Raw genomic sequence first — 144,179 nt, forward strand, 5'->3', positions numbered from 1 at the left:
GCAGTTATTCAATGATGTTGAGTGCAAACTTATTTTATATGTTCAAAGAATTGCCAGGTTTATGTCCATCTGTACCACCTGTCTTTTGAGTGTCTTTCAGGCAGTCACCATCAGCCCCAGGAACTCCTGTTTGAAGGAATTTAAAGTCAAAACTACAAAGTTTATGGGCCTGTCTATTTCTCTGTGCTGGATCATGGTCATGTTACTAAATATGCTTTTCCCTTTATATACATCTACCAAGAGTAATAGGGAAAATAAGACACAAAAGAGTGATTCTGAATTCTGCCACTCTGTAGTAGTAGATTTATTGTATGCAGTATTTTGTGTGTTTCCGGAAGTCTTATTTTCTCTACTCATTGTAGTTTCCAGCACCTGCATGATTGTAATACTTTACAGACACAAGAAAAGGGTTCAACATATCCTTCACAGTCATGCTTCTCTTAGAATCTCTGCTGAAAACAGAGCTACACAGACCATTCTGGTCCTGGTTTTCACCTTTCTAGTGTTGCACACACTCTCTTCCATTTTACATGGCTACATTGCTCTTTCACATGATCCCAATTGGTGGGTAATGAATATCACAGCTATCATAGCTTTGTGTTTTCCTACTTTAGGCCCATTTGTGACGAGTCATGATTTTACTCCGTCTAGATTTTGCTTTACCTGGGTAGAAAAAAATTAAACATATGATAATCTTGTAAAAAAAACCAGGAACATTGTGTTTTTTTTTTTAATGAAGAAGATCTAATCTTGGGTCACTTTTGTCATTCAAATTTCTATGTAATAGTGAAATAACATATGAAGAGATCATATCAATTTTATTATTATTTTATCATATATTATTCCCACACTTGCTTATGTGGGCACATTGTCAAGGTACTCTTTGTTTTTGTTGTTCAAAATGTTCATGACTAAGTTCTCTCTACCTCCTGTAGAGGACGTAACAAAGACCAACACAATGGATGCTAGCAAATATGGATAAAGGAACCTTCTTGATTTCTTCTTGTTTCATGAGTCTAGTATTTTGAAGTTCTATATATGTCTTCACAATGATTGTGTGGCAGCATACATAAGACCCATGCATCCTAAAATCAGACAGTATCCCATAATTGAGAAAAGAAAAAGATAGGCTTAAATTTCCAACAACATTTGACATCTTAGTAGCATTGCATAGGTGCTGGTAAAGAGGGATTCACTTTATTAAACTGTACTTATCTTGTTTCTTAGGAGACTCAGTGTGCTTTATTTTTTTCCTGGAAACTGTCTTATGAGAGGATGTTTTTGCTGAAGCAGTCTTGTAGGATGAAGTTTTAGTGAAAATAGACACGTGCTTTTTTTATGGAACAAGCCTTTAAAAAGTGTGTGTGGTATTTTCCTAGAGCAGATGCTTGGCAAAGCACATGATGTTTAGAAAGGATATAAACACAATACAACAGATTGTGGATGACACTGTGTGGTATAGGTATGCCTTGCCATTCTTTACTGCTCATTGGTGTACCTTGCTGACTTTGATCTTTGCTGATGATGCTGTGTGGTATTGACCCACTTTTTGCTGGTCATCATTTGACATGACTTCAAAGAGAGAAATGCACTGAAGAACTTCTGGTGGTGGTTTAGAAGGTTCTTGCCACGTCCACAGATCTGAGTTGATTTGCAGATCCTCATGTTTTATTCTGTATAGATCTGCGATTACTAATTCATGAATGATGTTTGCAAGGGTGATCAAGCTACTGCTAATGATTTATATGAACTGAACTGCTGATATCCTGGCAATGCAGAGTGGATTCACTTCAAAGAACTGTTTCTAAATGGGTCCACATCATCCTTTGCCATATTACCTTTTCCTTTCCACTACTTCTGCTGGGTGGTGGGCTTCAAAAGAGGTTAAAGCATTTAAGTACACTTATTTTAAAGGTTGAGAAAGATAGAAGCTTATACTTTACTGTATAAATGTGTCTACCTGTTAAGCTGAGCACATTCAATGCAGGCAGTACATAAGAGTTGTTGAGGAATACAAAGTAAACTTCATGTGATTTTAAAAAAAGAAAATGAAGAACAGGGAATATCTAAAAGAATTTGGGAGCAAGTTTGACTATGATCATGATACAGTGTATGAAAATTTTAATGAATTGATAAAAATTATTAAAATTTCACCTCTCTCTCTCTCTCTCTCTCTCTCTCTCTCTCTCTCTCTCTCTCTCTCTCTCTCTCTTTCTCTCCAGGGTATCTCTGTATAGCCCTGACTGTCCTGGAACTCACTCTGTAGACCAGGCTGGCCTCAAACTCAGAAATCTGCCTGCCTCTGCCTCCCAAGTGCTGGGATTAAAGGTGTGCACAACCACTGCCCAGCCAAGTTCACTTATCTTAAAAGTAAATTCTCATAGGTGTTTGAAGTTTCATATTGAATCCATAGGAGCAAAGCAGTGCTAAATGCAATGGGAGTTCTATTCTGAATATTCAAGAAATGGCTTGTTGGCAGAAATCTTAAGTAGTTTTTCTTGAGGGTAAAAATAGGTTAGGCTAGAGGCTTACCAGTATAGATGTAGATGCTAACAGCCAACCATTGGACTGAGCATGAACACCCCAATGTAGGAGTCAGAGGAAGGACTGAAGAAGCTGAAGAGGTGTGTTTGAAACCCCTTAGGAAGAACAACAATATCAACCAAGCAGACATACCAGAGCTCCCATGAACGAAACCACCAACCAAAGAGAATACATGGATGTTGCATGATTCCAGCTGCTCATTTAGCAGAGGACCGCCTTATCTGTCATCAGTGGGAAAGAGGCCCTTGATCTTATGGAGGCTGTATGACACAGCATAGGACTGTGAGGCAGGAGTGGTTAGGGAGGTCGGGGAACTCCCTCATAGAAGCAGGGAGGGGCGTAGGGTAGGAGGTTAGCTGAGGGGAAACCAGGAAGTGGGATAACATTTAAAATGTAAATAGATAAAATAACCAATATTTTAAAAAGGAAAAAAAAATGGGCTGGAGAGATGGCTCAGTGGTTAAGAGCACTGACTGCTCTTCCAGAGGTCCTAAGTAAAATTCTCTGAAACTACATGGTGGCTCACAACCATCTGTAATGGGATCTGATGCCCTCTTCTGGTATGTCTGAAGACAGCAATAGTGTATTCATACATACATTAATAAATCTTAACGAAAACTGTCTCAAAAAAGGAAAAAAAATGGGTTAGGTCACAGCTAAATTGACAAAAGAACATTGTATAAAGAAGACATTATTGAAGCCTGTAGATATAGTAAATACAGAATGCACAGTAAAAATGGAGACAATGTATCCAGGCCTGTTTGAGAGGAACATTAAAAAACTTTAGAACTCATAAAATGCAGTCCACTGGTTAGTACAACTAGGATGAATGGGCTTAGAAAGGTAGATACCCAAGGACTATGTGTTCTAAGGACTTCATGCTGTTGTAGCATTTTGGTCTGCTTGTTGTTGTCACATCTGTCTTAATCTAAGAATTTATGAAAACTTTAAGGGGACTTCTAGTCATTCACTGAGCAGTAACACTGGCTCTCACATTCTCAAGCACTACTGCTCATGCAGGATAATGATTCAACCAGCACCCTTTACCACAGCCTAAAGGTGTAGATTGTCAGCAATGACCAACACCCTTAGAAAGCACTTGGAAAAATAAGTTGTGAGTGAAGTTAAGTTTAGATGTTTTTCTAGTGGCTTCGATGTAGAAAATATGAGAGAACAATTTGAAGTTCAGAAAAACATACCCTTAAATGCCGAGCCAAGGTTATGGAACAAAAAAAAAATGGTTGTCTAAATACCATTGACTGATGTGACTCCTACTGAGGGTGAACTTGTTAGGTTTAATTATTTTGTTTATTTTTTATTTAATGGAACAAGAAAAATGGTTGTCTAACTAGCATTGATTGATGTGATTCTTACTGAGGCTAAACTCATGAAGTTTAATTATTTTGTTTATATTTTTTAAATTTTTTACATTCCAGTCACTTCTTTCTCCCCATCCCCAACTCACAGAGTCCCTTCCCCAATCCTCTCTCCCTTTCTCCTCTGAGAGGTTGGTGGCTGTTTTGGGGATCCTCCAACCCCTTGTCACCAAGTCTCTGCAGGTTTGGGCACATAATCTCCCACTGAGGCCAAACAAGGTAGACTTGTTAGTTAACAAGTTCCACAGACAGGTAGCATCCTTAAAGGACAGAACCTGCTCCAGATATTAGGAGACCCACATGAAGACTGAGGAGCACATCTGTTGTACAAGTGTGTGAGCACCTAGCTCCAGCCCACGTATGCTCTTTTGGTTGGTGGTTGAATCCCTGAGTGCCCATAAATGTCCATGTTAGTTGTCTTTGCTCATCATCTTGAGGAGTTGCTACCTTCCTCACAGCCTTTAATACTTTCCCTTAACCCTTCCATAAGAGTTCCTGAAATCTGACAATGTTTGGATCTGTTTATATGCATCTGTTTTAGTCAGGTGCTATGTGGAGCTTCTCAGAGGACAGTTATGTTGGTGATTAATTTCTTGTACCCATATTTGCTCTTACAATATTGATAGGATTTCATAAAAAATTGTTAATGAATAGATGAGCACCCTGAAGAATTAAAGTAGAAATGATTGATTGTTTTTATATAAGAGCATAGGTTTGTAATTCTTTAAGATTTTTTATAATTACTTTTAAGAAATCAGTAATTAATTCTTTATTTGTAACTACAAATTGATTGCTGCCTGCCAGTAAAAAAAAACCAAATAAAACAAAAAACTGGTTGAGAAAATTTCCTTGCTTGCTCTCACTTTGTAAATTTATAACAACTTTGTTAGTTGTAAATATATGTGGGTTTTGTAAATAATTTGTTTTCTTGTTAATCTATAATAAGTTTGTTAGTTATAAATACATGTGGGTTCTTCTGAGTAATTTGTTTTCTTTATCTGTGCAACGTAACTTTTATAATGTTTTATGGAAAGGTATGGGGGACATATGGTTTTTTGATAATCATTCACTCTAAAAAATGGAATGTACTCACATTGGAACTTTTATAGTTGTTGAGAGGATTTGCTAGAATATATAAGCTAAGGGAGAAAAATTAAAGTTGTTAAATTCTACTCATTAATGTTAGGCCTATCCACCAAAATATGTGTACATGTATTTATGTAATGTAATTGGAGGTATGCTTCATCCAGTCAATGTGAATATATATGTCTGTCTGTATGTATGTATGTATGTATGTGTTTATGTGTATGTATGAAAATATTGGAACTTTGTTCCACCCATAAAATATGTATGTATGTATGTATGTATGTATGTATGTATGTATGCATGAATGCATGCATGTAAAGTGATTAGACCTTGCTCATTGGGGCTTGTTGAGTGTGCATGATTCTTCCATTTTTCTCCTTCTTTTTTTCACCAATATTTTCTGGCCACCAAAGAGTTTTCCTGGCTTTTACTGGCCCCCAAAAGTTTTTTTCACTGGTCTCTTGTAGCCCCACAAAGAAATATTTCTCAATCCCCCCACTTGGAAACGTCTTTGTTCACTCCAGCTAGTCTTCAATTCTATGGCCCATATCAGTTTACCTTGAATGTCAAAGCTGGTCTTTGACAATAGACCACACTCATACCATGTGCAGAATACATACACAGAAGATGCAGAAACTGAATTCAGGGATTCATCTTTCTCTAAAAAATTAGGAGGAATATATAAGCACTGCTAAATACTGCTAAAATTAATGTTTGTGGGGCTTCTGAATGTGAAAATAGAAGCAATAAAACAGCAGAAACTGAGGAAATCCCAGAGAGGGTAAACACTGGAAAGAGAACAGGAACTACAGATACAAGCATTACAAACAGAATATAATAGATGAAAGACAGAATCTAAGCTATAGAAAATATGAAAGAAGAAATTGATACATAAATCAAAGAAAATGCAAAATCTAAAAGGTTCATGTCACAAACATCCATGAAATTTGAGACACTATGAAACAACCAAACCTAAGGATAATAGGAAGATACTAAAAGGAAGATTTGCAGCTCAAAGACCCAGAAAACAACTTCAACAAAATAAATAAATAAAATTTCCCTAACCTAAAGAAAGAAATGCCCGTGCATGTACAAGAAGCTTACAGAACATCAAACAGATTGGGATGAAAAATCCTCCCACCACAATATAAATCAAACCAATACATTTTCAGAATAAAGAAAGAATATTAAAAGCTGCAAGGGAAAAAGTCCAAGTAATGTATAAATGTAGATGAATCAGAATTACACCCAACTTCTCAACAGACACTTCAAAGTCCAGAAGAGCTGGGGCAGATGTCTTGCACACCCTAAAAGACTGCAGTTGCCAGTCCAAACTACAATATCCAGCAAAACATTCAATCATTCTAGATAGAGAAATCAAGATATTCCATGATAAAGAGTTAAACAACATCATTCCACTAACAAAGACCTACATATCCCAAGATCTCAACAAAAACAGTAACAATAGAAGGCCTACATACTCATGGAAACGGAACATCTTTCTACTCATTGATCACTTGGTCAGGAAAGAAATACAAAAAGAAAAAGTTCAAGATGTTCTATGATACTAGAAGGAAAACTCCAACCCAATGAGCTTACTACACTCAAGAAAACACAAGAAATACTTAGTATCACATAATTAAAATCACCAGAAGAGAAACACACAGAAGCACACTACCACCACCAATATTAAAATAGTATGAATTGACAATCATTGGTCATTAATATCTTTCAATAGCAATTGACTCAATTTCCTAATAAAAGGACACAGGTTAACAAAATGGATGGGGAAACAAAATCTTTCATTATATTGTACACAAGAAACACATCTCACCAGGAAAAAAAGACATTACCTCAGAGTACATGTGGGAAGATGATTTTCCAAGCAAAATGAACCAAGAAACAAGCTAGAGGAGCCATTCTAATACCTAACAAAATAGGTTTTCAACCAAAGTAATCAAAAGAGATTGTAAAGGCCACTTCATACTCAACAAAGAAAAAATCAACCAAGAGAACATCTCAATTTTGAACATTCATGCACCAAATGTAAAGGTACCTACATTTATAAAAGAAGCATTAATTCAGCATAAATTACACATCTGAATACTTATATTAATAACCCCACTCTCGCCAATGGACATGTCATTGAGAGAGAAATGAAAAAAAAATACTGAAACTAACAGAGGTTATATCTCAAATAGAACAAACTAAATTCTATAGAACATCACATAAATACAAAATATATACCCTTTTCTCAGCACCTCATCTAATTTTCTCCAAAACTGACAATATAATTGTTCATAATTCAAGTCTCAACAGATACTAGAAGAATGAAACAACATTTTGCATCCTATCTGATCACCATGACTACACCCAGTGTTCAACAACACCAGTAACAAAAGAAGGCCTACATACTCGTGGAAACTGAACATCTCCCTACTCATTGATCACTCTTGGTCAGAAAAGAAATATAGAAAAAATTCAAGACTTTCTATAATCTAGTGAATACTAGGGCACAACATTCCAACATACCCAAACTGAGAGAAATGCTAAGAGGAAATTTCATTACACTAAGTGATTTTATTAAAAAATTGGAGAATGCTCATACAAACTAAAGAAGGAAACACACCCAAGAGGAGTAGATGACAGGTAATAATCAAACTCAGTCCTGAGGTCAACCAGAAACAAATAGAATAATACAAAGAATCAACAAAACCAAGATGTGGTTGTTTGAGAAAGTCAACAAGAGAGTCACACCCTTAGGTAACCTAACTAAAAGAAAGAGAGACAGTTCCCAGAATACCAAAATTAGAAATAAAAAAGGACAAAGCACTTGCACCATGGGGGAGCACCAATCCCTAACACTACTACTACTGATTCTATGTTGTACTTGCAGACAGGAGCCTACTGTGGCTGTCAACCAAGAGCTTCTACCAGCAGCTGACTGAGACAGATACAGATAATCACAGCCAAGCATTGGACCCCTATGGAAAAAAAAGCAGGGACCCCTATAAAAGAGTTAGGGCAAGGATTGAAAGACATGAAGTGGAAGGCAACACCATAGCAAGCCCAACAGTTTCAACTAACCTGGACCCCTCAGAACTCCAAAAGACCAAGCCAATAATGAACGAACAAACATAGGCTGGTCTGAGGCCCCTAGTACTTATGTAGCAGAAGGATTCTTTGTCTGGCCTCAGTTGGAGAGGATGTTCCTAATCCTGTGGAGACATTATGTGGGAGATCCCCAGACAGATAAGGATAGGGGACATGAAGGGGTGAGGGGAAGAACTCTGCAATGGGGAACAGAGAGGGGTCAATGTTTGGGATATAAATTTATAGATTATTTAATTAATTAAAAATGAAGATAACAGACACTGAGGAAATTCAAAGAATCATTATGTCTTATTTCCAAAGTCTATACTCCATAAAACTGAAAAATCTAAATGAAATGGAAAATTGTCTAGACAGATACAAGTTGCTAAAGTTATATCAAGATCAAGTAAACTATCTAAAGAATCCTGTAGCACCTAAGAAAATAGCAACAGTCATTAAAGTCTCCCATCTATAATAGCCTAGGGCCATATGGTTTTAGTGCAGCATTCTACCAGACATTCAAAGAAGAGATAATGCCAATATTCCTCAAATTTTTCAACAAAGTTGAAACTGAATAAACATTGGTAAACTCATTTTATGAGGCCACAAGCATCTTGATATCTAAAGCACACAGACTCAAAAGAGAAAGAGAATTTCAGAAAAATCTCCCTCTTGAACCTTTGACACAAAAATAATCAATAAAAAACTTGCAAATTTTATCCAATAACACAACAAAAATCATTTACCATGATCAAATGGGCTGCATCACAGGGATGCAGAGGTAGTTCAATATACAAAAATGTATCAATACAATCCACCATATAAGCAAACCTAAAGAAGAAAGTCTAATGATCATCTTATTAGACTCTGAAAAGGCCTTTGACAAAATCCAACACCGCTTTATGTTAATAGTCTTGGAGAGATCAGGAATTTAGGCTAGAGTAATAAGAAAAGTAAAGGAGATCAAGGGAATACAAATTCAAAAGGAAGAAAACAAAATATTGGTATTCACCAATGATATGTTAGTATGCATAAGTGACACCAAAAATTATACCAGAGAACTCATACAGCTGATTTTAGCAATGTAGCTGGATACAAAATTAACTCAAAGAAATCAGAAGCCCTCCTTTATACAGATGATAAATGGACTGTGAATGAAGTTATGGAGACAATACCCTTTACAGGAACTACCATTAATATAAGAGATCTTGGTGTAACTCTAAACAAACAAGTGAAAATCCTGTCTAACAAGAACTTTGGGTCTTTGAAGAAAAAATGAAGATGATATTTGATGATGGAAAGATCTCCCATGGTCATGGATCAGTAGGATTAATATAAAAACAATACCCACTTTACTAAAAGCAGTCTACAGATTTGGTGCAATTCCCATCAAAATTTCTGACTGAGATTGAAGACACAAAATTGAGAAACTTAGGGTCTTCTTAGGTGTGAGTCAGTCATGAGGTCAAATTCATACACACACACACACACACATATGTACATATATACATGGATAGTACACATATATACAACATTTTGAAAAATTAGGTTTTTGACCTATTCTTGATTTAACTATTTTTATTATTCATATATATGTGTATATATATATATATATATATATATATATATATATATATATATATTAACATTATATCCAATTATCAGCCCACATTCTTCTCTGAGTCTCCTGCTCACATAGCCCTCCCCCATCATTTAATTTCCTTTTCTCTTCTAAAACATGGATGTTCCCCCTTGGGTATTATCCCATGCTGGGGGTCAAGTCACTAAAAGACAATGTACATCCTCTCCCACCGAGGCCAGACATATCTGCCCAGTTAGGGAAACAATCCACAGCCAAGCATCAAATACAGGGACTGCACCTGTTCCATTTGTTGAGGTACACACATGATGACCAAGCTGTATATCTGCTATATATATGTGTGTGGGGGGTCTTATGTCTAACTCATGCTTTCCCTTTAGTTGGTGGTACAATTTTTAAAGGTTCCCAAGTGTCCAGGTTAGTTGACTCTGTTGGTCTTTCTATAGAGTCCCTTTCCTCTTCTGTTCCCTCAATTCTTCCCTCATCTCTTCTACAAGACTCCCCAAGATCTATTTAATGTTTGACTGTATCTGCATGTTTCTATAGGTTTCATAGAGGACAGTTATGGTAGGATTCTATCTGCAAGCATAACAGAGTATTGTTATTAGTGTCAGGATTGGTTCTTGCTCATGGGATAGGTCTCAGGTTGGGCCAGCCATTGATTGTCCATTCCCCCAATCTCTGTTCCAACTTTGTACCTGCTCATCTTATAGGCAGGATACAATTTGGGTCAAAGATTTTATGAATGGGTTGCTGTACTTATCCCTCCATGGGGAGTTCTGCAGAAGGGGCCTCCACCTGTCCCAGGCCTCTGCAATGGGACAGAGATGCTTCCTCTGCCCACTACCAATTTCTGTTCTCTCTCTCCTGATCTCCTTGTACCACCTGATCCCCCTTCTCTGATCTCATCTTCATCCCATCTCCCACCAGGTTCCCTTTCTGTCTATCTCTAATATCTATTTTATTTCCCATTCTGAGAAAGTCTCATCAATCTTCTCCTGAACTTTCATTATAATTTGGATTCTTTGGGTGTGTGGATTATAGGATGGTTTTCCTGTATTTTATGGGTAATATCCACTTACAAGGGAATACATACTATGCATGTCTTTGAGTCTGGGTTACCTGAATCAGGTTGATATTTTCTAGTTCCATCCATTTGCCTGCCAATTTTTTAATAGCTGCATAATATACCATAGTGTGAATGAACCAAATTTTCTTTACCCATTTTTCAGTTGAGGGATATCTAAGTTGTTTTATGTTTCTGGCTATTATCAATAAAGCTAAACACAAATTGAGCAAATGTCCTTGTGGGATGGTAGAGCATCTTTTGGGTATATGTTTAGGATTGTTATAGCTAGGTCTTGAGGTATAACTATTCCCAACTTTCTGACAATCTGCCAAATTAATTTCCAGCATGACTATACAAGTTTACAATATCACTCACAATGGAGAACTTTTCCCAATTATTCACATCAGCAGCAGCATTAGCTGTCACTTGAGTTTTTGACCTTAACTCTTCTGATTGTTGTAAGGTGGAATTTCAGCTTCATTTTAATTGTTATTACCCCAATGACTATCCACTGATGAAAGTGGGGAAATTAAATTTCTGACTATTAATATGTGAGGCTTGATGTGAGATTTAAACTTAGGAATGTTTCTTTTATGAATATGAGTTCCCTTGCATTAGAAGCATAAGTGTTCAGAATTCAGTTGTCATCTTTGGGAATTTTTCTTTTGATGAGTATGAAGAGTACTTCTGCATTTCTTTGGATTAGTTTGGTTTAATGTCTATCTTCTTATGTATTATAATGGTCTCTCCAGTTTGTTTCTTAGGTCCATTTGTTTGGAAAACATTTTTCCTGTCCTTTACTCTGAAAGTATTGTCTAACTTTGTTGCAGACATGTGTTTCTTGTAATCAGCAGAATGATGACTCATGTTTTCACATTCACTCTCTTAGCCTCAGTGTTTTTTTGTCAGTAACTTGAATCCATTGATATTGAGAGATGTAGATGGCAAATAATTGTCAGTTTCTGTTATTTTGATGTTGATTGTAGTATTTTTTTTGTGTGTGTGCATGTGTTTCTCCTGGTTTTAATGGTGTGAAGTTATTTTATTTTATTGGCAGTAGTTACCCTCCTTGTATTGGAATTTTCCTTTTAGTGTACTCTCTAGAGATGGAATAAGGGAAAGATACTGTTTAATTTTTTCCTGCAATTCCTTGTTTTTTCTATCTATGGTGATTGAAATTTTTAGTATGTGTTATATCTTGGGCTGCCATCCGTGATCTCTTTGAAACTGTAATAAATCTACCCAGATACCCCTATTAAAGTCTCTGTTGAAAAGTCTACTGTAATTCTAATAGGCTTGCCTTTATATGTTACTTGGTCTTTCTCTTGCACCTTTCAATATTCTTTCTTTGTTCTGTGTATTAAGTGTTCGGATTATCATATGGCAGGAGGATTTTCTTCTTTGGTCCACACTATTTGGTGATCTGTAAGTTTCTTATACATTTGTACTTTTGGGGGGGGAGGTTAGAGTAATTTTCTTCTGTTTTGTTGAAGCTATTTCCTGGGCTTTTGCTTTCATAATCTTTTCTTTCTTCAGTTCCTATGAATCTTAGCTTTGTTCTTTTCCCGGTGTCCCAAATTTCATAGATTTATTGAGTTAGAAACATTTTAGCTTTAGCAGTTGCTTTGACTGTTATATAAATTTCTATTACTTTATCTTCTGTGCCTCAAATTCTCTCTTCCATCTCTTATATTCTGTTGTGGATACTTGTGTCTGCAGTTCTTGTTTTTGTTCCTAGATTTTCTGCCTCCAAGACTGCCTCAGTTTGTGTTTTGTTTGTTTGTTTGGGTTTGTTGTTGTTGTTACTATTATTTCTTGTTGTGGTCTGAGCTGCACCACATTGGGCACCAAAAATATTGAGAATTGCTCTGCCCCACGCTTGGGGGCCAAAATGTCACAGACCGCTCTGTCAATGTTGGAACCAACATTGCCAAAAGCCTTGGGGGCTAAACTGTTAGAGCCAGCACTGCCTCAAGCTGCTCCAGTCAGCAGGTTGGGGTTCAGCAATAGAGAGTGAAGACGGACTCGAAGAATGGAGACCAGACAGAGTGTGATTCAATCCCATTTATTCTTCAGTCTTTCTTCCTAGTCCAAGTCCCAAGTCTTGAGTTCCTAGTCCCTAGCATCAAGTCTCAGGTCCTAATTTCTAGTTTAGTTGCTGGTCTCTTTCCCAGTTTCAAGTTCTTTCATCAAGGGCTAAGTGCCTAATATCTAATAATTTCTTGTGTCTGTCTCTTGCCTTTTATATGTCTCACTTCTAATCACGCCTCTAAGTCATGCCTTTAAGTCTTATCTCTAAATCACACCTTAAGTCACGCCCTTAAGTCTTGGCTCTAAATCACACCTTTACGTCTCACACACTCAAAGGAAGATCCTGGGTATCTAAAACAAGATGTTATCAGAGTGTACTCAGCTGTTGTAGGTTGTTGTAATCAAGTCCTTTGTCACGGTATATGGCTCAAGATGGCTGCAAGGATGATAGCCACCTTCTGTCGGCTCCCTACAATTTCTAATTTCATGTCTTGAAGAGTTGTATTCATTTCTTTCACCTGTTTGAATTTTTCTGTATTTCTTCAAGCAATCTATTCCTTTTCTCTTTAAACACCTCTATCATAAGTTAGATTTAAGGTTATTTTCTTGCAATTCTGATGTGTTAGGATATTCAGGGCTTGTAGTTGTAGGATAGCTGGATTTTGGAAGAGCCATATTGCCCTAGTTTATGTGGATTGTGTTCTTAAGCTGACCTTTTCCATCTTGCATTCTTCTGTGTTATCAGTCCTGTTAGTCCCTGACAGGATCAGGCCTGTGGTCTTAAAGGTAGAGCTGGTCACCCCTGGTGCCTGCATGTCCAGGGATACAGGCAGAGCTGTCAGTCCCTCACTTCTTCAGGCTGCTTTTTAGCATGGGTGGTGGCTGCCTTCAGGGATGCAGGTAGAGCTTGTGGTCCCTGATGGTTGTAGCCATCTCTTTGACCTGGGCAACAGCAGTCCGTCAAGGATGCATACAGAGTTGTGGTTTAGGAAATGAAGTATGGAATGGGCAAGGTGGAGCTCACCACTGCTGAGTTTGGCCAAAGGGTCCCATAAGTAGACATTTGGGGTAGGGTTTTTACCAGGTGGTTGCTGATGGTACAGGATAGTGATTAGCAGTATGGACCTGAAGATAAAGCATAGAGGGGACAGGACAGATCTCACAGTTGTTAAGCTTGCTGGTGACCCAGCAGGCAGGAGTTTCAGGCTTTGTGGTTGTTTGTCTATGGTATCAGTGGGCCTCTAGGGATTAAGGTGAAGGTGCCAGCAGCATACAAATTTAGAGTCTAGGCTTTGCAAGAATTAATAATATGAAACAAAGCACTCCTGCATTGTAATCAATACTAATATGTAACTTATGATAGAAACAGCACTCTAATCAGTTAAATGTATGAGAATAGTACTGAAGTTATTCCTCCCCAAAATGCACATCATCAATATAATGAATTTGTACTTGTGATATAAAGACCTCTATCATTTTCCTTAAACTCTATGAATTTTGACACTTTGCTAAATTTGCTTTGTGTTGTATTCATAGTGATATATACTGATGACAGATAACAAGGAAGACTATATCACTAAAATGCTACTATATTCATCATAATTTGAATTTTTCCACTCTAATGTGAAATATCTAGTAACTATTAAGGTTTATTTTGGACAACGGCTTTTGATCACACTGTCTTTACTATGTGTATGTATTCACTGTTGGCTTATCTAGAAGCCATCTTTTCTTTACGAGGTTGTGGGGCATATGGACTGTGCTACCAGAGGAATTGACACAGAACTAGTAAGGTAGGAAAGTTCAAACTGTGAAATGTCAGAATTTGAGACCACCAGGTTTCAATGGCTGCTTCAGGATATGCACCTAGATCACATCCAACCATGTTGTCACAAGCAGCTAGTCATATAAAAGCACCTGAATGTCCTTCCATGCTAATGAAGCATCTTAGTAGCCTTAGGGTTCATCAAATCACCCTTTCCTCCCTGAATATTCTCACATCTTTTCCCAAAATTACATAATTCTTGATTGACTCCAAATAAAGAATATGCATTCAAACCCACTCCCAATAATGAAATCTAAAAAGCTAAGCTCATCTCAAAGAGGTGTTTCGTTATAGATCCATTGGGGAATGCCTTCACCTGAAAGAGCTGTAGCACTAAGATTCTCAAAGAAGGCCTTCCTGCCACCCCATCCCACTCTCACTTGCTCCCATCTGTTCAGAAATTCTGCTTGTCCCAGACTCGAGTTTCCCATTTTCCCTGGGAAACAGTGGTGTCTAACACTCTGAAGGGAGATAAAATATTTTATAAATTCATTGCATATATAGGGTTTCCCTTCTATATGTGTTCACTGGTGATTGATACTATAATTCTTCATAGTGAAGCCTGTGCTACATTCATTGTATAAATATTTATTCTACCGTATAATTGTGTTGGCATATGATGGCATAGTGCTTTGTTGCAAAGCTCTTCCTACATTCATGGCTCATATAGAGCTTCTTTTCTGTATAAGTTAGCTGATGTATATAATAACCACTCTGTTTCCAGTGAATCTTTTACCATATTCACTACAAACATAGGCTTTCCATACTATGATTCTGCTGATGAATGGTAAGGATAGACTTGCCAAGAAAAAACATTTTCACATATCTATCTATCTATCTATCTATCTACCCACCTACCTATCTGTTTTTTTTTCTTTAGTATGATTTCTCTAATAGTAAGTCATATGGCTTTATATAGTGAAGACTTCCCCAAATTCAATGCATAAGTGATTTTGTCCTTTTATGATTTATCTGCTCTTCATTGAGAGTGGAACTTCTGGAGTACTGTTTTACAAATATTACATCCATAAAGTTTTGATATTATATCAACTCTTATGATCAGTGAGTTGAGTCTTCTTAAATAAGGTTTGCCTACATTCACTGGAAATATGAGTTTTCTTTATTTCAAAAGTTCTTTTAAATTTAATGATTTGAGATTTCTTGCTAGTGGGGTTTGCATGTGTTGCTTATTTAACTATGTAATGGGATTCTTTACATTTCATTAATCATTTAAAATGATTTCATATTTTCTTTGAGTTTTTGGGTTCATAATTTTATAATTTTGACTTTGTTTAAATTTTATTTCAAAGATTTAGTATATAGACAAAATAATTAAATATTTATATTGAAAGCAGAATGTCTTTCACTTTGATGGGCAGTATTTTTAGCTATGTTATTTTCTTAGTAGTATTCTGTATTCCTCAGCATTTGATTTTTCAAGTGACTCAGCAGGTTATTATTAACTTAACTATTTTCTACAATGAAGAGAACAATGAATTATTTTTATAAAATATGAAACAATGTGTTTTTACTCTGTATATTCTTGATTTACTTTCCTGATACCTTAAAATATGGCTTTGTAGCTGGAGGCCTAAGAACATAGCTCACTGGTAGAACAAGTAGTTAAAATACCAGAGGTTCTATATTTGATGTATCAGAATATCACTTTAATTCTCAACAGAGACTCTAAGAGCCAGAAGATTCAGCAGAGATGTCTTGCAGAACCTAGATACAATGAATGGTTGTTCAGACTACTATACCCCACAAAATTCTAATTTACCATAGATGGAGCAACCAAGATATTCCATAATAAAATGAAAATTAACCAATGTCTTTCTATTAATACAGCCCAATAGAGGATAATAGAAGAAAAACTCGAACAAAAGCAGGTTAACTATACCCAAGAAAACAGAAGACATTAATCATCTCACAGCAAGCTCAAAAGAAGAGAATCATGCATACCCCCAACAACAAAATAAATGGAAATACAACCTTTAGTCTCTAATATCTCTCAACAACAGTGAACTAAATTGCCCATTAAAATGATATAGGCTAGCAGACTGGATACATAAACAGGACCTATCATTCTGCTACATATAAGAATCATACCTTAGCAACAATGATAGAGAACACCTCAGAGTAAAGGGCTATAAAAAGGGTGTTCAAGCAAATGGACTCAAGAAACAAGCTGTAGTACCAATTCTAAAATCTAATAATACAGACTTTCCACTGAAAGTAATTAAAAGAGATGTGGGAGGACACTTTATACTTCTCAAAGAAAAAAATGCACCGGGGTAAAGTCTCAATTATGAACATCCATGCCCCAAATGCAAGAACACCCACATTTGTAAAAGAGCATATATTAAAGCTCAAAACACACAATGAACCACACACAAAAATAGTGTGAGATTTGAACAGCCCTGTCTCACCAATTGAAATGGCCTTGAAACAGAAACTAAACATAGACACAATGAAACTAACGGGTATTATAAACCAAATGTATTTAACAGACATCTACAGAGCGGTCCACCCAAAAACATATGAATATACCTTCTTCTCAGCACTGCATGGAATTTTCTCAAAAATTCATCAAATAATTGGACAAAAACCAATCCTTAACAAATACAATAACATTTAAATAACTCCTTGCATTCTGTCAGATCACCACAGATTAAGGTTGGACTTCAACAATAACAGAAAAAACAGAAAGTCAACATACTCATGGAAACTGAACAACTCTCTACTCAGTGATCACTTAGAGAAGAAAGAAAGACAGAAAGTAAAGACTTTCTAGCATTCAATGGAAATAAAGGGACAACATAGCCAAACATATGGGACACAGTGAAGCAGTGACAAGAGGAAAAGTCATAGTGCTAAGTGCCTTCATAAAGAAATTGGAGAGATCACATCCTATCAACTTAAAATACCTGAAATCTATAGAATAAAAAGAACCAAACATACTCAAGAGGAGTAGATGGCAGGAAATAGTCAAATTTAGGCCCCAAATCAATCAATTAGAAATAAGGAGAACAATGCAAAGAATTAACAAAACAAAGAGTTGGTTATTGAGAAAAATTATCAAGATAGACAAACCCTTAGGCATGAAAACAGTATCCAAATTAACAAAATCAGAAAAAGGGAGACATAATAGCAGCAGCTAAGGAAATTCAAAAATTATGAGGACTTACTTAAGAAGCCTATACTCAACAAATTTGGAAAATCAAAATGAAATGGATAATTTTGCAAACAAATACTACAAACTAAGTTTAAACTGAGATCAGCTAAAGTATCTATATAGTCCCACAATCCCCAAGGAAATAGAAACAGTCATTTAAAACCTCCCAACAAAAAGAAGCCAGTGCCAGATGGTATTAGTACAAAGTTCTACCAAACTTTCAGAGAAAAGCTAATAAGTATTCTTCAATTATTCCACAAAATAGAAATAGAAGGACCAATATCTAATCCATTCTATGAGTTCACAGTTTACATGATACCAAAATCACACAAAGACTCAACAAAGAAAGAGAACACTCAAAAATTTCACTTATAAACACCAACACAAAATACTCAATAAAATTTTTGCAAACCAAATCTAAGAAATCAAAAACATCATTCACCAAGATCAAGAAGACTTCATTCCAGGGATGAAAGGATGCTTAAATATTTTGAAAATTCGGTAAGGTAATCCACTATATATACAAACTCAAAACCAAATCTCATGATCATCTCAGTAGCTGCTTAATTAGTCTTGGAGAGATCAGGTATTCAAGACACATGCCAAAACATAGTAAATGCAATATACAGCAAACCATCAGCCAATATCAAATTTATTGGAGAGAAACTTGATGTAATCCCATTACAATCAGGGAAAAGACAAAGCTGCCCACTCTATCCATATCTTTTCAATATAGTAATTGAAGTTTTAACTAGAGTAATAAGACAACAAATCCAAACCAAGGAGATATAACATGAACATGAAGAAGTCAAGGTATCATTATTTGTAGCTGATATGATACTATATCTAATTAACCCTCATAATTTTACCAGAGAATTCCTACAGCTGAAAAATTCAGCAATGTAGGTGTATCCAAAATTAACTCCAAGAAATCAGTAGCCCTCCTTTATACAAATGATAAAAAGGCTGAGAACGAAATTAGGAACACTCTTCACAATAGACACAAATAATATAAAATATCTTGGTGTAAATCTAACCAAGCAATTGAAAGTTCTGTATGACAAGAACTTCAAGATCCTGAAAAATGAAACTGAAGAAGACCTCAGAAAATGGATAGATTTCCCATGCTCATAGATCAGTAAAAACAACATAGTGAAAATTTCTATCTTTCCAAAAGCAACCTACAAATTCAACGTATTTTCAATCTAAATTGAAACACACTTTTTAAAACAGACATTGAAAGAGCAATTCTCAAATTCATTGGAAAAACAAAAAACCCAAGATAGCCAAAACAATCCTGAACTTCTGATCTTCTGGAAAAATCACCATCCTAGACCTTAAGGTCATTGCAATAGTGATAAAACCCACATGACATTTTAACAGAAATAGACAGGTTGATCATTGGAATACAATCAAAGATATACAACTAAACCCACACACTTATAGATACTTGATTTTTGACAGAGAAGCCAAAACCATAGAATTCAAAATAGAAAGCATCTTCACCAAATGGTGCTGGTGTAACTAATGATTTGCATGTAGAGGAATGCAAATAGATCAATATTTATCACGCTGAAAAAATATCAAGTCCAAATGGATCACACATTTCAACATAAAACTAGACACACTGAATTTAATAAAAGAAAAAGTGAAAAGTAGCCTTGAATGCTTTGGCACAGGAGAAAATGTCCTAAACACAGTAGCTCAGACTCAATTAGGTCAGCAATTAATAAATGGCATCTCATGAAACTGAAAAGCTTCTGCAAGGCAAAGGATGTGGTCAATAGGATAAACCAGAAGCCTACAAAGTGAGAAAAGTTTTTCAATAACCCTACATATGATAGAGTGTGAGTATCCAAAATATATAAACAACTCAAAAAGTTAGATTCCAGAAAACCAAATAACCCATTTAACAATGGGGTACAGAAATAAACAGAGATGTCTCAACAGAATCTTGAATGGCTGAGAAGCATTTATATGTTCAACATCCTTAGTAATCAAGGAAATACAAATTAAAATGACCTCAAGATTCAAAATGCAAAACTTCAAGGACTCAAGTGACAGCACATGTTGGTGAGGATAGGGAAAAAGAACACTCCTCCATTGCTGGTGAGATAAAATATTTGTACAGTCACTCTGGAACCCAATCTGGCAGTTTCTCTGAAAATTGGAAATAATTCTACCTAAAAACTTCCCTATTCTGCTCCTGATCATATATCCAAATATGCTTCAGCATTCCACAAGGACACATGTTTCACTCTGTTCATAGCAGCTTTATTCATAATAGCCAGAAACTAGAAGCATCCCACTTGTCCCTCAAGGGAAGAGTGGATACAGAAAATATGGTATAATTACACAATCAAGTACTATTCAGTTATTAAAACAAACCCATCATAAATTTTGAAGGCAAATGGTTAGAACAGAAAACATCATTCTGGGGGAGGCAACCCAGACACAAAAGGACATTCATGCCATGTACTCACAGATAAATGTATATTAGCCATAATATACACAATAGCCATTATACACCTCACATATCCAATGAAGGTAAACAAGAAGAGAGGCACACATGAGAATGTTTGAATACAATTTAGAAAGAAGAACTAAATAGTCATGGAAGGCAGAGGGAAGGAGAAACCTGGTTGGAAAATAGAGGTTGTGGAGGAAAATGGGGGATGGGTGCAGAATGAGGAATTAAGAAAGGCAGAAGAGAGGCCCAGAGAGCTAATAGAATGAATGGAAATGTATGGGTGCCAGGCCTGGGAGGTAGGAGAAATCTCTAGTTACTCCCTGAGACCTGGTATGGGGAAGCTTTCAAGAGTCAGTGGGACTGGCCTTATCTGCAGTGACCAACAGTAAGGGATATGGAATGTGAAGAGATCACCTCCAATAGTTAGACAGGGCCCTTAAGGGAGGGATGAGGACACCAACCCTCCTTCAAAAATTTTGACCTAAAGTTGTTTTGTCTAAAAAAAATAAAAGAATAAAAACTGAAGCAAAGCCAGGAGGAATGGCTGATCAATAGCCAGGTTAACCTTGATGACTGGAAATCAATGTTGTTTAGCCCATGTACAACCTCAATCTTTGTCATGGCCATTTTGTTCATGAGCCTTTTGGTCAATGAGGGGGTGATTAGTAAAAGAGGCTGTCAATCCACAGATATGTTGTATATCTGTTTCGATATTGAAATCCTCATTTGATGAAGTCATCTTCTGATGAGCATTTGCATGAAACACAAATAACTTTATATCCTTTTCAAAGATATATCCATGTTGGGGGCCGACTTTTAGCAGAAAGCGGCTATCAGCTTTGCATCCATCTTGAGCCATATACCCTGACATGTGACTTGGATTACAATAGCCTACAACAGCTGAACACACTCCGATAATCTTGGTTTAGATACCTTTTGAGATTAAAGGTGCGTGAGATTAAAGGTGTGTGAGATTAAAGGTGTGTGATTTAAGAGTATGATTTAGAAGTGTAGAGATCAGATTTAGAGACAAGACCTAAGGGCATGATTAAAGGTGTAACTTAGAGGCGTGGCTTAGAAGTAAGACATAAAAGGCAGAGGCAGACAGTAGACACATCAGACATTAGGGAGACACTTTAGAGAGAACCAGACACAGCAGAGAGAAGACAGGTAGCAGGCACTTGGAAGAGAACTTGGAAGAAGTAACTTGGAACCTGGAGGGACTAGGAGCTAGGGACGAGGCACTAGGAACTCAAGACTTAGGACTCAGACTGAAGAGTAAATGGGACTGAATTACACTCTGTCTGGTCTGCATTCTTCGAGTCCGTCCTCACTCTTGCTCTTGCTGAACCCCGACCTGCAGACCGGAGCGGCAGCTTGGGCCGGGATACAGTGGCCACCAAACTCGGGGCAGCCCGGGCCTCAACATTTTGCTTGGGCCGAGACAATTTTGGCGCCTGAACAGGGACTTGAGCTTGGGTCCCAACATTTTTTGGCTGCCCGAACGTGGGGCTAGTGTGGCTCCCAACATATCCATATATTCCTTCCACAGATATCTGTGTCAAAATTTTTCTAATCCTGGTGTTTACAAATCCTTGACCACCCAGACAATCTATTGGACACAGCTCATGTATCAGTGAACAATTGCACATTTGACCATTTTCCTTTCATGTAAACTGTATCACAATATATATTGCACAAAGTTATGCTCATTGTGAAGATTTTTCTTTGCCAGTGTCTTGCAGGGTTGTCTAAGAACAGAATTATAATACTGTAGCTGTCCACTTCTGGGAAGTACCTACATAAAATGCAAAACCATCAGTAAAACCAGCCTTAGTCTTCTTCTCCTTAATCAACTGATACAAGGCATGCTTTGGAAAAGATGGAATTGTAATGGGAGTAGAAACCACAGGCATTTGGGCAACTTTTTCATGTAATTTATTTGGGTCTTTAGGAGATTTTTTGGCTAAATCACACATATCCCACCTTCATTTAATAATAGATTTTTGCTGTGCACGTGTACTATATGAATTAGATAACACCTAGCTCATGGTGGGCAGCTCAGCCGCATTGTAACTTTGTGGCTTATTTTCAAATATTCTATTTCCACTAAGGTGAACTATCTGGTCAAGTTCTAGCTTCCAAATGAATTTCTTCAGATGATGCTAAAAATATCTCATAAATTTGCATTGTGATTTACCTATAGAGGCCTGTAAAAGGTTCCAAATAGTATGCTTTTTTGTCATTAAACATCAAAAATAAAAAAATGAGAATTTCGTCAAGTGTAGTGGTACAGGCCTTTAATTTCAGTGCTCAGGAGACAGATGCTAGCAGATCTCTGTGAGTTTTTTTTTTAAGGGGAAATCATCCATTTATTGTTTAAAGATCGCAAGACAACAGCTGAATTTCTGGAGCACAATTTTAAATGCTTTACTTTTTCAATAAAGCAGAGTATAATAGAAAAAAATCAGTTTCCCGTAATATCTATTACTCTATTCAGAATTAAGTCTTCCACAGACAGGTTACCTGGAAATAAAAGCCTGTTACAATAAGCAAAAGCTTTAACCGGAGTGGCTACTTCTCGTGCTGGAAAAAAGTTCATCCCTATAGGACGAATGATGTACTATGTAAATGGCCACAGATCTCAGCCTAGCAGTACTGGAAACCTATTATCCAATCCCACACTTAGTAGTTCAGTGAATTTTGAAAATCAGTTTACCTGTAACCATGCTGGCAATCTTTAACTGATATTTATTCAGTTAAAAAATAAATTAAGAAGTCTCTTAACTGATGTTCCTTGATTTACGTTACTAAAGGTACACAGTTCATCACAATACAATTCTGCTATCAGAGTTACATGAGACTCCTTGCTTAGGTTTTAATTAGCGGTAAGAATCACAAATTCAAGTTCTTAGTTATCAATATTTTGTCAGCTAAGGTACATCCAGGCAATAGCTGCAACTACAGAATAGGTGCACTGCGTAGGTGCTTTGGAAAGACATAATCTACAGCACTACTAACAGACAAGACTCATCTGTGACTGGAGAGGATAAGTGCAGCAGAGCAGTACAAACATATTCATACGTTTAAGCCTCAAGCCCTCTACCCTTTACGGAAATGCAACTGTTTTTTACCATCAAGAACTCAAGCTCCGTGAGGGCCAATGTCTAATTTGTAGTCCAAGCCAAGTGGTGATACAATTCACTGCTACCAAGGCCAAATCCATATATTTTTGAAACTAATTCCAGACAATACATCCTAACACATTCTAAAAAATAACTGTCTGTATAGAGATGGTTCTTCAGAGCTTTTACTTCTAAATCTGTCAAGTGAACATTATGTAATGTACTGGAGATAACTGTAACTTACTAATCAAATATTTGAGTACTTATATACTTACCTGGGATTTCATTTCTGCTGAAAGAAATAGGAAGAACAGGACTCACTTTAAAAAAAAAAACTTTAGAAAGGAAGGTAAAAATCTTATCATACATTATCACTTTTGGAAGCAGCATAGGAGGGGCAGCCAACGGCTGAAACACTGGTGAAATAGGTAAAACTTAGGCAAAAAAAACCCCTACATTATTATTAATAACAGTACCACAACTGTGACCTTCATGATTAATATTCACTCCTAAAAATTTTCATTTGGCACCAGATGGTGTGTTTAAGAGAAACACTCTGGGATGTTTGAAAGCAGACTTGGTTTTGTTAGCAGTCACAGGAGAATTTAAACAGAGGCTTGGGGCAGGTTGTGGAAAACAGGCTGAAAAATCTTAAGTCATCATCTAAGCAAAGCACTGACAGTGCCAAGCATCAGGTCAGACACTAAAATGACTGATATAGGCTCATGTGGTTTATAAAACCTATAAAAAGACTACACCAGCAAGGTCCCTGTCACCATGTCAGAGTTCAGACACCAAAACAGGAAGCAATATTTTAGTTTAAAACTTCATCTCCGAAGAATCAAGATCACTTCACATGAGTAAAAATAGCTGAAAGCAAACATTTTTAAAAGCTCCAAAACCCAAAATATAAAGGAAAAAAAAATAAAGGCTCAGAAGACTTGATCAATCCACAGAATCACAAACTGGCTGGTTAATCTCTATCTCCCACCACATTAAGCATCCCATGGAAGACCAAGGGAGACTGGACCTTCCAGACCTGTGCACCGCCTGTCTGCTACAAAACTCTACAGAGATTCCTTGTAGAATAGCAGTTTCTTATTCTTGTCTCTCCCTATCATGCAGGAAGCAAGTCTGGCTGTGCTATTCTATTATCACTATATATCACCCGTCTGCAACACAGTACTATACAAATAAGCACAAAGAATGTTATCTAGTTCCCTTTCCCCCAGAAAGTTGAGGCTCAGGTATAGGGGCAATTCTCCTGTGTACAGTCTTTATTCAAGCTGACTCAGTGACTTCAACAGCTTAATCATGTGGTTACGTTTGTTGCCAGCTGCTTAATGCTCCCACATCTGCAGATAGAGACGCTCTAATTCCATTGTGTATTGTTTGGTGTTGAACAGAGGGCTGGCTATTCTCTGTTTCCAGATTTTGCCACGAATTTTCTTCAGGTACTCTAGATCCTTTCCCAGTTTCACAGCTATGTCTTCATATTCCTGTCTGCTTTTAGCAATGAGCTCAAGACATCCTAGACAAGTGAGCTGAGAAGCTGCAACTCGAGAAGCAACAGTCTCTCCTGGCATAGTTACCATGGGTGTTCCTGCCCAGAGAACATCCATCCCTGTGGAGTGGCCATTACACAAAGGAGTATCCAGGCAGACATCAGCCAGCTGACCTCTCCTGACATGCTCCTCTTTAGGAGCCACAGGTAAGAAAATGACACGGTTCTGGGGAAGGCCCATATTTTGTGCATATTGTTGAATACTGGGTTCTCCTACTGCAGGAAAACGCAACAGCCAAAGCACTCTATTAGGCACACGTTTCAGAATATTTGCCCACATCTGCAGGGTAGAAGGGTCAATTTTATATAACTGATTAAAGTTACAGTACACAATGGCATCTTCTGGTAGTCCATACTGGGAACGGGTGGTTACAATAATGGTACGGGGAACTTCCTCTCCAGTTGCAGCCTTATTATTGATCTGTGTAGTGGCCAGTCCATTGCTAATACTAAACCCATTAATTGTTACCTGAATCTGTCCTCTGTTAATCATTTCATTTACTGCTTCTGTGATCGTATTCATGGGAATAACGGGCATATTAAGAGCTGTGTTACTGCTTTCTGCATTGTCACCTCCATCAGGACATTTCATCTTGACAATCTTCACATCAAGTAGACTATCGAGAAATGCCTTGAGATCGATGCCATTCAGAACTATCCGATTGTCATAAATGTGCCCATTGGATTTAAAATCGATGACTGCTTTTTTCTTCAGGTGAGGGAACATATTAGCATGATAACCAATAAAGAAAGTATGAGGCATATAAGCCAGTTTCTCAGAATACTGCTCTGCAACTTCAGCTGGGGAAGTTTCCTGATCAGTGATGATGTAATCCATGAACAGTGCACCACTAGTCCCAGGGTAACCCAGCCACATGGCCTGAATAGGAGCTGTCCTGAGAGCAAAAAGCTCATTTCGAGCACCCTTGGTATACCCATTCATATTCACAAGGATGTGAATTCCATCTTGGTGGATGCGGTCAGCTGCTTTTCCATTGCATGGAATCTGAGAAAGATCAGTGAAATGATTGGCTTCTGTCATCGCCTTCACTCGGAAGTTTGTACCATCAACCAGGCTCAAGGCATAGCAGAATCCCTCAAACTTATCAGGATTATGCATGTCTGGAATAGACTGCATAAGGTGTGAAGTAGGGTGATTCCCAATGTCAGAACTCACATATCCTATACGCAATCGGCCATCACTGAGCTTCAAGTCTTTTGGATGTTCATATGGTGGTTTATGAAGGACGTTAATCTTATCCAGGCAGAGATTCCCATGCCTCTCTGCAATAGCCTTCCTGAAGCCATGCGAAAGAGAGTACAGCATGCTATGGTGAGGATGTACAGAAGGCAGCCTATTGTTCTCTAGCCGCTCAGCTACAATACTAACCAATAGTCTGTCCAATCACCGACAATCTGTAGGCAATGAGCCAAGTTACAATAAGCATCAGGAAAGTCAGGTTTAAGTTTCAGAGCTGTGCAGTAAGAAGCTATTGCTTCTGGGATATTCCCTGAATCATTGTGAATGGAAGCCAGATTGCTGTGTGCATCAGCAAAGGCAGGATTAATCTGGATAGCACGAGTATAACACTGCAAAGCTTCCTGAACATCCTGCATCTCCTTCAGAGTGTTTCCCATATTGGAATAAGCATCAGCAAATGTAGGACTTCCTTATAGTGCATCAACACTTCCTGAAGCTTGCCCTGCTGTTGCAGTACACTTGCTAAATTGGAATGTGCAGCAGCAAACTCTGGGAAGACTTCTAATGCTTTGTGATACAGGCGAACTGCCTCTTCGATGTTGCCCTGTTCCCTTTTGATGTTGGCAAAGTTATTCAAAGAGTCTGCATGGGTAGAACACAGGAGAAGAGCTGTGTTATAACAATCTTCTGCTTCAGCAACACTGCCCTTCTCCTTGAGCGCACTTGCTAGGTTGCACTAAGCATAGGGGAAGTGTGGTTGCAGTGCTATAGCTCGCCTGTAGGTATTAATGGCCAGGTCTGTCAGGCCTTGCTCATAGTACACACAAGCCAAGTTGTCACGCACCATCGCATGATTTGGGCTCAAACTTAAGGCACGAAGATAAGCTGCAACAGCTCTGTCAAAAATATGTGCCTCTTTCAAGACATTTCCTAAGTTTATATAAGCATCCAGAAAATTTGGGTCAAGGGTGACAGCCTTTTCAAAGTGATGAATCGCCAGCCAAATCTCCCCTTGTGCATTGAAAACACAGCCGAGATTACTCCAGGCTACTGCAAAGTTTGGTTGCGTCTCAATTGCTTTCAAATAACATGCCTTGGCTTCTTCCAAGCGTCCCAGGAATTTGAGCAGGTTCCCCAGGTCACTGCGAACACAGTACAAATCAGGATTGTACTGAAGAGCAGAGACCTACTCCTGCACTGCTCCCTCCATGTCACCTGCTGCTACCAAGGCTGCTGCCAGGTTGATGTAACCATCAATGAAATCAGGCTTGAGCGGCAAGGCATGTCAATAATGCTGAATTGCTTCCTGCAACTGCCCTCTTTCCTTGTATACATTTCCCAAATTTGAATAGGCTTCTGCTAGGAGGGGATTCTGTTTAATTGCCAAGGTGCTAATGTGAGCAGATCTGTCCAGCCTTCGACACTGGAAGTGTATTGATGAAAACAATAAAAGAACACCAGTATTGTCAGGCTCTTGTCTCCAAAGCTGCATGCAGTGTCTCTCAGCTGCCTCAAAATCTCCTGCCTGATATTCTCGATGTGCCAACTCAGCTAACCCTTGGAAGGAAAGCATACGTTTCGTTGGTTCTGTGCTGTCGGCCACGTTGCCCATGGAAAACGCCATCTGGAGCTTCTTGAGACAGAACAAGGGGATAATTGACTTCTACTGCTGCCACTACTGACAAAAATGTTTCTAGAAGTAGCAGAAAAAGGGCAGCAGCCGTGATTTTGAAGGCTTAGAGGGCGGCAGAATATACCGAACTTGCATCTCAGGGACTCTTCTTAGATATCTACCTCCCACTGTCTTGAAATGGCGGTGACGGCTCCCTCTGTGAGTTTGAAGTTAGCCTGGTTTACATACTCTGTTCCAGAACAGCCAGAGCTGCAAAATAGATAAGTAAGTAAGTAAATAAATAAATAAACAAATGGATTTGAGCTTATATACCACTGTCAATTTCATATTGTTTACTTACTAATTTTCTTTTCTTCTATTTTTTGGACTTAAAAAACAAATAATTAACAGCAGTTTTGCATTGTGTATTTTTTCTTACATACAGTTTGACTCAGTCAGTAATCCACATAATATTTTTTTACAACCATTCATTTTATACTGTAAAACTTTTATGTCAGAAAATCAACATGATTGCTGAAGATTGGATGCTCCAACGTTCTGTAGTATAGGGACTGTCCAGGTGTTCAGCGGTCTCTATAAATTGTCTATGTTTTAGAAGCTATGCTTTGTGCTTCCCATAATTTCAGTTAACTCAGTCATTCTGGATTTCTGATGGGGTTGAAAACTTATAGTCTCATAGCCAATCCTTGCTATTTACTTTGGGAGAAAAAATTTGAGAGGATGGTTTTCAGCTGACATTCATTCTAAAGCCAAGAAAAAAAAGCCAGGTTCAGAACTAAGCCTTTTATTTAGGAGAGATGACAGAGGTTCTGGTTAGTCAATAAAACGATGGACTGGGTATTAGGTCTATATTGCACCTTACTGACATAAATTGGTATAGTTATGCTCTAACTGTATTTTGAGAGAAAAGTTTTATTTTAACAGGAAGGATGATATGTAGGAGGAGCTAAGGTGGGAGGAGTAAGAAGAGGAGGAGTAAGGAGAGGAGGAGGAGAAGGAGAGGAGGAGCTAGGTGATGAGAGAGAAAGAGAGAGGGAGGCCAGACATGGAGGCAGATGTTCACATGTCTCCGCCAGTCAAGGTTAGTTGATATATCTAGGTTGGGTATTAGGTTACACTTCTGATTGATATTGAGCATTACCAAATTTATAAAGCCATTGGTTAACATTTAAAAAATTATATAAAAGCAAAAAGGAGAAGGGATTATGGGATAGGGGTTTTGTAGGGAAAGGAAATGGAGAAAGGGGATGGCATCTGAAATGTAAATAAAATATCCAATAAAAAAACAAAACAAAAATTAGCAAGATTTCCCCCCCTAAACAAAAGAAAAAAGAAAATCAACATGAAAGATGTATTCAGTACTTGCTCTATTTTTTGACCCGGACATTAATCAAACACATAAACCTTTTAGTTTTATAGTCATCCTGCATAAAAGAATCTTTTTTTACTCCAGCTTTGTAGAAGTTCTTATTAAAGTATTATTTAAATATGTCTCATTAAATAATATTTATATAAGTCTTATTAGGACTCATCATATACTTTCTAAAGGCTGAGTGAGATCTGAATTAAGATATACGATTTCTACATGACCCACAACGAAACTGGACTGCTGATTTACTGAATCAAACCTTTTGAGTAGCTGGTTTCTTTGCATATTTTCATAGTGCATAGGTTTATTGAGGTTGTAGTTACTGTACTTTGACTCTTTAAGCATTGTACATCTTAAAAAAAGGAACATTTTTCAGTTTGACAAATTTATATTTCTTATTATAGTATTTTTGTTGCCTCTGCTGAAATTTCTTTCACTCTAGTTTCCCATTCATTCTTAAGGTGATTATTTATTGCTTGAAGCATCCATGAATTGTTACAGTTTAATGTCAAATGTATTCACTGTTCTAATTTTCTTCTGGCTACTAAGAAATGAAGCCTTATTCCTGATAGTATCTTTCTGTTATTGGGTAATAGGATATACCAAGATGGTTTTCATGTACTAGGTTTTATGGGGCAAGAAATATATATATATATATATATATATATATATATATATATATATATATATATCTTATAAAAAGATTAATAGTATTTAAACCCCCTGATGGAGGTGTAGGGATGGATTATGACAACATATCTATTCAATGATTTTCTTAGGATGAAAAAGGAAATCAGTAGTTCAGGAGCTCAAAGCTCAAAATATCAATGGAAAACAGGATTTCTTCACTGTAATTTAATATCCCATTTTGAATTTCTGAATTTAGTAGGGCCATTGGTTTACTCAAAGTAAGAAATAAATTTCTTGAGTTAGGCTATACATAGTAGTGGCATATAGACATATATATCACAGTAGGAAAATACTGAGACTCCTCCAAACTGGAAAAGGAAATTGATACTGACACTCGTTGGTTTTATTAAGCACTATGCCACTTATTTTATTAGATCTATCATGGCTCTTCTTGTACATTTTTTCTTTTGTCTAGCATAGCACTTTCTACGTCATCTTCAGTTGTTTTCATATAAAGTTTACTGCTTTACATTTTTGGCTAAATCTGTCCAAGAGTAGTTAATCCCTGAGCTATTGCTTTCTGTCGTCTCTGCTGAAATCACAGTGCCTGCAGCTAGAGAAGAAGGTCTACAAATATATTTCCAGCTTGTTTTCCACTTAAACAAAGGGCCTCAGATGCAGAGCCTAAGGGAAGAAGATGTTTTCGAATACTCAACGGCCATGGAAGAGGATTCAGAAAGAACTTGGGTGGTTAGTGTGACAGTTTCACTTATCAACAGAGTTAGCAGTTCACATACTTACAAAATGTGAGCTGACTATATATTTCTGGTCACTGCAAGGTATACATCTATCAGACTTACAGCTGAACAGACATGTATGTTAGCAGGATATTCTGTATTTTTATTCCAGTGTCTATGCACATTCCCAATATTGAGTGCGTCTTTCAATTTTCTGAGTGCTATTTCAGATTCAAAGAGAATTTTCATTGTGAAGGAGATGTGGTAATTGGTGCTTTTTTCCCACTTTATACTTTCTACACTGCAAACAAAGCTGCTTATGGAAATGTGGTGAACTACTACAAGGATTTTTACCTACAGTAAGTGATTTTTTTCTAGTTACAAATTTTTATAATTGAGAATTCATTTGAGTAAGGGTAATATATGGAATCCAACTTGATTATTCCCTGCATTTTTCATTATGACAATTATTATCTCCCATTCTGAAATATCTTCTTAAATTATATTTTCCTGAAGAATTTTCTTCTCATAAGGCTGAGGATTTTTATTTTATTAACTTTAGTTTTCACATTTTATAATTGGAATCTCTTACTCTTAGCCAGTCTACAGCACCACATCACTTAGATAGTTTCAAAAATAGGTGTTCAGAAGAAGGAACATTCAATTAAAGAGTGATCCAGTTTTTCAGGAAAATTCTGGAAGTTGAGTTTTTTTTCTGACTCCTGAATGCCTGGTATAATGACTTAGGGACACTATGTTAACCTGTGTTAGATGCTGCTGATTTGAAGGAATCAGAATATCAGTAGTAGGGGATACCTCACATTTGCAAAAACTCCTCCACCTGTTTCAGATAGTTGCCTTTAACGGTTTGTCTAATAATATTCTTCATTCTCTGACAATTTCACAATATTCGTATCTTGGTTCCAAGTGTGTTGGTTTCATTATATTTTCTTTCATTATTATTAATACATTATTAATACACATTTAATAATTTGGTACCTACACGAAGATATTTCTTTTAGAATGTCTGAATTCCTCAAGATTATGGGACAGTATAAGAAAAGTCTGGTTGAAATTTATTGTTTCATTTAAATGGACATAATCATCCTATCTTCTTTTTCTAAAATAAGATGGTATACTTTATTCAGACATTCCCATAGCACTAGATGTCCATACAATAGGAATCTAAAAGAGAAGACCATTGCTTGAATTTTTCTGTTAATAAAAGAGAAAATTAGAAAACACAATCACAGCATGCTGAGAGTTAGTGGATGGCAATTTACCAATGAAAACATACACATGAAGGTGGACTGTATGTGGTCATTCTGAAATTACTGCATTTTGGCTGAAGCTTTTGTGGGGTAGTAAATAAACAAGTCATGTAATTTTGGTAGAAAGTTTTCATATGTGAAAAGTCATTCAATGTTGAAGATGTTTTAATATATTTTATTTGCAGTTTACATAGCAAACCTCATCATAAAAATTCAAAATTTGTTGTCTAGATGGAATAATTTTAATTTTGTCTATTCAGCAGGAACCATATTTTATCTAGGATATATTTACAAAGTTATTTTCTATTGTCTATCAGCTTTGGAAACAATGGATAACAATGAAAGCTCTCCAATGGCATGGTTTGTAAAATTTTCTGGATGTTCCTTTTCTGTGGTCTCCCATATCACCAGCTCAGGCTCCACTGTGCCCCAGTATGCAATGTATTGTGAATTTAACATTGATTATGTGTCTGCAAAGGTATACTTCCTGTTACATGAACTTTTTAATGGTTAACTTGTTTCCTGCGTCCAACAGAAGAGTGGCTACAGAATGATTTACTTTGTCATGAAAATGGAAATAAATCTGCATGATAAGTTAATGCTATTTTTATTCTAAAAGGTTAACATAGATTCTTATATAACACAATTCTCAGTACACTATTTTACATATGATGTGGCATTTAAGTATATATATACATATATATATATATAATTTACGTATATATATACATATATATATAATTTCTATGTTTTTGATTAAATTTTTATTTAGGTGTATATACTGTATATGATTTTAATGTGGTTTTCTATTGTTGTGTGTGTATGTGTAATTGTTCTGTCTCACCCTCTGCCTCTTTAATCTCTTTTCCTCGTTTTTCAATATGTATAAGTTTATTCACTGTAATGATAAAGATTACAAAAGATAATGTGGGATTAAATCATGTTTTGCTGCATTAGAGTTTTGTTTAGTACAGTTTTCTTTGTTTCTTTGTTTCTTTGTTTCTTTCTTTGTTTCTTTCTTTCTTTGTTTCTTTCTTTCTTTCTTTCTTTCTTTCTTTCTTTCTTTCTTTCTTTCTTTCTTTCTTAATTGCATTTGATCTTTTATTTTTTACATGCCAGAATTGATCCCCCTTTGGTTCACCCTCTGACTGTTCCCTATCCCATTCCTCCTTCCCACCCTCATGTCTCCACAAGGACATACCCAACCCACCAGACCTCTCCACTTCCTGGGGCCTCCAGTCTCTTGAGGATTTAGTGCCTCTTCTCTAACTGAACCCAGACCCAGCTGTCTTCTGCTTTATATGTGTTACTGGCCTCATATCAGCTGGCATATGCTGCCTGGTTGGTGGTCCACTGTCTGAGAGATCTCGGGGGTCCTTGTTTATAGAGACTTCTGATGCTCCTACAGGGTTGCCCTCCTCCTCAGCTTCCTTCTGCTTTCCCCTAATTCAACCACAGGGGTCAGTGGCTTCTGATCATTAGTTGGATGTAAATGTCTAAATCTGACTGTTTCAGCTGATTGTTGGCTGATTTTTGATGGCATACATGATAGGTCCCTTTTTGTGAGCACTCCATAGCCTCAGTAATAGTGTCAGGCATTGGGGCCCCCTCTTGAGCTGGATCCCACTTTGGGCCTGTCACTGAAATTCCTTTCCATTGGGCTCTTTTTGTCCCTGTAGTTCTTTCAGACTGGAACAATTATAGGTCAGAATTTTGACTGTGGAATGGCAACCCCATCCCTCACTTGACACACAGGCTGTCTCAAAGGGAAGGACCTTAGATGAAATACCCCACAGTGGGGAGAGAAAACTTGTATCTTAGTTTTATAATTGGAATTTTCTTTCAGGTTATCTTAATTGGTTAAACATTATATATAGAACTAAGGAAATGTAAATATAATTATGGATTATTATAAAGTAATAGCATTTTCTTCTTCCATATTCCTTTATGTGGTCTGTCACTGGAAGGTTTTGCCTAGATTTATGCTGATTTTCATGGAACTGATCCAATCAAATAAACCACTAAAAAATTAAAAGACTTCCCATCTGATGGGTTTTAGTTGATTTCAAATTCAATAAAATTGACTACCAGGATTCACCAGCAATCCTACATATCTGGCTTTTCATTGGTACCAGGTACTGGAGAGTGAACTCATGTTCTTATGCACACATGGCAAGCATTTAGCAAATCAGAATAATTTCGTTGTTGTATTTTGATATTTTTTGAAATGTAAAGAATGACGAAAATATTTACAAAACTTTTTTGATTGCTTCTCTTTTTCATTCTTATTTTAGTCATTTTAGTCCTTCATTTTTTCCCGAAATGTTTCATTTCTATGTATACAACCAGCTTAACATCATGTAGCTTTTAGATTTTTGTTTCCAAAGGTTTTAGATATTAAGACTTTTTATTGTTAACTTTGAAAAAATGTTTTTGGGTTTAAAAGAAATAAACTTCATGGTATCCAAGCTCTAAATCTCAGCAGCTATCCAAAAGTGGATGATAGAAGATGCCCAGCATTCCACTTGCAGATTTCTATTCATTCTTCTGGCTCTTTGATCCTGTCTCCTGTCTTTCCCCAATCTGATATGGTAAACTGGTGGTGAATCTCCTTTGTGAATTTCACTGAATCTAGAATTAAGTAAAACTCCATGAGATGGGTAGTTTTTTTTTTTTCTTCTATGACCATGCTCCCTTCCTTCCTTCCTTCCTTTCTTTCTTTCTTCCTTCCTTCCTTCCTTCCTTCCTTCCTTCCTTCCTCTCTCTCTCTCTCTCTCTCTCTCTCTCTCTCTCTCTCTCTCTCTTTCTTTCTTTCTTTCCCTTTTCCTCATATGTCTAAAGACTAATTAACATTCTTCAATATGGATCCCTACAACATTAGAAAATAAGACTGATTTTCTATGAAATCCTATAGTATGTTTGGCATGAAGTATTTAGCTATGAAATAAAAAAATATAACCTTCATGAAACATTTCTTTTGAAAATGAACACTTTTATTCTAATGTGAATGTAAATTATTCTATATACATGGAATTTGAAGTCTTGCAGAGAGTAAGTTATTTTCCTATTATTGGTTATAAAGATGAGGATGTAGTTCAGAAAGGATAAAATTTCAAGTACAAGTTTGAGGACCAGAATACAGATCTCCAGAAATTTGAGTGAACTTTTAAACCAGAGATTACTTAGAGGATTGGAGGCAAACACAAGATAATCCCTAGGAGTTTGCCTGCCACATAGCTAGGCATATGCAGAGGAAGGGAATATATATATTTTTAAAGTGGAATATTACCACTTGCTAAGAAAAATGAAAGTATAATATTAAGAGATAAATAAGAGAGCTGAAAAACATCATTCTGATCAAGTTAACTGGATGTACAGTTATAAAAGTAATAAGTTATTTTTTCCTTTGTGTGTGTTTATGTTCAGATAGTTATGTTTCATTTGGAACATCCTTAAGCAGCAGGAAATTTCTAAGGGTCATGGACATTGTTGGGAGCAGGTTTGTTTCAAAAGATGAGAGATAAGAAGCAGTGGTATAAAAAAATTAATGGATTGAGTAAAATGGGGGAAGGCCTGCTTGAGGTGGCAAATGGGAACACAGATTAGACAATGAAAACATGGACTGGATAATTAAAATAAAGTCATTCTTGAAAAGTCATGGGAACTAGATAGTATTGTAGCAGTTTATACACATACATTCATAGACTAATAGTCTACAATTGGAATTATAATCTTGACTGAAAGATCCTATTTCCAAAGCCACTAAGTACTCATACTGAGTTAGAGAACATGTAGATGTTAATTTATTACGAATCTGAGAAAGCATCCTCACTGGCTAGCTTTCTTAGTGCTGGAAAGTGCTAGATACTAGATACTACCAAAGAACCTACTACTATCATTCTGCTACTACTATTACTAACTAAAAACCTAATTTATTATTATTATTAACAAAGGTTAATGTTTATCTCAATGCTTCTTAGAGAAGCTTCTATTTGGAGTAGATCGTGGTTTTCACAAAGACCCATAATTGATCATGGTACAGAAAATAAGAGTCTCTTGAATTCTCAGCTCTAAATAGAATATCTATACTGCAGCCATCCCTCTCAAGTTCATTGCAGAAGCTGGAAGAGAAGGAATGTAAGAGACAAAAATACTAAATGTATATAAGGAAATAATGTCTTTAGGAAAGAACAAGGCATTTGCACAGACAAATTCATAGTGCCTATAATATCATGTACAAACCTTATGGAATCTCAAGCTAGACTACAACCTGTCATTCAGACAGGAAGTGTACATGAAGTCTCACCCATTACAAAGGAACTACTGTCAATTCATTGTACCTAGAAGTAGAATAGTTATTTCATATTTGTTTTTATAAGAGTGATTTCTTTTGTAGACAGTTCATACTTAAATGCAAAAGCACACACACATATATACACATATATGTATGTATATGTACAATATGTGTGTATATATATACATATACATATACACATATATATGTGTGTATATATATACATGTATATATATATACACATTAGAAGCATAGACTAGTCTTGATAAATAAAAAAAAAAAAAGAAGGTTCAAATTTGGGTGGAGTGGGAAGGCAGGGTGTTGGAATTTGGATATACTAGAGGAGATGATTTTATAGAAACCATGTTAGGAAATCTTACAAATTTAATAAAAATTCCCAAGGTAAAAATTTCTGAGCTAAAATGTGGAAAGCTAGGACTGACCCTGGGGGTTGTCTTTTACTTATACTTTTTAGCATATATTCAAATGTATGCATGTGCATCAATGTAAATACACACATACACACATTACATAGTAAAAGTAGACAGTAAGATAAAAATAATGAAATGACACTCAATACCTCACATGGGATAAATTTACCTGGTGTTTATTTTTTAACAAACTGTCTTGGAAAACAGAGTAGCAAAATAAGAAACCCAAGGTTTTCCTAATCGCAGAGGCTAAAAGATCGAAGAACCAGGAAATCTGTTATTTTGGGAGGACTTTTTTTCTTGATTTATAGGCATAATTTTTAATGTTAGCCACACCTGAGAAATAGATAAATAAAAGATTTAAGGGATTTTAATAACAACTATTATTTCCACTGGATATTAAATAATCATAATGTGAAAACATATTTAATTTCATTTCAAGCATGCTTGGGACTAGTAAAATATTAATTTTACAGCAAAAGGCATTTGAACCATAAAATTTATTACATTTTATATCTTCAAATGCTTGCAGTTTATGTCTTGTTCCCATGTGTTTTTATGTCACCTGTGCAGGTATAAGTTTAAGAACTACCAGTTTGTTTTGGCATTGGTATTTGCTATTGAAGAGATCAATAGGAATTCTCATCTTCTATCCAACATATCTCTGGGATTTGATGTTTATAATGTCCCATACACTGAAAAGAACACTCTTATGAGTACTTTGATTTGGCTCACAGGGCAGAGAAATTTCATGCCTAATTACAACTGTAAAATGAATAGAAAGTCAGCTGCTGCATTAACAGGTACATCATGGGCAACATCTGCCCAGATTGGGACACTCCTGCAACTGTACAAGTTCCCACAGGTGAGGGAAATTATTGTGTGGGAACAAAGCTCTAGGTATACCTTGTGGACATTTCAGGTTTCTGCAGTGGTTAAAAAAAAGAAACACTTAAATTATCTCTTAACTAAAAAGGCAATTTCCCAGGCAATAGGTGCTCAATCCACATTTTTTTTTTGGTGTGGGATAGAAGAAGATTAGTGTGGAGTAGACAGGAAGGTTATAGATTATGAAAGAATTGTCTTTAATTTTCCAGAAACATCAGTAATAGAGACTTATATATTAAATCAGATAGAAACCATATTAATAGCCACCATTTCCATCTTTTGCTTTAAGACTGAGATTGTGTTTGATACAAATATTCTTCCTCTTAGTTGCAATTCTATTTTCTCTTCAGCTCACTTTTGGGCCTTCAGATCCTATCTTGAATGACAGGGGTCAGTTTTCTTCTCTCTACCAAATGGCTCCGAATGACACATCTCTGTCACTTGCCATGATCTCTCTGCTGCTTCATTTCAATTGGTCCTGGGTTGGCCTGCTTCTCATAGATGACCACAAAGGGACTCAGATACTGTCACACTTGAGAGAAGAAATGGATAGGAACAGAATATGTCTAGCTGTTGTAGAAATGATCCCAGTCACCTGGACTTCATTTTCTTATAATTTCTGGAAACATTTAAAAAAGATCCAGGAATCATTGGCCAATGTTTTTATTATTTATGGGGACACTGATTCTCTCCAAGGTTTAATGGGCAATCTAGGCCAACAATTAATAACACAGAAAGTCTGGATCATGAGTTCACAATGGGATAGTACAAAGCATGCTGATTATTTTCTGTTAGACTCATTCCATGGGAGTCTCATTTTTTCACACCATCATGAAGAGAATTTTGAATTTTCCAATTTTATCCGAACTGTTAATCCTTCCAAATACCCAGAAGACCCTTATCTTCTTAAGTTGTGGTATGTACTTTTTAACTGCTCATTTTCTAAATTTGACTGTCAACTTTTGGAGAACTGTCAGCCAAATGCTTCCTTGGAACTGTCCCCTACAACCATCATTGACATGAGCATGAGTGAAGAGAGTTATAACATATACACTTCTGTGTATGCTGTGGCCCAAACTCTTCATGAGATGAGTCTTCAAAAATATCAAATGCAATCACATACAAAAGGGGAAGAAATTGTCTTCTTTCCTTGGCAGGTAAAATCTCTTCCGTTGTATTGTAATATTGGCAATGGGACAATTTGAAAGTTTGCCAAGTCATTCAAACCAGGTATTGTAAAGTTTAGTGCATTTAAAAAAAAAGCACAAATTTACTTTCACCCTCTAGTGAGTGATCAATTCAGATCCATTTGTTTGTGCCTTATGATTGTAGTGAGAGAGGCAGCAAGGTACTAAAGCATGCACTAAGATTTCATCATTACTGTGATGAAAAAAAACCTGCTCAAAATCATGGTGGAGAATAAAGTGTTTATTTGGTTTATGCTTCCAGATCAGTAATTCCTCATTATGGAATTCAGTGCATCAACTCAAACAGGGTAGGGATATATAGTCAGGTACTTATATAGAGTCTGTGGAAGGGTGGAGCTTACTTGTTTCTATACTACCATATACTTTTATATACTACCAGTCCTGGGCTACTCCTACACACAATAAGCTGTCCTATCCCTTAACAACAGTAATTTAAAAACTGGTTTACAGACAGGTCATGTGGATGCATTGTCACAATTGATGTTCTTCCTTTTCAGATGACTCTAGCTTGTGTCAAATTGACATTGAAACTATCCGGTACATGCACTCTCAAGACTGTGTCATTAATAGCTCCAAAACTTTCTCATCCTAATAATTAAAACAAAATACATTTTCATGTTTTTCACATTAGAAATCAAAAGCTGATCATTCAATTTCACAATATCATTCACAGAACAATGTTTATGTACATAAATTATTCATTTAAAACTAATATTTTATGATTTCAAAAGTAAAATCTCTGCCTTCATGTTACACAGAGACTCTATGAATTCATTGTGAAAATAAAAGGATATTGTTTACTGGATCTTGGCTTAAAGTTTTTCTTGAAGCTGACAGAATTCTATCCCACTCACCAAGGGGGGTTGCTTATCCTCACTAATACCTACAATAATGTTGCATTTTATATCAGAAATTGAAAATGATATACTTTCCACTGGACAGTTACATCCTTCCACATGGTTCTGTTGATATAGGTGCATTTATTTCTTTCAGCTTCACCATTTCCTGGGGAAGATTCATAAAGGAGACCACATGAGTTTAGAATGGAAATGGAGGTTAATTGAAGACTATGATATTCTCAACTTCTGGAACTTTCCAAAGGGTCTTGGACTAAAGGCAAAAGTGGGAAGCTTTTCTCTGAATGCTCCCCAGGGTCAACAATTATCTTTATCTGAGCACTTGATACAATGGCCAACAAGATTTTCAAAGGTGAATTGCATCTTGTCTTAATGCTTTGAGCTTACATTTATAACAAAAAATGTTTATTTCAGATATAATTATTCCGAGTTGCTCACAAATGCCAACCACTATAAGATTATCAATAAAGAAAAATTACAATTGTACTATGCACTATAAAATTGCAGTAAAGAAGAATTACAATGCAGGGAATGTTATGATTCCCTGACTAAGGTTAATAACAATCTTTTTTGTTCCAATGTATTCTAAATGTTTATTCCTGTGCTCTTTAGTTTTACTGAACTTGGTAAAATCTGGATTTAACTAGAGGGAATGAATTTTGTTTTCCTAAATGCCTATAAACTATTGTGATATAAAAATTCCTCAGTTGTGATTCATATCATAAATTCAATGCTGTAGTTATTTTAGGTTGCTGTGGTAAAACAACATGATGAAACATTATGTACATTTTAGATTTTTACAGAAAAAAGTCATTTTTAGTGTTGGTTTCAATATAACATTATTTATTGATGCAAGGAAGTTTGGCAGCAACCAGCATACATAGACCCAGAAGAAGTAAGCTTATAGATCACATCTTTATATACAAATAGGAAGTACTGACAGCAAAGTAAAAATGGGCTTAGAGTTAAAATCCTTGAAAACCCATTTCAGTTGCCATATTTCCTCTAGTAAGGTGTAGTAATCTGAAACTTTCACATTCACGCTCAAGATGATATTTTTCTAGTTCCATCGATTTACCTGCAAATTTCTTGATGCCATTTTTAACACCTGAATAATAAACTATTATGTACGTTTACCACATTTTAAAAAAATCTATTCTGTCATGGTACATCTAGATTACCTTTGGTTTCTGGCTTTAATGAATCAAGAAGCAATCAACACAGTTAATCAACTACCCTTGGCGTAGCATTTAGGATCTTTTGGTAGATTGGTTCTCAATCTGCTGAGGCAACGCCATAGTGTTTTCCATAGTGACCTTAAAGTTTTCTTTCCTATAAGCAATGGATGAGAGCTCTCCTTATTCCTCATCCTTGACAACATGAACTGTCACATGTGTTATCAATCTTAGCTATTCTGATATGTGAAACATAAAATGTAGAAAGTGTTTTGTTTTTCATTTTCTCAATGACTAAGGATGTTGAACATTTTCTTAAATGTTTCTCAGCCATTTGAGTTTTCTCTATTGAATATTCTCTGGTTAGATCCGTACCCCATTTTAAATTAGATTATTTGTTTTTGTGATACCAAGTCTTCTGAGTTCTTTATACATTTTGGACATAAGACATAGTCCTCTATCAGATATGGAAGTGAAATAAAATTTTCTCATTCTGTAGGCTCCTACCTTGTTTGATTGGTGGTGTCCTTCGTTTTATGAAAGTTATTCAGTTTTGTAAAGTCCCATAAATTAATTGTTTATCATTGTGCCTTGGCTATTGGTGATCTATTCAGAAATTATTTTTCTTTGTAAATGAGTTCAAGGCTATTTCAAAATGTCTTTTTCTACCTCAGAGAAATTTCTTTATAAAATTCCTCAAACAAATGTCCAACAATTTCTTTCTATCATGATTTCAAACCCTGTTAAGTTTACCATCTTGATGCATTAGCACAATGAAAATAAAATCCCAACTATGTATCCAGTGAGTACAGAGACACGATCTGTCTGACATTTCTACATACCAATCTTGTCATATTTTCAAATTATTTAACTTCTGAATTATTTGCCCTATAGCATAATTATTCCAAATTATCCAACTAGTGATAATCTTTTGTCTAAACTTCGAACTCCTGGAACAATTAGTGACCTATTTTGTCACATTCATAGCTATATACATTGCAAAAAATTGTCAACATTTAAAGACAGACTACTGTAGCTTTCCATAAAACTCTGTGTATGTTAAAACATCTTTTTTATTTTTAGATTCCTCAGTCTGTGTGCTATACGAGCTGTGGGCCAGGATTCAGGAAAGCCACTCAGGAGGGTAGCATTGTCTGTTGCTATGACTGTGTTCCTTGTCCAGAGAATGAAATTTCCAATGAGACAGGTAAATAAATGCAGAACACAAACAGGAAACAGTTCAACCACTCAATGGGCTCTGTAATATCCAAGAAATTGGAAAAGATTTGGAGAGAAATATAGAGACAAACTATCTCCTTTATTCATTTAAAAATTTAAATATTATACCATATTTTATTTTCTCTTAAAGTAATGTTTTTATGCTTTGGTATTCATAGATGACAGCATTGTTGGTTTTTGCTGATATTAGTAACTATAGTAAAATACTTTCCCCCTACACCACTATCTAAATGTTTATTTTTACCATGTAAATTAATATGGGAACATATTTCTATGACTTTTAGAATAATTTATTACTTGGAGTTCTTGCACACTCCTATTAATTCTTTCCATCACAATATTTTATGTAGTGGGGGATTAAAAGTTGCATGTCCAGTGTGTGTGTGTGTGTGTGTGTGTGTGTGTGTGTGTGTGGTAATGTTGAAACTATAGTTGTATGAGTTTGGAAAAATTTTTAAATTGTATTTCATTAGTTATATGTGACAATATAAAATGGATAGTGATCATATTTTCTCCTCCAATCGTTTCAGATATACCTGCCCCTCTAAATTTATGTGTTCTTTCTCTTTAGTTTTGAACCTAAGGAGTCCAATTCCACAAAATACTTTCAGTTTCTGCAGTCTGTTGTAGAACACTATCATGGTGGCATGCTTAAAGAACATTGCTTTTTTTTCTCACCAAAACTATTATTTGCAAATAGCTTCTCAGCATTTGAAGGACTTTGTACTCATGTTCAGCGTTCTTCTTTGGATTCAGTTTAGTTTGAGCATTTATGGGTATTGTACATGCATGACTCCTACAGTGAGTGTATATGTACAAATACCCTACTATCAGGAAAACATCCCTTCCCTGTACACAGTTCCTGTCTATGACTTTTGAAATCTTTTTTCCTAATTTTCCATGAATCCATTCTTTGACATATACTATATATGCATATTTTCTGTATGTAGTTACATGAATACATTTTCTCTGCAGATAGAAGATTACCTCACTCAACACAACTAAATACTGCATGATCTTGCTTAATAAGTATGCTTTTCAATAATATATAGATCATAAAAGAGACAAATACATCAGTGTTAAGCACTTCAAAACTCAAAACATCACTGGTGTTTTAACCTTTTTATTATTATAACATAATAATATTTTTTATCGATTTTCTTTCATGCATATTCTCCCATATATTCACTGTTGCTGTCTTTCAAATTCATGGTCTTCTTTTGAAATTAAGGATGATATTCAGTTATTATGAGAAATAGAGTATTAAAAAGTTCTGTGAAGACCAAAATTATATTAACTGTTTTGCATCTATGTTAACATTATATAATATCTCTCTATGTTATGATGTAGCTTTAGTAGTGACATTTTCTAAGCATTCAAGATTGTAATAATGTTCACTTATATAAGCTCCACTTGAGAATGAACAAATTTGATTAACATAAGTAATTTAATGAAAATAATTTACTTTATGACCCATATTTAAGAACAAAATTATAATAATTTTAAATGACTATCCCTTTTGTGCCAAATATATATGTACAACTGAAAAAATGTTTATTTTTTTATATCAGAATCTAAATATTTTCATGCACTAGAATTTAGTCATAAAGTGATTTTCAAAATAACAGCAGCAATATCAAAAAGATAGCACAGAATGCAAAAGACAGAAGAATTGATCTTTTTTGTTTGTAATATCACAATGAAGAAGATTGGCCATATGAAGTAATATTGGTAGTTGTCGGCTATGTAGAGAGTATAGTTTTTGGGATTTCAATCCTTAAGAGGGTGCCTTTGTTTCTGGAGTTGTCCTACATCCCATAAACATAGTCTCAACATTAAATCAATTAAGTATTATTAAACATTTGGAGATAAGTCCATATGAAAGATAAGATGGAGAGTCTATATGAAAGATAAATGTGCTTCTGTAAGGAAGGAGTTACAGAGACAGAATGGGCACTGGATTGGATTCAAATGTGTTATATCATGTTTAAATACTAAAATAATAAAATGAAGTTCAACTAGATGAATTATTAATTATTCACTTGATCATATTTGTTTATTTGTCCCATTGAAGCAAAGAAAGGTGATTTAAGTATCAGTACTGTTTATAGGTAGTAATAAATGTCTTAGTATAAAAAGGAGTAGCTATTCAGTGACTTAAAATTGTCTTCATTTCTTACTAGATGTTAATCAGTGTGTGAAGTGTCCAGACACACATTTTTCAAATACAGAGAAGAACAACTGCCTGCAGAAATCAATGAGCTTTCTTGCATATAATGACCCTCTTGGCATGGTCCTAACTACCATAGCCCTATGCTTCTCTGCCTTTACACTTGCAGTTCTTGGCGTCTTTGTGAAACACAGAGACACTCCAATTGTCAAGGCTAATAATCGCATTCTCAGTTACATCCTGCTCACAACACTTGTTGTCTGTTTCCTTTGTTCCTTGCTCTTCATTGGTCATCCCAACACAGCAACCTGTACCATGCAGCAGACCACATTTGGAATTGTGTTCACTGTGGCTCTCTCTACTGTCTTGGCCAAAGCTATTACTGTTGTTATGGCTTTTAAGGTCACATTTGCAGGGAGAATAATGAGGTGGTTAATGGTATCAAGGGCCCCAAACTACATAATTCCTATCTGTACCCTGACCCAAATTGTGCTTTGTGGAATCTACCTGGGAATCTCTCCTCCCTTCCTTGATCAAGATCCACATTCTGAACATGGCCACATTCTTATTATTTGCAACAAGGGTTCAGCTGTTTTCTTTCATTGCACCCTGGGTTACCTCTGCTTCTTGGCACTTGGAAGCTGTGTCATGGCCTTCTTATCTAGGAATCTTCCAGATACTTTCAATGAAGCAAAACTCTTGTCATTTAGTATGCAGGTATTTTTCTGTGTCTGGGTTACCTTCCTACCTGTCTACCACAGCACCAAAGGAAAGGTCATGATAGCTATGCAAGTCTTTTCTATCTTGGCTTCCAGTGCAGGAATCTTAGGCTTCATCTTTGCCCCCAAGTGCTACATTATTTTGTTAAGACCAGACCAGAACTCGTCATATAGGGACACAGCATATTCAAGAAGAAATAAACCATTTTAACAATAAACTTGTATAATGAAACTTCAAAATATTCATTATAAAAGAATATAAGCCAATTTTATATAATTCAAAATATCAATTACACAGATATAATATGAGATTTGAATCTATGATTATTATTTTTTCACCTATCTTAAAATATTTTTACATTGGCTCCTTCAATATTTTCATGTTTGAACTCAATTTTGTAGTGTTTTTGTTTTATAAGGAATAAACAAATCCCTATTTGTCCTTCAAATAAGTGTTTAGGGCACAATGACCTTAAATTCATAGAAACATGATTAACCTTACATCTGAAGTTTACAGATTAATGATGTGTCCTGCTATTTGTGTTTATATTTGAATGTTTTATATCAGCCTTTTATACAGATGGTTAATTTTCTTGTTATAGATATAATTCTTATGAAATCCAAATTTATTCTTTCCTACACTTGTGTTTTTAAAATAGGTCTTAATAATTTTAAAATTGTATTCTAATATAAATTTAATTTCCTCTTTATTCTTCTGTAATAATAAGTTTAAGATAGATAAATAGAGATTTTAGTTTTGGTTTTCATTTTTTACATTCATTTCAACAGAAATATTTGTAAGTGTACATCAATGTACTTTTGAATTCCTCAACACAGTCTTCTAACTTATTATGTTTTAATTTCACTTTTCTGTTTACAAAGAAAAATATCAGACTGCCATACTTTAATAAAATCTATGTTGAAAACAGTTTATCAATCCATTGTATAATGGTTTTAAACAGAATTTAGCATATAGAATTGTTTAGGATTGTATTTTAAAACAGAAGTGATTGCCCATCAATGAGGACAACCAAATTAGAACTACATGAATTGTCTATTTAGACTGTGGTGAAATTTCTTATAGAGGACACTGTAGTTGACTTAATTCTATCCTCACTTGGATTTCTTGATAAACACATAAATGACCATTTGTCTGTTCTCTTCATCCTAAATTTATTTATACTCTATCAAATGTTGTATTTGATGAAGTTTATAATTTAGTTTCTACCCATTTATTCATTGTTACCATATTATGAAAAAATGCTATCACTCTACAAAAAATGTAACTCCATATGGACCAAAAACCTCTACATAAAGCCATGTACAGTGAACCTGATAAAAGAAAAACTGGAGAAACAATGTTGTATTTGGTAGCAAAGAAGACATCTTGGCAGAACATGGATAGTACAGGCATTAAAATAATTAACTAATAAATGAGACCTCATGAAACTAAAAGTTTAGTCATTGCAAAAGATAGTCTAATTGGAAAAAGCAGGAAAGTGGAGATGGGTAAAGATTTTTACCAACTGTACATCTGAAAGTGAAATAATATCCAAAATATCTAAGGAACTAAAAAACTGTCTGAAAAGAAAACAAATAAAGTAATTAAAATGGGATAAAGTTCTAAATAGAAATACTTAAATAAGAAATCTCAAATGGCTGACAGACACAGAAATGTTTTATGTCTTTAGATATTATGGAAGTGCAAATCAAAGTCATCTTGATATTTCATGTTGCAAACATCAGATTGGTCAAGATCAGTAACACAAATGATAGCGCATGCTGACACAGATGTGGAATAAGGGAAACATGTCTCTATTACAGATGGGATTGAAAATTTGTACTGCTACTATGTACTTAGTGTGGCAATTCCTTAAGATGATAGGCTTCAGTGTATCTGATAACCCAGTTATATTTGGTATATTTAGTCATATAACCAAAACAAGTTTCATCCACTTTCAGGGACCCTTGCTTAATCATATCCATCACTGCTTTATTTATAATAGTCATTAAGTAGAAGCAATCTATATTCCCTCAACAGATGAATGGATAAAGAAAATGCACAAACAATACAGTATTAATGAGATGTTATTAAAAGGTGATGTTTTAAAATTTGCCGACAGATGAGTCAGACTAGAAAAGTATCCTGAGTTTAGAACAGAGACCCAGAAAGACAAATATATATATTCACCTCCATCTGGATTTTAGCTATTAAATTAATAAAAACCAAGATACCATCCATAAATCTTCATAGGTTAGTTATATAATGAGGGACTTGGGACGCTAGATAAATGTTTCTAGAAAAAAATAAATACAATAGATAGTTATGGAAGATGAATCAAGATCCTGTAAAGGGAAAAATCAAGAGTACATAAAGAGGGAAGGGAGGGATGAAGTTGAAAATATAAGGACAATGGTCCTTATATAAGGGAACATTAGAAAAGATAGCTAAAATTAAGGGCCATTGGGGGAGTATAATGGAAGCCTAATATAGTAGAAACTTGTTAGCACATATGCATGGAGGAAGAGTATCTAAACCAAGTAAGTAAATAGTGATGAAGACTGAGCCAAAACTGGTCATTTCTTTTCACCAAATGAAGCTCACAGTACTGGGAGTATATTGTTTATATCTAATTGAGTTGATAGGTAACGGAGTCCTGGACCATGGAAACCCACAAAAAATCCAGACTATTGGCAAAGCTAAAGATTAATTTTCACAAAATTATGGGATGGCTGTATTGCTGCAGAAACCTACACAATTTACTAAAGATGGAGAATTTAAGCTGGTGCCTACCCAGAGCATTCCCACATGTGGGCTAGTGGTCTTAGTAGTGAAAGGTACTCTGATTTTTACCAAAGGAAAACCACAAAAAGCAAAGGAGTTACTTTTTTAAAAAGTTGTCTCCCTTAGGCTAATAGAGAGTGGTATATTGGAAAGGATAGGTAGCTGTGGCCTTGTGAGAATTGTCTCACTGCAGTTGGACTTTGTGGTTCCAAAAAGGCCACTTCAAGCCTAGTTTCCCTGTTCCTACGTTCTGCTGACCTTGGTGTAGAATTTTCAATTTACTTGTCCAGTAGTATGTCCGCCTGCATGCTGCTAAGCTTCCTTTCAGAATGAAACTGGACTTAATGTCTGAAACTGTAAACAAGACCAAAATAGGGCTCTTTTTTTGTATTGTGTTTTGTGAATAAGAGTTATATGGTCATGCTTTCTTTTCACACTAATAGACTTTTACAAAGATAAATGTTGGTGCCAGGGAGTGGGATATTACTATATGCATGACAATGATTCATGTTGGTGAAATTTGGAATTTGGGGCCATGGATTACGAATGTATTTGAATACTAAAAATGAAACTTAATAGGCCACACTAGAGAAGTATGGAAGACAGTTGCCCTGAGAGCAGTATAAATTATGGCAATCTGACTCAAAATGTTTCAGAGTGAAAAAAATAAGTGAATAAGTAAGTTGCCTAGAGACAGTTCTTTTGATATTTTTGGGGAATGATGTATATGCTTTCTACCCTTGTCAAAAAAATTCTAAGGGTAAGTTGAAAAGTTTTGAATTAATAACATTGGCCCAAAAGATTTCAATTCCACCTAGTACTGATAGTCCCATATGGTTTTAATGGCCATTATTATGAAGATTTATATGTAAAGGGGCAAGATGAGCAAGAAAAGAAATACAAAATATAGTTTGAGGAGAAACAGATCACATGGAACTTGATGGAGCAAAGTCAGATAATCACAGATTAAATGATTGAAGAAAAGCCTCATGTTAAATGGAATAAAGGGAGTGGTGACCTCATGGCAATATTCCACACAGCTAGTTTTCAGCTTATGAAAAGGAATTAAAGATAAGCTTAAGTGGTGGAAGGAAATGAAAAATAGAAAGCTGAGGAAAAGTTATGTGAATAAGGAGGCCAGGTTCTAGCCCCAGCAAGCAGAGGAAGTTGGCATTTTCAGCCCCATGGTTCTGGCTTCATAGTCAAGAACACAAGAAATGAGTTGTGGAATCTTCTTTCTTGGATAAAAAAAGCCACTGAATCTAGGTGAAGGGATGTCAAGAGAAGCCATTGCACAATGCTGTAAATGGAAAGCCTGGATTTTCTTGCAGACCCCATGATACTTTTGATGTCAGTGTCATGGGATACCTGCCATGGAGAGCTACAGACCAGGTAAGGGGTCCAACTTAGGAGAGAATGGCACCAGCCTAGGAAAGAGAAGTGTATTACAGTCAGATTGCTTCTTATCATCTGGTTATCTCTAGTGCCAACTGCTCTTGTTATCTCTGACTAGAGCCTGTCCTTTATGTGAGCCTGTGAGCCTGTGGTCTTGTAATCCTAGTTGTGTCAGAACTCTTGGGAGTCCAGCTATCTCTGTGATCCTGTAATACTAGGATCCGCAAGACAATAATGCTACTTAGCAACATTAGAACACAGTTCTCCCACCACAGTAAGCTCTGGATATCCCAACACACTTGAAAAGCAAGATTCTGATCTAAAAGCCCATCTCCTGAATATGATAGTGGACTTTAAGTAAGACATAAATAACTCCCTTAGAGATATAAAGGAAAACATGGATAAACAAGTTGAAGTCTTTTAAAGAGGAAACACATGAATCTCCTAAATAAATGTAGGAAAACACAATCAAACAGGTGAAGGAATAAAAGTGGAAACAGAAACAATAAAATAAACTAAAAGGAAGACAACCTTGGAGATAGAAAACCTTGGAAAGAGATCAGGAGTTATAGATGTAAGCATCACCAACAGAATACAAGAGATGGAAGAGAGAAAGTCAGGTGTAGAAGATACCATAGAAAACATTGACACAACAGTCAAAGAAAATACAAAAAGCAAAAAGGTACTAACTCAAAGCATTCAAGAAATCCAGGACACAATGAAAAGACCGAAACCTAAGAATGATAGGTATAAAATAGAGTGAAGACTCCCAACTCAAAAGGCCAGTAAACATCCTCAACAAAATTATAGAGGAAAACTTCCCTAACCTAAAGAATGAGATGCCTATAAACATAAAAAAGCTTACATAACACCAAACAGATTGAAGCAGAAAAGAAATTACTCCCCTCACCTAATAATCAAAATACACAAAAAAGAAAGAATATTAAAAGCTGTAAGGGGAAAATGTCAAGTAACATATAAAGTCAGACCAATCAGAATTATACCAGACTTCTCAACAGAGACTCTAAGAGCTAGAAGATCTTGGACAGATGTCATACAGAACCTAAAAATACCCCACAAATGCAGCACAGGCTACTATACCCAGCAAAGCCGTCAATTATAAATGGAGAAAGAAAACCAAACTTAACCAATAACATTTCACTAATTCAGCTCTATAGAGGATAATAGAAGTAAAACTCCAACACAAGAAGGGAAGCAAAACCCAAGAAATAGGAAGAAATTAATATTCTCACAACAAACCCAAATGAAGAGAACCAGACAAACATAATTACACCTTTAACAACAAAATTACAAGAAGAACAATCACCTGTCATTAGTGTCTTTCAATATCAATGGATTCAATTTCCCAACAAAAACATAGAGACAGAAAAAGCAATTTGCAAATTCATTTGGAATAACACAAATTCCTGGTTAGCAAAAACCATTTTTAACAGGGAAATTCAAATCAAAACAACCCTGAGATTCTACCTCACACCAGTCAGAATGTCTAAGATCAGAAACTCAGGTGACAACAGATGCCTAGGATGTGGAGAAAGAGGAACACTGTCCTTCATTGTTGATGGGACTGCATTCTCATACATTCACTCTGTAAATCAGTCTGGCAGTTCCTCAGAAAATTGGATAGAATGATACCAGTCCTCAGCATATACCTAAAAGATGCTCCAACATACAACAAGGATAAATGCTCCATTATGTTCATATCAACCTTATTTATATTAGCCATAAGCTAGAAAGAACACAGATGTCCTTCAACAGAAGAATGGATACAGAAAATGTGGTACATTTACAAAATGGAGTAATACTCAACTATTAAAAACAACGACATCATGAAATAATTAGGAAAATGAATGGAACTAGAAAATGTTATCCTGAGTGAGATAGCCCAGTAAAAAAAAGAACACACATAATATGCACTCACTTATAAGTGGATATTAGCTCAAAAGCTCAGAATACTCAACATACAATTCACAGACCACATGGAACTCAAGAAGGTAGACCAAAGTATGGATGCTTCAGTTCTTCTTAGAAGGGGGAACAGAATAATCACAGGAGGAAATATGAAGACAAAATGTTGAGCAGAGACTGAAGAAAAGACCATCCGGAGAGTACCCCATTTGGGGATCCATTTCACATACTGATACCAAATGCTGACACTATTGTTGATGGCAAGAAATGCTTGCTGATAGGAGCCTGTTAAAGCTATCTCTTGAGAGGCTCTGCTGGAGCCTGACAAACACAGAGGTGGATGCTTGCAGCCAAGCATTGTACTGAGCATGGGGACCCCACTGGAGGAATTAGAGAAAGAACTGAAGGAGCTAAAGGGGTTTTCAACCCCTTAGTAAGAACAACAATATCAACCGACCAGATCCTGCACTGCTCCCAGGGACTAAACTATCAACCAAAGAGTACACATGGAGGGACCCATGGCTATAGCAGCATATGTAGCAGAAAATGGCATTGTCATTCATCAGTGGAGGAAAGGCCTTTGGTCCTGTGAAGCTTGATGCCCCATTTTAGGGGAATTCCAGGGTGGAGAGTCGGGAGTTGTTGGGTGGTTGGGGGAGCACCCTCATAGAAGCAGGGGAATGGGATAGAAGGTTTGTGAAAGGGAAACCAGGAAAAGGTATGATATTTGAAATGTAAATAAAGAAAACATCCAATAAAAATAAATAAAATATTGTACTATAAAATAAAACAAGAAGGCCATTCATTTTCCTAGAATGAGGAAAAAAGTTAGTTTTTCTTGTGTATGTTGACCTAATATTGGTATGTTTTTTCACATTCACCATAGAAGTAAATGTCTTAGACTTGAAAAGACTATAGTCCAAGGGTACATACATTTACAGATTTTAATTTTTGAAAGTATACATTTTAGTAATTATACTTATAGTTCATTCTTTTTGGCCATTTGTTTATTCATCTAGTTGGTTTCCTCTGATGTAATCCTTGGGCATTATCCTAAGCTGTTTTCATATGAAAAGTTTACTGCTTCATCTTTTTAGCCAATTCATCCCAAGAGAACATCAAGTCTGACCTCTTGCTACCTGAAATCTTGGATGAAATCATAGTGCCTTTGGCTATTAAAAAAAAGTCCACAAACATATTTTTCGGTGTGTTTTTTCACCTGAATCAATGGCCTCCGGTGCAAGTGCAGAGCAGCACAAGGGAACAAATAGTTTCAAAATTCCCAATGGCAAGGGAGAGGCGATAGAAAATAAACTTAGAATCATTATTTTGACTACCTTACTCAACAATTTTTCAAATATACATTTTGACAAAAAACATAAACTATATATACTGGATACTGTGTGATCTGAATCAAGCAGACACATGTATTAATAGGATGTTCTCTTGGATCTTCATCCCCTTGCTTCTGCAGTTTCCCAACATTGTCTTCACCTTTAACTTGAATATGTGCTATTACATAATTACCGAAGATTTTCACCATGAAGGAGATGTGAGGATTGGTGCATTTTTCCCCATTCATACATACTACACCGCCAATAAAATTAAAAATTCCTATCTACTATACTATTATGAGGATTACTACCTACAGTAAGTACGACTATTAATTTTTAAAGTTCTGAATTATTATGGCTTATGAGGTGTAAACACTAAAATTTATATGCTACTTGAGTTATTGGCTGTGACAATTTCTTTGTTAGAGATTCTAAAATCTCTTTACTATTTGTATTTTGTATTCTTTTCTTGTCTAAGGTGGGAAATAACAAATAATATTTGTCTTTTTTTCTATTTTAGTCACCTCATTTGATTGCTAAGTTATCCTTCTACCAAACATGTAATGCCACCAGGTCTGACTATTTTAATGTAATAATTTCAGAGGAACCATGTTTTAATTTCAGCATGATTTTGGTATTCAGGGCATTTTTGAAGTCCTCCTATACTTGTTTGATATTAGGTGTTGTCACTGAATGCAAGAAATCTTGAATGTTCATTGTGATACTTGAGTGAAGAAACTATCTGTTGCATGACACTGGTTTCAGACTTAGAGTTTCACTATTAGAAGCTGTGAGTACTTACGTGCTCTATAGGTGTGCCAGCTATCTCATGTTTTTATATACATACTTGTTGGGTTATTTATTTTCTTTATTCTTGTATAGCTTCCCCATGTTTACCTGTTTTCTCCATATGTTTACAGAATTTGTTCAATTTTTTATGGTTATGTTCACAATGACACAGTGACTGTAAGAGTGTCAATTTTGACTTTCATAGCTTGAGTCCAATATACATGATTAATAGTGTCAGATAGTTCTTTCTAAATTCAAGAGAAATATTCATGTATGTTTCTAAATAAAGGTAATATGATATTTAACCCAATCAGATCTCCATATCTTATGCGCACCTTCTTGTATTTGTATGGCTCCAATAAGTAAGACTCTGATGTAGAGTGGTAATACATGTAAATCCCTGTGAGCACGTGAGAAAATATTTTGAGACTCAAAAAATGGAAATGACAAAAGAAGAATGAAGGGAATTATGCTTAGTGTGACAATATTATGTGTTTGTAAAGATCTTGGTAGAAAGACTGTTGAGGAGGAAAAATGTTGACTTCTCAAATGTCATTAGACATATTGTTTCTAGAACAGATTTTATTGAAATTTGAAACATAGCAAAGGTTGCTATCAAATTTTGTAATTTACATAAAATATTTCATGGTAGATTTAAGTTCTCAGTGGATCTTAGGTTATCTCAAATAAAAATCACAAAATTCTCTCATATGCCTAGCAAACAGGATAACTTTTCATGTTGGGTGTGACCTCTTCTACTTTGTCATTGACACTCCATATAATGCCACTTTGCCTCTGGCCTTTACTCTCAGCAATTCAGGCTACATTATGCATTAGTAGGTGCTTCTCTTTATATATTTCAGGATTAAGATCATTACTACTAAAATCTATTCTTTCAGTTACATGAGCATTTAGTGCCTAGCTTCTTTATTATAGACAAGATAATTGTGTCCTGGCCCAAAAAAGTTAAAGTTATTATAAAGTCAGAAAGGAAAACAAATGAAGTTCATGATAGAAATACAATGATGCATTATTAAGATTTACATGTAAGATGTTATAATATGCATTAAGCATATATTTTCCATATAGTATAGACCACAGGGAAGCATATACACCAAAAAGCTGAGAAACTATTTTTATTATTCTCACGTAATCTTTTATTTACCTATTTGTAAATTTGTATACATTTTAAAGAGATGGTATTTTTATGTCTTCATTTTTATTCGTTATGTGTTTTGTGTGCTTAAATATATTTCTTGTAATTATCAAGTTTATAAAAAATTACTGGGCCCTCATAGTCTCCTATATTAGCACTTATATGGTGTTCTTTTCTAGATGGATCTTTCTTTTAGTCTATCACAACAGATAGGAGCCAAGTGTGTTCTTATTTCACAGAGTGTTGAAGAAAAGCATGTATAGTTCCTGATCTTTATGTAATAACTCTAAAAGAAAAGTAGTGTGTTCCATTGTCATCTTCATGGTAAAAATCTTTTCAAATTTGTCATCACACACATTATTTGCATGTCTGCACATGTTTTGAAGCATCTCACACTAGCTGGAGAAAGGAAAACTATAGGAATAATTTTGACATTCCATAATGAGAATGCTGAAATTAAATTCTGAGCACATTATATCTCTCAAAACAAGCAGCAGGCATGTGCAATGGCTAAGCCATTTTAGTGGCCAGTATGTTAAATCTTTTAGAACCTAACCTTAAATTTTCTCTAGGTATGCAGGTGAATTATTTTTCTTTGCATCAATCAAAATATGTGTTTGAAATAATATTAAAAGTAGAATATATGTATATATATGTTGTTTTTTCATAGCTTGATAACATTGATGTATCAGAAGAATAAATTATAAACTTCTTAACAGTTTGTATTTAATAGATATTTATTTTGCAATAATTATAAAACCCTATGAGCAGTTTTTCATATTAAAGGACAAAAATGGTGCCTGGAACATTATTCTGAAATATTTTACATTGTTATGTATTTTAAACATATTTGATATTTTATATTCATTTTTAGAGTACATATATTTTCTATTTGATTAAGGTTTATCAATATTATTTCAATAGTAATTATAAAATTTTTATTGTAATTTGGATAAGCAGAATTGTTTAAGTATAAACATATACATTAAATAGCAGTAGCTACACTAGTTTCAGGAATGGAAAAACTAAAAAAATTCCATTGCCCATTTTCTGGAATATTTTTCACTTAGATAATTCCATTCTTGGTTCTTTTCATCATGTCTTCCATTAAGTATATTAGTAGTGAATACGGCTCTACTCCTAACTATATTTAGATTCTGAAATTTCCTTATATTTGATATTTTTCTTTCCTTGAATTTCAAATATGTGCTTTGTAGTACACAAAGGTAGACTGGATCTTGATTGTTCTCCAACTTTTTTTACCCTTTTTTCATTTAATTTGAGAAGTCCTCCTTTTGTGTCTGTCTCACTTGTTTTAGGCACCATTGGCCTTCATACATTTCCAGTTTGTGCTTTTCTTTGGCACTTAGGTTTTGTTGAGCTCAGTGTATGTTATAAGAAAATATATTATCTGCAGAGGAATATTCTAGGAAAGACATAAATAAAAACACAAGGTTCTTATTAGATATGAACCAATGTTTCTGGTAGAATAGTTTTTGATAAAGTCTCAGTGAAGTAAGTTGATGGTTGTTATTTGTCAGAACAGCAGAACATTATCATTCATCTCAAATTGTCACTTATAAAGATAAATATGTGCACCCAACTACAACATTTACATTTAGTAATGATTCAAACCTTTTTAGATTGGGTCACTTCAAAAACCTTTCTGATCTCTGAATCTATACAAAGCTAAGTAATAATTTATTTTTATTTAAATCAAGTAAATAGTGATATTTTCTCTGAATTTTGTGAAATTTATAGGTGTAGAAAACATATGCAACTCATTTCTCAGATTGATGACAGTTGACAGGGATTTGTCTGCATTTCTGCAATATTATTTTTTACAATATTATGAATTCTTATCCATTAAAATGTCCATTTTCTGAGCATTCAAGATATTTTTTTTAAATTCTGAACTAAATTTACCAATTACCTAACAGGTTCACTTGGCCGAAAACCACAATAATTATATCCATTCAAAATCATGTAAGTACTTCATATAAATTAGTCAAAATGAATTTTGATCTAATCTACGCGATTCCAGATCTAAATTGTCTGGAGTAAGGAATGACACATAAACAGTATGGGGTATTTTTGTTCAAAATACTGCTGTGTGTTTTATTGGATGTGACAAACAGTATTGATAATAATTTCCTTTTTCTTTGAGTCTATCTTTGAATGCTCTCTAGGACCTAAGACTCTTTCTGTGATGCTGTGAGTTGTTCTAATTTATTTCAATCTAAACTCCTCACCATGTGAAATCATGTGTCTGAACTCTGATCTTGCTTACCCAAGCACCATGGCTTTTATCATTGTCAACTCCATTTGCTGTAAGCAGTTCCTCAAGTTGATAATCAACTTTCACTTTGTATTTTATTAATAAATTCTACTGAAATTTTGTTCAGTTTAAAAAAATCTTTACAGTCTGTATGATTTTACTTGTGTATATATCTTCAGCACTGACAATTTCATAGAGGATAACCAACTGGTTTGCTCTTTCCTGTAGAAGAATTTTACACCTTGCACAGGTGATTTCACAGCAGTCATTAGTTACCTAGTGTTTGTCATTTCTGTTTGTGTGTATGTGTTTAATTTTGAGTCCAACTGGGCAATTAATAAAAAATTATTCCATAGACTTAAGAAAGAGGAAGGACATGAGTAATATTTTGCATACAATAAAGGGAAGGAGAAATGAAGCAATTATATATTATAATGAAGCAATGTTATAATCTCAACAAAATAAATTATAAAACTCTTTTTACTTTTAAAATATATTTTCTGTAACAATGTGTTTTCAAAATCAGGTATTCAAAAGAGAGTGATCATATTTTGTGATTAAAATTTCCCCATGTCATTGCCTTGTGATAGGTGATTTTTGAATTCTCCAAATTTTCTTGGTATGAAATACATAATGCTAATTGTTATCTGTCATGTAATCACAAGTAATTACATGTATGCATTTGTCAAATTTATATATTTATATATCTATATATCCATATGTCTATGTATCCACATATCCATATATCTATATACCTATATATCTATATATAGCTTTACAATTACATCTGCATACATTTTAATATATAGTATTAATATTTGAGGAAATGTCATATTTTTATAGTATTCTCAATTTAACATTTGCTTTATTAATTATTTTTCAGTGGAAAAAACTTTATTTGATTTTTATCTGTCTATTTTTTAGTATGTTCACTAATTTTTTTGATAATTTCTCTTTTGGTATCAAATAACACTATTTATTAACTAATAATAACTATCAAATACAAAATGAAATTATTTTCAAAACACATACACACATTCAAACATAATTACAAGTAATCTCAAACATTTACAAATAGGTAGCATAAGCAATGAACCTATATGACAACTGCATTTTATATTACCTTCCTTTTTATATATTAATATCTCTTTTCCTTCAACTCATATTACTGTTACCATTAAGAGTTATTTTTCTTTTTTGTGCATGAATTATTGTGAATATGTGATAGTTTTGCACTGGTACACAAAGAGAGAAGAAGAGGTATTGAATTCTCTGGAGCTGTAATTTTTGAATAGCTGTCTAATATGATTTCTGGGAAACAAACTTGGGTTCTTTGGAAAAAAATCTTTAGTTGCTGACCTAGTACTCCTCCCTTTTCTCATGTTTTCATGCAAATTTGAACTGTAATATGTTTATATTTAGAAGCAATTTGGGATATTGATTATTTGTGAAATCTTCCGTGTACTCCTATATACACCCTCCCTGTCCTGATCTATGTAGCTGACCTCCTGTAAATTAAGTGCTCTTTCCACTTTGTTTTGACCAAGTGTGCTTGATGGTGGGGAAGTCTTTATTCCATTTATTCACCAGACACAATCAGATGCATAGAGTTCAAGACTTGCTTGGTATAAAGGGCATGTCCATGGGAAGCCATAGTCAAATATTCAATCTTCTTCTAATTGAACCATGCAGTTGTGCACTCACTAAGTCAATTAAATACACAAAATAAATAAAAATGGGAAGCAATCAGTAAAGAGTTTGATAAACGAGAACTAAGTTTGAAATTTATTGTCTTTTACATTTATACTTATTTACCTCCTTATACCTGAACACAGAGAACACATATGAACAAAAGTAATATATACAAACTTCAGAAGCACACAGAAAGATACAAATGCAACAGGCTTGCTTATACATTATTTTTGATCATATCAATTCAGAGGCAGATGCAGGATTTGTTCTTGAACAAATTGAACAAGTTGAATGCCAGTATGTTATACACTGGCAATTTCATGCTGCCACACTAAAAAAATAATAATATCAGAGAAATAACAGGACCCACATATAGAATGAATTAACCTTGGAATATTATTTAATTATGATGTTGTTTCTAAAAACTTATACGTTTGATAAGAAGAGTAGCCTTTCATAATAGAAGAACATGTAAGTCCAAGATCCAGATATCAGCAGATCTGGTATTAGAAGAAACTGATGCCTGATTTGTAGACAGAATTTTTACTGCACTGATATATAAAAGATAAATAACACGTGTTTGGGGGTAAACTAAACTAACTTGTTGAATCCTAATACATGTACCCAATATAGTTCTATACATTCAAGGTACAGAAATTAGAAAATATGTCTTATAGGAACAAAATAAAGTATAAAACATTACTTCACTAAATATGAAGACATATATGGTCTATGTAATATTCCTCTTGTTTATTTTTATGTCATTTACACAGATATAATTTTAAGAACTACCAGTTTGTTCTGGCTCTGTTATTTGCCATTGAAGAGATTAATGCTAACCCCAATATTTTGCCAAACATAACTCTTGGATTTGATTTCTACAATGTCCGATTCACAGAGAAAGATACTCTTATGATTGCATGTAGTTGGCTCACAGCTCACAAGCGGGGAAAGGTTTTACCTAATTACAACTGTGAAGAGAAAAAATTTTCTGCTGCCCTTACAGGAACATCCTGGACAACATCTGCTTACATTGGTACACTGCTGCAACTCTTTAAGTTCCCACAGGTGAGAAAATGTGCATACAGGGACTTGAAATTGTGTCTCCTAGCAGGAGCTAGATGATGAGAGAGAAAGAGAGAGGGGGGCCAGACACGGAGGCAGATGTTCACATGTCTCCGCCAGTCAAAGTTAGTTGATATACTTGGTTGGGAATTAGGTTATACTTCTGATTGATATTGAGCATTACCAAATTTATAAAGCCATTGGTTAACATTAAAAAATTATATAAAAGCAAAAAGGAGAAGGGGTTATGGGATAGGGGTTTTCTAGTGAGGGGAAATGGGGAAAGGGGATGGCATCTGAAATGTAAATAAAATATCCAATAAAAAAAAATAACCTCCCAAAAAAGAAATTGGGTCTCCTTTGTTGATATTATAGGTGTCTCAAAACTGAAACAAGAATGATTGAATTATGCAATCATCAAATCCAACACCCAGATTCTTAGTGATCAATCCATACTTTTCCTGCTTGCTGGTAAAAGAAAGATGAAGTGAATGAAACTATGTAGGTTCTTGAAAATATCTGGCATAGTATGATTTTCTGTACATTTATATAATTGGAATTTACCTTTAAAACTGGAATAAACCTACCTGTTCCCCTATTGTCATTGTATGTTTCAGCACTAAAATTGTGTTTGATGTTAATATTCTTCCATTTCTTTCAAATTTGGTTTAGCTTTCTATTGGACCTTATGATCCTGTCTTGAGTGACCGAAGTCAGTATTCTTCTCTCTACCAGATGGGCACCAAGGACACATCTCTTTCACATGGCATTGTATCTTTGATGCTTCATTTTAGGTGGTCCTGGGTTGGTCTTCTCCTCCCAGATGATCACAAAGGGAATAAACTTTTATCAGATTTCAGAGATGAGATGGAGAAAGAAAGAATCTGTATAGCATTTGTGAAAATGATCCCAGCCACTAGGACTTCATATTTTAACAAACAATGGGAAAATATGGATGAGATTCAGGAATCATCAACAAATGTGATAATTATTTATGGTGACATTGATTCTTTACAAGGACTAATGCGAAATATTGGGCAAAGTTTACTGACATGGAAAGTCTGGATCATGAATTTTGAACAGGATGTTACTGATCATGCTGATTATTTCATGTTAGACTTATTCCATGGGAGTCTCATTTTTACACAACATTATGGAGAAAGTTTTGAGTTTACCAAGTTTATTCAAACAGTTAATCCCTACAAATACCCAGAAGATATTTATCTTCCTAAATTGTGGCATTTGTTCTTTAATTGTTCATTTTCTGAAATTGATTGTAAGCTTTTGGACAACTGTCAACCCAATGCTTCTTTGAATATATTACCGAGGCACATATTTGATGTTTCCATGAGTATAGAGAGCTATAATATATACAATGCTGTTTATGCTGTAGCTCACAGTCTCCATGAGATTACTCTTAAGAAAATACAAATGCAACCATATGAAAATGGAGAAGGGATGGTGTTCTTTCCCTGGCAGGTAATAAGCTTTCCATTGTATTATAATATCAGCACTGTGACATATAAGAATTTGCAAAGACACTAACATAGGTATTGTAAAATTCAGTATATAATATTCAAAACCACAGTAGTATTTGTGTTTCTAAACTTTCATGAAAGTCAAGGCAGTCTCAATTTTATGATGCAGAGAAATGTATGATACCAGAAGGAAATGTGTTTAGTCAACATCAAGATCATGTGACCAATAGCTCCCTGTAGAGATATTTCCCATTAAACTAGGTTGGTCATTCTGATAAGCTCTTAGAAACAGTGATCACGAGAGTGTTCACGTAATTGGGTTTAATGCCTTGCTTGTTCTTCGACTATTTGTGTTTATTGCTTTGCTTGTTCTTTGACAGTTTGTATCTATTGTATTGCTAGACCGTCAACCTAGAACTGACCTTAATACATGCATGTAATTAAAATAGTTTAAAAGCAAAAAAGGAGGAGGATGTATAGGGGGACTCTAGGGAGGGGAAATGGGGAAAGAGGATGACATCTGCATTGTAAATAAATAAAATACTCAATAAAGATTAAAAATTAAAACAAACAAAACAACAACAAATAATAAAGAAATCAATACTTTCCCAATGTATTTCTTACAACAGAAATAAAAAAAGTGCATATTTAAGGGAAAGAAAACTAGTGTTTTGTTGTTGTTGTTGTTGTTTTTGTTTTACTTAAGTGATCCCTTTTAATTACCATTTAGATACCAGTACCCTCATTTTAGATACTGGAATATCTCTGAAGACCTTCTGAAAGCAAATAGGTCTGGTTTGCCTTAAAAAATTAAAGATTTGAATGAGTAAGCAGTCATGTATTTGTTACCTAAGGCCTGTTCAAAGTTTTCTCTTGAAGCTCAATGATCTTTCAGAAGAATCGTATCTCATTTACCCAGGAATTTATATACTCAACATTACTGGAAGCTTAATTAATGTTGAGTTTTATATCAGTGATTAAAAACAATTAGAGAGTTCACGTAGCATAGATTCTCTTCTATGTCTTAGACACAGTGTAATATAAAGTCATGAATCTGTTTCAGCTTAACTCTTTCCTGAGAAAATTTCATGTGAGGGACAACATGGGTTTAGATTGGAGACTGAAAATAAATGAAGAATATGACATTCTGAACCTTTGGAATTTCCCGAAGGGTCTTGGACTAAAGATAAAAATAGGAACCTATTCTGCAAATGCTCACAATGATCAAGAGTTGACTTTATCTGAGCAGATGATACAATGGCCAGAAACATTTTCAGAGGTGGGGTACATTTTCTGATATAATGAAGCTTGTTGCCTAATGCATAGATCATCAATATCTTAATACCAGTATAAAATACCACAGAAATATTACTCATATAGTGTGTTTTCCTCTTCCTTGATTCAGAACAATAGCAATATTTAATGTATATATGTCACCCAGAATTAACTCATATAAGGGTTAGTTTTTCTCAAGATGGAACAAATTTAGGACACATAAGAAAAAATTGCCCTGTGCAAAATTTCTCATGGGTAGTTTCTGAAAATCTGTCATTTGTGTTTAACACATGAAGCAATCTAAAATCTTTCTTTTGTGGCTGTCATCAAATAGAATGACTAAAAGTGACTTATATACATTATGACCCTGGAGGTATGAGAGTCTACCATGGTTGGCAAGAATAGAGAAAGAGGTAGTCCTAGATACAAGACAAAGACCAGAAAAACATTTTTTCCAACAGATATTTTTAGTAAGTAACATGAGAAAACTGGACCTGAGGCAAGGATTATAGTGTTTCAATCCCGACCCCATGTAATACTTTCAACAAGAAATATCAATGTTTTTCCTATATATTTTATAGCTGAAATTTTAAAAAGTGCATATTTAAGGGAAACAATGATAGTGTTTTTTAACTGAAATGATACATTTTTATTACCCTTTAGACATTTCTTTACCACTCAGACATTTCTTTCCCCTTCAGTACCCTCATTTAGACACTAGGTTTCTGAAGATATTCTGTAAGAAAATAGGTCTTAGTTGAACATGTCATATATTTGAACAAGTCAGTAGTTATTGATTTATCATGTTGAGCATCTTTTAAAGTTTAATAACTCCACAAATACTATAATCAACAGAGAGACAGTCAGTTCTTGAGCGTTCAATACTTTCCATTCAAAATGCTAAGTAATTCTGTCACCACATATTAACTGTTAGTCTGTATTCAACAGGTTCATTGTTACTGAAGTTTTGATCCATGATCTGTTATTCATTGATTTTTTAGTTCACTGGAAAAGGAGAATTGTAATGTGTGAACAAGTTTAAGCTACTTGTCTGGCTGCTGTAAATAAACACATAAATGAAATAACTTAAGAAAATTTTGAGAAGGCAGTAAAATATCTTTGCAAATGCATTATTTTGACATGTATGAGGTTTTGTACGGCATTTTATCCTTTGCCAGGAAAAATCAATGAATGCTGAAGCTCTATTCTATCTCCTTTACATTGTTCAGAGACAGCAACCTATAAATAGTAACAAATTTTAATGTAAGTGGCCCTTTTCACCTTAGCTAAATTTATCTAAATTCCTTCAAAGAAATTGATACATATATGCTTCCATGATCATTCTAAAGTCTGTCAAGGTGACAGTTCAGATTCACAATCATGGTGGAAGTAAACCTACAAAACCCAGGAGTTAGTAATTACTAAGTCATTATCAGTCTAGAGAGACCCCGTGTCCTTCATGTTCTAGGTGACCCACTTTTCTCAAAAATGTTTCTGACTTATTAAGATTCTCATTTCTCAATACTGCTAAAATCCTCTGAGAAATAATTAAATATGTTTACCTTTTGAAGGGTATAACCATGACAAATACTTTCTGTGTTTTCAAGAATTCTTGAAAATTGGTGTCATAGCAGATAATCTTTTTATTCTACTCAGATCCCAAAGTCTGTGTGCAGTGAGAGTTGTGGGCCAGGATACAGGAAGGTCACCTTGGAGGGTCAGGCTGTCTGCTGTTACAATTGCACACCTTGTGCAGAAAATGAGATTTCCAATGAGACAGGTAAATGAAGATTTAACAGAAACCTTCCCCATTTCTCCACATAATTTCACAATAAAAAATGGTCTTAATAGAATTCAGAGATAAATAAATTTCCTCCCTTTGTGCAGGAACTTAAATGCAATAATTCTTCACCATCCTTGATATAAATCTGTTACTCACTGCCAATACTGATATTGGCAGAAATATTTTCTCTTGCACTCAACAGTGTTTTATTTTACTGTACTATTTAGCAAATATGAGTGAACTATCAAACATTTATATATTTTACACTGTACTTCAATTGTTTTTAAGCTTCATGTAATGTTCAGACCTGTTTTTACCTTAATTGGGATTATTCAGAGCTAATTTTTAAAAAAATTATCCAAGGGTAAATTTTAATAAAAATAAAAAGGAATATATATAGCTTTATAAAATAATGGATGCAAGGCTACCAATATTGAGAATTCATAGTCTTCTTAACATGGTATAGTACAAATTTTTTGGTTTTTTATTGGTATTTTCTTTATTTACATTTCAAATGTTATCCCCTTTCCTGGCTCCCCACATCCAGAAACACCCTATCCCATCCCTCTATCTTTGCTTTTATGAGAATGTTCCCCCACCCACCCACTCCTATCTCACCCCCCTTGAGTTCCTCTACTTTGGGGCATAGAGCCATCACAGGACCAAGGGCCTCTCCTCCCATTGATGCCAGACAAGTCCATCCTCCACTGCACAGGCAACTTGTGCCATGGGTTCCTCCATGTGTACTCTTTGGTTGATGGTTCAGTCCCTGGGAGCTCTGAGTGGTGGTCAGGCTGGTTTATATTGTTGTTCTTCTTATGGAGTTGGGAACCTCATTAGTTCCTCCAGTCCTTTCTCTAACTGTTCCATTGGGGACCCTGTGCTTAGTCCAATAGTATGCTGCGGGCATTTACCCCTGTATTTGTCAGGTTCTGGCAGAGCCTCCCAGGAGATAGCTATATCAGGTTCCTCTGACACGCACTTCCTGGAATCCACAACAGTGTCTGGATTTGGTAACCATTTATGGGATTTTTGAAGGGAATTTTTTTTCTTAGTTAGTTTTTTAATAAATTGGTACAAGCCGGGCAGTGGTGGCGCACGCCTTTAATCCCAGCACTTGGGAGGCAGAAGCAGGTGAATTTCTGAGTTCAAGGCCAACCTGGTCTACAGAGTGAGTTTCAGGACAGCCAGGGCTATAAAGAGAAACCCTGTCTCAAAAAAACACAAAAAAAGAAATATATAAGTACAAAGTATTTTGATGGTATTCACACATACCATTCTTCACATATTTATTTTCCTATTCTCTTTTTTTCCCATAGTTTTGCATTTTTATTTTTCATTTTTATTTTTTATTTACATTTTATTTACATTTCAGATGCCATCCCCTTTCCCCATTTCCCTTCTCTAGAAAACCCCTATCCCATGCCTCCTTTTCCTTTTTTGCTTTTATACATTTTTTTAAAAATGTTAATCAAAGGCTTTATACATTTGGTAATGCTCGATCAGAAGTGTAACCCAATACCCAACCTAGATATATAAACTATCTTTGACTGGTGGAGACCTGTGAACATCTGCCTCCATGCCCCCCCTCTTTTTCTCTCTCATCACCTAGCTTCTTCTCTCCTTCATCTTCTCCTCTCCTTACTCCATCTCTTCCTCTCGGTACTCCTTCCCCCTTAGCTCCTCCTACCTATTACCCTTCCTGTTAAAATAAAACTTTTTTCTCAAAATACAATTAGAGCATACTTATTCCTAATTGTACCAGTGAGGTACAAGATAGTCCTAATTCCCAGTCCATCATTTTGTTGACTAACCAGAACCTCTGTTATCTCTCCTAACTAAAACACTTAGTTTTGAACCTGGCTTTTTTCTTGGCTTTAGAATCACTGGCAGCTGAAAACCATCCACTCAGATCTTTTCTCTCAAAGTAAATAGCCAGGATTGGCTATGAGACTATAGGTCTTCAACCCCATCAGAAATCCAGAATGACTGAGTTAACTTAAATTATGGGAAGCACTAAACATAGCTTCTAAAACTTAGCCAAATTATAGAGACTGCTGAACACCTGGAAAGCCCCTATACTACCAAATGTTGGAGCATCAAATCTTCAGCCTTCTGGCCCAGAATCATCTGACAGACCTTAGTGATGCAGAATTATTAAGAGCTGATTATTCTGTCTAGGCAGATACAATCAGTCGACTATTCTACAAGTGTGTCCTTTTCTGGACAGTAATTTGTCTGTAGATGGAAAGAGGCAATTCTTGCCTAGTGGCTGTCACCGCACAACTGGAGTATCTCCAAGGATGCTCAGTTTCTTCTTAGAATCCACGACAGGAAGCTGTCAGGAGCAGACAGGTCTCTAATCAAAATGAATATTAATATATAAATATTTGTAACATCAATTCTGTGGATTTCTGACATTTTAAAAACCAACTATCCATGTAAGGTAACCTGGACTGTTGTCTGTTAACTCCTCTCAGCTATTTCTAAATAAAATTCGGAAAACAGCCTAACATTAAACTCAAAGCAATAAATATGCTCTAGTCCCATACCTCATAGGCTAACCGTCCCAAATCAGTTAAAAAAGTTAAACAAGAACTGGGTCTAAGCCTTGTATTTTTAAATGTGTTATACAGGCACAATGCACATGCAAGTATCAATATTCATCTCACTTTTATATCAATAAGAAGCTCATACCAATGAAAACCATAACTTTGAAATAAAAGTAAATTTTGTACCATTTAAGAAATTATAGCTTCATCTTGATATTAATTATACAGATTTCTACCAATAGGTTATGGCTATGCAGTAAATCCTAGCTAGTCCTCCCTGTTCCAACAAAACCAGTACTTTTCCCTAGAAAGACAGACTAATATTAACCACCTTAGTCGCCAAGCCCAGGAATAGGGGCGCTGACTCTTCTTTAACTTCTTCAAGCTGATTAAAGGCATTGAGATATTAGAAGAGGGGTGGGAGGGAAGAGTAAATTGATAAGCTTCTGACACTGTGTCTTCACTGCATCCAGATTGAATTCCAGGACATCAGAGGTTTGGGCAGGTCTTCTCAGTATACTTGATGAATAGATACACCAAGGCTGTGTATTCTGCAATATACAATTCTCAGAACAAGTTTTATTATGAAGAAAAAAAAATTTTCCTAGAGGGTTGACATTTTTTTAAAGAAGTTGGTTCTAACAACTTTTCTTTTTTTTTCCTTTTTAAAATTGGTTTTAATATTTACATTTCAAATTTTATCCCCTTATCCCATTCCCCCCACCACCCAGGAACCCCTTATCCCATCCCCCCCTTGTGCTTCTATGAGGGTGTGATTTTCCAGTTTCTATGATACTGTTTCATTAACATAAACTGCCTCCTAAATTTCTAAATCCTCCCCTTTGTGTTATTAAATCTCCTATTTTTCTTTCTTTTTTCTCCCCTTTTCCCCCTTTTTTTCATCTCTCCTTTTTAAATTGGGTATTATATTTACCTTTCAGATTTTATCCCCTTACCACACTTCCTCCCACCACCCAGAAACCTCCTATCCCATCCTCCCTCCTCATGCTTCCATGAGGCAGTGCCTGCACCTACCCCCTCACTACCCCCTTCCTATCTTCACATCCCCCCCACCCACTCTGTGTTCATTTGTTATGGGACCAAGAAACTCCTCTCCCCCCTTTGCCCAACAAGGCCGTCCTACCCTGCATATACTGCTGGAGTCATGGGTCCCTCCCTATGTGCTCTTCGACTGGTGGTTTAGACCCTGGGGGGGCTCTGGTTGGTTGGTATTGTTGCTTTCCTCCTGGGGTCACAAACCCTTTCTGCTCTTTCAGTCTTCTCTCTAACTTCTCCATTTGGAAACCCTTGATCATATCAGTGGTTAGCTGTGAGCATTGTCCTCTGAATGTGTTAGTCCTTGGCAGACTTCTAAGTAGACAACTATATCATATTCTTGACAGCATGCACTTCCAGGATTCCACATCTCTGTCTACCTTAGGTGACTGTACATGGGATGAATACCCAGGTAGAATGGTCTCCTGATGGCCCCTCCTTCAGTTTCTGTCCCATGTTTTGTTTCTATATTTGCTCCCTTGAGTATTTTTGTTACTCTTTCTAAGTAGAACTGAGGCATTCCCTCTTGTTCTTCCTTATTCTTCATGAGCTTCATGTGGTCTGTGGGTTGAGTTTTCGCTATTCCAAGCTTTTGGGCTAACATCCACTTAACAGTGAATAAATACCATGTGTGTTCTTTTGTGATTGGGTTAACTCGCTCAGGATGATAATTTCTAGATCCATCCATTTACCTAAAAATTTCTCGAATTCATTATTTTTAATAGCTGAGTAATACTCCATTGTGTAGATGTACCACATTTTTGTATCCATTCCTCTGTTGAGGGACATCTTGGTTCTTTCCAGCTACTGGCTATTATAAATAAGGCTGCTATGAACATAGTGGAGCATATGTCCTTATTATATGTTGGAGCATCTTCTAGGTATATGCCCAGGAGTGCTATAGCTAGATCCTCAGGTAATGCTATGTCCAGTTTTCTGAGAACCACCAGACTGATTTCCAGAGTCGTTGTACGAGCTTGCAATCCCACCAACAATGGAGGAGTGTTCTTCTTTCTCGACATCCTCACCAATATCTATTATTACCTGAGTTTTTTTTTTTTTTATTTTAGCCATTCTGACTGGTGTGAGGTGTATCTCAGCTTTGTTTTGATTTGCATTTCACTGATGACTAAGGATGTTGAGCATTTCTTAAGGTGCTTCTCAGCCATTCAAGTTTCCTCTGTTAACAATTCTTTGTTTACCTCTGTACCCCATTTTTAATAGGGTTATATGATTGTCTGGAGTATAGTTTCTTGAGTTCTCTGCATATCTTGGATATTAGCCCTCTATCGGATGTAGGATTGGTTAAGATCTTTTCCCAATTTGTTGGTTGCTGTTTTGTCTTATTGACAATGTTCTTTGCCTTACAGAAGCTTTGCAATTTTATGAGGTCCCATTTGTCAATTCTTGATCTTCGAGCATAAGCCATTGGTGTTCTGTTAAGGACCTTTTCCCTCGTGCATAGGTATTCAAGGGTCTTTCCCATGTTCTCTTCTCTTAGTTTCAGTGTATCTGGTTTTAAGTGAAGGACTTTTATCCACTTGGATTTGAGCTTTGTACAAGGAAATATGAATGGATTGATTTGCATCCTTCTACAGTTGACCTCCAGTTGAACCAGCACCATTTGCTGAAAATGCTGTCCTTTTTCACTGGATGATTTTAGCTCCTTTGTCAAAGATCAAGTGACCATAGGTTTGTGGGTTCATTCTGGATCTTCAATTCTATTGGATTGATCTTCCTGCCTGTCTTTGTACCAATACCATGCAGTTTTTATTACTATTGCCCTGTAGTATAGTTTGAGGTCAGGGATGGTAATGCCCCCAGAAGTTCTTTTGTTGTTGAGAATACTTCTCCCTATCCTGGGTTTTTGGTTGTTCCAAATAAATTTGCAAATTGCTCTTTCTATCTCTATGAAGAATTGATTTGGAATTTTGATGGGGATTGCATTGAATCTATAGATTGCTTTTGGCAAGATGGGCATTTTTACTAAATTAACCCTGCCAATCCAGGAGCATGGGAGATCTTTCCATCTTCTGAGATCTTCTTCTATTTCTTTCTTCAGAGACTTGAAGTTCTTGTCATATAGATCTTTCACTTGCTTGGTTAGATTCACTACATGATATTTTATATTATTTTTAACTATTGTGAAGGGTGGCATTTCCCTAATTTCTTTCTCAGCATGTTTATCTTTTGAGTATAGGAAGGTTACTGATTTGTTTGAGTTGATTTTATATCCAGCCACTTTTCTGAAGTTGTTTATCAGGTTTAGGATTTCTCTGGTGGAAGTTTTAGGGTCACTTAAGTATACTATCATATCATCTGCAAATAGTGAAATTTTGACTTCTTTCTTTCCTATTTATATCCCTTTGACTTCCTTTTGTTGTCTAATTGCTCTAGCTAGGACTTCCAGTATTATATTAAATAAGAAAGGTGAGAGTGGGCAGCCTTGTCTAGTCCCTGATCTTAGTGGGATTGCTTCAAGTTTCTCTCCATTTAGTTTGATGTTGGCTACTGGCTTGCTGTATATTGCTTTTACTATGTTTAGGTATGGACCTTGAATTCCTAATCTTTCCAAGACTTTTAACATGAAGGGATGTTGAATTTTGTCAAATGATTTCTCAGCATCTAGTGAGATGATCATGTGGTTTTTTCTTTGAGTTTATTTATGTAGTGCATTACATTGATAGATTTCTGAATATTGAACCATCCCTGCATTCCTGGGATAAAGCTTACTTGATCATGATGAATGATTGCTTTGATGTGTTGTTGGATTCAGTTTGCGAGAATTTTATTGAGTATTTCTGCATCCATATTCATAAGAGAGATTGGTCTGTAGTTCTCTTTCTTTGTTGGGACTTTGTGAGGCTTAGGTATGAGCGTAATTGTAGCTTCATAGAATGAATTGGGTATTGTTCCTTCTGTTTCTATTCTGTGAATAGTTTGAAGAAAATTGGTATTAGGTCTTCCTGGAAGGTCTGATAGAATTCTGCACTAAAACCATCTGGCCCCAGACTTTTTTTGGTGGGGAGATTTTTAATGACTGCTTCTATTTCTTTAGGAGTTATGGGACTGTTTAGATGGTTTATCTGCTTCTCATTTAACTTTGGTACCTGGTATCTAGGTAGAAAATTGTCCATTTCATCCACATTTTCCAATTTTGTTGAGTATAGGCCTTTGTAGTAGGATCTGATGATTTTTTAAATTTCTTCTGTTTCTGTTGTTATGTCTCCCTTTTCAGTTCTGATTTTATTAATTTGAGTACTATCTCTGCGCCCTTTGGTTAGTCTGGCTAAGGGTTTGTCTATCTTGTTGATTTTCTCAAAGAACCAGCTCCTGGTTTTGTTGATATTTTGTATAGTTCTTTTTGTTTCAACCTGGTTGATTTCAGCCCTGAGTTTGATTATTTCCTGCCGTTTACTCCTCTTGGGTATATTAGCTTCTTTTTGTTCTAATGCTTTCAGGTGTGCTGTCAGGTTATTAATGTATGCTCTTTCCATTTTCTTTTTGTGGACACTTAGAGGTATGATTTTTCCTCTTAGTACCGCTTTCATGGAGTCCCACAAATTTTGATATGATGTGTCCTCATTTTCATTTAAATCTAAAAAAGTCTTTAATTTCTTTCTTTATTTCTTCCTTGACCAAGTTATCATTGAGTAGAACATTGTTTTTATGTATGTGGGTGCCCTTGCATTTGGAGCATAAATGTTCAGAATTGCAAGTTCCTCTTGGTACATTTTTCCTTTGATGAATATGCAATGTCCTTCTTTATCTTTTTTGATTACTTTTGGTTGAAAAATGACTTTATTTGATATCAGAATCTCTACTCCAGCTTGTTCCCTGGGGCCATTTGCTTGGAAGATTGTTTTCCAACCTTTTACTCTGAGGTGGTGTCTTTCTTTTTTACAAAGGTGGGTTTCCTGTATGCAACAATATGTTGGATCCTGTTTATGTATCCAATCTGATAATCTATGTCTTTTTATTGGAGAATTGAGTCCATTGATATTAAGAGATATTAAGGAAAAAGGAACGTTGTTTCCTGTTATTTTTGTTATTGGCAGTGGAGTTGTTTGTATAGCTATCTTCTTTTAGGGTTGTTGGAAAATTACTTTCTTGCTTTTTCTAGGTTGTAGTTTCCTTCCTTATGTTGGAGTTTTCCACCAATTATCCTTTGAAGTGCTGGATTTGTGGCAAGATATTGTGTAAATTTGGATTTGTCATGGAATATTTTGTTTTCTCCATCAATGTTGATTGAGAGTTTTGCTGGGTATAGTAGTCTGGGCTGGCATTTGTGTTCTCTTAGGGCCTGTATGATATCGGTCCAGGATCTTCTGGCTTTTATAGTCTCTGGTGAGAAATCTGGTGTAATTCTTATAGGTCTGCCTTTATATGTTACTTTGCCTTTTTCCCTTACTGCTTTTAGTATCTTCTCTTTGTTTTGTATATTTGATGTTTTGATTATTAAGTTATGGGAGGCATTTCTTTTTTGGTCTAGTCTATTTGGGGTTCTGTAGGCTTCTTGTATATTTAAGGACATCTCTTTCTTTAGGTTAGGGAAGTTTTCCTCTATAATTTTGAAGATATTTACTGGCCCTTTAAGTTTGGAATCTTCACCTTCATCTATACCTATTAACCTTAGGTTTGATCTTCTCATTGTGTCCTGGATTTCCTGGATGTTTTGTGTTAGGAGCTTTATACATTTTACATTTTCTTTGACCATTATGTCTATGTTTTCCATGGTATCTTCTGCCCATGAAATTCTCTCTTCTATCTCTGTATTCTGTTGGTGATGCTTGCATCTATGACTCCTGCTCTTTTTCCTAGGTTTTCTATCTCTAGGGTAGTCTCCCTTTGAGATTTCTTTCTTATTTCTACTTCTATTTTTAGATTCTGGGAGGTTTTGTATAATTCCTTCACCTGTTTGGTTGTGTTTTCTTGCATTTCTTTAAGGACTTCTACCTGTTTACCTGTATTCTCCTCAAATTCTTTGAGAGTGTTGTTTATGTCCTTTTTAAAGCCCTTCATCATCATCATGAGAAGTGATTTTAATTCTGAGTCCTGCTTTATTGGTGTCATGTGGTGTCAGGACTTGCTATGGTGGGAGAACTGGATTCTGGTGATGCCAAGTAACTTTGGTTTCTGTTTTTTACAGTCTTATGTTTGCCTTTCACCATTTGATTAGCTTTAGTTCTACCTTCTCTCACTGGTTCTGACTGGGGACTGTCTTTCCAGTTATCTTGCTTATGTTAGAACTCCTCAGGGTCCAGATGTCTCTGTGATCCTGTGATCCTGAGCTCCAGCTGCTCTGAGTGCAGTGTCCTCTAGGATGTCTCAGGGTAAGGTGACTGCTGCTCTGGGTTCTGTGGCTCCTCTAGGATGACTCTGGGTACGGTGTCCCCTGCTCTGAGGTTGGTGGCCTCTCTAGGATTTCTCAGGATATGGTTTTTACCAGGGTGCAGACCCACTGGGTGTCTGCCTCTCTGAGGACACTGACTGCTCTGGGCTGACTCAGGATGCAGTTTCCACAAGGGTACAGACCTGCTGGGTGCCCGCTCCTGCCACTGTCTCCCTGAGGGCACTGGGCTTCCAGGGATGGCTCAGGATACAATCTCCCCAAGGGGGCAGACCCTTCTGGGTGTGTCTATTTTCCTATTCTCTAACCACCCACATCTGTGTAATTAACATATCTAATACAGTGTATGATGGTTATCTATTCTTGGGTGTATGCATATTACTTGATGTTTGTCAATCAACCAGGAGCAACACTCTGGAAAATAAAATTGCCTCCACTCCAACAGCTATCACCTTCTAAGTTCTTTTTCCTTTGTGCGTATCTTCAATCCAACCAACACACTGTATGGTAGAAGTATATATATTTATATATATGTCATATATAAATATATTATATATTATAGATATATTATATATAATATAATACATATAATATATCATATAATATATAATATATAATATTATATATATATAACATGTATATGAATGAAAGAGAGAAGTAGAGAGCATAATACTATTATGGACATAAATTAAGAAAGCCAGTATTATATCAGATCCAATGTAATTGCTGATTGGTTGCTTCCATGATTCTTATTATGATGGAAATTTTCTAAGCCACTATAATTATAAATGAACACCCGAATTAAATACTTTTTAAAAGGTAGACTTCATTATGAGTGTTTACAGCAATGGGACAACAACTATTGTTGCTTTTAGAAATGAGCTTCTGTCATATAAATTAGAGTCATAGATGTGAAGTACATACACACATGATACACATATATGAGAGACAGAATAATTTCACATTCATCAAATAAGAAAACAAATATTTTATCTGTTATTCAAAACAGGGTAGATTTTCAATTAATCACTACTTTAAAGAAGCTTAACTGGATTGAAATGGAATCATGAATCTCAGAGTGAACTTTATAATATTGTACTATAAATATATAATAAAAGGAAGTAGAAATATATTTTTATTATCAGATAAATTTAAATAAATGTGAATTAATGAAGTTTATCAGGAACTTTCAATGTGGTAAAGAGTAATGTATCATAGGAGTACATAGAAATCTGAATTCATGAACTGTAAAAAAATATTTGGATGATTAGAATGACTTCTATCAGCCATATTCTCTTCTAATCCTACTTTGTAAAACTTTCTTATGTTACCATTCTGAATCTTTTAATAGCTTGATTCAACTAAGTAAAAATTGGTCACATCAAAGAGATTTTTCTTATTTTTGAATGATTCACTGTTGTGATTGTTGTTGCATTACTTTATTTTTTAAATGAATGTCTGTTATTAATTTAATGTTGGCTATTTTATAGGTGGGAAAATTATTAATGATGATTTTAGACAAGTAACTGTAAACATTAACTATATACACATTTCCCTTTCTCAATCATTTTCAGATTTCTGAAATTTAGTGGTCTTTTTATGGCAATACTGGCATGAGAATATACTAGAATTAAGATGTCAAAATACATAAATATAGCCATATAAAAGGCAGGGGCATGAGACAAACTTAGGTCCACGAATGCATTCAAAAGCCAATAAATAGATTGTTTCTTTATTTAAAACAAAGACTATGAGACTTTTATAAGGATATTTATTTATTTATATTCTATAGGCAGAATTTATTTCACATATATAAAATTCTTTGGAGCTGCAGGGCATGAATTTGGATGTCATTTTCTGCTTTAAAGATATTGTTATTCAACTCTAGTAGTTTTAATATCCATTGCTGTTATTCATGGACATTTTCTCTTAAATTTTGTCTTTTTTTAAAAAAAAAAACAGCAGTTATAATAAGCCAGGGGAAATGTATGTTGTTTCATGATCCCTTTTAAAGGCCATATCTTCTGTTTTCTATATCATCATGACCTACTACAGGAATTCAGTTTAGAACCCTTCAGTATTTCTTAATATTACATGGCTGATAATCAAGTCTTTATCCCATTATGAACATTGTGAAAAGTTTAAGGGTCAAACAATATCCAAGACATTATGAAAGGTAAATCACATGTTTATATTGAATATCTTCATTATTTCTATAGTTTGTTTTTTATACTAAAAATATTAGGTTGTTAAATTCCAAACACATCATCTAACTTGCCTGAAGGTAGATATCTTAAATTTAAACACAAAGCACTTATCTACTCCATCATTCCTAGTATTAAATCACTTTGGATAAAATATCTAATAAATGAATACCCTAGAGGTTGTGGCTTACTTACATCAAATTCTATCTTATTTTTATACTGGACAGGAGACTGGAAGTTTGTATTTTTATTTCATGTACTTTTGCTGTCCACTATAATTAAAACATTATATTTCCTTAAATTGTAGATTTACTTTTATATTGACCACCTCCATGTAAGAGAAACAATATTTGCAATTATAATTTCAATTAGGTGTATTTCACCTGTAATGTAATGTCTGCAATGTCACCTGTAATGTCTGTAATGTAGAGTTATAGAGCTCAAATGAATAATATCTCAACATAGAAGAATATTTAATGTTCACATTGATGGCATCGTCCATAAAAGCAAAAAAGAATTATTTTCAATTTTTCTGTACCTGGTTAAGTTGAATCTATATTTGTATTAATACTTTTTTCTAAATAATTTATAATATATGTTAAACATATTCATGTCCCACAACCTTATCAGAACCACAATTTTCTCAATATTTACCTAACTTCTTTGTGTCCTTAAAATTTACTTTACTCTAATTTGTTCTACCCAAATACTCTTGAATATGAGACCTGCACTATAGCTTGTTCTACATTCTAGTGGTGACAGTCTTAAAAATCAGTAATTTCTACTCTCATATCAGAAAAGGAATTAAAATATCTACTCTGATAATGATGTGAGTTCATGTTAATCTCTCTGTGATGATCATCAGTCAGATCCAATTTTTCACAAAGTGTGAACTTCCTGTTAAAATAATGACTTCATATATACAGCTATAATGATGCACTTTATATCTCTGTTTCTTTAAAATAATCTGAGGCCTCTGAATTGTATAAAGTTTCTACATTCTCCGCTATAAAATTTATCTTTTATTATTATGAATCATATTCTTAAGTTATCTGCCAAATGAAATCTCTCCATATTTGTATGTACATATGGGTGGATGGGTATGTGGGTTGATGAATGGATACATGTATATAGTCATTCCCCTTTGTCACAAAGTATGTTTGGTAGTGTACCCTTTGACACATAATTGTCATTTACTTGCCAAGACAAAATCCAACTGTATTTCTATGTAATAAGCACAATTTACTAACGACTGCTGCTCAATATATTGCTAATAACTTCAAATTTGAAAATATTCCTGATTAAAAGTTGGAAAATAAGGTATTATTTTCAAATTAGAGGGCTACAAGTTCAATATTATTAATGATATAAAATTAAAAATATGATGATTACTTATAATTTTAAGAAATATCTGGATGTGTTGATAATGAGAAACATAACTAAGGGTGTGCATATGTTGTGTTAAACATAGTATTTACAAGATTTTAAGAATAGAGTGTCATAAAGATGTTTTGCAAAATGTTTTAAAACTTCTAATTTGCTATGTGAAAACTGAAAATTGCCACCATTTGTTACTCATGCAAAAATTTCACTGGGAAATTTTTTGAGCCTTTAGTAATATAATTGGGTTTATTCAATAACTCTAGCAGAGAATTAACAAAATACAAAGAATTTTAAAGAGATAAGTAAATTTAGGATTTCAATATGAAAACAGCAGTATCTGAAAATTATTGCAAAAAACATTCTACCTCCTTTATAGATTTCACAGGTCAAATTCACAGTTTATAATGGTAGTATATATGAAGATTTCTGGGCCAAGGTAGATTTGTGCAGTGAATCTTAATATTCTACTAACTTCTGACAAGATGCACTAGTTTCATAAATGGTAAAGAAAATGTGTAACTAAAGAAAGTAAAGGTAAAAGGTTAGTTCAATTTAAAACAATATAAAGAAGATAAATTGTGGGATAAACTCCTGGTATTTCATGGTTATCTGAAGAGAGACATTACTTTTTGGTTAGGAGTGTAGACCCTGAAAGTCTACCTATATTCCAACACAAGCTATCCCAACCATATCTATACTGGCAGCACTGAATAAAGTATAAAATATAAAAACTAGTATTATACAGTACATAAAGTTTGCAGTGAAAACTGAGGGATGAGAAGGAGTACAATAGTAGAAAAAACAGATAGAATGGATAAAAACCTGTTATATATAAACACAAAAACTAAAAGACATATATAAGGAAAAACATGGTCTGTATGTATTTCTAAAATCGTTCACAACAGTGGACATAATACATCATTTCTGAGAGAAGAAGGGCAGGTGACTTCTGTATAAGTCCAGTTAGCATGTAGAAAGTAATGTCTCAGCATGAACTCATTATCGCCATCCTCTCTGACCAGATGCAGATAAGTGTATGAAGTGTCCAGAAAGCTATTATGCAAATCTAAAGAAGAATCACTGCCTTCAGAAAGATCACAGCTTTCTGGCCTATGAAGACCCCTTGGGAATTGCTCTCACCAGTGTAGCCCTGTGCTTCTCTGCACTTACATGCATTGTTATTGGAGTCTTTGTAAAACACAGACACACTCCCATTGTCAAGGCCAATAATCGAGCTCTCAGTTACACTCTGCTAATCACACTCATCTTCTGTTTCCTCTGCTCTTTGAACTTCATTGGCCAGCCCAACACAGCCACCTGCATTTTGCAGCAGATCACGTTTGGAGTAGCATTCACTGTGGCTCTAGCCACTGTGTTGGCCAAAGCTATTACTGTGGTCATTGCCTTCAAGGCCACCTTTCCAGGGAGAATGGTAAGGTGGCTAATGGTATCAAGGGCTCCAAATTACATCATTCCTATCTGTACCCTGATACAACTTGTTCTTTGTGGAATCTGGATGGCAACATCTCCTCCATTCTTGGACCAAGATGTTCATACAGAACATGAGCATATCATCCTTTTGTGCAACAAGGGCTCAGCTGTTGCTTTCCACTCACTCCTGGGATACCTCTGCTTCTTGGCACTTGGAAGTTACACCATGGCCTTCTTGTCTAGAAATCTCCCTGATACATTCAATGAATCAAAATTTCTGTCATTCAGCATGCTTGTGTTCTTCTGTGTCTGGATCACCTTCCTTCCTGTCTACCACAGCACTAAGGGAAAACTCATGGTGGCTACGGAAGTCTTCTCTATTTTGGCTTCCAGTGCAGCACTCCTTGGCCTTATATTTTCCCCCAAGTGTTACATTATCTTGATGAGACCAGACAAAAACTCATTTCATCATATTAGGAAAAAAACACATTCTAAAAGAATTAAACTTCACAAAACAGTTCAACAATAATTTTAGCTTCTATAATAACTTTGTAGAAGGTCTGGATTTATGCCCTAAAGAATTTGTTTTTTTTTTAAATTTTTTTATTAGATATTTTATTTACACTTCAGATGGCATCCCCTTTCCCCATTCTCCCCAACCCCCCCTTAGGAAACCCCTATTCCAAGCCCCCTTTTCCTTTTTGCATTTATACATTTTTAAAAAATAATGTTAATCATAGGCTTTATAAGTTTGGAATTGTTCAATCAGAGGTGTAACCCACTGACCAACCTAGATATAACAACTATCTTTTACTGGTGGAGATACTTGAACCTCTGCCTCCCTGTCTCCCCCCTCTTTCTCTCTTTCTTCACCTAGCTTCTCCTCTCTTTCTTCTTCTCCTCTTCTTACTCCTTTTCTTCCTCTCAGTACTCCTCCTACCTTAGCTCCTCCTACACATCACCTTTCCTGTTAAAATGAAACTTTTCTCTCAAAATACAATTAGAACATAATTAAGCCAATTTGTACCAGTGAGGTACAGGATAGTCCTAATACCCAGTCCATCCTTTTGTTGACTAGCCAGCTCCTCTGTCATCTATTCTAACTAAAACATGTAGTTCTGAACCTGGCTTTAGGATGAATGTCAGCTGACGACCATCCACTCAAGTCTTTTCTCTTAAGGTCAATAGCTATATGTTTTCAACCCCATCAGAAATCCAGAATGACTGAGTTAACTATAATTGTGGGAAGCACAAATCATAGTTTCTAAAACTTAGCCAATTTATAGAGACCTCTGAACACCTGGACACTCGCTCTACTTCAAAACATTGGAGCATCTGTTCTTCTGCCTTCTGGCCCAGGATCATCTGACAGACCTTAGTGATGCAGAAGTATTAAGGGCTGATTACTCTGTCTTGGCAGATATAATCAGTCGACTATTCTGCAGGTGTGTCCTTTTCTGGACAGTAATTTGTCTGTAGAAGGAAAGTGGCAATTCTTGCCACTAAACTTCACAAAACAGTTCAACAATAATTTCAGCTTCTATAATAACTTTGTAGAAGGTCTGAATTTATGCCCTAAATAATTCTAAACATGTATGATACATTTATAATTTAAGATTGATTCTATCACAGATTGTGTGTTTATTCAACTGTATTGCAATTTTCCAATTACGGAATAGAATTGGCACCAGTTATTATATTTTTTAATTTTTGAAAACCATAATATACTTTATTTTTATGTATTTATTTTTTAATTTTATTTAACCATTTTTTACATTCCAGATTTTTATCATCCTCCAAGTCCATGCTGTTCCACATCCACAGATACCCCCTCCATCTCCACAAGGATGTTGCAACTCCCCTAATCCCCACCCCACAAGACTTCACCAATACCTGGGGACTTCAGTCTCTTGAAAATTAGGTGCATCTTCTTTGACTGAACCCAGATCCCAGAGTTCTCTGATGTATATGCGTTCAGGACATCATATCAGCTGGTGTATGCTGCCTGGTTGGTGGTCCAGTGTCTGGAAGATCTCAGGGGACCAGGTTAATTGAGACTGCTGGTCCTACTATAGATTCGCCCTATTCCTCAGCTTCTTCCAACTTTTCCATAATTCAATCACAGGGATCACCAGCTTCTGTCCATTGGTTGGGTGTAATTATCTGTGTCTGGCTCTTTCAGCTGCTCATTGGGTCTTTCAGAGAGCAGTCATGATAGTACCCTTTTGGTGAGCACTCCATAGCCTCAGTAATAGTGTCAGGCCTTGGGAACTCCTCTTGAGCTGGATCTAATATTGGGCCTGTTGCTGGACCTCTTTTTCCTCAGGCTCTTCTCCATTATTCTCAACGCAGTTCTTTCAGACAGGAACAACTATGGGTCACAGTTTTTGACAGTGGGATAGCAACCCAATTCTTTACTTGATGCCCTGTCTTTCTACTAGAGGGGGGCTCTACAGGTTACCTCTCCCCACTGTAGAGCATTCATCTAAGGACCCTCCCTTTTAGTTCTGAAAGTTCCTCACCTCCCAGATCCCTGGTACATTCTGGAGGGTCCCCCAAACTCCTAACTCCCTAGGTTGCCTGTTTCCATTCTTTCTCCTTGCTTCCAGGCATTCAATCATCCCTCCCCCACCTGATACCTGATCATGTTCCTCTCTTCCCATCCTTGTCTCTTTTCACACCCAGGACCTACCCTCCCTCTTTCTGCTGAAGCTCAGGGCTTTAGTCCTTTCCTCCCTCCCAATGTCTAATTATGTTCTCTTCCCCTCCCTGGCCTCTTTCCAACCCAGGTCCCTTCCTCCTTCCCCTCTTGCTTTCTTCCCCCCCACCCCCAAGTGGGACTGAGGCATCCTCACTTGGGCTCTTAAGCTTATTAACCTTTTTGAGTTTTGTGGATAATGTCCAGGACACTCTGTACCTTTTAAAGCTAATACCCACATATTAGTGAGTACATACCATGCAAGTCCTTTTAGGTCTGAGGTACCACCCTCAGGATGATATTTTCTAGTTTTATCCACTTGGCTGCACAACTCAGGATGTCCTGATTCTTAAAAATTGAGTAGTGTACTATTGTGTAAATTAACCACAATTTTTGTATCCATTCTTCGGTTGTGGAACAGCTAGGTTGTTTCCAGCTTCTGGCTATTACAAGTAAGGTCGGTATGAACATAGAGGAACATATACCCCTGTAGCATGGTGGGGCACTTTTTGGCTATATTTCCAAGAGTGATATTGCTAGGTCTTCAGTAGATCTATTTTAAGTTTTCTGAGGAACCTTCAGATTGATTTCCAGAGTGAGTATACCAATTTTCAATCCCTCTAGCAATGGAGGTGTGTTCCTCTTTCTCTATATCGTCGCCAACATGTTTATCACCTGAGGTTTTAATCTTAACCATACTAATAGGTGTAAGGTAGAGTCTCAGGATCATTTTGATTTGCATTTCCTTGATCGCTAAGGACTTTGAACCTTTTTTGAGTGCTTTTCAGCCATTTGAGATTGCTCTGTTGTGAATTCTCTGTTTAGTACTATAACTCATTTTTGATTGGGTTTTTTGTTTTTGCTTTTTTTTTTTTTTTTTTTTGGTGGGTAGCTTCTTGAGTTCTTCATATATTTTGGATATTTGCCGTCTATTGGATGTTGGGTTAGTGAAGTTTTTTTTCAGTCTGTAGATTGCTGATTTGTCTTATTTGACCATGTCCTTTGCCTTACAGAAACTTTCTAGTTTCTTGAGATCTCATTTATCAATTACTGATCTTAGAGAGTTAGCTATTGGGGTTCTGTTTAGGAAATTTCCTCCTGTGCAAATGAGTACAAGTCTCTTTTCCACTTTCCCTTCTATTAGAATCAGTGTATCTGGTTTTATATTGAAGTCTTTAATCCAACTGGACTTGACCTTTGTGCAAGGTAACAAATTTGGGTCTATTTTCACTTTCTACATATAGACAGCCAGTTAGACCATCACCATTTATTGAAGATGCTTTCTTTTTTTCATTGTATATTTTTGGTATCATTGTCAAAGATCAAGTGTCCATAAGTTTGTGGTTATATTTCTGGGTTGCCTGGCCCTGCAGTGGTGAACTGGGATCAAAGAACCTGGAAAAGAGAACTGGGGCAAACAAGGGCACATGAAGAATGGACAGCAAGTAAAGAGATCTGATCAAGCTATCAAATTTTTATTTTTCCCACATGGGGTTATATACACATAGAAGCATTATATGGGGAGGGGGATGATGTAGGGTCTTTTCTGTTTCTGGGGAGTGCAAGTGTTCTCAGGAACAGGATATTGTCTGAGTGAAAAAGTTTACAGAAGAAACAGGGCGGGACAGGTCACTACGTACTTGTTCATAAGATCTATTGGTCATTTGTTCTTATCTAAGTTAGTACTTTCCCACCAAAGGCTACCTGTCAACAAGGTCTATGACTATTTGTTCTTACTGTTTTCCCACAGAGGCCAAGACTTTGTAAGGATTTAACGTATAAGCAGGGTTGGTCCTAACACTGGGTCTTCAGTTATATTCCATTGTTCACCACTTCTGTTCCTGTACCAATACCATGCAGTTTTTATCACTATTGCTCTGTAGTAAAGATTGAGTTCAGGAATGGTGATTTTTCCAGGAGTTTCTTTATTATTAAGAATTGTTTTCACTATTCTGGGTGTTTTACCCTTTCAGATGAATTTGAGAATTGCTCTTTCCATGTCCTTGAGGAATTGTGCTGGGATTTTTGATGGGGATTGCATTAAATCTGTAGATTGCCTTTGACAGGATGGCTATTTTTACTATGTTAACTCTGCCCATCCAGGAACATGGGTGATCTCTCCATTTTCTGAAATCCTCTTTGATTTTTTTTCTTGAGAGACTTGAAGTTACTGTCATACAGATATTTCACTTGTTTCATTAGAGTTACCAAAATTATTGTAAATTATTTGTGACTATTATAAAGAGCATTGTTTCTGTAAGTTTTTTGCAGCCTTTTTGTCATTTCTATAAAGGAAAGTTACTGATTTTTTGACAGAAATTTATAGCCAGCCACTTTGTTGAAGTTGTTGATCAACTGTGGAAATTATTATAAATTCTCTGGTAGACTTTATCAGCTGCAAATAGTGATACCATTATGTCTTATTTGCCAATTTTATCACCTTTATCTGTTTTTGTTGTCCTATTTTTATAACTAGAAATTGAAGTATTCTATTGAGTAGATATGGCAAGAGTGTGATTCCTTGTCTTGTCCCTAATTTTAGTGGGATTGCTTCAGGTATTTCTCTATTCAATTTGATATTGGCTGTTGGTTTACAGTAATTTGCTTTTATTATGTTTAGGTATGGTCCTTGAATTCTTGATCTCTCAAATACTTTTAACACAAAGGAGTGTTTTATTTTGTGAAATGATTTTTCAGTATCTAAGATGATTATTTGATATTTTTTTGAGTTTGTTTATATAGCTTGTATAGTTCCCTTTTTCTATTCTAAATCTGTACTACTCGGTATCCCAAGAAAATGTTGGCAAAGGAAAATAGAGAAGCATTTACCCACCCACCCCCATGAACTTTTTAACCCAACTTTTTTGTATGATTTCAATAAAAGACTGGGGCTGAGTCAAGGCTATATGTGCACTCTGACTCAGATAGTCAGAGTAAGAACAACCTGTCAGCTTCCTTAATCACTGTGACTTCTTATTTGCCTATCAAGTATCCCTAGTTCTTGAGGACCCCCAACTCCTCTCAAGGCTGAACCCCAGCAGATTTTTTCTTGCTGGTTTAGCTAATCATTAGTTAATAATTTAAAATTTATTGTCACTAATGTTTATTACTGTGTACTAAGTGAACCTCATAAAACAGTTGATTGGAATTTGTACCTTTGTGATTGCTATTGCATTTCCCATAGTGCTACAAATAGCCTATCAGGGCTGTTGGATATTTTTTCCGATGACTGCACTTTGCATTTAATAATATATTCATATAGTTCATTGTGCATATTGAAAGTATAACTCAGAGCATGTCCTAGCCACAAATAAAAATTAGGCTTTCCTTTTAAATACTTACTGTCCACATTGTTGAATATTCACCACTTACTCTGTTTTCAGGATGAAAAACTTTCTTGGCCACTTTTTATCACACTTAAAGACCTGCAAGGATATTAACAGTCAAAGCAGTATTTTCTTCCAAGTATTGTGATACTACATACTTTTTATTAGTTATTTTATTTATTTACATTTCAAATGTTGTTTCCTAAAACAAGAGATATTTAGAAAACAATGCTCAGTCCGGATTGTTCCTGGGCAGCCACCATATTCCTGCTGTTCCCACTCTGTCTGTGGCTCTGGCTAGCTAGAAGTGCCAGTCCTGGCACCCATGAGATGCCAGCATAGCGGATGGTTCTGCCAATTCACCACGCTGTCCCCACAAAGCTCAGCTGAGCCCCAGATAATATCTGTGTACTCATGGTAACTGGTAGAATGAGGACTCTTAATGCTTAAAGATTATCCAATAGATTTATGTATGTAACAATGCTCAATTAACAAGATGCCCACACAATTAGAATTGTTACCCAATATCTAATCTTCTGATAGAAATTGCTACCCAGGACTGCTTTCAACCCATCCGTCTTCCTCCATGGTTGCTAGCCTCTCATCTTTTCCTCCTTCTCTCCTCTCCTTCCTCCTTCCTTCTCTTCTACTGCCCAATCACCAAGCTCTTCTGTGAATACAATGTAACAGAATAAATATCCTGCTACAGTTCCCCTTCCCAGTTTCCCTTCTAAAAACCCCTCATCCCATCCCCCTCCACTTTGCCTCTATGAGGGGGCTCCCCTACCCACCCAATCACTCCTGCCTCACTGCTCTAGCATTCCCATATACTGAGGTCTCAAGCCTCCACAGAACCAAGGGCCTCCCCTCCCACTGATGCCAGATAAGGCATTCCTCTACTACATATGTAGCTGGAGCCATGAGTCACTCTATGTGTACTCTTTGGTTGGTGGTTTAGTACCTGGACGCTCTGGGTGATCTGTGTAGCTGATATTGTTGTTCTTATGATGGGATTGCAATCCCCTTCAGTTCCTTCATACATTTCCCTACATCTTCCATTGAGGTCCCAGGGCTAGTCTGTTGGTTGGCTGTGAGTGTCTGTAGTTGTATTTGTCAGGGGCTTATAGAACTTCCCAGAGGACAGCTATACCAGGCTCCTAATAACAATCAATTCTTGGCATCAGCAATAGTGCCAGTGTTTGGGGTTTATAGGTGGGATGGATCCCTAAGTGGGCTGGTCTCTGGATGATCTTTTCTTCATTCTCTGCCTCATTTTGTTGTCTTTGCATTTCCTTTAGATAGAAACAATTCTCTGTTAAAATTTTTGAGATGGGTGGGTGTCCTCATCCATTGACTGGGTGTTTTAACTGATTACAACATTCTATTTTATTATTACTCATTTCTCCATAATTTAAGATTATCATATGAAAATATGAACAATATACTCAAAAATTAATTTCTTTTCATTTCTTCAGTGTTAGGTAAAAGAAAACATTTTTTACACACACACACACACACACACACACACATATATTTACACTCAGCTTGGTATATTGTAGCAATGAAATCTTGAGTCTAAAAAATAGAAGTTAGATATATTCTTATTCATATTCTTCTTATTCTTGTTTTTATACAATTCCTCCTCCTCCTCCTCCTCCTCCTTCTCCTCTTTCTTTTTTCTGCTTTTCCTCTTCCTGTTCTTCCCTTTCATCATCATCATCTCCTCCTCCTACTCATTCTCCTCCTTTTATTTGTTTCATCATCTATCTTTTTGTCCACCTTTTTCTTCTCCTTTGGCAAATATTAGAAATGCAGATACACAAAGATATGAAAGTATTGTAGAATAGTGCTGCAGTTTGGAATGTAATGTAAGCACAACCCTAAAAGTTATACCACATATTTTAAACTGTATAGAAATTTATGATAGTGTATATGTAATTGGATTTTTGACTACAAGATTTTATATAAACCCCCCAAAATATTTCCAAATTGCCTTCAAAATAGAACCAACCAAATATGGTTATTTTAAACCAAATTTCAATTGGTCATCTGTTATCTTTATTTTCTTTTTTTGAACAAGGAGTTAGATATAATTCTTATTCTTCTTATTTTTATTGAATTCCTCCTCCTCCTCCTTTGATATTTTATTAATTTACAATACAGATGTCAACCCATTTCCCCATTTTCTACCTGAAGCCCACTTTCATGTCCTAGGTCAATGTCATATTCCTGCGAAGGAGCCCATTTCATTGTCCCTGGCCCATGTCAGATTCTTGCCAAGTTGTCTCAAAAGCTCTCCACCTCTCCCACTTTTAATTTCAGAAACAAGACTGAGCCTGTCTTAGGTCATTCTAACAAGAATGACATTTTTACCAGTCATGGAATATATATTATCAAGAGCAATGTACTTAGGTCTTAGGTTGGTAAAGCTTCCAAATTCCTTCAAAATATGCTTATTTTAAACCAAATATGTTAATTTTCTTTTGTGATAATATCCACATTGTAAGAAATTTTACATCTACAAATTCATCTAAGTTATCCATAGTTTACTCTCTAAGTCAGATATTCATGCAGAATCAGGTGGTGATATGTGCTAGTAGACATGTCAGGTTTTATGGCAGAAAAAGAAAACTCCTTCAATACATAATGTAAAGTTTAAATTATGTATATTTATTGCAAACTAGAGATGACTATGTAAGCACAGTTTAGTAAATATTTATGTGAATGAACAAGTTACTGACAAGCATCATAATTTTCTCTACTCCGTGTTCTACCACTTTAGATAGGGTTTATTTTTCTCCCTAAGCACTTTTGTCTTTACATTACATCATGCTGTGTGTGGATGAGAGTGTGTATTTGAGTATTGTATGTATGTGATATTTTATCTAAATGTATTAATTTTACAAAAACTTTATCAGAGGAATCCTGAAGTATGTATCTGTGTGATGGATTTATTTTCATAAATGTCATTGTCTTTATTTTCGTCAACTATTTTTTAAATGATGCAATGTTGTCTTTCTTTATTAATAAGAATAACTTATGGTATGTGTGAATCACATTATTTGACTCAGACCTATCTTATTGTGTATCTAATTAGGTTTATTAATTTGCTGTCATGAAAAATACTAAATATGAGTATACAAGAATTTATTATGTTGGTTTGGGTTATTTTTCATGAAGATTTTAGAATGTTAAGCTCCGTCATGTAGGAGATTTTTTGTTCAATTTCTGAGGAGCAGTCAAACTTATTTTTTTAATGGATTGAATATTTGACATTTTATCCAGCAGTATGTAACATTCCCACTTCCTCTACACATTTAAGTTTCTGTTTGCCCACCAATATCCGTTGGAACTTGGGAGGGGATGGAATATAAGTGTACTTAATTTGTACATTCTTGGATTGTAATGTTGCACAATTTTTATATTTCCATTGACTGGTGGTATATCATTGATTGAAAGATTGTTTCCTATTTCATTATTATGTTTAAAGTAAGGATTTGTTGATTCATTAAATAAATTAGATCTTAATACTTTTAGTTTCATAATGGAAATTTGCTGACACTATACTCTGTCTCTAATTTGTTGCAGATTTTTCTTTAATTGAAATGTTTCCTTATTTATTTTTAAGTTAATAATTTGATAGTTTCATATAAGCACATATGGCATTCTGTTTACTCTCTTGACATGTTCTATTTCCTTTCCACCATTGTTAATCCTTATCCTAAATGTTACATACCCAAACATAATAAAAGCAAACCAACAGTGAACATCAAATTAACTGGTGAGAAACTTGATGCAAACTCACTAAAATCAGAGATGAAAAAAAGGATCTCCACTCTCACTGTTTTGTTCAATATAGTGTTTGATGTTGTGGCCAGAACAATAAGGAAATTAAAGCTGATCCAATGGATAAAATTGGAAAGTAAAATTATTGCTATTTACAGATGATATTACAGTACACATAAGCAATGACCAAAATTCTACCAGACAATTCCTGCAACTGATAAACAACTTTAGCAAAGTTTCTGGACATAAAATTAACTCTAAGAAATCAGTAGCCTTCTTTATCACAAATGATAAATGGGCTGAGAAAAAGGTTCTGGAAACAAAACCTTTCACAATAGCCACAAATAACATGAACATATCTTGATGTAACTCGTTCCAAGGAAGAACAAATACTGTATGACAAGAAATTCAAGTCCCTAAAGAAACAAAATGAAGAAGGCCTCAGAAAATGAAAAGATGTCCCATGGTTATGGATTGGCAGGATTAACACAGTGAAAATGACCATCTTACCAAAAACAGTCTACAGATTCAATGCAAAATTCCAACACAGTACTTCACAGACATATAAAAACTAATTCTCAACTTCATGTATAGAAAAAGTATTAGGATCTCCAAAATAATGTTGAACCGTGAAAGAACATCTTAGAAACCATCATCCCTGACCTCAAGCTTAACTACTGGGCAGTAGTAATGAAAACTGAATGACATTGGTAGGAAGACAGAGAGGTCAATAAATGGAATGGAATTGAAGAACCAGAAATAAAGCCACATGCCTATGGACAATTGATCTTTGAAAAAGGAGCAAAAACCAAACAGTGGACCAAAGAAAGCCTCTTCAACAAATGGTGCTACACTAATTGGTAGGCTACAAGTGGAAAACTGCACTTTGAACCATATTCCTCACATATACAAAGCTCAATTTCAAGTGGGTCAAAGACCTCAACAAAAAAAAAACAGCGACATTGAATCTAGGAGAGGTGACAGTGGGAAATAGAACACTGTCACAGGAAAAATTTTCCTGAACAGAACACCCATTGCTCAGGCTCTAAGATCAAAAATTGATAAATTGAACCTCTGAAACTGAAATGCTTCTGTAAGGAAAAGGACACTATCAGTAGGACAAATCATCAACCTACAGATTAGGAAAAGATTGTCACTAACCCCACATCTGATAGAGTTCAAATATAAAAATATATTTAAAGAACTCAAAGACAGAGAAGTCTCAAATGGCAGAGAAGCAATTATAGAAATATTTGACATCCTTACTCTACCAAAAATGCAAATAAAATGACCCTGTGATTACATCTTACATCAGTCAGAATGGCTAAGCTCAAAAACTCAAAAGACAGCACGTGATGGTGAGGATGTGGGGATTGTGTGAGACTCCTCCATTGCTGTTGGAATTGAAAGCTGGTACAACTAACCTTGAAATAAATCTAGCAATTTTACAGAATATTGGAAATAGTTACCTGAAGACCCAGGCTTACCAATCCTGTGCATATAATCTACCATTCCACAAAGACACATGTTCCATCTGTTCATTCTACTCTTATTCATGAGATCCAGAAGTTGGAAACAACCAAGATGTACCACAATCAAAAAGTGGATACAGAAAATGTTCATTTACGCAGTAGAATAGTATTTAGTTATTAAACACGAGGATATCATGAATTTTGCAGACAAATACATAGAAGTAAAAAATATCATCCTGGGCAAGGTACACCAGATGCAGAAGGACATGCATAATATGTGCTCACTGATAAGTGGCTATTAGCCAAAAGGTACAGAATAGTCATGAAACACCCCAGAGACAGTATGAGGTAAAATACAAGGAAGACCCAAGTGAAGATCCTTTAATTCCACTTCAAAAAGAGAACAAAATAGTCATGGGAGGCAGATGTAGTGAAGTACCTGGGTAGGGTTGGGACCAAGCAAGTGAGGAAACAGAAGGGAATCCCAGAGAGCCAAGAGAATGAATGAAATTATGGAGCTGCCAGAGGTCTGGGATGGGATATTCTTTTAAAAGTCCCAGAGACCTGAGATGAGGGATGAGGGAAACTCCCAGGAGACAGTGCAGTTGACATTAGCAGAAATGTTAACAAGTGGGAATAAGGAACCTGAAGAGACCATCTCCAGTAGTTAGACAGGACTCACAAGTAGAGATGGGGACAAAAACACCCATATAAAACCTTTGAACCAAATTTTTCTGTCTAAAGTTAATGCAAGGGCCAAGATGGAGCAGAGACTGAAAGAATGGCTGACCATTTTGATATCCATCTCATGGTCAGGTGCTACCCTTACATATCTGGCAACAGTAGGAGAGCCACGAGACTATTTCAACTCTGTGTGTCAAAGATTTGATGACTCTATTTAATTATTTTTCTAAATTTAGTTTTTCATGTGTTCACAAAGAGACATTTGGCTGCCAATATATATTTACCCACATAGGCACAGTCATTCTAGTCTCCAGTAGGATGTAAATGATCAACTGCTCATAAAATGGCTTTATAAGTAGTCCTAAAGAGCTAAATCACTAAAGCACCCTACATACATGTTAGCTAGATAGCTCAGCAAGTAAAGGTAATTGATCCCAAACCTGATGCCTTGAAGTCAATCCACAAGACCTGATACTCCTTTAGTTTGTCTTCTGGCTTCAAGCATGTTATGACTCTCCTTCATGCTGGAGTATAAATCCTTCCAACTGTGTTTTCTTTTTGTGTTCCACCATTACAAGAAAAAGCAAAATAAGACAAAACCCAACCAACTACTTTTGAGATAGTCTTAAATGTTAAATGTTTAGGAGATACAATTTGTCTTTGAGTCCATCAGTTATTTTTGGAATTCATGTATTCCTGGGATAGATCCAATTTATTATCTCTCAAATTTTAAAGGGGAATTCCTTTATGAGTTTTCCATTAATGATGTTTTACTTTAAGCTTTTTCTGGTTAGTCCAATGTTTTCATATTCTTTACAGGAAATCTCAATTGTCAGTACAGCAAGCATATATACCATCCATTATCACATGGGATAGTTCACCCTAAAATAAAATAAAATAAAATAAAATAAAATAAAATAAAATAAAATGAAAACTTTGACTGCAACAAGCCTACACAGATCACTCACAGACACATATGTAATCACCAGTTGTGACAGTCATTCAACTGTATCTTTCCAGCTATTCTTTGATTCTTTTTGTGCCTTTCAAGAGATCAGTTGTACTATATGACTTTTACTGGGAGTATGTGAACACATAGCTGGTCACCCCAGACATAAACTTTGATGAAAAAGGAAAAAAAAGAAAAGAGTTATTCTAACCCAGGTCTACATTGGAAACTGCAAAAATAAGCTTCAGTGGAAAAGTTGAGTGAGTTATCCTGTGATCGTTAGTTATATTTACAAGTAGGTTGAAAAGGATGACTGTCCATTGACAGTCACAGTAAAGTACATTATACTATACTCTCTGACTTTTGACAGAATTAACTGTATCATATGTGACATTCCAAATGAAGAACAGGCCTTATATTCATTTTTCTAGAAAATAATTATTTATTCCATAACAACCATGACACTGCTGCACCAGTCATCATCAGCTTCCTGGTAGGTCAGCCTTGTACAATGAAGAATACAATACTAGGCTAAACTATTGTTGTATTTTTTACCTGATCATCCTTTTATTAGGTTGTTTCCTGGACAGTTTATGATAATTTCTTATGTACTGTATCATTACTGCATGGTCTCCACAGCAAAAGACTCTCACCAACTAGTTATAAATGGCGTGCAAAAATAGTGGCAAACTCCTGTGGTGTCCAAGTGCTTCACATTCCTCTCAGAACAATAACTCACAGAGAAAAAGACTGACAGTGAGATGTTATTTAAAATTTTGGATTAATTAAATTACAACTAATAACTCATATCACTGGTAGAAAAATAGTTCATCCATGGAGGGTAGTACTCATCAAAGTCCTATTTGGTTCAGTTCTGATAGTAATGCCAAATAAGATGATGCAAGTTACTTTCTCACAAAATATCAACTACAAAATTGGCCCCGGTTTAAGAAGCAAGCAAGAAAATAATAAATAAATAGATAAATAAATAAATAAATAAATAAAATAATAGCAAGAGTAAATTACTTTGGTAAACTTACATTTATTTAACAAATGTTAATGTTGACTTGCTTTTATATTGTTTTGTTTGTGTTTTAAAATATTTTTTTTAATCCACTTTACATCCATATCACAGACACTCTCCCTTCTCTATTCCTACTCTCATGCTTAAAGTCCATAATCTCATTGCTACTTCTCCTTTTGTTCAAAGAAAGGGAGCCCCAACCACATTGGGTACCATGTCACTCTGGGGCATCTAGTGCGAGCAGGGCAAGGCACACGCTCTCCCACTGAGTACCAACCATGGGGTCTAGGTAAAGGTAAAGTGTCCAATGGCAAGGAAGTAAGACAAAGACATCCACATCATTTGTTATGTCATCCACTTGAAGACCAGGCTTCACATTTGTGCTAAATATGTAGGGGGGGTCTAGCTTCTGCAACTCACATTACATAGATTTATGAATTTTATGGTGCTTCTTGAGAATATCAAACATATCTGTTCTCCATTGAATTTCTATTTGTTTATTTGTTTATTTATTTATTTATTTATTTTTAGGCTTTAGATTTTATTCCCCTCCTGGTCCATTCTCCAACTCTTCTATATCCCATACCACCTCCAAGCTCCCCACCTCTGTCTCCAAGGGGTTGTCCCCAGCCACCAGCCCACACCCCATCAGATCTCTAAATTCCCTGAGGCCTGCAGTCTCTTGAGGGTTAGGTGCATTTTCACTGACTGTACCTAGACATGGGTGTCCTTTGAAGAATATCTGTTGGGGCCACATATCATCTGGTGTATGCTGCCTGGTTAGTGGCCAATTGTTTGAGAGATCTTAGGAGTCCAAGTTATTTGAGACTGCTGGTCCTCCTACAGGGTTGCCCTCCTCCTCAGCTTATTATGCCTTTCCCCAACCTTTATGGCAATAACTTTAAGTCTCTCATAAAAAAATTGAAGAAGATATCGAAAAATGGAGAGACCTTCCATGCTCATGGATTGACAGAATTAACATAGTAAAAATGGGCATCCTACCAAAGGCAGTTATTGTAATGTGGGAGTGGAGGGGGTAGGTGGGGGCATACCCTCATAGAAGCTTGAGGAGGAGGGATGGAATAGGAGGTTTCTGGGTAGTAGGGGAAAGTGGGGTAAGGAGATGAAATCTGAAATGTAAATATAATACCGAATAAAAAATAAATAAAAAAAAGAAAAAAAGAAATTGTTGGGGGCCGACTTTTAGCAGAAAGCGGCTATCAGCTTTGCAGCCATCTTGAGCCATATACCCTGACATGAGATTTAAATTACAATAGCCTACAACAACTGAGAACACTCTGATAATCTTGGTTTAGATACCTTGAGATTAAAGGTGTGTGAGATTAAAGGTGTGTGATTTAAGAGTATGACTTAGAAGTATAGAGATCAGAGTTAGAGACAAGACCTAAGGGCATGATTAAAGGTGTAACTTAGAGGCGTGGCTTAGAAGTGAGACATATAAAAGGCAGAGACAGAACAGATCAGAATTGAGTCGATAGAAGACAGAACCAGAGATCAGAGAATATAGACGGAGATCAGAGACTATAGAGGGATCATCAGAGACGAATCTCAGACATTAGGTAGAATCTGCCGTCACCCTCGCTCTTGCTGAAACCCCGACCTGCAGACCGGAGCAGCAGCTTGGGCCGGGATACAGTGGCCGCCCAAACGTGGGTCGGCCCGGGCCTCAACATTTTGCTCAGGCCGAAACATTTTTTGGCCACCCCAACGTGGGACTAGTGCGGTCCCCAACAAGAAATGTTCAAAGTCCTGAGTGATAAGAGAAATACAAATCAAAATGACTCTGAGATTCCACCTTACAACACTCAGAATGGTTAATATTAAAAGCCCAGCTGACAACACATGTTAACAAGAATGTGGAGAAAGAAGAACACTCCTCCACTGCTGGTCAGATTGCAAACTGAACTTCTATTCTACATATTGGATTACCCTGAGATAAGGAAGGTAAACTAAGATTTGTGTACAGAGTATCTCAGACAATGATCAGCTAAAATGCACACACATGGCTCAATTATACTCATCACATAGGCCACATTATTTCCTGAATTGTAAAGATGAGAAGATCCCATGGCCTCTAGAAAACAGAGCAGATAACAACCTCTCCTGACTTCAAAATATTCCCTTAAGAACTGATAGCAAGATTTGTACTTCTTCCTTGAGAACTGTCAACATGGGAGAAACGTTCAGAGTATATTTATCGCCTGGTCAGGGCTACATAGAATATCCATTGCTATTTCAAGTGAAAAAATAATTGCAAGTCTAAGGGGGAATGAAGTCATAGAATCACAGATCCATATCTCAGGCCCTGGTATCTCCCTTCAGATGACTTTTTAACTTTTGTGGCCAGAACACTGATACCAGCATCCCAGGAAGAGAAATGGTGCAGAAAGTGGAACAGACTGCAACCCGAGAGCAAAGATTAAATATATGAGTCTTTGTGGGTAATCATAAGAGACATGCAGACGTGGTACTGAATCTGGATAGATAGCAAAGCTACATAGGACACAGAGAATCTTCTCAGGATGAAATAAGAGAGAAACGAATGCTGGGGTCTTATAAGCACTGCATTCCACTTCTACCTTACCCATTCCTCACCATCAGTGCCATCTGTGCTGTCACACTCATTAAGAATCTGGTGATAACAGGGTCTTGTAATGTCTGTCTGAAGGAAATCAGAGTTTCTCTAATGAATGATTTTGGTACCTCACCTGACAAAGGATGGTTGTTGAGGTCAGTGACACTGCACATCTTTGTAGTAAGTTTACAATTATTACTTTTAGTTTTCTTTGTGCTGTTGTGCACAGTGGTGATTCTGGACAATGATGGATTAGATCATGAGCTCTGGATGGATGATTCATTGACAATATTTCTGGCAAAGATTATTTCATTATGCACTTGGGTATGTACAGGTTAATTTATGAAATATTGTAAATATTTTTATGAACAAAACAGACTAAAAGCTAAGTACTCCTGACAATAAATTGACAGCTTTACTAACCTGTGATTCTGTGTAACATGCATAGTACATTTTCAGGACTTCTTTGGGTACACATACTATTACTTCTGGTTTATAGAAATGAGTGGAATATGTTCCAAAAACCAATCAGTTCTACCAGAAATTGCATATAAATGATGGTGTCATGTGAACAAAACATTTTTTCTGTCTTAGAGTGACAATGAAAATAGGTTTCCTACCAGTATGAAAATATAAAAGTTAAATAAATTCCAGGATTTTGTCTTTATTCCAGAATTCTTTTTGTGTGCATGTAGCAAGGGTCTTTTAAAATGAGGCATTTATAAATTTTACTACTTTCTGATATCAACTACTAGAATTAAATATTTTTGGATATATATGAAAACATTGTCATCAAATATAGGATGACTTACTGTTGTATACAAAATTGAAAGTAGAAAATCTGGCCCCATAGATGACTTCTATGGGATATTGTTTTCTGAATACTAAATTTCCCTATAACCTAAAGTATTTTAAGTATTAATGCCTACTGTAATATTAATCTTTTTCTACCTGTGTTAATGATTGTAACTATCTCATATTACAATGTGTGTGGGAATTATAGCCTGAATTTACAAAACTCAATTCTTATGTCCTTAATCACAGCATCACTTCACTTGGTGATACAAAGACAGTATGTGATCCTCCCTTAATAATAATTTGGTTACCCTACTACTATATTTTACATGGATTTGTGTTTATTTTCCAGCATTAAATGTATTCTATATGAGTACTGGCTAGTCATTTAGATGGTTTCATGCTTTATTTCAATCATGAGCCACCTTTCTTACAGATAGTTTTGTGCTTATCCTGTTAATGAGACATTGTTAGTATTCTACATACTTCACAAAGTACGAACCTAGATATATCCAAATGCTGTGAGCCTTCATTCAATCACTTTTATGTGGAGAAATTATTTCACAGTGGTAGATGCCCTGCATGTTGATTATATCTTCTGAATTCATTGGGAAGAGAGAATGGTGACTGTGTCTCCAGCTTCACCTTGCCATGCAGGATCCTCAGTTTGAGAACAAGAACTGACATCATGGAAACCAGTGAGTTCCTCATAGGAATGATTTTCATCTCTCTGACTATAATAGGAGTTCTAGGGAATTTCACTCTTCTATACCAATATATATGTTTTTATATAACAAGGTATAGATTAAGATCTACAGACTGGGTTCTGATGCACATGGTTGTAGCCAATATCTTAACTGTACTGTGTAAAGGAGTGCCCCAGACAATATCCTATTTTGGATTTGAAGACTTTCTCAATGATATTGGATGCAAATTGGTTTTTTATGTACACCGACTATGTAGGGGTGGTTGTCTTGGCAGCACCTCATTTCTTAGTGTGTTTCAGGCAATCGTCATCAGCCCTAGGATCTCCAGGTATCCAGAATTTAAAGTGAGAACACTCAAGTGCATTTGTTACTCTGTGTACCTCAACTGGGTATTTTATTCATTTATAAGCAGCGTTTTTATTGTGAACATGAGGGCAAAATGCGGCAATGAAAGCACAACAAAACTGAAATCTTTTATATACTGTTATTCTGTCAAGCATGATCCAACCAGTGACATGCTTTATGCAACATTACTGACATTTCCTGATATGCTTTTGCTGGGGCTAATGCTATGGGCCAGTAGCTCCATGGTTCTCATGCTGTACAGGCACAAACAGATGATACAATATATGTCCAAGACCAGTGTTTCTTCTAGATCCTCCCCTGAGTCCAGAGCCACTAAAACCATCCTTCTCCTGGTCAGTACTTTTGTTTCCTTTTCCACAATTTCTTCCATTTTTCACTTCTCCATAGCTCTTGTGTACAGTCCCAGCTGGTTGATGGTGAATATGACTTCAATGTCCACTCTGCTTTTCCCCACTGTTTGTCCCTTTCTTCTCATGATTCAAGACTCTCGGGCATCCAGTTACCTGAAAAGGAATAGACAATTCCCCAAAGCCTCTGACCAAGAACAGAATTGAGAGCTTCTGGCCAGATTTGCAAGGTTATTCAGTCATTGGCACAGAACTGTGAGCATAATTGTGTAATATCATGGCATTGTGGAGGCTTCTGCAGGAAAGGAAGATATCAGTGTGCATGCAGGTGAATGTGTTCACACACACACATTGATACACAAATGTAATTGTGTGTCATTTTGTATACAAGAGTAACTGAATTAAATTACAAAGACTAATGAAATTCTAGGTACATTTTAGGTGTCAATTCCAGTATGCCCTTGGTGTAGTGCTTTCTGTTTTTTTGGGTGACACACCCAGAAATAAGCAATATAACCATTTACTGAAAACCTGTGGTTATATTTTGTATACTTGCATTGCTTCATTCGAGGATGTAACCAATTATTTTAAATGGAAAGTAAAATAACCTTTTCCATTTTCCATTCCCCTTGTGGATGTGTGACATTGTATCTTCCCTCCTTTGCTATACTCACAATTTAAATGCAGACATATATCTGTAACACATCTCAGTATAAAAGTGTCCAATTTATAGCTCAAATAAAATTTTCACCTTTGGATATCGATCTGCATACATTTTCAAACTAGAAATTATTGTAATGTGGCTCGAATTATTGTAATGTGGGAAAGGGTAGGTAGGGTCGCAGCCTCATAGAAGCATGAGGAGAGGAGATGGGATAGGAGGTTTCTGGGTGGTGGGGGGAGGTAGTGGGGTAAGGGATTAAAATCTGAAATGTAAATATAATACAAAAAGAAAGAAAACTGTCATTTAAGAATAATAATGATAATAATAATAATAATAATAAAATAGCACTGAAGCAGTTTATTTGCAAAAGTAAAGATTTTTACAGTAAAAAGTAATAAGCACCAAAGAAAGAAACTGTATGTTCAAATATATGCACCTGCATCCTTTTATTTATTCTCATGAATAATCTCTGCTCCTTCGTGGTGAAAAGTTGGTAAACCATATATGAGATTTTTAAAAATTTTTTGGGGTCTCATTGTTCATGAGTTGTGAACCAAGATCATCCAACCAGTATGTTTGCTCAAAAAGGATTGTACACTACCTCTTCACCAACATGTAAATTGAAATTTTCTCAAGAAGCCCTTACTTCTATATTCAATCAAGTCTACTGAATTACAAATACATTGTAAATTGTCACATCTAATAAAACAATGGTTTATATAGGAAAGATTTGTATTATCAGTGCTTTTGCACACATAACTTTTGAAGTGGGCACACACACATGATTATTTTGCATCAAGTGGTCTCTGGAACATTGTTTGTGACATATTCAAAATACAAAGTATAAAGAAAAGAAAATATATAATATATATTGCATTTTAAAACAATACAAAATGCAACAGCATTGAACTGATTTACTAGAGGCTACTTCATTCATACTTTCTTGTATTTGTATGTATGTCTTATTTACTTTAATTTTAAACTAATTGCTTTACTTTTCTATTTATTGTTGATGAACCCAAAAATCTCTACTCAGATCATCCTGGTAGCAGCACTCCTTGATCCCCACACTAATGTTCTGGGTTCCTGAGGAAAGACACAAACACAATCTTTATGTTTTAATGTGCCTTAAACAACCCAATGGCTGATCCACTTCTTAACCTTGATATGTCGGATGTACTTTCCAATAATCCCAATTTATTACTTACTAAAAATCAATGTTCTAACTTGGTGGCCAAGTCAAGAGAAAAACTCCTGGTTCCCAGTGGAGGAGTTAGAGAGAAGACTGAAGGAGCTGAGAGAGTTTGTGGCCCCATGAGGAGGGCAAAAGTACCAACCAACCAGAGCTCCCAGGGTCTACACCACCAACCTGGGAGCACATAGGGAGGGACCCATGGCTCCAGCTGTATATATATAGGGTAGGATGGCCTTGTCAGGTGTAAGTGGGAGAGCAGATCCTTGGTCCCAAGTATGCTGGACACCACTGAGTGTGTGGGAATTCAAGGGTGGGGAGACAAAAGTGGGGGGTAGGTGGAGGCATATCCTCAAATATGCAGGAGAAGGGGGGATTCCATAGGGGGTTCCTGAGTGGAGGGGGAGAAGTGGGATAAGGGGATAACATTTGAAATGTAAATAAAATATCCAATAAAAAATTTTAAGAAAAGAAAAACTCCCAAGTGCCACTGTCATGTGCTTTATAGGATCTCTCAGCTTTTGAACAGAGACTTCCCACTTGCTTTAACCCTTGCCTGCCACTTATGAAACCTCAAAGAAAGTTTCTTGCAAAAGTCCATTCTCATTGACACCCAGAGTTAAATCTGTGAGAAAGAGATTCTTCCAGCTTTTTATTGGCATTGATGAAAAAACACATTACCCAACTCATTTGAGCTTTATACCCAGAAATTGGAAACTACTTATATAACCTTCAATTGAATAATAGATAAACACAATATGGTATATTTATACAACAGTGTATTCCTCAGTTATTAAAAATGACATCATGTAATTTTCAGGCAAATATATACAACTAGAAAAAAAGTCATTCCAAGTGCAGATACCAAGTCTCTATAAGACAAATACTGTGTGTACTCCCTTAGAAGTGAATGTCAGATGTTAAATAAATAGTAATAAATCTATAATTCACAAACCCAGACAGACTAGATAAACAGGAGGGTTAAAGGTATGCACATGGACCACCCTAGAAAAATGCTATTTTTACTATATTAATCCTGCAAATTAATGCTCATGGGAGTTCTTTCAGTCTTCTGATATCTTCGATTTCTTTTTTCAGAGACTTGAAGTTCTTGTCATACAGATCTTTTATTTGCTTTGTTTGAGTCACACTAAAGTGTTTTATATTATTTGTGACTATTGTGAAGAGTGTAGTTTTCCTACTTTCTTTCTCAGACTGTTTATCCTTTGGGAGGAGGAAGGCTACAAATTTGTTTGAGTTAATTTTATAACCAGATACTATGCTGAAGTTTTTTTAACATCAGGTTTAGGTGTTCTCTGGTGGAGGTTTTGGGGTCACTTAAGAATACTATCATATCATCTAAGATAGTGATAATTTGACTTATTTCTTTCCTATTTGTATCTGTGTGACCTTCTTGTCTTGTCTTATTGGTCTGGCTAGGACTTCAAGTACTATACTGAATAGGTACAGAGAGAATCAGCAGCCATGTCTAGTCCCTTATTTTGGTGGTATTGCTTCAAGTTTCTCTCCATTTCATTTGATGTTGGCTACTGGTTTGCTATGTATTTCTTTTATTAGGTTTAGCTGTGACCCTTGAATTCCTTATCTTATCAAGACTTTTATCATGAAGGGGTTTTGAATTTTGTCAAATGGTTTCTAAGCATCCAATGAGATGATCATGTGGTTTTTTTCTTTGAGTCTTTTTACATAGTGGGTTACATTGATGGATTAGCATATATTGGACTATCCATGCATCCCTCGGATGAAGCCTACTTGATCATGGTGAATTATTGTTTTGATGTATTCTTCAATTAGGTTCACAAGAATTTTATTCAGTATTATCTTATCAATATTCATAAGGGAATTTGATCTGAAGTTCTCTTTCTTTGTTGGGTCTTTTTGTGGTTTTGATATAAGCATAATTTGTTGTTACAGAATAAATTGAGTAGTATTCCTTCTGTTTCTATTTTGTGGAATAATTTGAAAAGTGTTGGTATTAGTCCTTTTTTGAAGTTCTGATAGAATTCTGCTCTAAAATCAGGTGGTTATGCATTTTTAGATTGGGAGAGTTTTAATGACTGCCTGCTTCTATTGCTTTAGGTGTTATATGAATTTTTATATGTTTTATCTGATTCTGATTTAACTTTGGTACCTGATATCTGCCTAGAATATTTGTTCATTACATCCAGGTTTTCCAGTTTTGTTGAGTATAGGCTTTTGTAATAGGATCTGATGATTTTTTAATTTATTCATTTTACCTTGTTATGTCTACATTTTCATTTCCAATTTTATTAATTTGGATACTGTCTCTGTGCCTTCTGGTTAGTCTGGCTAAGGGTTTATCTATATTGTTTTTTTCTAAAAAAAACCAAGTCCCTGATTTCATTGATACTTTGTATAGTTCTTTTTGTTTGTAGTTGTTTGATATCAGCTCAGAGCTTGATCTTTTCCTGCCATCTACTCCTCTTGGGTGTATTTGCTTTTATGTGTTCTAGAGATTTCAGTTGTGCTGTCAAGTTGCTAGTAGATGCTCTCTTCAATTTCCTTTTTTAGACACTAAGATCTATGAGTTTTCCTCTTAGCTCTGCTTTTATTGTGTCACATAAGTTTGAGTATGTTGTGCCGTCATTTTTATTAAATTCTATAAATTCTTTAATTTCTTTTTTTGTTTCTTGTCTAAGTTATCATTGTGTAGAGTGTTGTTCAGCTTCCATGTTTATGAGGGCTTTCTATTGTTTTTGTTATTATTTAAGACCAGGTTTAGTCTGTAGTGATCTGATATAATGCATGAGATTATTCACATCTTCTTGCATCTATTGAGGCCTGTTTTGTGACCAATTATATGTTCAGTTTTGAAGAAGGTACCATGAGGTGCTGAGAAGAAGGTCTATTCTTTAGTTGTAGGATGAAATATTGCATAGACATCTGTTAAATCAATTTGGTTCATAACTTGTTAGTTTCAACGTGCCTCTGTTTAATTTCTGTTTTCCTGATCTTTCCATTGATGTGAGTTGGGTGTTGAATCTCCTATTATTATTGTGTGTGGTGCAGTGTGTGCTTTGAGCTTTAGTAATGTTTCTTTTATGAATGTGAGTGCACTTGTATTTGAGGCATAGATGTTCAGAATTGTGAGTTCATTTTTGTCGATTTTTCCATTGATGGGTATGAAGTGTTTTTCCTTACCTTTTGAGAACTGTTTGTTGGTTGAAAGTCAATTTTATTTGACATTAGTTTGGTTACTCCAGCTTGTTTCTTGGGACCACTTGCTTGGGAAAATTTTTCCAGGCTCTTCCTTTGAGGTAGTGTCTGTCTTTGTCACTGAGAGGTATTTTTCCTGTGTGCAGCAAATACTGGGTCATATTTATGCACCGAGTCTATTGGTCTTTGTCTTTTTATTGGGGAATTGAGTCGATTGGTGTTAAGAGATATTGAGGAAAAGTGATTGTTGGTTCATGTTATTTTTGTTATTAGATGTGAAATTATGTTTGTGTGGCCATCTTCTTTTTGGTTTGTTGAAAGATTACTTTCTTGATTTTTCTATGGTATAGTTCCCCTACTTGTGTTGAAGTTTTTCATCTATTTTCCTTTGTAGAGCTGGATTTGTGAAAAGATATATTGTAAATCTGGTTTTGTCATGGAATATCTTTGTTTCTCCATCTGTTATAATTGAGAATTTTTCTGTGTATAGTAACCTGGGCTGGCATTTGTGTTCTCTTAGGGTCTTTATGTTATCTGCCCAGGATCTTCTCACTTTTATAATCTCTGGTGAGATGTCTGGTATAATTTTGATAGGTCTGCCTTCATGTTACTTGACTTTTTCCCCTTACTGCTTTTAGTATTTTCTCTTTGTTTTGTGCATTTGATATTTTGATTATTATGTGGCAGGAGGAATTTCTTTTCTGGTATAGTCTATTGATTGGAGTTCTGTAGGCTTCTTGTATGTTCATGGGCATCTCTTTCTTTAGGATAGGAAAGTTTTCCTCTATAAATTTGTTGAAGCTATTTACTGGCCCTTCACATTGAAAATCTTCACTCTCATCCAAACCTATTATCTTTAGGGTTGGTCTTTTCACTCAGTCCTGTATTTCCTGGATGTTTGTGTTAGGAGCTTTTTATGTTTTGCGTTTTCTTTGACAGTTGTGTCAATGTTTTCCATGGGACCTTCTGCACATGATACCCTCTCTTCTATCTCTTGTATTCTTTTGGTGATGCTTGCATCTTTGACTCCTGATCTCTTTCCTAAGCTTTCTATTTCCAGGGTAGTTTTCCTTTGAGATTTCTTTGTTCTTTCTACTTCCATTTTTAGATGCTGGATGGTTTTATTTAATTCCTTCACTTGATTTGTTATGTTTTCTTGCAATTCTTTAAGGGATTTTTGAGTTTCCTCTTTAAGGGCTTCTACCTGTTTTTCCTGTATTTCTTTAAGGGAGATATATACGTCCTTATTAAAGTCCTATATTATCATTACGAGAAGTGATTTTAGGTCTGATTCATGGTTTTCTGGTGTGATGGTGTATCCAAAACTTGTTCTGGTGGGAGAACTAGGTACTCATGATGCAAGTAACCTTGATTCCTGTTGCTAATGCCCATTTACTTACCACTCACCATAGGGTTATCTCTTTCTCTCTTATTTTTTATAATTGGGTATTTTATTTACATTTCAGATGTTACCCCTTTCCCCATTTCCCCCCTCTATCCAGGAACCTTCTATCCCATTACCCTTCCTACTGTATCTATGTGGATGTGCCACCATTAACCCACCCACTCCCACCTCCCCACCATGGAATTCCCCCACCCTATCACATCCAGCCATGATGGGACCAAGGACCTTCTTTCTCACTTATGCCCAACAAGGCCATCCTCCCTTTCATATACAGCTGGAGCCATAGGTTCATCCCTATGTGCTCCCATGCTGAAGGTTTAGACACTGGGAGCTCTGGTTGGTTGGTATTACCTCTCTCCCCATGGGGCTGCAAACACTTTCAGCTACTACAGTTTTCTCTCTCACTCTTCCATTGGGAACCCCATGATCAGTTCAATGGTTACCTGTGACCATCAGCCTCTGTATATGTCAGGCTATGGCAGACCTCTAATGAGACAGCTATATCAGGCTCATATCAGCATGCACTTATTGACATCCACATCAGGGTCTACCAATGGTGACTGCACCTGGGATGGACAGCCAGGTGGAACAATCTCCAGACAGCCCCTCTTTCAGTTTCTTTCCACACTGTTTCTCCATATTTGCTCCCGTGAGTATTTTGTTACTCCTTCTAAGAAAGACCAAAGTACCCACACTTGGTCTTTCTTCTTCATGAGTTTCATGTAGTCTGTGAGTTGAATCTTGGGTATTTCAAGCTTCTGGACTAATGTCCAATTACCAGTGAGTGAATACCATATGTATTCCTTTGTGATTGGGTTACCTCCTTCAGGATGATATTTTCTACTTCCATACATTTACCTAAGAATTTCTTGAATTTATTGTTTTTAATAGCTGAATAATACTCCATTGTGTAAATGTACCACATTTTTTGTATCCATTCCTCTGTTGAAGGACATCTGGGTTGTTTCTAGCTACTGGCTATTATAAATAAGGCTGCTATGAACATAGTGGAGCATATATATGTCTTTGTTATATGTTGGAGCGTCTTCTGGGTATATGCCCAGGAGTGGTATAGCTGAGTCCTCAGGTAGTGCTATGTCCAATTTTCTGAGTTATTTGGTTGTCTGGCATCTAATTTTTTGAGTTCTTTGTATATATTGGATATTAACCATCAATCAGATCTAAAACTGTTAATGATCTTTTCCCAATCTGTTAGTTGCTGTTTTGTCTTATTGACAGTGTCTTTTGCCTTACAGAAGCTTTGCAATATTATGAGGTCCCATTTGTGAATTCTTGATTTTAGAGTGTTCTTAGATCTTGATCTTAGAGTGTTCTGTTCAGGAAGTTTTCCCCTGTGCCAAAGTATTCGAGGGTCTCCCCCAACTTCTTTTCTATTAGGTTCAGTGTATCTGGTTTTAAGTGAAGGTCCTTTATCCATTTGAACTTGAGCTTTGTACAAGAGGATAAGAATAGATTGATTTGCATTGTTCTACATGCTGACCTCCAGTTGAACCAGCACCATTTGCTGAAAATGCTGTTCTTTTTCCACTGGATGGTTTTAGTTCCTTTGTCAAAGATCAAGTGACCATAGGTGTGTGGGTTCATTTCTGGATCTTCGATTCTATTCCATTGATCTTCCTGCCTGTCTCTGTACCAATATCATGCATTTTTTATCACTACTGCTCTATAGTACATTTTGAGGTCATGGATAGTGATTACCCCAGTTCTTTTATTGTTGAGAATGGTTCTCACTATCCTGGGGTTTTGTTCTTCCAAATGAATTTGCAAATTGCTCTTTCTATCTCTATGAAGAATTGATTTGGAATTTTGATGGGGATTGCATTGAACCTGTAGATTGCTTTTGGCAAGATGGCCATTTTTACTGTTAATCCTGCCAATCCAGGCACATGGGAGATCTTTCCATCTTCTGAGATCTTCCTCAATATCTTTCTTCAGAGACTGAAGTTCTTGTTATACAGATCTTGCACTTGTTTGGTTAGATTCACTCCAAGATATTTTATATTATTTGTGACTATTGTGAAGTGTGTCATTTCCCTAATTTCTTTTTCAGCCTGTTTATCTTTTGAGTAGAGGAAGGCTACTGATTTGTTTGAGTTGATTTTATATCCAGCCACTTTGCTAAAGTTCTTTACCAGGGATAGGATTTCTCTGGTGGAAGTTTTAGGGTCACTTAAGTATACTATCATATCATCTGCAAATAGTGAAATTTTAACTTCTTCTTTTCCTATTTTTATCCCTTTGATTTCCTTTTGTTGTCTAATTGCTCTGGCTAGGACTTCCAGTACTATATTGAATAGGTAGGGTAAGAGTAGGTAGCCTTGTCTAGTCCCTGATCTTAGTGGGATTGCTTCAAGGGTCTCTCCATTTAGCATGATGTTGGCTACTGGCTTGCTGTATATTGCTTTTAATATGTTTAAGTATGTGCCTTGAATTTCTGATATTTCCAAGACTTTTAACATGAAGAGGTGTTGAATTTTGTCAAATGCTTTCTCGGCATCTAGTGAGATGATCATGTGGTTTTTTTTCTTTGAGTTTATTTATGTAGTGGATTACATTGATGGATTTCCGAATATTGAACCATCCCTGCATTCCGGGGATAAAGCCTACTTGATCATGATGGATGATTTTTTTATGTGTTCTTGAATTCGATTTCTGAAAATTTTATTGTGTATTTTTGCATCAATATTCATAAGCAAGATTGGTCTGTAGTTCTCTTTCCTTTTTTGGTCTTTGTGAGGTTTATGTATGATCATAATTGTAGCTTCATAGAATGAATTGGGTAGTGTTACTTCTGTTTCTATTTTGTGGAATAGTTTGAAGAAAATTGGTATTACATCTTCCTTGAAGGTCTGATGGAATTCTGTACTAAAACCGTCCGTTCCCAGAATTTTTTTGGTGAGGAGATTTTAAATGACTGCTTCTATTTCTTTAGGGGTTATGGGACTGTTTAGATGGTTTTTCTGTTCCTCGTTTAACTTTGGTACCTAGTATCTGTCTAGAATATTGTCTATTTCATCCAGATTTTCCAATTTTGTTGAGTATAGGCCTTTGTAGTAGGATCTGATGATTTTTAAAATTTCCTCAGTTTCTGTTGTTATGTCTCCCTTTTCATTCTGATTTTATTAATTTGGATACTGTCTCTGTGTCCTTTGATTAGTCTCAATAAGGGTTTATCTATCTTGTGGATTTTCTCGAAGAACCAGCTCTTGTTTTTGTTGATGTTTTGTATAGTTCTTTCTGTTTCTATTTGGTTGATTTCAGCTCTGAGTTTGATTATTTTCTGCTGTCTACTCCTCCTGGGTATATTTGCTTTTCTTTTGTTCTAATGCTTTTGGGTGTGCTATCATGTTGTTAGTGTATGCTCTCTCCAGTTTTTTTTTTTTTTTTTTTGGAAGCGCTTAGAGCTATGAGTTTTCCTCTTAGTACTGCTTTCATGGACTCCCACAAGTTTTGTTATATGTGTCCTCATTTTTATTAAATTCTAAAAAGTCTTCAATTTCTTTCTTTACTTCTTCCTTGACCAAGTCATCACTAAGTAGAGCTTTGTTCAGTTTTTCCGTGTATGTGGGCTTCCAGTTGTTTTTGTCCATGTCAAAGATGAGTCTTATTCCATGATCTGATAGGGTACAAGGAATTATTTCAATCTTTTTGTATCTGTTGATGCCTGTTTTGTGACCAATTATATGGTCTATTTTGGAGAAGGTACCATGAGGTGCTGAGAAAAAGGTATATTCTTTTGTTTTAGGATGAAATGTTCTATAGATGTCAGTTAAGTCCAATTGGTTCATAACTTCTGTTAGTTTCAGTGTGTCTAGGTTTAGTTTCTGTTTCCATGATCTGTCCATAGCTGAGAGTGGGGTGTTGAAATCTCCTGCTATTATTCTGTGAGGTGCAATGTATGCTTTAAGCTTTAGTAAAGTGTCTTTTATGTATGTGGGTGCCCTTGCATTTGGGACATTGATGTTCTGAATTGAGAGTTCTTCCTGGAACATTTTTCCTTTGATGAGTATGTAGTGTCCTTCCTTATTTTTTTATTACTTCTGGCTCAAAATCAATTTTATTTGATATTAGAATTGCTACTTCAGCTTGTTTTTTGGGACCATTTGCTTGGAAGATTGTTCTTCACCCTTTTACTCTCTGGTAGTTCCTGTCTTTGTCACAGAGGTGCATTTCTTTTATGCAGCAAAATTCTGAGTCCTGTTTATATATCCAGTATGATACTCTACATCTTTTTTTTTTTGGATAATTGTGTCCATTGATATTAAGAGATAATATGGAAAAATGATTGTTGTTTTCTGTTATTTTTGTTATTAGATGTGGAATTATGTTTGTGTAACTATCTTCTTTTGGGTTTGTTGGAAGACTACTTTATTGCTTTTTATTGGTTGTAGTTTCTCTCCCTGTGTTGGAGTTTTCCATCCATTATCCTTTGAAGTGCTGGATTTGTGGGAAGATACTGTGTAAATTTGGTTTTGTCATGGAATATCTTGGTTTCTCCATCAATAGTGATTGAGAGTTTTGCTGGGTATAGTAGTCTGGGCTGGCATTTGTGATCTCTTAGGGTCTGTATAATATCAGTCCAGGACCTTCTGGCTCTTATAGTCTCTGGTGAGAAGTCTGGTGTAATTCTTATAGGTCTGTCTTTATATGTTACTTTGCCCTTTTCCCTTACTGATTTTAGTATCTTCTCTTTGTTTTGTATATTTGATGTTTAAATTATTATGTGACAGGAGGTATTTCTTTTTTGGTCTAGTCTATTTGGGGTTCTGTAGGCTTCTTGTATATTTAAGAACATCTCTTTCTTTAGGTTAGGGAAGTTTTCCTCTATAATTTTGTTGAAAATATTTACTGGCACTTTATGTTGAGAGTCTTCACCCTCATCTATACCTATTATCCTTAGGTTTGGTCTTCTCATTGTGTCCTGGATTTTCCAGATATTTCGTGTTAGGAGCACTTTGCATTTCACATTTTCTTTGACCATTGTGTCAATGTTTTGTATGGTATCTTCTGTGTATGAAATTCTCTGTTTTATCTCTTGTATTCTGTTGGTGGTGCTTGTGTCTATGACTCTTGATCTTTTTCCTAGGTTTTCTATCTCCAGGGTAGTCTCCCTTTGAGATTTCTTCATTGTTTCTACTTCCATTTTTAGATACTGGATGGTTTTGTGTAATTCCTTCACCTGTTTGGTTGTGTTTTCTTGAACTTCTTTAAGGGCTTCTACCTGTTTACCTGTGTTCTCCTCAAATTCTTTGAGAGTGTTGTTTATGTCCTTTTTAAAAGTCCTCTATCATCATCATGAGAAGTGATTTTTATTCTGAATCCTGCTTTTCCGGTGTGATGTGGTGTTCAGGACTTGCTATGGTGGGAGAATTGGGTTCTGGTGATGCCAAGTAACTTTGGTTTCTGTTGTTTACAGTCTTATGCTTTCCTTTCTCCATTTGGTTAGCTCTAGTGCTACCTGCACTCACTGGTTCTGACTGAAGCCTGCCTTTTCAGTTATCTTGGTTGTGTCAGAACTCCTAGGGGTCAGGATGTCTCTGTGATCCTGAGCTCCAGCTGTTCTGGGTACAGTGGCTCCTCTAGGATATCTCAGGATATGGTGTCTCCATGGCAGTAGACCAGCTAGGTGTTTGCTGCTCTGAGTGTAGTTGCTTCTCTAGGATGCCTCAGGATATTGTGGCCCCTGCTGTGAGGTCAGTGGCCTCTCTAGGATGTTTCTGGATGTGGTTTCTGCAGCTTTGAGGGCAGTGGTCTCTCAAGGTTGTCTGCATCTCTGAGGGCAGTGGCTGCTCTAGAATGCCTCCATATGTGGTTTCCACAGGGGAGCAGATTAGCTGGGTGTCTGCTCTAGCCACTGGGATCTGGGCAAGGGGTAGAAGTGGGAAGTCGTTGTTTTTAATAACTGAGTAGTACTCCATTGAGTGACTTTACCACATTTTCTGTAGCTATTTTTCTGTTGAAGTGTATCTGAGTTGTTTTCTGCTTCTGGCTATCTTGTGTTTTTGAATTTTTATTGTTATTGGTTATTTTATTTATTTAGAGTTCCAATCTTATCTCTCTTCATAGTTTCCCCTCTACAAACTCCCTATCCCTTTCCCCTTGTCTTGTCTCTATGAGGCTGCTCCATCACCTGACCACCTACTCTCACCTCACTGAGGACATTGACACAACAACCAAAGAAAATACAAAAAGCAAAATGCTTCTAACTCAAAACATTCAAGAAATCCAGGATGCATTAAAAGATAGAACATAAAAGTAATAGGTATGAAAAAAAAGATTTCCAACTCAAAGGGTCAACATTTTCAACAAAATTATACAAGAAAACTTCCCTAACCTAAAGGAAGAGATGCACATAAACATACAAGAAGCCAACAAAAATACAAAGAGATGAAATCAGAAAAGAAATTTCTCACATATTAATTAAAGCACAAAATGAAAAGAAAACTGAAATATTGAATATGGTAAGGGAAAAATGTTAAGTAACACATAGAGGGAGACCTATTGGAATTACACCAGAGATTCTAAAAGAATTACAGAGACTCTAAAAGCCAGAAGATCTTGAGCAGACATTATACAGATTCTAAGAGAACAAACATGCCATCCCAGGCTACTATATCCAGAAAATCTCTCAATTACCATAGAGAGAGAAAACAAGACATCCCATGACAAAACCTAATTTAAACTCTATCTTTCCACAAAGTGAGCCCTACAGAGGATACTAGAAGATGAACTCAAACACAAGGAGGGAAACTACAACCAAGAAAAAGCAAGAAAATAGTCTTCTCACAACACAAAAGAAGAGAACAACACAAGCATCAAATTAACTTCTAACAACAACAACAAAAACAACAACAACAACAACAGGAAGCAACAGCCATTAGGCCTTATCATCAATGGACTCAATTTCTCAATAAAAAGACATAGACTAACAGGCTGACTACTTCTTATACCCATTTTGGCTCTCACCTTCCTCATATAATTTCTTAAGAATTTTTTATGAGTAGGTATGCATTCTGAGCATTTAAAGTACATATTACTGATTTTTATGTAACAGTTTAATGATTCTTTTACAATTTTTACAAGATTACTTGTAAACATATATAATAAATAATTACAACTTTCTTTTTAACTGCAGCCTGCCAAGGAGAGAAACAGACTGAGAAAACTACTTTTCTTGTTTACAGTTTATTAACACATAACTTGTTGGTTAATTATGAATGAATATGCATTCTTGGGAATAATTTGTTTTAGTTACTTGTAGTATGTAATGTTATTTTTTGTAAAGATACTTGAGAACATACTTTTTTTTCCATAGTGATTCTTTAGAAGAAAACTAGAATGTATTGTAATCACATTGTAATTTTATAATGCTTAAAAGATTTTTCTGTGATATGTAAGCCATGGGAGAAAGAAAACTGTTGTTGGAATATTGTTCCTTCCATCCATCAAATATGTGTATGTATGTATATATGTAAAGTTTGTGTGAGAGCATACTAGAACATTGTTTCTTGCATTCATCAATATGTGTATGTATGTATATAAGTAAACTTTGTGTGACTGTATGTTGGAACTTCATTTCTTCTCCATTTCAGGTATGCCTGTCTATATGTATACATGTATGTGTATGTATATATGTATATGTGCAAAGTTTGTATGAGTATGTATTGGAACTCTGTTTTACCCATATAAACTGTATCTATGTATATATGTAAAGTTTATCTGGGTATATGTTGGAGTTTGCTCCATCTATTATTGTGAGTATGTATGTATGTGTGTATGTATGTATGTATGTATGTATGTATGTATGTATGTAGGTGTGTGAAAAATCTTTGGAGCCTTCTATTTGGAAGTTTGTTCCATTCACCCATCAGATAGGCATGTATATCTGTATGTGGTTATATTTATATATGTGTATGTATAAAATGTTTAGAGCTTGACCATCCATTCTATGTTTGAATGTGTATGCATTTGTCTGTTTTTCTGTATGCATGTATGTATATATTTGTAAGTATGAAGTTATTGAACTCTGCATTTTATTTCATCCACTCACTGTTTGTTTGGATGTTTGAGTGTGAGTGTGTGTTTATGTGTGTAGAGTGTGAAATTTGTATTCTGTGAGTGCATGTGTGTGAATATTCTCACTTTCTTTTTCTCTTTCACAGAACAATAGGAGTTAATAGAGTGCAGAGGTTTTCCACTGGCCAGAAAGATTGACAGAGGAAAAAAAGCACATGATCATCTCATTAGATGATGAAGAAGCTGTTCACAGTATACAGTATACCTTCATGATAAAAGTAGTGGACAGATCAGAAATTCAAGGTCTAATCCTATAAACATAATAAAAGCAATATACAGCAAACCAATAGCCAGAATCAAACTAAACGGAGAGAAATTTGAAGCAATCCCACTAAAATCAGAGACTAGACAAGGTTGTGCATTCTTTCCCTGTCTATTCAATATAGTACTCAAATTTCTAGCCAGAGCAATTAGGCAACAAAAGGAGATCAAAGGCATTCAATTTGGAATGAAGGAAGTAAAGATATTCCTATCTGTAGATAATATGATAGTACACATAAGTGACCTCCCAGAAAAATCCATAAGAGAATTACAGCTAATAAAAACTTCACCAAAGTTGCCCGATATGAAATTAACAAATCTGTAGTCTTCCTCTATTCAAAGGATAAAGGGCTTAGAAAAAAATTAGGGAAACAATACCATTCACAGTAGTCACAAATAATATAAAATATCTTGGTGTGACTTTAACCAAGCAAGTAAAAGATCTGTATAATAAGGGCTTCAAGTTTCTGAAGAAAGAAATCAAAGAAGACCTCAGAAGATAGAAAGATATCCCATGCTTGTGGATTGGCAGGATTAACATAGTTAAAATGGCCATATTGCCAAAAGCAGTCTACAGATTCACTGCAATACCCATCAAAATTCTAACTCAATTCTTCATAAAGACAGAAAAAGCAATTTGCAAATTCATTTGGAATAACAAAAATTCCTGGTTAGCAAAAACCATTCTTAACAGGGAAATTCAAATCAAAACAACCCTGAGATTCTACCTCACACCAGTCAGAATGTCTAAGATCAGAAACTCAGGTGACACCAGATGCCTAGGATGTGGAGAAAGAGGAACACTGTCCTTCATTGTTGATGGGACTGCATTCTCATACATTTACTCTGTAAATCAGTCTGGCAGTTCCTCAGAAGATTGGATAGAACTATACCAGTCCTCAGCATATACCTAAAAGATGCTCCAACATACAACAAGGATAAATGCTCCATTATGTTCATAGCAACCTTATTTTATTTATATTAGCCATAAGCTAGAAAGAACACAGATGTCCTTCAACAGAAGAATGGATACAGAAAATATGGTACATTTACAAAATGGAGTAGTACTCAACTATTAAAAACAATGACATCATGAAATAATTAGGAAAATGAATGGAACTAGAAAATGTTATCCTGAGTGAGACAGCCCAGTAAAAAAAAGAACACACATCATATGCACTCACTTATAAGTGGATATTAGCTCAAAAGCTCAGAATACTCAACATACAGTTAACAGACCACATGGAACTCAAGAAGGTAGACCAAAGTATGGATGCTTCAGTTCTTCTTAGAAGGGGGAACAGAATAATCACAGGAGGAAATATGAAGACAAAATGTTGAGCAGAGACTGAAGAAAAGACCATCCGGAGAGTACCCCATTTGGGGATCCATTTCACATACTGATACCAAATGCTGACACTATTGTTGATGGCAAGAAATGCTTGCTGATAGGAGCCTGTTATAGCTCTCTTGAGAGGCTCTGCTGGAGCCTGAGAAACACAGAGGTGGATGCTTGCAGCCAAGCATTGTACTGAGCATGGGGACCCCATTGGAGGAATTAGAGAAAGAACTGAAGGAGCTAAAGGGGTTTTCAACCCCTTAGTAAGAACAACAATATCAACCGACCAGATCCTGCACTGCTCCCAGGGACTAAACCATCATCCAAAGAGTACACATGGAGGGACCCATGGCTATAGCAGCATATGTAGCAGAAAATGGCCTTGTCATGCATCAGTGGAGGAAAGGCCTTTGGTTCTGTGAAGCTTGATGCCCCATTTTAGGGGAATTCCAGGGTGGAGAGTCAGGAGTTGTTGGGTGGTTGGGGGAGCACCCTCATAAAAGCAGGGGAATGGGATAGACGTTTTGTGAAAGGGAAACCAGGAAAAGGTATGATATTTGAAATGTAAATAAAGAAAACATCCACTAAAAATAAATAAAATATTGTACTATAAAGTAAAACAAGAAGGCCATTCATTTTCCTAGAATGAGGAAAAAACTTACTTAGTTTTTCTTGTGTATGTTGACCTAATATTGGTATGTTTTTTCACATTCACCATAGAAGTAAATGTTTTAGATTTGAAAAGACTATAGTCCAGGGGTACATACATTTACAGATTTGAATTTTTGAAATTATACATTTTAGTAATTATACCTGTAGTCCATTCTTTTTGGCCATTTGTTTATTCATCTAGTTGGCTTCCTCTGATGTAATCCTTGGGCATTATCCTAAGCTGTTTTCATATGAAAAGTTTACTGCTTCATCTTTTTAGCCAATTCATCCCAAGAGAACATCAAGTCTGACCTCTTGCTACCTGAAATCGTGGATGAAATCATAGTGCCTTTGGCTATTAAAAAAAAGTCCACAAACATATTTTTCGGTGTGTTTTTTTCACCTAAATCAATGGCCTCCTGTGCAAGTGCAGAGCAGCACAAGAGAACATATAGTTTCAAAATTCCCAATGGCAAGGGAAGAGGCGATAGAAAATAAACTTAGAATCATTATTTTGACTACCTTACTCAACAATTTTTCAAATATACATTTTGACAAAAACATAAACTATATTTACTGGATACTGTGTGATCTGAATCAAGCAGACACATGTATTAATAGGATGTTCTCTTGGTTCTTTATCCCCTTGCTTCTGCAATTTCCCAACATTGTCTTCACCTTTAACTTGAATATGTGCTATCACATAATTGCTGAAGATTTTCACCATGAAGGAGATGTGAAGATTGGTGTATTTTTCCCCATTCATACATACTACACCATCAATAAAATTAAAAATTCCTATCTACTATACTATTATGAGGATTACTACCTACAGTAAGTACGACTATTAATTTTTAAAGTTCTGAATTATTATGGCTTATGAGGTGTAAACACTAAAATTTATATGCTACTTGAATTATTGGCTGTGATAATTTCTTTGTTAGAGATTCTAAAATCTCTTCACTATTTGTATTTTGTATTCTTTTCTTGTCTAAGGTGGGAAATAACAAATAATATTTGTCTTTTTTTTTCTATTTTAGTCACCTCATTTGATTGCTAAGTTATCCTTCTACCAAACATGTAATGCCACCAGGTCTATTTTAATGTAATAATTTCAGAGGAACCATGCTTTAATTTCAGCATGATTTTGGTATTCAGGGCATTTTTGAAGTCCTCCTATACTTGTTTGATATTAGGTGTTGTCACTGAATGCAAGAAATCTTGAATGTTCATTGTGATACTTGAGTGAAGAAACTATCTGTTGCATGACACTGGTTTCAGACTTAGAGTTTCACTATTAGAAGCTGTGAGTACTTACGTGCTCTATAGGTGTGCCAGCTATCTCATGTTTTTTGTATACATACTTGTTGGGTTATTTATTTTCTTTATTCTTGGACAGCTTCCCCATGTTTACCTGTTTTGTCCATATATTTACAGAATTTGTTCAATTTTTTATGGTTATGTTCACAATGACACAGTGACTGTAAGAGTGTCAATTTTGACTTTCATAGCTTGAGTGCAATATACATGATTAATAGTGTCAGATAGTTCTTTCTAAATTCAAGAGAAATATTCATGTATGTTTCTAAATAAAGGTAATATGATATTTAACCCAATCAGATCTCCATATCTTATGCGCACCTTCTTGTATTTGTATGGTTCCAATAAGGAAGACTCTGATGTAGAGTGGTAATACATGTAAATCCCTGTGAGCACGTGAGAAAATATTTTGAGACTCAAAAAATGGAAATGACAAAAGAAGAATGAAGGGAATTATGCTTAGTGTGACAATATTATGTGTTTGTAAATATCTTGGTAGAAAGACTGTTGAGGAGGAAAAATGTTGACTTCTCAAATGTCATTAGACATATTGTTTCTAGGACAGATTTTATTGAAATTTGAAACATAGCAAAGGTTGCTATCAAATTTTGTAATTTACATAAAATATTTCATGGTAGATTTAAGTTCTCAGGGGATCTTAGGTTATCTCAAATAAAAATCACAAAATTCTCTCATATGCCTAGCAAACAGGATAACTTTTCATGTTGGGTGTGACCTCTTCTACTTTGTCATTGACACTCCATATAATGCCACTTTGCCTCTGCCCTTTACTCTCAGCAATTCAGGCTACATTATGCATTAGTAGGTGCTTCTCTTTATATATTTCAGGATTAAGATCATTACTACTAAAATCTATTCTTTCAGTTACATGAGCATTTAGTGCCTAGCTTCTTTATTATAGACAAGATAATTGTGTCCTGGCCCAAAAAAGTTAAAGTTATTATAAAGTCAGAAAGGAAAACAAATGAAGTTCATGATAGAAATACAATGATGCATTATTAAGATTTACATGTAAGATGTTATAATATGCATTAAGCATATATTTTCCATATAGTATAGACCACAGGGAAGCATATACACCAAAAAGCTGAGAAACTATTTTTATTATTCTCACGTAATCTTTTATTTACCTATTTGTAAATTTGTATACATTTTAAAGAGATGGTATTTTTATGTCTTCATTTTTATTCGTTATGTGTTTTGTGTGCTTAAATATATTTCTTGTAATTATCAAGTTTATAAAAAATTACTGGGCCCTCATAGTCTCCTATATTAGCACTTATATGGTGTTCTTTTCTAGATGGATCTTTCTTTTAGTCTATCACAACAGATAGGAGCCAAGTGTGTTCTTATTTCACAGAGTGTTGAAGAAAAGCATGTATAGTTCCTGATCTTTATGTAATAACTCTAAAAGAAAAGTAGTGTGTTCCATTGTCATCTTCATGGTAAAAATCTTTTCAAATTTGTCATCACACACATTATTTGCATGTCTGCACATGTTTTGAAGCATCTCACACTAGCTGGAGAAAGAAAAACTATAGGAATAATTTTGACATTCCATAATGAGAATGCTGAAATTAAATTCTGAGCACATTATATCTCTCAAAACAAGCAGCAGGCATGTGCAATGGCTAAGCCATTTTAGTGGCCAGTATGTTAAATCTTTTAGAACCTAACCTTAATTTTTCTCTAGGTATGCAGGTGAATTATTTTTCTTTGCATCAATCAAAATATGTGTTTGAAATAATATTAAAAGTAGAATATATGTATATATATGTTGTTTTTTCATAGCTTGATAACATTGATGTATCAGAAGAATAAATTATAAACTTCTTAACAGTTTGTATTTAATAGATATTTATTTTGCAATAATTATAAAACACTATGAGCAGTTTTTCATATTAAAGGACAAAAATGGTGCCTGGAACATTATTCTGAAATATTTTACATTGTTATGTATTTTAAACATATTTGATATTTTATATTCATTTTTAGAGTACATATATTTTCTATTTGATTAAGGTTTATCAATATTATTTCAATAGTAATTATAAAATTTTTATTGTAATTTGGATAAGCAGAATTGTTTAAGTATAAACATATACATTAAATAGCAGTAGCTACACTAGTTTCAGGAATGGAAAAACTAAAAAAATTCCATTGCCCATTTTCTGGAATATTTTTCACTTAGATAATTCCATTCTTGGTTCTTTTCATCATGTCTTCCATTAAGTATATTAGTAGTGAATACGGCTCTACTCCTAACTATATTTAGATTCTGAAATTTCCTTATATTTGATATTTTTCTTTCCTTGAATTTCAAATATGTGCTTTGTAGTACACAAAGGTAGACTGGATCTTGATTGTTCTCCAACTTTTTTTACCCTTTTTTCATTTAATTTGAGAAGTCCTCCTTTTGTGTCTGTCTCACTTGTTTTAGGCACCATTGGCCTTCATACATTTCCAGTTTGTGCTTTTCTTTGGCACTTAGGTTTTGTTGAGCTCAGTGTATGTTATAAGAAAATATATTATCTGCAGAGGAATATTCTAGGAAAGACATAAATAAAAACACAAGGTTCTTATTAGATATGAACCAATGTTTCTGGTAGAATAGTTTTTGATAAAGTCTCAGTGAAGTAAGTTGATGGTTGTTATTTGTCAGAACAGCAGAACATTATCATTCATCTCAAATTGTCACTTATAAAGATAAATATGTGCACCCAACTACAACATTTACATTTAGTAATGATTCAAACCTTTTTAGATTGGGTCACTTCAAAAACCTTTCTGATCTCTGAATCTATACAAAGCTAAGTAATAATTTATTTTTATTTAAATCAAGTAAATAGTGATATTTTCTCTGAATTTTGTGAAATTTATAGGTGTAGAAAACATATGCAACTCATTTCTCAGATTGATGACAGTTGACAGGGATTTGTCTGCATTTCTGCAATATTATTTTTTACAATATTATGAATTCTTATCCATTAAAATGTCCATTTTCTGAGCATTCAAGATATTTTTTTTAAATTCTGAACTAAATTTACCAATTACCTAACAGGTTCACTTGGCCGAAAACCACAATAATTATATCCATTCAAAATCATGTAAGTACTTCATATAAATTAGTCAAAATGAATTTTGATCTAATCTACGCGATTCCAGATCTAAATTGTCTGGAGTAAGGAATGACACATAAACAGTATGGGGTATTTTTGTTCAAAATACTGCTGTGTGTTTTATTGGATGTGACAAACAGTATTGATAATAATTTCCTTTTTCTTTGAGTCTATCTTTGAATGCTCTCTAGGACCTAAGACTCTTTCTGTGATGCTGTGAGTTGTTCTAATTTATTTCAATCTAAACTCCTCACCATGTGAAATCATGTGTCTGAACTCTGATCTTGCTTACCCAAGCACCATGGCTTTTATCATTGTCAACTCCATTTGCTGTAAGCAGTTCCTCAAGTTGATAATCAACTTTCACTTTGTATTTTATTAATAAATTCTACTGAAATTTTGTTCAGTTTAAAAAAATCTTTACAGTCTGTATGATTTTACTTGGGTATATATCTTCAGCACTGACAATTTCATAGAGGATAACCAACTGGTTTGCTCTTTCCTGTAGAAGAATTTTACACCTTGCACAGGTGATTTCACAGCAGTCATTAGTTACCTAGTGTTTGTCATTTCTGTTTGTGTGTATGTGTTTAATTTTGAGTCCAACTGGGCAATTAATAAAAAATTATTCCATAGACTTAAGAAAGAGGAAGGACATGAGTAATATTTTGCATACAATAAAGGGAAGGAGAAATGAAGCAATTATATATTATAATGAAGCAATGTTATAATCTCAACAAAATAAATTATAAAACTCTTTTTACTTTTAAAATATATTTTCTGTTACAATGTGTATTCAAAATCAGGTATTCAAAAGAGAGTGATCATATTTTGTGATTAAAATTTCCCCATGTCATTGCCTTGTGATAGGTGATTTTTGAGTTCTCCAAATTTTCTTGGTATGAAATACATAATGCTAATTGTTATCTGTCATGTAATCACAAGTAATTACATGTATGCATTTGTCAAATTTATATATTTATATATCTATATATCCATATGTCTATGTATCCACATATCCATATATCTATATACCTATATATCTATATATAGCTTTACAATTACATCTGCATACATTTTAATATATAGTATTAATATTTGAGGAAATGTCATATTTTTATAGTATTCTCAATTTAACATTTGCTTTATTAATTATTTTTCAGTGGAAAAAACTTTATTTGATTTTTATCTGTCTATTTTTTAGTATGTTCACTAATTTTTTTGATAATTTCTCTTTTGGTATCAAATAACACTATTTATTAACTAATAATAACTATCAAATACAAAATGAAATTATTTTCAAAACACATACACACATTCAAACATAATCACAAGTAATCTCAAACATTTACAAATAGGTAGCATAAGCAATGAACCTATATGACAACTGCATTTTATATTACCTTCCTTTTTATATATTAATATCTCTTTTCCTTCAACTCATATTACTGTTACCATTAAGAGTTATTTTTCTTTTTTGTGCATGAATTATTGTGAATATGTGATAGTTTTGCACTGGTACACAAAGAGAGAAGAAGAGGTATTGAATTCTCTGGAGCTGTAATTTTTGAATAGCTGTCTAATATGATTTCTGGGAAAAAAACTTGGATTGTTTGGAAAAAAATCTTTAGTTGCTGACCTAGTACTCCTCCCTTTTCTCATGTTTTCATGCAAATTTGAACTGTAATATGTTTATATTTAGAAGCAATTTGGGATATTGATTATTTGTGAAATCTTCCACGTACTCCTATATACACCCTCCCTGTCCTGATCTATGTAGCTGACCTCCTGTAAATTAAATGCTCTTTCCACTTTGTTTTGACCAAGTGTGCTTGATGGTGGGGAAGTCTTTATTCCATTTATTCACCAGACACAATCAGATGCATAGAGTTCAAGACTTGCTTGGTATAAAGGGCATGTCCATGGGAAGCCATAGTCAAATATTCAATCTTCTTCTAATTGAACCATGCAGTTGTGCACTCACTAAGTCAATTAAATACACAAAATAAATAAAAATGAGAAGCAATCAGTAAAGAGTTTGATAAACGAGAACTAAGTTTGAAATTTATTGTCTTTTACATTTATACTTATTTACCTCCTTATACCTGAACACAGAGAACACATATGAACAAAAGTAATATATACAAACTTCAGAAGCACACAGAAAGATACAAATGCAACAGGCTTGCTTATACATTATTTTTGATCATATCAATTCAGAGGCAGATGCAGGATTTGTTCTTGAACAAATTGAACAAGTTGAATGCCAGTATGTTATACACTGGCAATTTCATGCTGCCACACTAAAAAAATAATAATATCAGAGAAATAACAGGACCCACATATAGAATGAATTAACCTTGGAATATTATTTAATTATGATGTTGTTTCTAAAAACTTATACGTTTGATAAGAAGAGTAGCCTTTCATAATAGAAGAACATGTAAGTCCAAGATCCAGATATCAGCAGATCTGGTATTAGAAGAAACTGATGCCTGATTTGTAGACAGAATTTTTACTGCACTGATATATAAAAGATAAATAACACGTGTTTGGGGGTAAACTAAACTAACTTGTTGAATCCTAATACATGTACCCAATATAGTTCTATACATTCAAGGTACAGAAATTAGAAAATATGTCTTATAGGAACAAAATAAAGTATAAAACATTACTTCACTAAATATGAAGACATATATGGTCTATGTAATATTCCTCTTGTTTATTTTTATGTCATTTACACAGATATAATTTTAAGAACTACCAGTTTGTTCTGGCTCTGTTATTTGCCATTGAAGAGATTAATGCTAACCCCAATATTTTGCCAAACATAACTCTTGGATTTGATTTCTACAATGTCCGATTCACAGAGAAAGATACTCTTATGATTGCATGTAGTTGGCTCACAGCTCACAAGCGGGGAAAGGTTTTACCTAATTACAACTGTGAAGAGAAAAAATTTTCTGCTGCCCTTACAGGAACATCCTGGACAACATCTGCTTACATTGGTACACTGCTGCAACTCTTTAAGTTCCCACAGGTGAGAAAATGTGCATACAGGGACTTGAAATTGTGTCTCCTAGCAGGAGCTAGATGATGAGAGAGAAAGAGAGAGGGGGGCCAGACACGGAGGCAGATGTTCACATGTCTCCACCAGTCAAAGTTAGTTGATATACTTGGTTGGGAATTAGGTTATACTTCTGATTGATATTGAGCATTACCAAATTTATAAAGCCATTGGTTAACATTAAAAAATTATATAAAAGCAAAAAGGAGAAGGGGTTATGGGATAGGGGTTTTCTAGTGAGGGGAAATGGGGAAAGGGGATGGCATCTGAAATGTAAATAAAATATCCAATAAAAAAAATAACCCCCCAAAAAAGAAATTGGGTCTCCTTTGTTGATATTATAGGTGTCTCAAAACTGAAACAAGAATGATTGAATTATGCAATCATCAAATCCAACACCCAGATTCTTAGTGATCAATCCATACTTTTCCTGCTTGCTGGTAAAAGAAAGATGAAGTGAATGAAACTATGTAGGTTCTTGAAAATATCTGGCATAGTATGATTTTCTGTACATTTATATAATTGGAATTTACCTTTAAAACTGGAATAAACCTACCTGTTCCCCTATTGTCATTGTATGTTTCAGCACTAAAATTGTGTTTGATGTTAATATTCTTCCATTTCTTTCAAATTTGGTTTAGCTTACTATTGGACCTTATGATCCTGTCTTGAGTGACCGAAGTCAGTATTCTTCTCTCTACCAGATGGGCACCAAGGACACATCTCTTTCACATGGCATTGTATCTTTGATGCTTCATTTTAGGTGGTCCTGGGTTGGTCTTCTCCTCCCAGATGATCACAAAGGGAATAAACTTTTATCAGATTTCAGAGATGAGATGGAGAAAGAAAGAATCTGTATAGCATTTGTGAAAATGATCCCAGCCACTAGAACTTCATATTTTAACAAACAATGGGAAAATATGGATGAGATTCAGGAATCATCAACAAATGTGATAATTATTTATGGTGACATTGATTCTTTACAAGGACTAATGCGAAATATTGGGCAAAGTTTACTGACATGGAAAGTCTGGATCATGAATTTTGAACAGGATGTTACTGATCATGCTGATTATTTCATGTTAGACTTATTCCATGGGAGTCTCATTTTTACACAACATTATGGAGAAAGTTTTGAGTTTACCAAGTTTATTCAAACAGTTAATCCCTACAAATACCCAGAAGATATTTATCTTCCTAAATTGTGGCATTTGTTCTTTAATTGTTCATTTTCTGAAATTGATTGTAAGCTTTTGGACAACTGTCAACCCAATGCTTCTTTGAATATATTACCGAGGCACATATTTGATGTTTCCATGAGTATAGAGAGCTATAATATATACAATGCCGTTTATGCTGTAGCTCACAGTCTCCATGAGATTACTCTTAAGAAAATACAAATGCAACCATATGAAAATGGAGAAGGGATGGTGTTCTTTCCCTGGCAGGTAATAAGCTTTCCATTGTATTATAATATCAGCACTGTGACATATAAGAATTTGCAAAGACACTAACATAGGTATTGTAAAATTCAGTATATAATATTCAAAACCACAGTAGTATTTGTGTTTCTAAACTTTCATGAAAGTCAAGGCAGTCTCAATTTTATGATGCAGAGAAATGTATGATACCAGAAGGAAATGTGTTTAGTCAACATCAAGATCATGTGACCAATAGCTCCCTGTAGAGATATTTCCCATTAAACTAGGTTGGTCATTCTGATAAGCTCTTAGAAACAGTGATCACGAGAGTGTTCACGTAATTGGGTTTAATGCCTTGCTTGTTCTTCGACTATTTGTGTTTATTGCTTTGCTTGTTCTTTGACAGTTTGTATCTATTGTATTGCTAGACCGTCAACCTAGAACTGACCTTAATACATGCATGTAATTAAAATAGTTTAAAAGCAAAAAAGGAGGAGGATGTATAGGGGGACTCTAGGGAGGGGAAATGGGGAAAGAGGATGACATCTGCATTGTAAATAAATAAAATACTCAATAAAGATTAAAAATTAAAACAAACAAAACAACAACAAATAATAAAGAAATCAATACTTTCCCAATGTATTTCTTACAACAGAAATAAAAAAAGTGCATATTTAAGGGAAAGAAAAATAGTGTTTTGTTGTTGTTGTTGTTGTTGTTGTTGTTTTTGTTTTACTTAAGTGATCCCTTTTAATTACCATTTAGATACCAGTACCCTCATTTTAGATACTGGAATATCTCTGAAGACCTTCTGAAAGCAAATAGGTTTGGTTTGCCTTAAAAAATTAAAGATTTGAATGAGTAAGCAGTCATGTATTTGTTACCTAAGGCCTGTTCAAAGTTTTCTCTTGAAGCTCAATGATCTTTCAGAAGAATCGTATCTCATTTACCCAGGAATTCATTTACTCAACATTACTGGAAGCTTAATTAATGTTGAGTTTTATATCAGTGATTAAAAACAATTAGAGAGTTCACGTAGCATAGATTCTCTTCTACCTCTTAGACACAGTGTAATATAAAGTCATGAATCTGTTTCAGCTTAACTCTTTCCTGAGAAAATTTCATGTGAGGGACAACATGGGTTTAGATTGGAGACTGAAAATAAATGAAGAATATGACATTCTGAATCTTTGGAATTTCCCGAAGGGTCTTGGACTAAAGATAAAAATAGGAACCTATTCTGCAAATGCTCACAATGGTCAAGAGTTGACTTTATCTGAGCAGATGATACAATGGCCAGAAACATTTTCAGAGGTGGGGTACATTTTCTGATATAATGAAGCTTGTTGCCTAATGCATAGATCATCAATATCTTAATACCAGTATAAAATACCACAGAAATATTACTCATATAGTATGTTTTCCTCTTCCTTGATTCAGAACAATAGCAATATTTAATGTATATATGTCACCCAGAATTAACTCATATAAGGGTTAGTTTTTCTCAAGATGGCACAAATTTAGGACATATAAGAAAAAATTGCCCTGTGCAAAATGTCTCATGGGTAGTTTTTGAAAATCTGTCATTTGTGTTTAACACCATGAAGCAATCTAAAATCTTCCTTTTGTGGCTGTCATCAAATAGAATGACTAAAAGTGACTTATATGCATTATGATCCTGGAGGTATGAGAGTCTACCATGGTTGGCAAGAATAGAGAAAGAGGTAGTCCTAGATACAAGACAAAGACCAGAAAAACATTTTTTCCAACAGATATTTTTAGTAAGTAACATGAGAAAACTGGACCTGAGGCAAGGATTTTAGTGTTTCAATCCCGACCCCATTCAATCTTGTTGAAAGTTGTAATACTTTCAACAAGAAATATCAATGTTTTTCCTATATATTTTATAGCTGAAATTTTAAAAAGTGCATATTTAAGGGAAACAATGATAGTGTTTTTTAACTGAAATGATACATTTTTATTACCCTTTAGACATTTCTTTACCACTCAGACATTTCTTTCCCCTTCAGTACCCTCATTTAGATACTAGGTTTCTGAAGATATTCTGTAAGAAAATAGGTCTTAGTTGAACATGTCATATATTTGAACAAGTCAGTAGTTATTGATTTATCATGTTGAGCATCTTTTAAAGTTTAATAACTCCACAAATACTATAATCAACAGAGAGACAGTCAGTTCTTGAGCGTTCAATACTTTCCATTCAAAATGCTAAGTAATTCTGTCACCACATATTAACTGTTAGTCTGTATTCAACAGGTTCATTGTTACTGAAGTTTTGATCCATGATCTGTTATTCATTGATTTTTTTAGTTCACTGGAAAACGAGAATTGTAATGTGTGAACAAGTTTAAGCTACTTGTCTGGCTGCTGTAAATAAACACATAAATGAAATAACTTAAGAAAAATTTTAAAAAGGCAGTAAAATATCTTTGCAAATGCATTATTTTGACATGTATGAGGTTTTGTACGGCATTTTATCCTTTGCCAAGAAAAATCAATGAATGCTGAAGCTCTATTCTATCTCCTTTACATTGTTCAGAGACAGCAACCTATAAATAGTAACAAATTTTAATGTAAGTTGCCCTTTTCACCTTAGCTAAATTTATCTAAATTCCTTCAAAGAAATTGATACATATATGCTTCCATGATCATTCTAAAGTCTGTCAAGGTGACAGTTCAGATTCACAATCATGGTGGAATTAAAGCTACAAAACCCAGGAGTTAGTAATTACTAAGTCATTATCAGTCTAGAGAGACCCCGTGTCCTTCATGTTCTAGGTGACCCACTTTTCTCAAAAATGTTTCTGACTTATTAAGATTCTCATTTCTCAATACTGCTAAAATCCTCTGAGAAATAATTAAATATGTTTACCTTTTGAAGGGTATAACCATGACAAATACTTTCTGTGTTTTCAAGAATTCTTGAAAATTGGTGTCATAGCAGATAATCTTTTTATTCTACTCAGATCCCAAAATCTGTGTGCAGTGAGAGTTGTGGGCCAGGATACAGGAAAGTCACCTTGGAGGGTCAGGCTGTCTGCTGTTACAATTGCACACCTTGTGCAGAAAATGAGATTTCCAATGAGACAGGTAAATGAAGATTTAACAGAAACCTTCCCCATTTCTCCACATAATTTCACAATAAAAAATGGTCTTAATAGAATTCAGAGATAAATAAATTTCCTCCCTTTGTGCAGGAACTTAAATGCAATAATTCTTCACCATCCTTGATATAAATCTGTTACTCACTGCCAATACTGATATTGGCAGAAAATATTTTCTCTTGCACTCAACAGTGTTTTATTTTACTGTACTAGTTAGCAAATATGAGTGAACTATCAAACATTTATATATTTTACACTGTACTTCAATTGTTTTTAAGCTTCATGTAAAGTTCAGACCTGTTTTTACCTTAATTGAGATTATTCAGAGCTAATTTTTAAAAAAATTATCCAAGGGTAAATTTTAATAAAAATAAAAAGGAATATATATAGCTTTATAAAATAGTGGATGCAAGGCTACCAATATTGAGAATTCATAGTCTTCTTAACATGGTATAGTACAATTTTTTTTTTGTTTTTTATTGGTATTTTCTTTATTTACATTTCAAATGTTATCCCCTTTCCTGGCTCCCCACATCCAGAAACACCCTATCCCATCCCTCTTTCTTTGCTTTTATGAGAATGTTCCCCCACCCACCCACTCCTATCTCACCCCCCTTGAGTTCCTCTACTTTGGGGCATAGAGCCATCACAGGACCAAGGGCCTCTCCTCCCATTGATGCCTGACAAGTCCATCCTCCACTGCACAGGCAACTTGTGCCATGGGTTCCTCCATGTGTACTCTTTGGTTGATGGTTCAGTCCCTGGGAGCTCTGAGTGGGGGTCATGCTGGTTTATATTGTTGTTCTTCTTATGGAGTTGGGAACCTCATTAGTTCCTCTAGTCCTTTCTCTAACTGTTCCATTGGGGACCCTGTGCTTAGTCCAATAGTATGCTGCGGGCATTTACCCCTGTATTTGTCAGGTTCTGGCAGAGCCTCCCAGGAGATAGCTATATCAGGTTCCTCTCACATGCACTTCCTGGAATCCACAACAGTGTCTGGATTTGGTAACCATTTATGGGATTTTTGAAGGGAATTTTTTTTCTTAGTTAGTTTTTTAATAAATTGGTACAAGCCGGGCAGTGGTGGCGCACGCCTTTAATCCCAGCACTTGGGAGGCAGAAGCAGGTGAATTTCTGAGTTCAAGGCCAACCTGGTCTACAGAGTGAGTTCCAGGACAGCCAGGGCTATAAAGAGAAACCCTGTCTCAAAAAAACACAAAAAAAGAAATAAATAAGTACAAAGTATTTTGATGGTATTTGCACATACCATTCTTCACATATTTATTTTCCTATTCTCTTTTTTTCCCATAGTTTTGCATTTTTATTTTTCATTTTTATTTTTTATTTACATCTTATTTACATTTCAGATGCCATCCCCTTTCCCCATTTCCCTTCTCTAGAAAACCCCTATCCCATGCCTCCTTTTCCTTTTTTGCTTTTATACATTTTTTTAAAAATGTTAATCAAAGGCTTTATACATTTGGTAATGCTCGATCAGAAGTGTAACCCAATACCCAACCTAGATATATAAACTATCTTTGACTGGTGGAGACCTGTGAACATCTGCCTCCATGCCCCCCTCTTTTTCTCTCTCATCACCTAGCTTCTTCTCTCCTTCATCTTCTCCTCTCCTTACTCCATCTCTTCCTCTCGGTACTCCTTCCCCCTTAGCTCCTCCTACCTATTACCCTTCCTGTTAAAATAAAACTTTTTTCTCAAAATGCAATTAGAGCATACTTATTCCTAATTGTACCAGTGAGGTACAAGATAGTCCTAATACCCAGTCCATCATTTTGTTGACTAACCAGAACCTCTGTTATCTCTCCTAACTAAAACACTTAGTTTTGAACCTGGCTTTTTTCTTGGCTTTAGAATCACTGGCAGCTGAAAACCATCCACTCAGATCTTTTCTCTCAAAGTAAATAGCCAGGATTGGCTATGAGACTATAGGTCTTCAACCCCATCAGAAATCCAGAATGACTGAGTTAACTTAAATTATGGGAAGCACTAAACATAGCTTCTAAAACTTAGCCAAATTATAGAGACTGCTGAACACCTGGAAAGCCCCTATACTACCAAATGTTGGAGCATCAAATCTTCAGCCTTCTGGCCCAGAATCATCTGACAGACCTTAGTGATGCAGAATTATTAAGAGCTGATTATTCTGTCTAGGCAGATATAATCAGTCGACTATTCTACAAGTGTGTCCTTTTCTGGACAGTAATTTGTCTGTAGATGGAAAGAGGCAATTCTTGCCTAGTGGCTGTCACCGCACAACTGGAGTATCTCCAAGGATGCTCAGTTTCTTCTTAGAATCCACGACAGGAAGCTGTCAGGAGCAGACAGGTCTCTAATCAAAATGAATATTAATATATAAATATTTGTAACATCAATTCTGTGGATTTCTGACATTTTAAAAACCAACTATCCATGTAAGGTAACCTGGACTGTTGTCTGTTAACTCCTCTCAGCTATTTCTAAATAAAATTCGGAAAACAGCCTAACATTAAACTCAAAGCAATAAATATGCTCTAGTCCCCTAACTCATAGGCTAACCGTCCCAAATCAGTTAAAAAAGTTAAACAAGAACTGGGTCTAAGCCTTGTATTTTTAAATGTGTTATACAGGCACAATGCACATGCAAGTATCAATAGTCATCTCACTTTTATATCAATAAGAAGCTCATACCAATGAAAACCATAACTTTGAAATAAAAGTAAATTTTGTACCATTTAAGAAATTATAGCTTCATCTTGATATTAATTATACAGATTTCTACCAATAGGTTATGGCTATGCAGTAAATCCTAGCTAGTCCTCCCTGTTCCAACAAAACCAGTACTTTTCCCTAGAAAGACAGATTAATATTAACCACCTTAGTCGCCAAGCCCAGGAATAGGGGCGCTGACTCTTCTTTAACTTCTTCAAGCTGATTAAAGGCATTGAGATATTAGAAGAGGGGTGGGAGGGAAGAGTAAATTGATAAGCCTCTGACACTGTGTCTTCACTGCATCCAGATTGAATTCCAGGACATCAGAGGTTTGGGCAGGTCTTCTCAGTATACTTGATGAATAGATACACCAAGGCTGTGTATTCTGCAATATACAATTCTCAGAACAAGTTTTATTATCAAGAAAAAAAAATTTTCCTAGAGGGTTGACATTTTTTTAAAGAAGTTGGTTCTAACAACTTTTCTTTTTTTTTTCCTTTTTAAAATTGGTTTTAATATTTACATTTCAAATTTTATCCCCTTATCCCATTCCCCCCACCACCCAGGAACCCCTTATCCCATCCCCCCTTGTGCTTCTATGAGGGTGTGATTTTCCAGTTTCTATGATACTGTTTCATTAACATAAACTGCCTCCTAAATTTCTAAATCCTCCCCTTTGTGTTATTAAATCTCCTATTTTTCTTTCTTTTTTCTCCCCCTTTCCCCCTTTTTTTCATCTCTCCTTTTTTAATTGGGTATTATATTTACCTTTCAGATTTTATCCCCTTACCACACTTCCTCCCACCACCCAGAAACCTCCTATCCCATCCTCCCTCCTCATGCTTCCATGAGGCAGTGCCTGCACCTACCCCCTCACTACCCCCTTCCTATCTTCACATCCCCCCCACCCACTCTGTGTTCATTTGTTATGGGACCAAGAAGCTCCTCTCCCCCCTTTGCCCAACAAGGCTGTCCTACCCTGCATATACTGCTGGAGTCATGGGTCCCTCCCTATGTGCTCTTCGACTGGTGGTTTAGACCCTGGGGGGGCTCTGGTTGGTTGGTATTGTTGCTTTCCTCCTGGGGTCACAAACCCTTTCTGCTCTTTCAGTCTTCTCTCTAACTTCTCCATTTGGAAACCCTTGATCATATCAGTGGTTAGCTGTGAGCATTGTCCTCTGAATGTGTTAGTCCTTGGCAGACTTCTAAGTAGACAACTATATCATATTCTTGACAGCATGCACTTCCAGGATTCCACATCTCTGTCTACCTTAGGTGACTGTACATGGAATGAATACCCAGGTAGAATGGTCTCCTGATGGCCCCTCCTTCAGTTTCTGTCCCATGTTTTGTTTCTATATTTGCTCCCTTGAGTATTTTTGTTACTCTTTCTAAGTAGAACTGAGGCATTCCCTCTTGTTCTTCCTTATTCTTCATGAGCTTCATGTGGTCTGTGGGTTGAGTTTTCGCTATTCCAAGCTTTTGGGCTAACATCCACTTTACAGTGAATAAATACCATGTGTGTTCTTTTGTGATTGGGTTAACTCGCTCAGGATGATAATTTCTAGATCCATCCATTTACCTAAAAATTTCTCGAATTCATTATTTTTAATAGCTGAGTAATACTCCATTGTGTAGATGTACCACATTTTTGTATCCATTCCTCTGTTGAGGGACATCTTGGTTCTTTCCAGCTACTGGCTATTATAAATAAGGCTGCTGTGAACATAGTGGAGCATATGTCCTTATTATATGTTGGAGCATCTTCTAGGTATATGCCCAGGAGTGCTATAGCTAGATCCTCAGGTAATGCTATGTCCAGTTTTCTGAGAACCACCAGACTGATTTCCAGAGTGGTTGTATGAGCTTGCAATCCCACCAACAATGGAGGAGTGTTCTTCTTTCTCCACATCCTCACCAACATCTATTATTACCTGAGTTTTTTTTTTATTTTAGCCATTCTGACTGGTGTGAGGTGTATCTCAGCTTTGTTTTGATTTGCATTTCACTGATGACTAAGGATGTTGAGCATTTCTTAAGGTGCTTCTCAGCCATTCAAGTTTCCTCTGTTAACAATTCTTTGTTTACCTCTGTACCCCATTTTTAATAGGGTTATATGATTGTCTGGAGTATAGTTTCTTGAGTTCTTTGCATATCTTGGATATTAGCCCTCTATCGGATGTAGGATTGGTTAAGATCTTTTCCCAATTTGTTTGTTGCTGTTTTGTCTTATTGACAATGTTCTTTGCCTTACAGAAGCTTTGCAATTTTATGAGGTCCCATTTGTCAATTCTTGATCTTCGAGCATAAGCCATTGGTGTTCTGTTAAGGACCTTTTCCCTTGTGCATAGGTATTCAAGGGTCTTTCCCATGTTCTCTTCTCTTAGTTTCAGTGTATCTGGTTTTAAGTGAAGGACTTTTATCCACTTGGATTTGAGCTTTGTACAAGGAAATATGAATGGATTGATTTGCATCCTTCTACAGTTGACCTCCAGTTGAACCAGCACCATTTGCTGAAAATGCTGTCCTTTTTCACTGGATGATTTTAGCTCCTTTGTCAAAGATCAAGTGACCATAGGTTTGTGGGTTCATTCTGGATCTTCAATTCTATTGGATTGATCTTCCTGCCTGTCTTTGTACCAATACCATGCAGTTTTTATTACTATTGCCCTGTAGTATAGTTTGAGGTCAGGGATGGTAATGCCCCCAGAAGTTCTTTTGTTGTTGAGAATACTTCTCCCTATCCTGGGTTTTTGGTTGTTCCAAATAAATTTGCAAATTGCTCTTTCTATCTCTATGAAGAATTGATTTGGAATTTTGATGGGGATTGCACTGAATCTATAGATTGCTTTTGGCAAGATGGGCATTTTTACTAAATTAACCCTGCCAATCCAGGAGCATGGGAGATCTTTCCATCTTCTGAGATCTTCTTCTATTTCTTTCTTCAGAGACTTGAAGTTCTTGTCATATAGATCTTTCACTTGCTTGGTTAGATTCACTACATGATATTTTATATTATTTTTAACTATTGTGAAGGGTGGCATTTCCCTAATTTCTTTCTCAGCATGTTTATCTTTTGAGTATAGGAAGGCTACTGATTTGTTTGAGTTGATTTTATATCCAGCCACTTTTCTGAAGTTGTTTATCAGATTTAGGATTTCTCTGGTGGAAGTTTTAGGGTCACTTAAGTATACTATCATATCATCTGCAAACAGTGAAATTTTGACTTCTTTCTTTCCTATTTATATCCCTTTGACTTCCTTTTGTTGTCTAATTGCTCTAGCTAGGACTTCCAGTATTATATTAAATAAGAAAGGTGAGAGTGGGCAGCCTTGTCTAGTCCCTGATCTTAGTGGGATTGCTTCAAGTTTCTCTCCATTTAGTTTGATGTTGGCTACTGGCTTGCTGTATATTGCTTTTACTATGTTTAGGTATGGACCTTGAATTCCTAATCTTTCCAAGACTTTTAACATGAAGGGATGTTGAATTTTGTCAAATGATTTCTCAGCATCTAGTGAGATGATCATGCGGTTTTTTCTTTGAGTTTATTTATGTAGTGCATTACATTGATAGATTTCTGAATATTGAACCATCCCTGCATTCCTGGGATAAAGCTTACTTGATCATGATGAATGATTGCTTTGATGTGTTGTTGGATTCAGTTTGCGAGAATTTTATTGAGTATTTCTGCATCCATATTCATAAGAGAGATTGGTCTGTAGTTCTCTTTCTTTGTTGGGACTTTGTGAGGCTTAGGTATGAGCGTAATTGTAGCTTCATAGAATGAATTGGGTATTGTTCCTTCTGTTTCTATTCTGTGAATAGTTTGAAGAAAATTGGTATTAGGTCTTCCTGGAAGGTCTGATAGAATTCTGCACTAAAACCATCTGGCCCCAGACTTTTTTTGGTGGGGAGATTTTTAATGACCGCTTCTATTTCTTTAGGGGTTATGGGACTGTTTAGATGGTTTATCTGCTTCTCATTTGACTTTGGTACCTGGTGTCTATGTAGAAAATTGTCCATTTCATCCAGATTTTCCAATTTTGTTGAGTATAGGCCTTTGTAGTAGGATCTGATGATTTTTTAAATTTCTTCTGTTTCTGTTGTTATGTCTCCCTTTTCAGTTCTGATTTTATTAATTTGAGTACTATCTCTGCGCCCTTTGGTTAGTCTGGCTAAGGGTTTGTCTATCTTGTTGATTTTCTCAAAGAACCAGCTCCTGGTTTTGTTGATATTTTGTATAGTTCTTTTTGTTTCAACCTGGTTGATTTCAGCCCTGAGTTTGATTATTTCCTGCCGTTTACTCCTCTTGGGTATATTAGCTTCTTTTTGTTCTAATGCTTTCAGGTGTGCTGTCAGGTTATTAATGTATGCTCTTTCCATTTTCTTTTTGTGGACACTTAGAGGTATGATTTTTCCTCTTAGTACCGCTTTCATGGAGTCCCACAAATTTTGATATGATGTGTCCTCATTTTCATTTAAATCTAAAAAAGTCTTTAATTTCTTTCTTTATTTCTTCCTTGACCAAGTTATCATTGAGTAGAACATTGTTTTTATGTATGTGGGTGCCCTTGCATTTGGAGCATAAATGTTCAGAATTGCAAGTTCCTCTTGGTACATTTTTCCTTTGATGAATATGCAATGTCCTTCTTTATCTTTTTTGATTACTTTTGGTTGAAAAATGACTTTATTTGATATCAGAATCACTACTCCAGCTTGTTCCCTGGGGCCATTTGCTTGGAAGATTGTTTTCCAACCTTTTACTCTGAGGTGGTGTCTTTCTTTTTTACAAAGGTGGGTTTCCTGTATGCAATAATATGTTGGATCCTGTTTATGTATCCAATCTGATAATCTATGTCTTTTTATTGGAGAATTGAGTCCATTGATATTAAGAGATATTAAGGAAAAAGGAATGTTGTTTCCTGTTATTTTTGTTATTGGCAGTGGAGTTGTTTGTATAGCTATCTTCTTTTAGGGTTGTTGGAAAATTACTTTCTTGCTTTTTCTAGGTTGTAGTTTCCTTCCTTATGTTGGAGTTTTCCACCAATTATCCTTTGAAGTGCTGGATTTGTGGCAAGATATTGTGTAAATTTGGATTTGTCATGGAATATTTTGTTTTCTCCATCAATGTTGATTGAGAGTTTTGCTGGGTATAGTAGTCTGGGCTGGCATTTGTGTTCTCTTAGGGCCTGTATGATATCAGTCCAGGATCTTCTGGCTTTTATAGTCTCTGGTGAGAAATCTGGTGTAATTCTTATAGGTCTGCCTTTATATGTTACTTTGCCTTTTTCCCTTACTGCTTTTAGTATCTTCTCTTTGTTTTGTATATTTGATGTTTTGATTATTAAGTTACGGGAGGCATTTCTTTTTTGGTCTAGTCTATTTGGGGTTCTGTAGGCTTCTTGTATATTTAAGGACATCTCTTTCTTTAGGTTAGGGAAGTTTTCCTCTATAATTTTGAAGATATTTACTGGCCCTTTAAGTTGGGAATCTTCACCTTCATCTATACCTATTATCCTTAGGTTTGATCTTCTCATTGTGTCCTGGATTTCCTGGATGTTTTGTGTTAGGAGCTTTATACATTTTACATTTTCTTTGACCATTATGTCTATGTTTTCCATGGTATCTTCTGCCCATGAAATTCTCTCTTCTATCTCTGTATTCTGTTGGTGATGCTTGCATCTATGACTCCTGCTCTTTTTCCTAGGTTTTCTATCTCTAGGGTAGTCTCCCTTTGAGATTTCTTTCTTATTTCTACTTCTATTTTTAGATTCTGGGAGGTTTTGTATAATTCCTTCACCTGTTTGGTTGTGTTTTCTTGCATTTCTTTAAGGACTTCTACCTGTTTACCTGTATTCTCCTCAAATTCTTTGAGAGTGTTGTTTATGTCCTTTTTAAAGCCCTTCATCATCATCATGAGAAGTGATTTTAATTCTGAGTCCTGCTTTATTGGTGTCATGTGGTGTCAGGACTTGCTATGGTGGGAGAACTGGATTCTGGTGATGCCAAGTAACTTTGGTTTCTGTTTTTTACAGTCTTATGTTTGCCTTTCACCATTTGATTAGCTTTAGTGCTACCTTCTCTCACTGGTTCTGACTGGGGACTGTCTTTCCAGTTATCTTGCTTGTGTTAGAACTCCTCAGGGTCCAGATGTCTCTGTGATCCTGTGATCCTGAGCTCCAGCTGCTCTGAGTGCAGTGTCCTCTAGGATGTCTCAGGGTAAGGTGACTGCTGCTCTGGGTTCTGTGGCTCCTCTAGGATGACTCTGGGTACGGTGTCCCCTGCTCTGAGGTTGGTGGCCTCTCTAGGATTTCTCAGGATATGGTTTTCACCAGGGTGCAGACCCACTGGGTGTCTGCCTCTCTGAGGACACTGACTGCTCTGGGCTGACTCAGGATGCAGTTTCCACAAGGGTACAGACCTGCTGGGTGCCCGCTCCTGCCACTGTCTCCCTGAGGGCACTGGGCTTCCAGGGATGGCTCAGGATACAATCTCCCCAAGGGGGCAGACCCTTCTGGGTGTGTCTATTTTCCTATTCTCTAACCACCCACATCTGTGTAATTAACATATCTAATACAGTGTATGATGGTTATCTATTCTTGGGTGTATGCATATTACTTGATGTTTGTCAATCAACCAGGAGCAACACTCTGGAAAATAAAATTGCCTCCACTCCAACAGCTATCACCTTCTAAGTTCTTTTTCCTTTGTGCGTATCTTCAATCCAACCAACACACTGTATGGTAGAAGTATATATATTTATATATATATGTCGTATATAAATATATTATATATTATAGATATATTATATATAATATAATACATATAATATATCATATAATATATAATATATAATATTATATATATAAAACATGTATATGAATGAAAGAGAGAAGTAGAGAGCATAATACTATTATGGATATAAATTAAGAAAGCCAGTATTATATCAGATCCAATGTAATTGCTGATTGGTTGCTTCCATGATTCTTATTATGATGGAAAATTTCTAAGCCACTATAATTATAAATGAACACCCAAATTAAATACTTTTAAAAAGGTATACTCCATTATGAGTGTTTACAGCAATGGGACAACAACTAAAACAATATAATAATAAAAATCTATTTAGTTTTGAAATATTTACTTATAAATTATTTTTACTGAGATTGTCATTAATGACTTAGATTTCTTTTTCTATTTTCTACTACTCTATGTGAACACTACATGTTTGATGTTAAGTAAAATATCATTTGTCTTATAATTTTGTTAGAATAAGCATTGTTTGAGTATCTGGGAAGTGAGCATTTGTTCTGTTTCAGATCACAGTAAATGTATATAAAAGAAACAAAAGTTCCCTACCACTGTTGCAACTAATGAGGCACTTCTAATATAAATTCATTTGGATTCTGCTATCATGAGCTCATAATCCACTACTAATATCACTTTTCAATATTGTTGCTTTTAGAAATGAGCTTCTGTCATATAAATTAGAGTCATAGATGTGAAGTACATACACACATGATACACATATATGAGAGACAGAATAATTTCACATTCATCAAATAAGAAAACAAATATTTTATCTGTTATTCAAAACAGGGTAGATTTTCAATTAATCACTACTTTAAAGAAGCTTAACTGGATTGAAATGGAATCATGAATCTCAGAGTGAACTTTATAATATTGTACTATAAATATATAATAAAAGGAAGTAGAAATATATTTTTATTATCAGATAAATTTAAATAAATGTGAATTAATGAAGTTTATCAGGAACTTTCAATGTGGTAAAGAGTAATGTATCATAGGAGTACATAGAAATCTGAATTCATGAACTGTAAAAAAATATTTGGATGATTAGAATGACTTCTATCAGCCATATTCTCTTCTAATCCTACTTTGTAAAACTTTCTTATGTTACCATTCTGAATCTTTTAATAGCTTGATTCAACTAAGTAAAAATTGGTCACATCAAAGAGATTTTTCTTATTTTTGAATGATTCACTGTTGTGATTGTTGTTGCATTACTTTATTTTTTAAATGAATGTCTGTTATTAATTTAATGTTGGCTATTTTATAGGTGGGAAAATTATTAATGATGATTTTAGACAAGTAACTGTAAACATTAACTATATACACATTTCCCTTTCTCAATCATTTTCAGATTTCTGAAATTTAGTGGTCTTTTTATGGCAATACTGGCATGAGAATATACTAGAATTAAGATGTCAAAATACATAAATATAGCCATATAAAAGGCAGGGGCATGAGACAAACTTAGGTCCACGAATGCATTCAAAAGCCAATAAATAGTTTGTTTCTTTATTTAAAACAAAGACTATGAGACTTTTATAAGGATATTTATTTATTTATATTCTATAGGCAGAATTTATTTCACATATATAAAATTCTTTGGAGCTGCAGGGCATGAATTTGGATGTCATTTTCTGCTTTAAAGATATTGTTATTCAACTCTAGTAGTTTTAATATCCATTGCTGTTATTCATGGACATTTTCTCTTAAATTTTGTCTATTTTTAAAAAAAAAACAGCAGTTATAATAAGCCAGGGGAAATGTATGTTGTTTCATGATCCCTTTTAAAGGCCATATCTTCTGTTTTCTATATCATCATGACCTACTACAGGAATTCAGTTTAGAACCCTTCAGTATTTCTTAATATTACATGGCTGATAATCAAGTCTTTATCCCATTATGAACATTGTGAAAAGTTTAAGGGTCAAACAATATCCAAGACATTATGAAAGGTAAATCACATGTTTATATTGAATATCTTCATTATTTCTATAGTTTGTTTTTTATACTAAAAATATTAGGTTGTTAAATTCCAAACACATCATCTAACTTGCCTGAAGGTAGATATCTTAAATTTAAACACAAAACACTTATCTACTCCATCATTCCTAGTATTAAATCACTTTGGATAAAATATCTAATAAATGAATACCCTAGAGGTTGTGGCTTACTTACATCAAATTCTATCTTATTTTTATACTGGACAGGAGACTGGAAGTTTGTATTTTTATTTCATGTACTTTTGCTGTCCACTATAATTAAAACATTATATTTCCTTAATTTGTAGGATTACTTTTATATTGACCACCTCCATGTAAGAGAAACAATATTTGCAATTATAATTTCAATTAGGTGTATTTCACCTGTAATGTAATGTCTGCAATGTCACCTGTAATGTCTGTAATGTAGAGTTATAGAGCTCAAATGAATAATATCTCAACATAGAAGAATATTTAATGTTCACATTGATGGCATCGTCCATAAAAGCAAAAAAGAATTATTTTCAATTTTTCTGTACCTGGTTAAGTTGAATCTATATTTGTATTAATACTTTTTTCTAAATAATTTATAATATATGTTAAACATATTCATGTCCCACAACCTTATCAGAACCACAATTTTCTCAATATTTACCTAACTTCTTTGTGTCCTTAAAATTTACTTTACTCTAATTTGTTCTACCCAAATACTCTTGAATATGAGACCTGCACTATAGCTTGTTCTACATTCTAGTGGTGACAGTCTTAAAAATCAGTAATTTCTACTCTCATATCAGAAAAGGAATTAAAATATCTACTCTGATAATGATGTGAGTTCATGTTAATCTCTCTGTGATGATCATCAGTCAGATCCAATTTTTCACAAAGTGTGAACTTCCTGTTAAAATAATGACTTCATATATACAGCTATAATGATGCACTTTATATCTCTGTTTCTTTAAAATAATCTGAGGCCTCTGAATTGTATAAAGTTTCTACATTCTCCACTATAAAATTTATCTTTTATTATTATGAATCATATTCTTAAGTTATCTGCCAAATGAAATCTCTCCATATTTGTATGTACATATGGGTGGATGGGTATGTGGGTTGATGAATGGATACATGTATATAGTCATTCCCCTTTGTCACAAAGTATGTTTGGTAGTGTACCCTTTGACACATAATTGTCATTTACTTGCCAAGACAAAATCCAACTGTATTTCTATGTAATAAGCACAATTTACTAACGACTGCTGCTCAATATATTGCTAATAACTTCAAATTTGAAAATATTCCTGATTAAAAGTTGGAAAATAAGGTATTATTTTCAAATTAGAGGGCTACAAGTTCAATATTATTAATGATATAAAATTAAAAATATGATGATTACTTATAATTTTAAGAAATATCTGGATGTGTTGATAATGAGACACATAACTAAGGGTGTGCATATGTTGTGTTAAACATAGTATTTACAAGATTTTAAGAATAGAGTGTCATAAAGATGTTTTGCAAAATGTTTTAAAACTTCTAATTTGCTATGTGAAAACTGAAAATTGCCACCATTTGTTACTCATGCAAAAATTTCACTGGGAAATTTTTTGAGCCTTTAGTAATATAATTGGGTTTATTCAATAACTCTAGCAGAGAATTAACAAAATACAAAGAATTTTAAAGAGATAAGTAAATTTAGGATTTCAATATGAAAACAGCAGTATCTGAAAATTATTGCAAAAAACATTCTACCTCCTTTATAGATTTCACAGGTCAAATTCACAGTTTATAATGGTAGTATATATGAAGATTTCTGGGCCAAGGTAGATTTGTGCAGTGAATCTTAATATTCTACTAACTTCTGACAAGATGCACTAGTTTCATAAATGGTAAAGAAAATGTGTAACTAAAGAAAGTAAAGGTAAAAGGTTAGTTCAATTTAAAACAATATAAAGAAGATCAATTGTGGGATAAACTCCTGGTATTTCATGGTTATCTGAAGAGAGACATTACTTTTTGGTTAGGAGTGTAGACCCTGAAAGTCTACCTATATTCCAACACAAGCTATCCCAACCATATCTATACTGGCAGCACTGAATAAAGTATAAAATATAAAAACTAGTATTATACAGTACATAAAGTTTGCAGTGAAAACTGAGGGATGAGAAGGAGTACAATAGTAGAAAAAACAGAATGGATAAAAACCTGTTATATATAAACACAAAAACTAAAAGACATATATAAGGAAAAACATGGTCTGTATGTATTTCTAAAATCGTTCACAACAGTGGACATAATACATCATTTCTGAGAGAAGAAGGGCAGGTGACTTCTGTATAAGTCCAGTTAGCATGTAGAAAGTAATGTCTCAGCATGAACTCATTATCGCCATCCTCTCTGACCAGATGTAGATAAGTGTATGAAGTGTCCAGAAAGCTATTATGCAAATCTAAAGAAGAATCACTGCCTTCAGAAAGATCACAGCTTTCTGGCCTATGAAGACCCCTTGGGAATTGCTCTCACCAGTGTAGCCCTGTGCTTCTCTGCACTTACATGCATTGTTATTGGAGTCTTTGTAAAACACAGACACACTCCCATTGTCAAGGCCAATAATCGAGCTCTCAGTTACACTCTGCTAATCACACTCATCTTCTGTTTCCTCTGCTCTTTGAACTTCATTGGCCAGCCCAACACAGCCACCTGCATTTTGCAGCAGATCACGTTTGGAGTAGCATTCACTGTGGCTCTAGCCACTGTGTTGGCCAAAGCTATTACTGTGGTCATTGCCTTCAAAGCCACCTTTCCAGGGAGAATGGTAAGGTGGCTAATGGTATCAAGGGCTCCAAATTACATCATTCCTATCTGTACCCTGATACAACTTGTTCTTTGTGGAATCTGGATGGCAACATCTCCTCCATTCTTGGACCAAGATGTTCATACAGAACATGAGCATATCATCCTTTTGTGCAACAAGGGCTCAGCTGTTGCTTTCCACTCACTCCTGGGATACCTCTGCTTCTTGGCACTTGGAAGTTACACCATGGCCTTCTTGTCTAGAAATCTCCCTGATACATTCAATGAATCAAAATTTCTGTCATTCAGCATGCTTGTGTTCTTCTGTGTCTGGATCACCTTCCTTCCTGTCTACCACAGCACTAAGGGAAAACTCATGGTGGCTACGGAAGTCTTCTCTATTTTGGCTTCCAGTGCAGCACTCCTTGGCCTTATATTTTCCCCCAAGTGTTACATTATCTTGATGAGACCAGACAAAAACTCATTTCATCATATTAGGAAAAAAACACATTCTAAAAGAATTAAACTTCACAAAACAGTTCAACAATAATTTTAGCTTCTATAATAACTTTGTAGAAGGTCTGGATTTATGCCCTAAAGAATTTGTTTTTTTTTTAAATTTTTTTATTAGATATTTTATTTACACTTCAGATGGCATCCCCTTTCCCCATTCTCCCCAACCCCCCCTTAGGAAACCCCTATCCCAAGCCCCCTTTTCCTTTTTGCATTTATACATTTTTAAAAAATAATGTTAATCATAGGCTTTATAAGTTTGGAATTGTTCAATCAGAGGTGTAACCCACTGACCAACCTAGATATAACAACTATCTTTGACTGGTGGAGATACTTGAACCTCTGCCTCCCTGTCTCCCCCCTCTTTCTCTCTTTCTTCACCTAGCTTCTCCTGTCTTTCTTCTTCTCCTCTTCTTACTCCTTTTCTTCCTCTCAGTACTCCTCCTACCTTAGCTCCTCCTACACATCACCTTTCCTGTTAAAATGAAACTTTTCTCTCAAAATACAATTAGAACATAATTATGCCAATTTGTACCAGTGAGGTACAGGATAGTCCTAATACCCAGTCCATCCTTTTGTTGACTAGCCAGCTCCTCTGTCATCTATTCTAACTAAAACATGTAGTTCTGAACCTGGCTTTAGGATGAATGTCAGCTGACGACCATCCACTCAAGTCTTTTCTCTTAAGGTCAATAGCTATATGTTTTCAACCCCATCAGAAATCCAGAATGACTGAGTTAACTATAATTGTGGGAAGCACAAATCATAGTTTCTAAAACTTAGCCAATTTATAGAGACCTCTGAACACCTGGACACTCGCTCTACTTCAAAACATTGGAGCATCTGTTCTTCTGCCTTCTGGCCCAGGATCATCTGACAGACCTTAGTGATGCAGAAGTATTAAGGGCTGATTACTCTGTCTAGGCAGATATAATCAGTCGACTATTCTGCAGGTGTGTCCTTTTCTGGACAGTAATTTGTCTGTAGAAGGAAAGTGGCAATTCTTGCCACTAAACTTCACAAAACAGTTCAACAATAATTTCAGCTTCTATAATAACTTTGTAGAAGGTCTGAATTTATGCCCTAAATAATTCTAAACATGTATGATACATTTATAATTTAAGATTGATTCTATCACAGATTGTGTGTTTATTCAACTGTATTGCAATTTTCCAATTACGGAATAGAATTGGCACCAGTTATTATATTTTTTAATTTTTGAAAACCATAATATACTTTATTTTTATGTATTTATTTTTTAATTTTATTTAACCATTTTTTACATTCCAGATTTTTATCATCCTCCAACTCCATGCTGTTCCACATCCACAGATACCCCCTCCATCTCCACAAGGATGTTGCAACTCCCCTAATCCCCACCCCACAAGACTTCACCAATACCTGGGGACTTCAGTCTCTTGAAAATTAGGTGCATCTTCTTTGACTGAACCCAGATCCCAGAGTTCTCTGATGTATATGCGTTCAGGACATCATATCAGCTGGTGTATGCTGCCTGGTTGGTGGTCCAGTGTCTGGAAGATCTCAGGGGACCAGGTTAATTGAGACTGCTGGTCCTACTATAGATTCGCCCTATTCCTCAGCTTCTTCCAACTTTTCCATAATTCAATCACAGGGATCACCAGCTTCTGTCCATTGGTTGGGTGTAATTATCTGTGTCTGGCTCTTTCAGCTGCTCATTGGGTCTTTCAGAGAGCAGTCATGATAGTACCCTTTTGGTGAGCACTCCATAGCCTCAGTAATAGTGTCAGGCCTTGGGAACTCCTCTTGAGCTGGATCTAATATTGGGCCTGTTGCTGGACCTCTTTTTCCTCAGGCTCTTCTCCATTATTCTCAACGCAGTTCTTTCAGACAGGAACAACTATGGGTCACAGTTTTTGACAGTGGGATAGCAACCCAATTCTTTACTTGATGCCCTGTCTTTCTACTAGAGGGGGGCTCTACAGGTTACCTCTCCCCACTGTAGAGCATTCATCTAAGGACCCTCCCTTTTAGTTCTGAAAGTTCCTCACCTCCCAGATCCCTGGTACATTCTGGAGGGTCCCCCAAACTCCTAACTCCCTAGGTTGCCTGTTTCCATTCTTTCTCCTTGCTTCCAGGCATTCAATCATCCCTCCCCCACCTGATACCTGATCATGTTCCTCTCTTCCCATCCTTGTCTCTTTTCCCACCCAGGACCTACCCTCCCTCTTTCTGCTGAACCTCAGGGCTTTAGTCCTTTCCTCCCTCCCAATGTCTAATTATGTTCTCTTCCCCTCCCTGGCCTCTTTCCAACCCAGGTCCCTTCCTCCTTCCCCTCTTGCTTTCTTCCCCCCCACCCCCAAGTGGGACTGAGGCATCCTCACTTGGGCTCTTAAGCTTATTAACCTTTTTGAGTTTTGTGGATAATGTCCAGGACACTCTGTACCTTTTAAAGCTAATACCCACATATTAGTGAGTACATACCATGCAAGTCCTTTTAGGTCTGAGGTACCACCCTCAGGATGATATTTTCTAGTTTTATCCACTTGGCTGCACAACTCAGGATGTCCTGATTCTTAAAAATTGAGTAGTGTACTATTGTGTAAATTAACCACAATTTTTGTATCCATTCTTCGGTTGTGGAACAGCTAGGTTGTTTCCAGCTTCTGGCTATTACAAGTAAGGTCGGTATGAACATAGAGGAACATATACCCCTGTAGCATGGTGGGGCACTTTTTGGCTATATTTCCAAGAGTGATATTGCTAGGTCTTCAGTAGATCTATTTTAAGTTTTCTGAGGAACCTTCAGATTTATTTCCAGAGTGAGTATACCAATTTTCAATCCCTCTAGCAATGGAGGAGTGTTCCTCTTTCTCTATATCGTCGCCAACATGTTTATCACCTGAGATTTTAATCTTAACCATACTAATAGGTGTAAGGTAGAGTCTCAGGATCATTTTGATTTGCATTTCCTTGATCGCTAAGGACTTTGAACCTTTTTTGAGTGCTTTTCAGCCATTTGAGATTGCTCTGTTGTGAATTCTCTGTTTAGTACTATAACTCATTTTTGATTGGGTTTTTTGTTTTTTCTTTTTTTTTTTTTTTTTTTTTTTGGTGGTTAGCTTCTTGAGTTCTTCATATATTTTGGATATTTGCCGTCTATTGGATGTTGGGTTAGTGAAGTTTTTTTTCAGTCTGTAGATTGCTGATTTGTCTTATTTGACCATGTCCTTTGCCTTACAGAAACTTTCTAGTTTCTTGAGATCTCATTTATCAATTACTGATCTTAGAGAGTTAGCTATTGGGGTTCTGTTTAGGAAATTTCCTCCTGTGCAAATGAGTACAAGTCTCTTTTCCACTTTCCCTTCTATTAGAATCAGTGTATCTGGTTTTATATTGAAGTCTTTAATCCAACTGGACTTGACCTTTGTGCAAGGTAACAAATTTGGGTCTGTTTTCACTTTCTACATATAGACAGCCAGTTAGACCATCACCATTTATTGAAGATGCTTTCTTTTTTTCATTGTATATTTTTGGTATCGTTGTCAAAGATCAAGTGTCCATAAGTTTGTGGTTATATTTCTGGGTTGCCTGGCCCTGCAGTGGTGAACTGGGATCAAAAAACCTGGAAAAGAGAACTGGGGCAAACAAGGGCACATGAAGAATGGACAGCAAGTAAAGAGATCTGATCAAGCTATCAAATTTTTATTTTTCCCACATGGGGTTATATACACATAGAAGCATTATATGGGGAGGGGGATGATGTAGGGTCTTTTCTGTTTCTGGGGAGTGCAAGTGTTCTCAGGAACAGGATATTGTCTGAGTGAAAAAGTTTACAGAAGAAACAGGGCGGGACAGGTCACTACGTACTTGTTCATAAGATCTATTGGTCATTTGTTCTTATCTAAGTTAGTACTTTCCCACCAAAGGCTACCTGTCAACAAGGTCTATGACTATTTGTTCTTACTGTTTTCCCACAGAGGCCAAGACTTTGTAAGGATTTAACGTATAAGCAGGGTTGGTCCTAACACTGGGTCTTCAGTTATATTCCATT

The 144,179-nt window shown here is 35.4% G+C and overlaps 4 protein-coding genes and 2 pseudogenes across 4 annotated transcripts; 5 read left to right on the forward strand and 1 right to left on the reverse strand.

Annotated features, from left to right (window-relative positions):
* LOC143440610 (vomeronasal type-1 receptor 4-like) overlaps nt 1–682 on the forward strand; it is a 991-nt pseudogene extending 309 nt beyond the window's left edge.
* Nucleotides 683–24,492: 23,810 nt separating this feature from the next.
* On the reverse strand, nt 24,493–27,877 carry LOC143440955 (UDP-N-acetylglucosamine--peptide N-acetylglucosaminyltransferase 110 kDa subunit pseudogene; annotated as a pseudogene).
* A 2,786-nt stretch (nt 27,878–30,663) lies between these two features.
* On the forward strand, nt 30,664–44,991 carry LOC143440611 (vomeronasal type-2 receptor 116-like). The gene is made up of 6 exons (XM_076927411.1): nt 30,664–30,887; nt 37,098–37,389; nt 37,763–38,569; nt 39,614–39,829; nt 41,736–41,859; nt 44,075–44,991. Exons 1-6 carry the CDS (start codon nt 30,664–30,666, stop codon nt 44,989–44,991), a joined length of 2,580 nt encoding a protein of 859 aa, XP_076783526.1.
* Nucleotides 44,992–52,324: 7,333 nt separating this feature from the next.
* Nucleotides 52,325–78,241, forward strand: LOC143440612 (vomeronasal type-2 receptor 116-like). Its single transcript, XM_076927412.1, has 6 exons — nt 52,325–52,536; nt 58,909–59,203; nt 59,873–60,679; nt 61,742–61,957; nt 63,610–63,733; nt 77,304–78,241. The coding sequence occupies exons 1-6, from the start codon at nt 52,325–52,327 to the stop codon at nt 78,239–78,241; spliced, it is 2,592 nt and encodes an 863-aa protein (XP_076783527.1).
* A 17,405-nt stretch (nt 78,242–95,646) lies between these two features.
* On the forward strand, nt 95,647–96,669 carry LOC143440681 (vomeronasal type-1 receptor 4-like). The gene has a single exon (XM_076927461.1). It carries the CDS (start codon nt 95,731–95,733, stop codon nt 96,667–96,669), a length of 939 nt encoding a protein of 312 aa, XP_076783576.1. The 5' UTR covers nt 95,647–95,730.
* Nucleotides 96,670–113,891: 17,222 nt separating this feature from the next.
* LOC143440613 (vomeronasal type-2 receptor 116-like) lies at nt 113,892–140,183 on the forward strand. The gene is made up of 6 exons (XM_076927413.1): nt 113,892–114,103; nt 120,475–120,769; nt 121,438–122,244; nt 123,316–123,531; nt 125,205–125,328; nt 139,246–140,183. Exons 1-6 carry the CDS (start codon nt 113,892–113,894, stop codon nt 140,181–140,183), a joined length of 2,592 nt encoding a protein of 863 aa, XP_076783528.1.
* The last annotated feature ends 3,996 nt before the right edge of the window (nt 140,184–144,179 follow it).

Source organism: Arvicanthis niloticus, chromosome 30, assembly GCF_011762505.2.
Source record: "Arvicanthis niloticus isolate mArvNil1 chromosome 30, mArvNil1.pat.X, whole genome shotgun sequence".
Classification (NCBI taxonomy): Eukaryota; Metazoa; Chordata; class Mammalia; order Rodentia; family Muridae; genus Arvicanthis; species Arvicanthis niloticus.

Coding starts and splice junctions, on each gene's coding strand:
- LOC143440611 (XM_076927411.1), top strand. CDS start 30,664: ATGTATGTTAGCAGGATATTCTGTATTTTTATTCCAGTGTCTATGCAC. Junction 37,390..37,762: donor AACTGTACAAGTTCCCACAG/GTGAGGGAAATT, acceptor TTTTCTCTTCAG/CTCACTTTTGGGCCTTCAGA. Junction 41,860..44,074: donor TGAAATTTCCAATGAGACAG/GTAAATAAATGC, acceptor ATTTCTTACTAG/ATGTTAATCAGTGTGTGAAG.
- LOC143440612 (XM_076927412.1), top strand. CDS start 52,325: ATGTTCTCTTGGATCTTCATCCCCTTGCTTCTGCAGTTTCCCAACATT. Junction 52,537..58,908: donor TATGAGGATTACTACCTACA/GTAAGTACGACT, acceptor TCATTTACACAG/ATATAATTTTAAGAACTACC. Junction 61,958..63,609: donor GGCCAGAAACATTTTCAGAG/GTGGGGTACATT, acceptor TATTCTACTCAG/ATCCCAAAGTCTGTGTGCAG.
- LOC143440681 (XM_076927461.1), top strand. CDS start 95,731: ATGGAAACCAGTGAGTTCCTCATAGGAATGATTTTCATCTCTCTGACT.
- LOC143440613 (XM_076927413.1), top strand. CDS start 113,892: ATGTTCTCTTGGTTCTTTATCCCCTTGCTTCTGCAATTTCCCAACATT. Junction 120,770..121,437: donor AACTCTTTAAGTTCCCACAG/GTGAGAAAATGT, acceptor AATTTGGTTTAG/CTTACTATTGGACCTTATGA. Junction 123,532..125,204: donor GGCCAGAAACATTTTCAGAG/GTGGGGTACATT, acceptor TATTCTACTCAG/ATCCCAAAATCTGTGTGCAG.